The sequence below is a fragment of the Conger conger genome, chromosome 18 (assembly GCF_963514075.1).
Source record: "Conger conger chromosome 18, fConCon1.1, whole genome shotgun sequence".
NCBI lineage: Eukaryota > Metazoa > Chordata > Actinopteri > Anguilliformes > Congridae > Conger > Conger conger.
In genome coordinates, this window is record NC_083777.1 from 11572438 (window position 1) to 11716616 (window position 144179).

General features: G+C 44.9%; 4 protein-coding genes across 7 annotated transcripts in view; 2 read left to right on the plus strand and 2 right to left on the minus strand.

Moving 5' to 3' along the window:
* Window positions 1-4577: 4577 nt before the first annotated feature.
* LOC133117935 (regulating synaptic membrane exocytosis protein 1-like) lies at window positions 4578-92997 on the minus strand. The gene is made up of 33 exons (XM_061227461.1): window positions 92675-92997; window positions 62389-62602; window positions 48564-48826; window positions 46292-47136; window positions 40724-40767; window positions 39789-39899; window positions 39476-39575; window positions 39176-39299; window positions 38299-38345; window positions 37715-37830; window positions 37484-37614; window positions 37002-37173; window positions 35911-36064; window positions 35638-35698; window positions 33285-33431; window positions 32099-32185; window positions 30194-30256; window positions 29222-29299; window positions 27651-27764; window positions 27213-27302; window positions 25780-25854; window positions 24603-24674; window positions 23617-23682; window positions 22365-22477; window positions 21872-21901; window positions 21496-21605; window positions 20953-21113; window positions 18972-19228; window positions 13355-13505; window positions 10551-10663; window positions 9960-10061; window positions 9258-9397; window positions 4578-7696 (listed from the first exon to the last, which is right to left on the minus strand). Exons 1-33 carry the CDS (start codon window positions 92836-92838, stop codon window positions 7478-7480), a joined length of 4734 nt encoding a protein of 1577 aa, XP_061083445.1. The 5' UTR covers window positions 92839-92997; the 3' UTR covers window positions 4578-7477.
* Window positions 92998-96011: 3014 nt separating this feature from the next.
* Window positions 96012-102753, plus strand: asrgl1 (asparaginase and isoaspartyl peptidase 1). Of its 4 annotated transcripts, none has more exons than XM_061228298.1 (7): window positions 96012-96237; window positions 97261-97501; window positions 97672-97814; window positions 97940-98094; window positions 98474-98595; window positions 99958-100068; window positions 101693-102753. In XM_061228298.1, the coding sequence occupies exons 2-7, from the start codon at window positions 97315-97317 to the stop codon at window positions 101917-101919; spliced, it is 945 nt and encodes a 314-aa protein (XP_061084282.1). In that variant the 5' UTR covers window positions 96012-96237; window positions 97261-97314; the 3' UTR covers window positions 101920-102753. The 4 variants fall into 4 exon arrangements, with proteins under 4 accessions (XP_061084282.1, XP_061084284.1, XP_061084283.1 ...); XM_061228300.1 differs by having other exon boundaries at window positions 97279-97501; XM_061228299.1 differs by having other exon boundaries at window positions 97299-97501.
* Window positions 102754-104335: 1582 nt separating this feature from the next.
* LOC133118274 (isoaspartyl peptidase/L-asparaginase-like) lies at window positions 104336-115363 on the plus strand. Its single transcript, XM_061228130.1, has 7 exons — window positions 104336-104641; window positions 105249-105489; window positions 105597-105739; window positions 106489-106643; window positions 109719-109840; window positions 111976-112086; window positions 113672-115363. The coding sequence occupies exons 2-7, from the start codon at window positions 105303-105305 to the stop codon at window positions 113914-113916; spliced, it is 963 nt and encodes a 320-aa protein (XP_061084114.1). The 5' UTR covers window positions 104336-104641; window positions 105249-105302; the 3' UTR covers window positions 113917-115363.
* Window positions 115364-140218: 24855 nt separating this feature from the next.
* The window catches only part of ogfrl1 (opioid growth factor receptor-like 1), a 13560-nt gene continuing 9599 nt past the window's right edge, over window positions 140219-144179 (minus strand). Inside the window, exon 7 of the mRNA XM_061227354.1 lies at window positions 140219-142378. Coding sequence (XP_061083338.1) covers window positions 141790-142378 — 589 coding nt within the window. The 3' untranslated portion in view covers window positions 140219-141789. The remainder of the gene's footprint in view (window positions 142379-144179) is intronic.

The window sequence follows — 144179 nt, forward strand, 5'->3', positions numbered from 1 at the left end:
GGCACTAAATCCTGAAACGGATCAGCCCTTGTTGTGCACCCCTGGAGTAAATCCTCATGCAGTGTGCATCACTTCAAACTGCCCGTCTTTGCCCAAAGAAACTGCGTCTGCATTTTGCATAATGAAAATATGGCACCGAGCATTACATTCCCTTAAGGACAGACACACTACACACTGTGGTCAACGTATCCCACTGCATTGATAAATATCTGAGGTGTCAATATTAATACGACGAGGTCCCCCGTCTCGCACAGGCCGACAGTGAGTTGGAATATTGGCAGTAAAACAGTGCAGGTTTGGACAAACCATTTGAGGACATTTCATGTCTTATAAATGTTTAAGCCTCCTTGGGGAGTCTATCAAGCCGAAACATATTTCTCCACAACTCGAGAATGGCACAATGTTGAAAGATTGCGTGAGCCCAGACATGTTCTCCAATACCCTCAGTCATAAAAATACTGAGGAGATTATATGGCCACTGGGATCAAGGCAACGGGAAATGAATAATGAGTCTTAAAGTACTAGTAATAGATTCATTTGAGAAACGGACTTCGACTCTTGGTCTGCCTCTTAACATATTTGCACGAATGGGCATAAATCAGCTTCCTTTTAAAATGTAAAAAATTTTCACAGCTGCGACTGGTATCTGAACTGCATAGCGAACAAGAGCGCACCTTAACCATCCACTAGGTTAAGATGTACGGTGAGAGTGTGTGTATACATACACACACATACTGGAGGTGTCCGTGTGTGTGTCCGTGTATACATACATACACAAGGGCATGCAATCACTAAAACACATTTTCCAAATTGAGTTTATGAAGACGTAACACTTGCTCCTACCTGTAAGCCAAAGTTAAGGAAATGCTGATTGAAAACAGGCCATTGATCAGTTGTTCAATCAGAATGACCCAAACCCTAAAAAAAGCTTACTTATGTAGATCAACTGTATATGGCACATGCATATAAACTGCAAACAGCAATATAAAGTCGCGGACTGTGAGAGCAGATCCATGTGAACAAGCACAGGAGAATATTTTAAAATACATTACGTAAAGCGAGAATGACCTGTTAAGTACATTGTCTCAATCCGGTCTATGGGCTTATCAAATACATTTTTTCTCCTGACAGTTTCCAAACATATCAGGTCCGAATGTAAGCAGGCAAAATTTCAACATTCTCATGTGTTCTATAGTAAGTATCGGTTCACAGAAATGAGTGAATAAATCATAAGCAGCCACTAGCCTGCTGAGCAATGCGAATACTTTTTTAGTTATTTGAATTATTCATTCAGAATGTGTGAATCCAAACTGCACGCTACTTCAGTAACAGAACACAATATGGTGCGAATTAAAATGAAAGTGAACTTCATGCGAACTAGTCAACACCGCTGGGAAATGCGAAATAGCTATTTTACGCGCACATTCATGCAAATGGTAACTGTTCCAACTCGCACGCATCCTACCTCTCACTTTGGGCTGCATTATTATCCGTTAGCAACCATTCTCACGTGATAATAATTAACCACAGCAACTCGTAAAACGTGCGTGGTGTGAATCACGTGATAACACTTTCGCTAGAGATGTTGGTCTTTTGACTCAATTAAAATAAATCAAGTAAACCATATATGACGTATCAAAGTAGCTTTTGTTAATTTCCTCATTTCTGTCAAATTGAAAGTATTTGTCGGACACAAAATTCCCCGATATTTTTCCACCAAACCAGGGGTACATAACCCCGGTTCTGGAGGGTACGTTTGCTTGATGGTTTTTATTCCAACTAAACTTAACTTTAGTTTTCTCTCAGATACATAAACTACGCTGGTTCACTATGGTACTTGGACACAGCTGAATCTTTTGGATACACTTGCAGTTTGTAGCTGTTACTGGTGCATATGCAAATTTAGATCAAGATATGATTGAGTTTAAGTAGTAATTAAGACAAAAATTGGCACAACATCTAGAGAAGGATCAGGCCTTGTTGTGCAACCCTGCTCTAAACACAAATTCAGAGGTGCCTACTTTCCAATATTTCTAGTATAATTATGATACACAAAATCAAGCCACCAAGATGTACTTTTTGAAGATGCATGAAGATACTTAGGACTTTTTATGCTTTAAATGATCCAATGACTGTAATAAAATATGGCTATCCATCTAATGAATGAATGAATACCAGTTACATACATCCATTCATATACCTGTAAAAAATATTAGTCTGGGGTACTCATTTATCGCAAGTCAAAAATAAATAAAAATAAATGTGAATATGTTAAACATTTTTCATTTCAGCCCTAGTTTAATTGAACATATACTGTATCTGGAATGTTCTCACTCGATACCACTAAATATGTTGCAGTGCACATAAAACAAGTGAATTTACTCAGAGACTCCCCTTGCTATATCGCTAGATACTGCTCTGATTTAATTTTAGTCCCTCATTATACAGTGTGGTGCTTAAAAGCAAGTCTGTTTGGACAGAGCTAAACACTTAGCGTGGTTCTGGCTAGAGAAATGGGCCCCAATGGTAAAAGAGCTCCACTTGTGCTGAGAAGGTAGAAGCTGGCTCAGCAAGACACTGCACCCTTTCTCACCCATGCAATCTGAAGTGCTTCATTAATTCTTTTAGAACTTGTTTATAGAAATATTGCGAGCAGACAGGGAATGGAGCTGAAGCAGTGTGGCGTTAAGGGCTTTGCTCAAGGGCCCAGCAGTTGCATGGATCCTATTGTGGCAACACCGGGGCTTGAACCACCACCCTCGCTCCCCCATGCCCACACTCACTGGAAAAAGCCGGTCAAATATGTAACAAAACTCCAGTTCATCCAGCGCATCAAGTGAATTCATTTTCACCTGCCTGACACGAAAAGGCTTAGTATCCCCTTTTATTATTTATTAGCTCATAGCATTGTATTTATGTTCTATACATAAATACAATGACCCATTTCAGATGGGATAGTTCATGAAGAAAATGGGTATGCTTTAGCGCGAGACAGGAATTCATACGCTTTTTGTTGAAAGTAGATCCTCTGAATTGAATTTGTCATTCATTGATATATTATATTATCACAATTCAAATTCATGGCCTTGTCATTCAGCTGTTACACTTTCCTGTAAAGCTAAAATTGAACTTGCACTGTTACATTTTATCAGAATTTTTAGGTGATAATTCACTTTCTGTGGTTTTTTTGGCATAACTTCAGTTTCAGCTGGCTATTTCTTTTTTTTTTTTTTCAGTTGGACCAGACAGTTCTCAGAGAATGAATGATATTTTAAATATTTGGTTTCTGTCAACCTGCTGGTTTTAACAGTGGCGTATACAGGGCATTTGAGGATTCATGGTCTTTATCACAAAACACGGAGGAAAGTAACTCCAAAGCCATTTTGCAGCTCTAAAGCCAGATGCTGTGTATGACCATTTATACATCCACAGGGTTAACTCACAATTATGAACATACTGTACTGTACTTATTTTCTTCAATGCAGTGGTCTGGACAGCGTCCAGAGACATAGTGTTGCTGTACAAACTGCTTTTGTTATATGTGTCTTCTAGCTTTAGCCACAAACCCGTGAATGCCCTATGCCTGCCATTGTAATGTCAGCAATTTTTTAAGATTCCTCTTGAAACATCCAAAGGATCTTCCATTGCGCATAAAAAGCTGTCTGGGCCTATCAAAAGCCTGGGCAAAAGAGAAACAATCTCTTTAAAGGTAATATCTGTAAGAGCTATTTTAACCTGTAACCTTTTCCAGCTCCCAGTGTACCTAATGGCTGTGTTCGAAACCGCATACCTGGCATACGACTCGTACTACCTTTCAATGAAAATCAGCCGGAAATGTAGGATGAGTAGTACGCTAGTATGAGGTTTTAAACACAGCGCATGACACTGCCATTGCTATAGCAGTGGACATCATTAAGGCCTTAGGTCGCTAAAACAGGCATAACTGCTATGATGTAAAGAGTTAATGCACATATGTTTAATTGTAAATGCTCTTGTTACTGTAATGCACTGAGGTTTCAGAACAGCTGTTTATGAGAGTTCCTGTGTTGCTGAATCCTACCACCATCTCCCAGTCTTCAGGAAACTGATGACAAGGCTTGTGAATTTATACTATATTGTATTTGTTTGGGAAAAGACCCATTCAACAAAATAGCAAAGCTGTAATAGTTTGAAAACATGAGAAACCAGACATGAGTGGTTTGGGGTAGGACATTATTCTTTTTTTCCTCACCAGCATAGAGTTAAATATGAGTAATTTCTGTTAACATCAGTTATTCTTCTCAGTGCTTCAACTGTGTGTGATTAGAATCCTGCCACTAGGTGGTGCCAGAGACTGTTAAACGGAACACAATAGCATGCCTCCTGTGCTTATGGAGGACTAATGCATTTCATTTAGTGTGTTTGTTACATGTCAGATGGCATGGACCTAACTGAGTTAAAAAGGAACTTTTATTTTCTAAACTGCAAGGCTAGGAAATATGAATCATAATAATCACCTTTCATATTTCAACTACCTGCAGGGCGAGCATTCAGAGAAGACATCACACAACCGAACAATAACTTTTAAAAAAAGTGAATTTCTTCCACACAATCTTTTATTTGTAAATAATAAAAATGAACTCTTTAATATAAAACATACACATCATTTGAGCCACATCTGTTATTACAAACAAGAAATGTTGCAGTTAATACTTTTTCGGTTTCAGTGGAACACGTAAATTGTAAACAATCAGCATTTTCTTCAATAATACTGACAAAGGAAAGAAAGCCTCACTGGACATGGGAAAGTAAACTTTATTTAACATGTTTACATGGCGTGGTCTTGGGAGTCCATTTTGAAGCACAAGGGAGCGTTCTGACTACTCTTGACTAGGTAGGAGGCATCCAAGTTCCCAGTGTTCAGTTTGGCCGTAATGTTGGGCTGGGGGTTGGGGTGGGGGGGGGGGGTCTTGCGGGGTTTCTATACGGGGCATGGTCCGCTCAGCGGTCCCAAAATACAAGACTTTGATCTGCTAAAATTTGAGTCTGCCTCTGTAAATATCAACATACCACACAGCTTTCTTTTTTTTAAATACAAAATCTGTGTCTGTGTAAGGGTGTTTGTGTACATATATTTTTCTGTTTCATATATTTATATATCTATATATCTTTCTTAATGTTTTGCTATAATCATACTTCATGTACAGTTAGCTCTTGTTTATACACCACTTCTACGTACGCTAGTCCCAGCTCCATAGTAGTAGACTACAGTGTACACCAACAAGTTCAGGACCTGGAACTGCTCAGTACCACAGTACTATACAGCACTTTTATCCATAGGGTAAAAAAAGGAAAAATAAATGTATTTATAAAACTTTTGTGTAGACGTTTGGCACCAGAAGGAAGGCTATGGTCTGGGTTGAGCTGGGCCAACTGTCTACATGTGATATGAATGGCTTCGGTCTCTTGGTTATAATTTTTATTTATTTATTTATTATTTTTCTTCCAAAAAATTTGATAGTAAGTACGAGCAAACTGTACAACTACATGCAACATACAAGCTGGCCTACAGTATGTGGAACTAACACACATATTTAATTTAAATCACTTGTTCGTCTGTCTTGTTTTACAAATGTGCATGCAGCTTGGGACAGATCCGGAGTCATGCTGCTTCCACTGGGAGGAAGAGTCGGTGGCCCGTCAGTGGGGCGGGAGAGGGGGCAGAGTGTTACCCCATTCCCCCAACCCCCTCCCAAGCACACCCCCACACAATCTAACCATCACATTCACAGAGATTCTCTGGAGGGGTCATTATGACTCTTACCCCCAAAATTTAGGCAAAGACAAAATGGAATGTTGGGGGTGGAGGGGGGGTAGGGGAGAGGGGCAAAGCTAACTGTAGTTTGGTTTTCTTTTCTCCAAACAGCGAAACATTTTGCGGATGTGGAAAACAAATTATTGTGCTTGCGTTAATCCATATAAACTTAAATCTGATTTAACTACAACGAAAGAAGTGATTCCCAAAAAATGAAAACGACCTGAACGTGAGCGGAGTTTCTTCAAAAAGGAAACTCCTCCGGGAGGAGTCTTCCTCCTCCTCGGGTTCGGTAGAACGCGGCGGTTGCTGACAGACGCGGTCCCCGCGACCCCTGCTTAAAATGGCGGGTACAAAAACCCCCCGTTTAATCTCATTAGCTGGGGAGGACGTAAGCGTAGGCCCGTTCACTCTGTGAGAGATGAAGAGCGAACTTCACTGTGGTAATGGAACCTGAGGCTGCCTGCGCTAACAGCCCCCAGCGCTGTTTTACATTGCTTTCGGTTTATTCGTTCGTCCGCGTTTCCCGTCACTGCCCCTGCGCAAACCTCCAAAGTGGCGAGCGCTACTCGCGATGCAAACGCGTGAGCAAAGGAACTCGGCGGGAACGGAAAGGACCGGAAATGAAATGCGGACGCAGCCTGCGGAGGCCGCTGTAAACAGACAGGAAGGGCCTTTCTGCCAAGATCAGCGCGGCCCGAACCTGGGCCCTCCCAAAGGACCAGGGGCTCAGCAAACACCCCAGGCTCCGTCCAATCGCTCATCTTCACCCCCTCGCTTCCCGTCCGTGCCCCTCCACCCATCGGAGGAGACGAGGAAGGGAAGCGAGGATGGAGGAATCGAGGAAACGTGTATCAGGCCAACGGAACATCCCTGCTCTTTTAAACATTAGTTTGAAGCCAGGTCAATTACAGACATGGCAGATGGGGAGAGGTGGATCCACAAATGTATAATTTGTATGTCGCGTGTTCTAAAAAAATACTTCCCCAAAGGATGTACCCGTGTTTCCTTGCTCAAGAGTCCTTTGGGAGCCTCCTAGCTCCTCGCTCCTTAACCGGTTGGAATGTCCTTAAAGATGCCAGACCTCAAACGACTTCCAGGGCAGTTGAGGAACGAGGAGACAAGGAGGGATAAAATAAGCGATTGGAATGAGCCCCCTGTACTGAACACTTCGCAGCAATCTTTTTATGATGACCCCTGACCTCTGAACTCTGAACCCTGGCCTGTCCCGGCTCAGGGACTGGCATGCAGAACGGGGCCCCGTAGAGACAATCAAAATGGCAGCTTCAGCGGGTGGCCAGAGAAAGACCTCTCTCTAATCCATGCACTTAGACACTCATTTTTATTCAGCTAAAACAATCTATTTGTTTGGTTAAAACCAGCCGAGTAGGCATCAACACTGGTTTCTATATTAGTCACAAGCAGCATAGTCTGTTTCTGTGGAATTTTATTTTTTTTCTCCTATGTTTTGTGACAGCCCTGTTTCATGAAAAAATATTTCGAATCAAACATAAACGAAAATGTAAAAAAACAAAGAAAATAAAAATCAACTAATAAAATCTAAATAAAGCTCTAGTGTCAAAGTCAAAAGTAACTTGTGTGATTGTCAGGCTCCAACAAAGCTTTGCACGCGGTTCTTGTCGGGTTCTGATTGTTGTCCTGGTCGGCTTGTCGATGCGGTCACTAGGACCGGACGCCCGGTGGTCCCGAGGAACTGTCGAGCGACGACTGGGAGGCTCGCCGCGTCAGGGGGGCTAGCGTGGGGTCCACCAATGAGGAGGGGGGAAACAGTTTGTACCAGCCAATCACTGTACTGGATAGGTCCAGCTCCTCCAATAGGATCTGCGCTACTCCCATGAAGCATTTATGGTCCATTCGCCCATAGTCTCCCCAGACTATTACCTGAGGGAGGAAACATTGACAAAACACAACGATATGATGGTTCAGTATATGAGCTCCTATTTCTCATTTCGTCCCAATCTGGTCAGTCCTGTCCTATGTCACAACAGTGCAGTAATGTGCGCTCTCTCCTCCACTGCCTTTTTCAGGATTTTACAGGAGAGCCAAAACAACTGTTTGAATGAATCAAGGTTTTTGTGATGATTCTTCGTGCATTTACCTTTTATTTCAATGTAGTTAAATAGGGCACATCTTATCTATTATCACAAGATAGATCTCACCGAGAACTTGAGACTATCTATCTCACAAACGCCCCTTGAGCACCAAACCAGCGATTTATGCATGTCTTGCAACATGTCTGCGGACAAAAATTATGCAAATTCAATGCTTTTGACGCCAAGCCGACACTTTTGAGCATCGCTGAAGTTTGTCCTGTACCTGCAGATTTTAGCAAGGTCTCAGATGCCCGTCAGAAGTGTTGCGCAGATGTGAGGTTCAGAAACAAGGGACACTAGTTTACTAGGCGACATGTTTTTATGAATGGAGACGTTTTGTTAACTGGTAAAATGGACGGGCTTGAGAAGCCGGTTGCTATAGTAACAAAGCAAACTGTCTTGCACTCTCAGTGCAACATGTTCTGTCAGCAGACACTTAGTCACCAAAACATAAATGAACTTTAACAGCGAGGTCACCAGTCTACAACAGCCCTCCCTATATGGTGGAGCGACATCCAATTATTCAGTGGTCCACAGCTGCTGGAAGCACAGTCAGCACAAACGTGGGCCGGCAGCGTATAACGTACAATGGGTGGGGAACTGGCCTGTAACCCAAAGATTGTAGCTTGGACACTGCTGTTGTACCCTTGAGCCATGCACTTAACCCAAATTACTGCAGTATATCCAGCTGTACAAATGCATTTGTAAAAGTGGCATACTGTAAGTGACTCTGGATAAGAGCATCTGCCAAAAGCAAGTAACACAATTGTACTGCACAGTCAGAATTTGAGTCCAGACCGTCGGGCACACACCATTGGCATGGGATCAAACCAGCAACCCTCCGACTGCCAGACAACTGCTCTTACCTCCTGAGCTAATGTTGCCCCAATGGCAAACAAAAAGCCAAACTGCACACATCCCATGAACCACACACATGTCCCATGAACTGCATCCATGTTCCCCAGCCCTACCTGTAACACTTTGCCCTGGGGGCACTTCTCAAACAGCCCTACCTGTAACACTTTGCCCTGTGGGCTCTTCTCAAACAGCCCTACCTGTAACACTTTGCCCTGGGGGCTCTCCTCAAACAGCCCTACCTGTAACACTTTGCCCTGGGGACATGCCTCAAACAGCCCTACCTGTAACACTTTGCCCTGGGGGCTCTTCTCAAGTAGCCCTACCTGTAACACTTTGCCCTGGGGGCTCTTCTCGAACAGCCCTACCTGTAACACTTTGCCCTGGGGGCTCTTCTCAAATAGCCCTACCTGTAACACTTTGCCTTGGGGACATGCCTCAAACAGCCCTACCTGTAACACTTTGCCCTGGGGGCTCTTCTCAAACAGCCCTACCTGCAACACTTTGCCTTGGGGGCTCTCCTCAAACAGCAGGGCCTGCTGGTACAGGGGGTCCAAGGTCTTCCGTGCAATCTTGGTTTTCTTTTTGGCTTTGCACGCTCCGCTATCCAGCAGGTACACCTTTACATACGGAGCTGAGAAACACAAACACGCTTCAGCTAACGGACCCTCAGTGCACATTATACTGCGTACTGCGCAGCACTCATTTACCACCACTGTTTTATTAGCTCATAAAAACAGCAGCCATTCAGATCGTAAAAATATAAATATAACCTGCAATAAACAAAAATAAATATGGGCTCCCCTGAGATAAAGCATAAAGTGTTGAGAACGCTATTCTTAGCACTGTCCTCAAGTTGCACTTTATGGTTTCCATAAAATAATACTGTTCTGTCATGGAATGGTCATTTTTCATTTACACAAATTGTATTGTTTTCTGGGTCTAAAAGATATGGGGCGAAGCAGTGTTATTTGAAATGGTAGTGGTCCCTGCTGAAATAAATCAGCTGAAGCTAGGTTTTACGGGTGGTAGCTGGCTGACCAGTTCAGACCAGCTCCCAGCTCAGAAGCTAGCAGCACTAGCTGGTTGACAAGCTCATACCCAGCAAGACCAGCTCAATTTCTTAAGCTGGTCTTAGCTCGATTTTACGTCATGGGTGTTTTGTTTTTAGGTGGGGAACAGGCTGCAGTCCTCACCTGGCAGAGATTTGGATCCTGGTTTTGGGGTGAGTCCCCGGGCCCTGATCACCTCCACCTCCAGCTGACCCTTCTTGTCCATCAGCCCGATCTGGATGTCACCTGGAGCGGGTACACCAGCAGTGTCTGAGTACCACCACTAACCATTAAAGGCAGAACACTATACAGCCCATAAAGCAGTGGTAACCAACCCTATTCCAACCATTAGATATACAGTCCCATCCTATAGGTTTTCATTTCAACCATAATTTGCCATGCACAATTCTGCTAATCTATTACCACTGCGTTGGTTACCACTGCAATAAAGGATTCACTTGGACTGAGACTCATTTAACATTTCCTTGTACATCTGTGATTGATTACAACATTATTTTGCTTCATCTAATTTATAGATGTCATGGTAAATTGACAGTGAATTGATTTGGCTAACTCTAAATCTAGTAGAGCACTTTCAGAATAAGAACACAATACCAAGAACGCAAGTCCGGATTTCACGTTCTAGGTATTGAGAAACACTCAGGAAGTGGAGACATGAGACAGGAAGTGGGCCAGGTAAAGAGGAAGTGGTGAGTAGGGGGGTCCTCTACTCACCCATGGCAGGTGTGGCCAGGGTTTGCCGTCCCACCAGCTGGGCGGGGCCAAGACCATCCAGGAAGTCACTGAACTGGCTGTCAGCTCCCAGCCGCACCCCTGAGAAGATCAGACTGGACAAGATTCCACACAGATCACATACTGCACCCAAGATACACAAGTGCAAGAGCCCACTGCAGCAGTGCTGCTCTCTATCCACCCACATGTTAAGAACCCCTAAAAAAGCCCCACAACCCCCACCCTCCTTCACACAGACTAAGAATCTTAATCTGAACCATTCATCAAACCAACCTCTAAACACAGAAAAGCAGCCCTGTGACATGCGCGGGAAACATTTCAGACATGCTCTCGCATCACAGAAATGTACAACAAGTTCTTTGTGAAGCCGATCCAGTTTCCATGATCTAATCCCTGTAGGAATTTTGGACGGAGACGCCAGCTATCGTCACGGTTCAGAAAGAGAGTATTTAAGACCTCCGTTCAGATTAATCAACCTGTAATTATCTTAAGTGCTCCGGGCCTGATGCACTCGGCCCTGCATCAGTGACTGCGAGCCTAAGCGAAGGCCATTTGATGACGGGTGCCGCTGCTATTTCCGGAGAGGCGCAGCACCCTGACGTGTCCCCCAGGGTGAATGACGAAGGATGTGTTAATTAACTGGGACTAAGAGAGGAAATAGAAATACAATTGTCTTAGCAAACCGGTGCTCATATCGGTCACCTCTTATTCGTCCAACAGCAAATGTCCAAAAACAGAAGTGCCATTAATATATGGGTGAACACACTTGGCACACACACGTTCATACACGCACATGGCACAGACATATGCACACACGTGCACACACACGGGCACACACACATGCACATACACATACACACACATGCACGTACACATACACGCGCACACACACGCGCATGCACACACAAATATAATGCACACGCACACATACACAACCCAGCTACACACAGACAGACTCATACATATATACGGCGAGTCTTGGCTTGTATCCAGTGGAGGCTGGAAATATGCTGCAGATGAATGTTGTTGAGAACAGTGTGGGGGACATGGGGCTCTCTGTAAACGGCACCCAGTGGACTCATACAGTATATACTGTACACGGGCGGGGGAAATTAAGTGTGGTGTGATGTTGAATGGGCCAGCAGATATAAACTGTTGGGAAAAGATATATGCCCGGCATGTACAGAAAGAGCAGTGATAATAAGCATATGAAATTCACTGCGGTCCTCTCCTGTGCTGTCCTTATAAAAACACCTCTGCGCCACTTTTTACATGAGTAGAGGGGAATAGTTAATGAATCGCACTCTATTTTTTCAAATCCCAGAGTACAGAATAACACCAAAAGGATTGTTCCTCTGCTATGTACATAATTATTTACAGGCTATACAGCACAAAATGCTTTACTTTGATTAATTTATTTGTCAATAAACTCCTTCCCCTCTTTCCACTGGGCTTTACAAAGAACTGTGTGTGTGTGTGTGTGTGTGTGACTGTGTGTATGCGAGTGCATTATGTTTGTGTGTGTGTGTGTGTACACAGTAAATGTATAACATAAAAATAGTGCCCTCCATAATGTTTGGGACAAAGACTCATCATTTATGTTGTGGAGTATCATTTCTGTACTCAACAATTTGAGATAAATAATTTAAAAAATCACATGTGGTTAAAGTGCACATTGTCAGATTTTAATAAAAGACATTTTTATACATTTTGGTTTCACCATGTAGAAATTACAGCAGTGTTTATACGTAGTCCCCCCCATTTCAGAGATCTATAATGTATGGAACACTGTTATATGAATAAAAGTAATCATGTATTTTGTTGTATATCCTTTGCATGACTTCATGATCTGTGTGACCTATCAACATCAGAGTCTGGATATCTTATTTTCAGGTTGATTCTAAAACAATTTGCATTTGAATAAATGTCTTTGGGAATTGGGCAGTGGGACTAGATTCCGCTGTAAATTATGCTGATACTGCATGGAACACATTTGTTGGCTAATTGGCTGTATGTCATCAAGAGCCCAAGGTATATGGTGAGCCTCAAACCACTGTGTTGCTGCCAGATATGCAGAAGATATGAAAATAATTGTTCCTCCTGAATATCTTTTCCATTGAGTTCAATAGGAAAATTTGTCAGGAGAAAATATTATTTTTGGATCTACTGCATATTTGACAGCAGTATGGTGTAATACATGGTTGTTCAGTCCAAACTGTGAGATACCATAAGTTTAACCTCTGGGGGATGTAATTAACGAAGCAGGATGGCTCTGTGGGACCCTTGGTAGAGTAATGGTAGGACAAATACAAACAAACATGCATAAGAAAGTCTCCACAGGGCCACAGCACAAACTCCACAGCGTTCCAATTAGCACAAGTACGGTATGGCAGAGCTGTGGAACCAACATTTTAGGGATGTTTATAGAAGAGAGCTATAGAGAGAGGTAGAGACAGAGAGAGAGAGAGAGAGAGAGAGAGAGAGAGACAGGGAGAGGTAGAGATAGAGAGACAGAGAGGGGGAGAGGTAGAGACAGAGAGCAAAATAGAGATACCCTGCTGAAAAAAACAGATCAAGCTACTGTAGGTTTTGAAAGAGCTGGTAGCTGGTTGACCAGTTCAAACCAGCTCCACACTCAACATGGCTTGACCAGCTCAAGCTATGTTTCGAAACAGCTGGTAGCCGGTCATTTCAACCTGGTCATAGCTGGATTTTACGGCAGGGTTAGAGAGTTATAGAGAGAGAGAGAGAGATTGACAGACGGAGACAGAGGGCGCGTGACTCACTTTCCCTCTGAGCTGTAGCTGTTCATGCTCCCATCGGTGGACTCTCGGCTGGCCTGGCGAGCCATGGCGTTCCGCGGGTACTCCACCGCCATGCCCGTCTCCTGGCTGCGCTGGATCCCCCCCTTCGTCGGCTTGGACTTGTTGGCAGCCTCTGAAAACACACAGGCAACGACAGCTGAATAACTAACTTCAGAAACTCCACATAAGTGCTTTGTTAGGTGGCATTCAGAGCAGGGATAAGGAAATAGGGATAGACTGATTGTGGCATAACCTTTTGCCGAGACAACAGAGACCAGGCTAACCAATCACAGGGTACTTTATTAAGAACAGATGGAGCAGCAGTGCTGGTGATTGGTGGACTGGGCACCTGGAACTACAGCTAGAAGTGGTGGGCACATTGTCATGTTGGACTTGTATGTTGGTTGTCACCAATTTATTACATGATTGGTGGAGCCCCTCTCTTTTTTTCTTGAAGGTGCCATCACTGTCTAATCACTATTTTATTACGTCATGTGACAACAAGAAGTTGCGCTGCATACAGCAGCATGTGATCAACACAAGCCCTGCTAGGAGAGACTGCTCATGCTCTTCCAGAGAGGAGATGGGGCTCCATAGCCCTCCTATCGTCTCTGGCAGCTACAGGGATCTGAGACACAGCCCTAGACTGGATTGAGTCTTAGCTCTCTGATCGCCCCTCCCAGGTTATCTGGGCCGGTAAAGTATCAACCCGTCGTCCCCTTGTCACAGGAGTTCCCCAAGTCTCAGTCCTCAGACCCCTCCTCTTCTCCATCTACACTCGATGCCTTGGCCCTGTTATCTCTGCTCGTATGTTATACCACTGTTATGTTGATGACACCAAACTCTTTCTGTCCTTTCCCCCATCTGACACACAGGTCTCTGCTCGTATCTCCGCCTGCCTGAGAGACATCCAGAGCTGGATGGACAACCACCATCTAAAGCTCAAAATAGGTAAGGCACCCAGCATACATCCAATCGCAAATCTGACCCTATACACCTGCCAGACCGCTCCATTCCGCTACCTCTGGACACCGGCCACCTCCCCCTCGTCACACCTGCATTTCTCGCTCACGACTCCCGTCTGTTCTGGCCCCACAGTGGTGGAATGACCTTCCTGTGGACGTCAGAACAGAGTCCTTGACCACTTTTAAGCACAGATTGAAAACCCACCTATTCACCTTTCCTCCCTACCTCATTGTAATAACTCATAATTAATTATGTCTGTGCTATATGTAATAATTGCACTTGCGCCTAATTTGTTTACTATTCGGGGTGTTCTACAAAGGTTCAAGTTTTTATCGCTCTAGGACTTGGAGCCATACTTTTCAGCGCACTTGTCCCAGGTTATGATTTGCACTTCATTGTATGTCACTCTGGATCAGAGAGTCTGCTAAATGACTATAATGCAATGTAGTGTAATGTAATGTAGTGTAATGTAATGTAGTTAAAGGTGGAAAGCCACACCACTCCTACTCCGTTTCACTCTCGCACAGCCTAGAAGAAACGCTTCCGTACAGCGGGGGAAAACTTCCCCTGGTGAAGCTCAGTCCGGCTGCCTCCTGTCAGGATGTCACCCGCGGGTGCTTAGAAACGCAGGACCGGGGAGACGCTGTGACTCTAAAGTACCTGTAATGTATTTGAGTGCAGCATTTATTTCAGTTATTCTGCTGTGTGTCACATTTGGTCACTGCTGTTCGATCCCAACTGAAGTCCTACTTTTGCTTTGGCACCAGTTTGGTGCCACAAACAAGAGTCGGATTTGACACCAATATGTGGATACAATATGTGACTGTTTGTTTTAAGTATTTAATAACCTTGATCTGAGCCATTTTCCTTCTATCTGTATGAGCAATGTCATTCATGAGTCATGACTGAACCAAACTGCTCACAAGGCAGGTTGGAAATATCCAATCCTTCCTCTCTCATTGAAATGACTCCACAGGACAAACTCTCGCAATAACAGCTTAGACCAGAGATCCTGTACCCCTGGTACTGGAGAGCCACACAGGCTGTGCTGACTTTTGCTGTTATTCAGGACTTACTTGGCCAGTTAAAGTTGTGTAATAACAGCAATGTCACCTGGCCAATTTATTTTGGTTTAAATCAGTTGCTGATTTTAAGGCACCAGAGGTCCAGGCGCAGAGGTGAAATATAATTCATCCTTTTTGCTTGGAAAACATTATTAGTCATTAGTCCCAAAGAGAACAAACTGTACATTTTGAAAATTTGCTGCTTGAAGAACAAAAAGGCACCTCCACTGTCACTTTATTTCAGAGAGTGTAGCTGTGAGTTGTTGCCCAGCATAGTGTCCAAAGGTGTAATGGCCAGAGCACTTGGAAGCTAACTTCTACTGTCACATGACACAGGACCACTGACTGTCAAAACTGAGACTGCTGTTACCCCTGTTCCCACCCCCACCCCCCCACCACCCCCCCCGTGGACAAACTGCAGCCCTGAGCGGAGAGGCACCACCACCTGTTATGGGCACAGCAGGTTGTGAAAATCTGATTTACAGTCAAACATAGCTCCACTCCGCCATCTGATTTATAACCCTCTGGCTTTTTAAGATATTATCCACAAGCTTGGCAGAGAGAGAAGCCAGCAACTCTCCTCTTTTAAAAAAAAAAAACCCATTTATTAAAACATAAATGGTCCAAGCTAATATATGGGACTTTAAAGGATATTGGATCCAACTTGAAAGGCAGCGGTCCATGTTGAATCTGATAAGAGTTTGCGGTTGATCTCTGGTCGGGTCCTTTGCTTGCCAAGGCTAACGACGGGCCAAAGAGGCCCACGCGCAGGGTGATGGTGGCGGGTGTATTAAAGGGGCCCATCCTTATTCTACGTGCAGGGTGATGGTGGTGGGTGTATTAAAGGGGCCCATCCTTATTCTACGCGCAGGGTGATGGTGGTGGGTGTATTAAAGGGGCCCATCCTTATTCTACGCGCAGGGTGATGGTGGTGGGTGTATTAAAGGGGCCCATCCCTATTCTACGCGCAGGGTGATGGTGGTGGGTGTATTAAAGGGGCCCATCCCTATTCTACGCGCAGGGTGATGGTGGTGGGTGTATTAAAGGGGCCCATCCCTATTCTTCCACTGTTCTATTCACCTGCAGCCAGGACGGGTTCTGACCACATGCACTGTCCAAAACCGAGGGAGAGAGAGGGCCAGGGTCTCGACCTGAACCAGCACGGTGAGTGGGCTACGTCGAAGGACAGTACCAACGTGTCAGTCCCTTGACTAACTCATCCCAGTAACACTACACATTAAGTTGCAGTTTTACCTGTGTAGTTAAATTGTAACTAATTTGGTTACAAGAGGTTGTAATATGGAACAACAGTTAGCAGCATTTATAATTCATAATTCATACTATACATAATTCATGTGAAAAATACCCATATCGCTAATGCGTGGGGAGTGGCTGCCTTCCGCACTTGAGCATATTAGGAAACATAAATAGGACCGATTCTTTTTTTTTTTTTCAATGAGTGTTTACATTCTTTACCATGGCCCGATCATAACAGCCATGTCCAGAACACCTCCATCAAACCCGTTACAGAGACCAGCTGTTTAACAGCTGTACTATTCAATCATTTTTCTGTTTAGTCCACCTTTCATCCAGCAAATACATACTTAACAACAATCCAGACAGGTATTGAAGTTCAATATGTACATTTTTATAGTACAGGGTGTATACAATGCAAACACAATTTTCTTTAGTTTTGGCTCGGTACTCCAGCACATAAAAATATGCTACGGACAGAAGAGATATGGAATAACTACTTTCCAGAACTCTACAGGCTCTTTTAGGTACTTCTTAACTCACTGTAATCTGGCCATCCTGTTTTTGTAGCTAGTGGTTTGCATCTTGCAGTGTAGCCTCTTTAGTTCTTTTGTAAAGTCTTCGGCAGACAGAGGTCACTACCACACCCACGTCTGCCTCCTGAAGACTGTTTCTGATCTCTGGGACAGGTGTTTGTGGGTGTTATTTTGTCATCGACTGCAGAGGTTTGCAACTATGAAGATCACCAGTGCTCTCTTTCTTTTTAATGATGTTCTAAACAGTTAATTTTGGAAAGCCTGAGGTTTGGCATATGTCTCATATTTGTATTGTTTCTCAGCCTCATATTCACTGACTTTCATGGGCACAGCTCCGGTCCTCATATTGACAAACACAATAACAGACTCCAAAGGCAATCAAAAGCCTCAAATCAAGACTAGATATTGAAAACTCTTTTAAACCTGCACGAAGGAAGCAATTGAACAAACCTGACCACTGAGAAGCGCCTATAAAGCCCTTTGTCCCAAATATTATGGTGCCCTAAAATGGGGGAAATGGGCTGTAATTCTACATGGTTCACCTGATGTGGATGTAAATACCCTCAAACGAAAGCTCACAGGTTGCATTTTAACTGCATTCATGGCTTCATTTCAATGTGCTGGAATACTGAGCCAACGCCACCAAAAATGTGTCACTGCCCAAATACTTATTGATTGCACTGTAGTGATTCATATCCACTTACTGAAAGTGAAATCCAGTTTTAGAAAAAACCCAATATTATTCAATTTACAGTCAGAAGAAAGAGACACTCATACTCACAACATCTACAGAAATACCAGAAAAGAAAAACGTACAAAAACTGAAAAAGCATGGAAACATGGCAAAAATGCTCTCCTTCTAATTTATAACCCTACAAACATGGCACATGGAAACTTGCTTGCCGCATGACTGAAAATGAGTCCTGCAAATTTATAGTTAAAGTAATAAATATTCTTTACTTACAGCTGGGGAGAGTCTCAGACCACAGCGATCTTGAACTGCACTGTTCAACCTTGTGAGAGTTTGATGTCGAGCCTTTGCTCTTTAGCTACAGAACATGGTCTTAAGTCACTTTACGAGGCTGAAATGTCAAACAGAGGATTTTACAGGGTCGTGGAGAGACCCTATATATTCCATATAAGGTCTGTGGCATAGTCAGAGAACCCAGGAACCTCGACAGGGAGGGACATTTGTTTAAGTCTGTACAGTGCCTCAGCTTGCCAACATACAGTACAGCATTTCACCACACCCAATCAGCTAGGCGCATAGTACGCAACCAATCAATCAGCTAGGCACACAGTACATAACGGGTCGGGGGGGGGGGGGGGGGGGGGGGCGCTAAGGGCCTAATACAGGGGTGTCAAACTCTAATCCTGGGTGGCTGCAGTGTCTGCTGGTATTTGTAATTTCCTCTCAATTAGCAGCCAGCTAAGGCCTTGAGAATAGGGTGTGTGAACTCCTTAGCCAATTAATTCAGTTAGTCACCTGCACTGAAACACACTGAAAACCAGCAGACACTGCAGCCCTCCAGGACCTGAGTTTGATAGCCCAGGCCTAAGATCTAAGATGGAGGCGTTGTCACCACACTCACAGAAATAAACAAATTGGAGTTCCTCCAAACCCAGAACGCACTTGATAACAACCAACAGCACAACTCCACTATGTGGTAATTCTCACAGGAACCCCACACGCGAAGCCAGAAAGCATCCACCAATCGCCATCGGCGTAGTTCCATCGACCGTCGCCAACGCGGCCCGTGATTGGCGGAGCCGACTCACCGGTCTGGCCGAGCTGCGAGGTGCTGCGGCTGCGTCGGGAGGGCAGGCCCACGATGGCGACCACGCGGGCGCTCAGGCTGGACCGCCGCTTCTTCCCCACGTTGCCCAGCGAGCCCAGCGCCGTGTCCGACTGGCTGCCGTCCGTGCGCTCCAGCCCGTACATCTCCCCGCTCACGCTCGTGCTCTTCAGCATGCTGCGGCCAGACGGCCGCATCTGCCGGCTGGGCGGGGGAGAGGACGCAGCGTTTAAAACGACACTTCACCCGGACCACTGGTTAACTGTGGCACTGTGAGCACCTAAAACACAGTCTACAACAGTGTCTCTCAACTCCAGTCCAACTCCAGGTTTTTGTTGTAACCAGGAACTCACACCTGGTTTAATGCCAGGACCAATCAAACCCCCTAAATGCCCTTGATGAGTTAAATCAGGTGTGCAAGTTCTTGGTTATCACAAAAAAGCGGCTGGCAAGTTGAGAAACTAATTTTGTTGAGTTGAGAAACTAATTTTGGTTCCTTCAATGTATAATGCCAAATGAACAAGCTAAATCTCATTCAAATCTGTGATGATGTAGGTCAAAAGTGTGTTGAGTTGACATGGAATTATCCTTTAAGGCCATCTTCAGCACGGGCTGGCCCACCTGTTACGCTGAACAAAGGGCCTGATTGACTCGGACCTTTAGCTTGTGTAAAACCTTTAAACACATGCAAAACCAATAACACCAATCATTGGTGCAAAACAAACACCAAACATCCGTCGTGTTATTGGCCTTGCTTGTGCTAAAAGGTTTTGTACATGTGCTAAAAGTCAATCATGTCCTAAGGGTCCTCGTCTGACTCCTGTCTGTACAAGCCCTAATAACGTACAGAGCTGTGACAAGGGGTGACGGTTAACATTGCGTCCTTCAGAAGAGAGTACAAAGCGGCCACACTTTCAGCGCTTAGAAGCCCAATAATTTCACCTGCCAGTCTGCAATTTCATCGATTTAAAAACTGTAGCCTCTTTTTAAAGGAATCGTTTGTCACGCAGCACATTACCGAAAATTAAAAGCATTAGTTCATCTGATTGATTTCAGGTCCCTGGATGTGAATATGGAACGTTGGTTCATTATGCCGTAATAGCCATTTCTGACATAATGCGCCGATAACAGGGTAAATCAGCCTGCAGAAGACAGTAAATGTGTGATTAAGAACAATTACCAGTTCATTACTATTCAGAGGTTAGAATTACGGCAGGGATGAGAATCGGCATTGGAACTGGGTCCCCGGGATGGAGTCTGAATATCCCGGCATTAGTAGAGCCATCACAATTAATGTGAAAACTGCATGTTTTCATGCAAGAGTAGCCTCACTTTAGCTGGATGACATCATATCACTCAAAGATATGCTAAAGCCCAGTCTCCACCAAACAGCCGAGACAAGACGCGACAAGGTTTTAGAACGTCTTTAGAAGAAAGTTTTAAAAACAGCGCGGCTACTATAGTTAGCATTAGCATGCTAAGCTCTCATCCTGATATGAACCTGTCCAGCTGAACTCTGGGCTGACCCCGCTTGTTCGTTTTTTCCCACCTGCTCCATCACAGACGGCCACCAGGGGGCTTGGCTTATGGCCCCGGTGTGGTTTTACACTACTGGGATTGAGTGACACAAACAAGAGATCTGATAGCTGGGTCCTTTAACGCCCAGGTAGGTGAGCACCAGGGATCAATCGAGGATGTTGTGACTGAAAGATTTATGATGTCTGATGCTTGTTCATTATCTCACAGGTCTTCAACAGAATGGCTATAAGATGGGCTGGGTTTCGCTGGCCATAAAATCAGCAACCAGTTCACTTCACCAGGAGTGGCAAGCTAAATGTGTAATCAAATGCTTCAACTGATCAATTAAGTCCTGAGTAACTACAGGGTTGAGTATCCCTGTATCATGTGAAAGCCCAGTGCTCGTGCCTGCCTCCTAGTGGAGCCTCCAGGCAGTGCGGGCTCACCTGAGGCGTCCCCGGGGCCGCTCCGACTGTATGGACATGTAGCTGGTGCTACTGATACGAGAGGCACTGCTGGCATGAGAGATGGCTGACACGTCGCTGATGTCACTGTCCGAGGACTTGGCCGACACGTTGTCACAGCTCCGACGCTGCTCCTTATAAAGCTGAGGGAGAGAGAGAGGGAGAGAGCGATAGAGAGAGAGAGGGAGGGAGAGAGAGAGAAAGAGAGAGAGAGGGGGGAGAGCGAGAAGGAGAGGGAGGGGGAGAGAGAGAGAGAGGGAGAGTGAGGGGGAGAGAGAGAGAGGGAGAGAGGAAGTGGGAGAGAGGGACAAAGGGAGTGGCGGAGGGAGAGGGGGAGAGAGAGTGGGAGAAGGGAGAGGGGGAGAGAGAAAGAAAGATAGAGAGAGATGTATAGAGAGAGAAAGAAAGAGATGATAAGAGAGTGAGAGAGATAAATGTTTCATTCCACTGCTGTGCCTGCCTGCATGTGATAGGCTGACAGGGATGCAGGCCTGCTGCTGATTGGCTGAGCTGCACATCACTCACCTCTCGTTTGTTCTTCAGGTCCCTCCCCTGGTCCTGGTTGGGCTGGGCGGGTGTCCTGTAGGTTTGGGCTCTCATCTGCACCTGTCTGGCTCTCTCCTCCACAGCCAAAGCTGAGTAAGAAAAGTAGAGCAGCCACACCAAAATAAGACTAAAACAACAGCACACAAAAAAAAAAAAAGTCTGGCATAAGCAGAGGGGTAAAGATTTTACTCAATCAAGGAATAAAGTACTGAACACTTAAGGCTTACTGCACCAAAGAGATACAAAATGCACAGGCAAATAGCAGTGAACTCCCAGGAGAGCAACACACCCAATCTATGCTGCAGCTAAGTATGTACAATAAAAGAGGTTATCCGTGCACGTGCAACAACATTACCTTTTCCATCAGACTTGTGATTTACGTCTCCTTCAGTGACATGGGGTTGAAAGGATGAGGAATGTGAATTAGAGAAAGCAGAGAAACAGAGAACAGAACGAATGACTCAAAGAACTAATGTTCAAAGCAAATGTTGTTGAATGAGGCCACATTGGGATTCACCACACAACACAAAGATTCAACAGTTACCCTCTGCCTCAGTGTACACAAGAGAACATGTTGAATGTCAAATGTTAAAGGCTGTGGGTAATGATGAGAGGACCAACACACACACACGCACACACACACTCAAACATACATGCACACACACATGCACACACATACACACTCCGATGCTCTCTCTTTCACACACACACACACACACATGCCGATGCGCTCTCTCTCTCTCTCACACACACACACACACACACACACATACACCAATGATTTCTCTCTCACACACACACACGCGCGCACACACACATACATGCACACTCACTCACACACAGTGTACCTTGTTCTATGCTGCTGCTCTTTGCGGGCACCTGAGGGAGCTGCCTGCCCCTGCGGCCTTGGGCGGGAGCCCCTGTGGCAGAGGTGTTGGCGGGGCTGGTGTGGGGGTGTGTCCTGAGAAAGAGCAGACATGCTCTACATCAGTATGTTACATCTGCAAATCACACAAGACTGGCTTCCCACAGAATCACCGCAAAAATCACAGCAAACAGCAGCCGTTGGCTTAAAACAGAAAAGGAATGTCAGTGGGAAAGAGGGGAATACAGGGTTATCGTGAGTAAGGGGGAACACAGAAAAGCACGTGAGAGGGAGCTTCAGCACACAGGTCAACAACATACACCAGTTCATCTGAGGTCACCCACCACTTATATACATACAGCATGTATACAAGTGTACTTGTTCATGTACACAAACAGTGCGCAGTGTGCACGGCACGTTATTCCGTGTGCACGGTGCAGTGTAGCATAGGACAGTTTAAAGACAGAAGCAAGGCTTGTCAGGAGTGAGGCAGGAAGTGGCTGTTGCCGGTGGAGACAAGACAGGAAGCAGGGAAAGAGTCAGCTGATCTGTCAGCACCTATCCGGCTGTGGGGAGTCAGAGCAGGACCCCCTACGGGCCAGCAGGTTAAGAGGCCTCAGAGGCCCCCTCTTTCCTCTGGAGCCCCGTAAAACAGAGGTGGGCTGTATGCTGAAGATAGGGACGGGCCGCAAAGAAGAGGGCAGTGCAGCATGCAAGAAAGAAAAAGAGGGATTGCACTTAAAATATAAAGGGAATACTGTAAACAAGTTAAACCAACTTTCACCAAAAAAGTACAAAAGGCACAGTTAGGGAAATAGGAAATGTCCCACATACAGATCCATGGGGCATGCCTGAAAAAGGAGTATCATCAGCTATCATTCCAACACTGGTGCATCATACAAACATATTGTTTCAATACCAACAGAAATAACAAAAAAGAACAAATCCTGGCTCTCAGAAACAGTTTAACCACAGAGTCCAAATGATAATATGCTTATTAAAGTATAGCCACAAATCTGTGGCGAGCGAAAGATGTAGAGTGAAGCTGCCCAAATCCTCACCGCTAGTGAGAGTACTCTGAGATATACTCTCAACGCAAAATCACAACAATCTGAACCTCAAATTTAGAGTGACTGATAATCCCATGGCATTGTGAATTAAGGAGTGTCAATTAAGGACGGACAAACAGGCCCAGTGACGTGTCAAAATGGCTGAAATGGTATGAGTGGTCCTACCTGCCGCTGTCCGGGCATTTCCTGCCCAGATTGTGACAGCTCGACACGTCCAGACTTCTCGGCTGCCTGTAAATGGGAGCATGAGCAGAGCAAGGTGGATAGAAACAGAAAGATGAGGAATGAAAGAACGACAAAATGGCTGGAGCGGCCAGGTCACTTCACTCTTTATTCTCAGTGATACTTCATACTTAATGCTACTTAATGGTCCAGTGAATTTCTCAGTACACAGGGTCAGTATTGATCCAGAAAAATGTGTCTGAATAAGCACGGCTTAAAATAGCCGACACGGTTTACAACAAAATGTTAATAGAGCTTTCTGGATCAATAAAAACACATTCTAACAGAACAAGAAGCTAACCAGTAGAAAACAACTCCCTGGGCAAACAGGAAGTGCTAAATTATGACCTTGCATATCAGTTTATTGTAAGTATTAAACTATGTTTTTATTATTATCACTTAGTGGATGTAAACTCAGCGATCCTGGGTATGTACTGAATATGTAAACTCTTCAATAGCGAAAAAACCCTGCTGTAAAATCCAGGAATGCCAGCTTGACCAGTTTGATGATTGAGCTGGCAAAGCTGGTCATGCAGGATAGGAGCTGGTCAACCAGCATGGCCAAGCAGGTTATAAAGCCAGGTCGAGCTGGATATGAGCTGATCAACCAGCTAGTGCTGGTAGCTTGTCTGAGCTGGTAGCCGGTTGATCAGCTGTTTGAAAACATGGCTGGTCAAACCATGTGAAGCTGGGAGCCGGACTGAACTGGTCAACCAGCCAATCTAAGTCGAGCTGGGAGCAGGTCTGAACTGGTCAACCAGCTACCAGCTGTTTCAAAACCTAGCTTGAGCCGTCTTTCTCAGCAGGGATGGGGCGTGAGCAGTTTGGTGTATGAACAGTAAATGGTTGTTATTGCATGATTCTCAGGTCCAGGGTAGATGAGTGAATGTCGTTCACTCATGCAGGCCCATGGGTGGGTCTTCTTGTACCTCCGAGCCTCAGGACTTGCACTGAGGCGGTTCCCCATTTCTTGTGTGGGTATAACAGGCTCCACCATCCAGCTGCTCGGTGACCCAGCACACAGGTGGAGGTGAGCGTGAGGGTGGGGGGTGAGGAGGGGGTGGGACAGACACAGGCACACGGGTGATTACACACTAAACGGGCAAATGGAGGGGTACACAAGACAGTGTGTCACGAGCACCAATCCTGAGGCTGTTGTGTCGTCAGTGTGTCCGTTGTGCCAAAGTACAAAAATATCGGGACACCCTAATGCAGTGTTTCCCAACTCCAGTCCTCGGGACGCACATGCCAGAAGGTTTTTGTTGTAACCAGTAACTCACACACCTGATTTAACGATTGAACCAATCAAACCACAAAAATGCCCTTGATTAGTTAAATCAGGTGTGTGAGCTACTGGTTACAACAAAAACCTTCTGGCAAGTGGGTCCCGAGGACTGGAGTTGGGAAACACTGCCCTAATGCATCCCAATGTGTAGATGTGCTCCTATATTATGTTTCCATTAAACACACATCAATTTTCAGGAGCACAGAACCCTAGTTGTGTTTATAATGAACTTGCAAGAATAGCCTAGGTTTCATGTCAAATGTAATAATATCCATTAGTAATATACTGTCGTTGGGTTATAGAATGCTTATGACAGTGTAATGTCAGCATTATAACATATACCGTAGTTTACACACTGAATACGTTGGGAAGCACAAAGACAAGGACAACTGGACTCTTATGAAGCGAAAGCAGTGTGGGACAAACGATTAAGGGAGCTGTGTTTTTTCCATCCATAATCTACCATCTGCACGCTATAAAGAGATGGGGTTGCACCAGAAATCCTGAAGGTTTTAGTAAAAACCTCCAATATTCTAATGCATACTTACAAAAACAACTAAACTTTATTGTTAAACGTTATATTATTTAAAATGAAAGAAAAATGTCTTTCAGTAAAATATTAGCAAAAAACAGTAGCCAATCATTTTTAGAGTGTGCCTACAGCTTCTACGGGCAACACAAGGTCAGGAGGCCACAGACTACACGCCGACAGAGATCTAGACTACAGGCTACTAGGGGGTAGAGGTGGTCAGTCCAGGGCAGGTTGCCAGGGGCTTGGGGAAGGTTGGTCGGGGGTTGCAGCAGGGCCACCGGGGCAGTACCTGTCGTCCTCGGGGGAAGCGTGCTGGATTAATATCCGGGGGCTGGCGGGTCTGCGGGGGAGGGACTGGAAGCACCTGAGCGTGTTCCACAGGGGCCCCCCAAAACGGGGAGACAGGAGAGACACAGGGTGAGTGAGGGCAAGCCGGGCCGCTCTGTTAGGAGCACGGAACTGGGGAGCGGAGTTTGATGGCAGACGTGCGTTGAAGATGGCAAGCATTAGCTAACGTTAGCGAACGTTCGCCAACTCTTTTCTGCTGTCTGCGAACGTTAGCTAACAGTTCGAAAAGGTAGTGCGTGGCGAACGAAAAACATTTGGCTGTTATAATGCACTTCAGTAACATTTCAATCAATGTAACATTTGTTCTGACCTTCTTCAAAAAATCCCAGGTGAGCAGCCAGCTAGCATTGTTATACCTAAGTCAAGTCCATTCATATTAAAAAGGCATTGGTGGCAAACTAACTGGAATGCTTTCTGCTGCTAACATTTGTCATCTTCAACGCACGTCGGGTAACCTGTCACCCTATGACCTACGATCATCTGCCCCCCGTCTTCCCCATGAACAGAAAACTAATTGGTAGACAAACTTTTTTTACAGCTTTCCCAAGTACAACAGGGCTTAAAAAATGTCTGTGCATCGACAAGATGCATACATAACATTTAAGCATCTAGGCTGCTTTATAGTTGACCAACAGGCCAACTACCTAGCATAAGAGTCTCTGAACACCAAACACTGAACACTCAATTTTAAGACCAGATACACGGCACCAACATTGACACTTCTACAAAAACACACAGGTTCGATGAACACTAACATACAAAATGAGGACTACAGTGTGAGCCTACTTTCACATAAAAAGTAGTTTGGATGGGTAAACTTTTTGTGCCTCAATCTCATTAATCAAAAAAGGCTTTGGAATGATGGAGGAATAGATTTGTTTCCCTCTGTGGAACACATATACAATATGCAGTAAAAAATGCCTTGTTATAGAGATAATGGGACCTTTTCAGAACACCATTTTAAATGCTAAATTTCAGAACACCGTTTTAAAAGAGTATCAGAATGTTAAAATTAGGAAAACTATTACATCGTTTTTGATGATTTGGTGAGGTAGTGGTCAGGGATGATTATTCCTGCTGACCACTAAGAATTAGGTCTCTTAGCACACAACAGGGATTGCTTCAGTTACAAACTGATACTAGTCTGCGTCCTCAAAATAATACACACACGCACACACACACACACACACACACTCATACTCACACACAAACATACACACGCAAGCGCACATACACACACAAGCAAGCACACACACACATACACACAAGCCCCACCAAACAGTAAGCCTAATCTAATGACACACAAATTATACTCTACCGCACATCTCGTCACGTGAAACGCAAAGGAAGACATAGACGATCTGTTCCATGTACCTTTCCGGTTCATCTGATTGGAAGCTAGTGTCTGGTTTCAAACAGTTGGTGCTAGCACTCCTAACCCTGTCAAGAGCAGGCTGCAGATCACTAGCACTACAATGGAGGAGGAGAAGATCGAAAGACAGAACAAAAAAACAAAGAAAATAACATGTTAGATATGAAGTCATGAAGGACTTGAACATGTCAGAGATGAGATGAGAAGGCAGGCAGGCTCCCCGGGGGCAGCTGGAGAAACGGAGAGCAGGCCGGAGGTCGCTCTCGCGAGTCGGGGGGTCCGGGGGTGGGGGGCTGGGGGGGTAGTCGACTGGGAACAGGCCATTGTGAAGCTGGGGGCTGGGGAAACTTGGGTCTCATTGTGAAAAATGAACATGCTAGTGGATGGACGTTGTGTGAGTGAGGTGAGTGAAAGGGGTGGCATGGCTCAGCTGATCTTACCTAATGGTGACCTCATCATTGAACCTGAGCAGGTGTGTGAGGACGCTGTGAGATGCTGTGCTGTCATTGGGCTTCAGCCTTGAGCTGCTCTTTTGGCATGCAGGGAGAGTGGAGCTTCACACACACACACACACACGTGTACAGACATACACACACATGCACAGGCACACGCACACCCACACCAAAAAGCAAATCAAAAATCTTAACCGCAAAATAATAAGGAGAATGGAACAGAAGGAAAAATGGACAGTTGTCTGTGGATAATTTCGCTCTTGTTTGGGAAAGGTCCGTAGGTTTGTGCAAGCATGCCAGTAAGGAAATGGGCCATTTCTCAGCGCCAATGACTCTTCTAATGCCACCTTACGGGAAGAGCACAGCATGCTAATTTTGCCCTTTATTATCCACAGATCACCAAGAATTATGATGGACATTTTATAGGTTTGCTGCACCAAGCACACATGAGCTAGTATGTTTATCTTCATATACAGTACATCAATATATCTTTCAAGACCAAATTATAATCACTCACTGATAAACAAACAAAAGCCCATTTGCAGTATGAGCATTGTATATAAACCCCAGCTGTAACTACGATTTCTGAAATGGCAACCCAACAGAAATCATGGGATAGTTAGTCAGTCTTTCTATTCTAAATGATTGTCCTTCATCTTAAAGTTGACATGGGACCACAATTAGCAGAGCATACCGACATTCAAAACATGTGCATTATATGTACCAGGACACAATGCAGTCATCTCCAAACCTATAGAGTAACATATTATTGTACATCAGTTAGCTATATCCCAGATGGGCTACTCCAGGCTTTGTGACTATTCCTGTATACTGACCCAAAAAGAACCTGCATGCGTGCTGGGTGCAACTTCAAGCAATGAAAGCATAATATAAAACACACAAATAATGAGGAGAAGCAGGTTACACATTCAGACATGGACAGAGAAGCTCTGAAACACTCAGCAGTGGTCTCTAACCCAGGTTCTGGAGAGCTACAGGGTCTGCTGGTTTTTGTTGTTACTCTGCACTTAATTAATCAATTAGAGCAGTTGATTACACTGTTAACTCACCTCACCTGCTTACATGGGTCTCGACAGGGTGCTGATTTTAAGGTGAAAACTAAAACCAGCACACCCAGTAGCTCTCCAGGACCAGGGTTGGTGACCACAGCCGTAGGGTTAGAACTGAGAACTAGTCACACGAAGGAGATGAGCACACGAAGCAGGGTTTGTGAGTTCCTCCAGCAAGAAACTTCACATTAGTGATGGGGAGTGAGGCATCAAGAACTTGTGTGAACCAATCGAAAGAGTGGCTCTATGATTCTGAACGCCATGATTGGTTCAAATCAGAGTGTCAGCTCATGGTACCTCTGCCCATTTATGATTCCACGATTCTACACCACACTCTCCCATCACTACCATAAATGAAGTGAACTGTGTCTTCCAATAGATGTGAAATAAACTGTGAGGGGGTGTTTAATAAAGACGAATGAGGGCGGAGATTGGGCTTTGGTTATGGTGGGTGGGGGTTGTGGGGGTCCTTGGCTTATAGATACTTACCTGTATAAGTTCTTATGAATACCGTTCACTAAAAGGGGCATCTTAGGTGGCAGTGTTTTACTGTGCCTAGATGAGCTCCTGATGGAGATTGCGCATGCAAAAAAGTGCGACATTTGAACAAAAAATTTAAATGAAAATAAAATTATACAAAATTTACTTCATACTAATTGTTATTTGATGAATATTATAAAACACAACACTGTGAAGACAGAATATAAAAAGTCACATCATCACCTCCCAACCGTGTATGGGCAGCCATTACTAATGCAGTCTGTGTCTGGGTGCTTTGGATTGTGTTACTCCGTATAGCGTACAATCCCCCTACAGTAGGAGCCACCCGATGCATGTGTACGTTTCAGGACAAATATATGTCTTTAAATGGCATGTTCACCTGTTCCCTCTGCAAACTCTGCCAGAAATGTACCTGAGTTGACTGCCAAATCTGAGGCTATGTCAAGTCATGCAGCAGTGTTTCTGAACTCCAGTTCTCAGGACCCACTTGCCATCAAATTTTTTGTTGTAACCAGGAACTCACAGATTTGATTGAACTAATCAAGGGCATTTTTTTGTGGTCTGATTGCTTCAGTCATTAAATCTGGAGCTCAGAAGCAATGATGTAGCATACAATGTCAAGTCGGGTTGGCACAGGGCCAGATTCTCATGTTTTTGTTTTATTTGGAAAAGAACTGAAGACTAAGTGCTGTGGTAGTCACTCAGAAAGGGGATGAGTCGAATGGAAGGCATTTTGAAAAACACAGATTAGTGTAGCAAGCCTGTGAGAGAGAGAGAGAGAGAGAGAGAGAGAGAGGAAATCTAATGTCCTCATATAACATTATAACTCAGTGCTTTACTGCTGTCTTTGTGCTCAGAGTCATTGACCGGCTCACGGCGGACGGTGATCACGATGGGGATGTGATGAAATCTGTTATCAATGAGAAACCGGTAATAAGCACAGTCAGACTATTGTGTTACCTTTTTGTGTGCAGGCACTCCGCACTCCTGCCTCGAATTGATTCGCGGACGGCGATGAACTCGCTGTGTTACCATGGTGATGGATGACACGTGAGAGATTGAACAAAAGCAGGCACATGGAAAAAAAACAAAAAAACATGGAACATTCTGGTGAGTGAGTGGAACAGAGGAACAGAAAAGAAGTCACAGCTGAGAACGCTCATGATAATGTTCTCCAAGTGAAGACACGCTTCCGGCCGGGCGTACACGCACTGCCACATCAGTATTCAGAGCCTTCACATGATTAGATAAATGGAGGAGTCAGACCTCTGGCTGACATTACAGAAAACACATTTTCCCAAGAAAGGTCACTCACTGTTCCTTCAGGTTGTTCAGCGGTTTTTCCACAGCACAGAGAAACTGAAAACAACAGCACCCCTAAGTGGCCAATAGCAGCCAAAAACGGAATACACTAAATCAGCTGAAAATATAAAATTCACTGTATAAATATCAGTCAATATGGACTGGACCTGTTTAGGTTTTATCCACAAATGTAAGAAACCTTACAGACACAAATGGTGTAAATGAAAATGAAAAGGAAGTGTATGGTGGAAGCAGTTGGAACAGAAGTTTTATTTTACACAAAAGCTTTGTGGACTGAAAGAGTGGTTAGCAAGGTAAGTTCAAAACAGATACGGTACATATAGTAGAGTATCTGTACAGCTTGTTTATTCAGTTTTCAGTGTGTTTTGAGTTCCTGCTACTAGTGAACACTTTTTATCATAGGAATATAGTAAAATAGGTAGTGTTTTTATGCATTCATTTGCGTTTTTTAATTTGGTTTACACATTTCAATATTTATGTATCACCCCAGGTAATTCGTTTTCTGGTTAGCCATCACATCTGTTTAGATAAATAAGGCAGTTGAAATCAATCATGTTTGTACTAAGGCAAGAACTACCATGACCACAGGTCTGTTTGTAATGTCACTGGATTATTGAATAACGACCAGGCACATCATATGACGATGAGGGCTTGTGTGATATCACTAGTGTATACAACCAATAGAAAGATACACTATAAAACCAGCTTTCATCACGCAGTGAGACATAAGCAGTGGCTAACAGTAATGCGTTTGGTTGAGGCAGTGCATTTCCCCTTGACTGAGGCTAGGGCTCTGTGGTGCCCCTAATGGTCGTAAACCACAAGCTGCTAGCAGCTACCGGCCATGCCATTCTCACTTGCTTAGAGTGCACAACATACACCAGTTCATCTGAGGTGACCACACCACTGATATACGTACAGTATGTCCACTCTCAGAAATACAGGTACAAAAAGTACACAGGGCAGCTTAGAGAGCACAACATACACCAGTTCATCTGAGGTGAACACACCACTGATATACATACTCTCAGAAATAAAGGTATGAAACAAGCCTAAAAAGACAAATTCTTGACCCTGGGGCGGTACCCTATAGGTACATAAAACTATACCCCAAGCCAGCAAAATAAAATTAATTTGGAAGACGTACTAATTTGTACCCAAAGTGAACATTACAGTACTTTCAGGGTACGTTTAGGAAATTAGAAATTTGTGAAAAATGTCCCTCCACTGTCACTGTATTTCTGATTGTGTGTGACTGACAGTGGAAAGCAGTCAGTCGGGTAAATTAAGTACAACGCACCGCATGCTTGCCATGAATGAGCTCAATTGTACACTATCCCTTAGGAAAAAAAAGGAGAAAAAAAAGAAAGAAAGTAGATCGATGACTCAGGGTGATCCCATTTTAGCGTCCAGCAAACAAACACCACTGACACAATGCCAGGTCATGTGACAGTAGGAGACCCAGTGTCCTTACCTCACCTCACCTCAGCCCACCCCCCCTCCGCCCATCCCACCTCACCGACCCCCCCAGACTGACGGTACCTGTCCTCGGAGTACTCTGGCTCCTGCCGGCCTCGGTGACGGGTTGGCGATCGAGACTGTCGGCCATGGTGGATCTCATCTAGACTCCTGAAACAGGACCGGGAAGAGTCTAAACATTACATTCATTTCCCTCTCTTACCTCTGTAAATTTTTCTGAAATGATACATATAAATACATTTTTATTAATGTACCGAGTGCTATTCATAATCTGTGTTTTATGTGTGCTTTTATAATCTGTGTTTAATGTGTGTATTTATAATCTGTGTTTAATGTGTGTATTTATAATCTGTGTTTAATGTGTGGATTTATAATCTGTTTTATGTGTGCGTTTATAATCTGTGTTTAATGTGTGTATTTATAATCTGTGTTTTATGTCTGCATAATCTGAGTTTTATGTGTGTTTAGAATCTGTTTTTTATGTGTGTGTTTATAATCTGTGTTTCACACATTTATAATCTGTGTTTTATGTGTGTGTTTATAATCTGTGTTTAATGTGTGTATTTATAATCTGTGTTTAATGTGTGTATTTATAATCTGTGTTTTATGTGTGTTTAGAATCAGTTTTTTATGTGTGTTTAATGTGTGTGTTTCACACATTTATAATCTGTGTTTAATGTGTGTGTTTATAATCTGTGTTTAATGTGTGTATTTATAATCTGTGTTTAATGTGTGTATTTATAATCTGTGTTTTATGTCTGCATAATCTGAGTTTTATGTGTGTTTAGAATCTGTTTTTATGTGTGTGTTTATAATCTGTGTTTCACACATTTATAATCTGTGTTTTATGTGTGTGTTTATAATCTGTGTTTAATGTGTGTATTTATAATCTGTGTTTAATGTGTGTATTTATAATCTGTGTTTAATGTGTGTATTTATAATCTGTGTTTAATGTGTGTATTTATAATCTGTGTTTAATGTGTGTATTTATAATCTGTGTTTAATGTGTGTATTTATAATCTTTGTTTTATGTCTGCATAATCTGAGTTTTATGTGTGTTTAGAATCTGTTTTTTATATGTGTGTTTATAATCTGTGTTTCACACATTTATAATCTGTGTTTTATGTACTGTACGTGTCTTTGACAATGTGGACGTATGCTTGCCGTGGCAGTTATAATGTAATGTAAGGCCTCTCTGATGGACGCAGGGTGGCAGGTTATACTGTACGCAGCGTGACTGGAGCCTCACCTCTGCAGGGGTACACTGGGGGGGCGAGAGCGGCCCCTCTCCTGCTCCTCACGGTGGGGGGACACGGATCGGGAACGCTGGTGAGTAGACCTCTGCTGATCCGGAACTGCCAGCATGCCGGATCTCTCCCTGTCCCTGTCCCTCTCTCTGTCTCTGTCCCTCTCTCTGTCCCTGTCTCTGTCTCTATCCCTGTCTCTGTCTCTATCCCTGTCTCTATCTCTGTCTCTGTCCCTATCCCTGTCTCTGTCTCTCTCCCGCTCCCTCTCCCGGGAACGTCCTTCCCCACCTGTGTACACACACAGACACACACACACACACAGACACAGATGCATGTGTAGACACATACACAAACGCACACACACATGTGCACAGGCACAGACACAGACACACACACACACACACACAGACACAGATGCATGTGTAGACACATACACAAACGCACACAGATATGTGCACAGACACAGACACACATACACACAGGAGAGAGAGAGAGGGGAAAGAGTGTCAGTGTGGAGGACTAAGCAGCTGTCAGAGTCGTCAGAGCTGAACCGCGCCCCCAGTCCCAGGCTCCCTCTCCTCCCCCGTGCAGAACACCGCCGCTCTGACAGCCGCCATATTTATAATCATGCCAAACAAACAGAAACACAAATAAAACTGCTGAATTCAAAGGATACCTGTCACCGTCTTTTCAAAAAGCACTTCACAACCTTACTGTGAGGAACGCAGTATTCTCAGCCAATATGCGATGTGACGGGCTGAAGGTCTACATTTAATCTCCAAACATTTTTTGTGGACACATACCCTAAGCGAGATAGATCAGCTAATCGACTGCATGGTCTCCTACATAGATACACGCAAACAAACGTCCGTGTTCAAATATCAACAGAACAAGCCACAAGTTTAAAAAGTGTCAGCTTGACTGACAGTGACTATACAGGCTCTCCGTCTGTTCAGTTCTCTCAGAGAGCAGTGAGATATAAGGCACAGGGACAGCTCACAGTCAGGTTGGATGTATCTATTTTGGAAAAACAAATCAGCATATCCTTTACGGAGTCTCTCTACGTCTCTCTACTGCGTACATGCAGAGAAGCAGAGGAAGAGGATGGAAGATAAGAGATGAAGATGAGATCTTGTGGGTGCCGTGCACAGGGTAAAGCGCGGTTCTCAGGGCGCTGTTTCTCCGGTCCAGCAAGAGATACACGCCCTTGAGACACCAGCATTCCCTTGTCTTATCAAACACCCATTTCCCTACTGGCTAAATCTACCCATTACCTTACCTAAGCTATTCAAACTGGGTCTTAAACTGAATAAATATATTTACTCTGAGTTTTCCAGGAAAGACAGAAAGCTCCAGGGAAAGAGTTTAATTGGAATTTTCCAATTACGACAGATGGTTCAAGACGACCCACCATAACTAATAAGCAGGAATGGGGGACACTCGTCATCTTGGCTAATGAAATCTCACAGTCCGTTTCTCTTTGGCATCTCTACCCCTCCCCATCTCCACCCTACATCGACGAGTGTGAACACATCCTCCAAGAAATACAACCGTGTATACACAGAAGAAGCTTGGTGGAGGTAACTGCCTTAGTTCTTCAGTAATGTTGTAGCTACTCACTGGTCTGGGACGGTTCTCACACGTATGTAAATCAATTGAACACAATTGTGTTAACTTACACTGACACTTTAGATAAGAGTGTCTCCTAACCAAATGTAATGTGATGTAGTGCAATACAAATACCCTAAATGCAAACATCTGTGTGGATTTTCTTTATATTGTGTTTGGAACTCCTAGAAGCACTCCCTGAAAGGCAGATTGAGTCATTATTTGTAGGTCCAACAAAACTCTTTCCCTGGGTTTTACTCAACAACTCCAAGTGTTGTTTAGGTTATAGGATTTTGATCATAATCATGCTGCAAGCCCGAATAAAGCAGGACTCCTGGGGTTTGCATGACTACTGTGGAAGATCCAATGCTTTCACTGCATCATCTTCACAGTGCCCAGAGCCTTTTCTCCATCCTTTCACAGAGTGAAAGAACACCAGTGTGACAATACCAAGAACAGAGAGATAAAGGAATGTGTGTGTGTTCTTTGTGTATGTGTGTGTGTGTATGTGCATGTGCATGTTTTTCTATGTCTGTGTATGTGTGCATGTTGGTGTTTATTTCTGTGTGTATGTGCGTGGCTCTGTGTGTATGTGCGTGGCTCACAATGCAACTTGATTCCCAGCTCTCATGTGGACCAGGTCTTACTGCACACTGTCTGTGAGACCGTCACTAATGGAATGGGCTCTGAGCTGGGCTCCAGTAGAGCTCCAGTGAAGCAGCATGGTGTTGGCCATGCCCTTCCCACCCACCTGTGGACACTACTCCAATACCATCACCACAATCTGCATCAGAGATGCGCTGAGACCCTGCACATGGGTGGACAGATACACACAGCAGAGGTGATCAATCACAGAGTGCAAACACGAGGAACACACACACAGACACACACTGTACATTCACGCGCCCACACACACACACACACACACACACACACACACACACACGCATGCACATGTGCACACAGATACCCAGGAACACATATGCAGGCATGCGCACACACACACACACACACACTTACTCTGCAGCTTCTTGTTGGGGCTGTCACCATGGACGTGTCTGCGGGGCAGATATGGCGAGGGGTGGGGCAGGGGGAGGGAACACACGTCATGTGACTGCATCTTGTACCAATGAGGCTTATCGTCCAGAAGAGCGGTCTCCAGCTCGATCAGGATCTGCCCAGGAGAACCAGTCAGACCGCAGATAAGCAAAGCACTTAAAACATCGACCGAACGTACAACCACATTTTGTTTTCAAAATGACTTCAGTTTTCAGTTTGTTCCAGACTGGCTGGCCTTGCACTGACCTGCACTGCCCAGACTGACTGCACTGCAAAAACATTAATCTGAAGTGCTTTAGTCTCGTAATGAGACAATCACATTTTTCATCTTTTTCTTATTTTTAAGTAGAAAGTATGAACATTTTAAGTTACCTTTTGCTTGATTTTGCATTTTGATTTGATTATTATTCTGAAAATAAGTACTAGAAATAATATTTTAAGTCTAAGTATAAGACTAGATTACTTAAGATTAATTATTTATTTGCAGTATGTGATGCCTACACACTGCAATACACATCTGTCTTAATACAATCTTATTTTTCTCTCCCAAGTAGAAAATATTAGCCTGTTTGCTTGACAAGTTACATTTTCTTACCCCATTGGCAAATTACACTAGCACACCTCATTGGCGATATGTTGGTCTTATTTAGCAAGAAGTAATAGCAGTAAGAAATTACGAATAATTAAATCTATATATGATTAAAGTATTATTTGGTTTTTGCAGAACAGTCCCTCCCCCAGACTGGCTGAAATTGGTGCAGTCCCTCCCCCAGACTGGCTGTGATTGGTGCAGTCCCTGCCCCAGACTGGCTGTGATTGGTGCAGTCCCTCCCCCAGACTGGCTGTGATTGGTGCAGTCCCTCCCCCAGACTGCCTGTGATTGGTGCAGTCCCTCCCCCAGACTGGCTGTGATTGGTGCAGTCCCTCCCCCAGACTGCCTGTGATTGGTGCAGTCCCTGCCCCAGACTGGCTGTGATTGGTGCAGTCCCTCCCCCAGACTGGCTGTGATTGGTGCAGTCCCTCCCCCAGACTGGCTGTGATTGGTGCAGTACCTCCCCCAGGAAGTCGCTCTCCTCCTCCTGCACGCGAGGCTGGTCCCACACTGTGATCTCCAGCATGCGCTCCCTGAAGTCCCTCCGGTGCACGTGCGAATAGAGGAAGGTCTGGTTCCATCTCGGCTCCGAGCTCTTCTTCACTGTTTTGGTCCTTCGTTTGCTCTTGTCACTGAAAGCCAATAGACGGATGGCTGCTTTTAGTCATGTCCCCTCAGAGGGACAGCCAGACAGGGAACCTGACACGCACTCAGAAGCACTCCCATAAACACTCAGACACACCCATTTGCTCACATGCCCAGTAATATGGACATCCAGAAACTCTCAACTCTCTCCAGACAATAACGAAGTGGAGACACTTCCAGAAAGACTCAAAGGCACACCCTGTTACCACCACTTATGGACACACCCACTTACAGACATGTCCAATAATAGACAAACCCATTTACAGACACTCCCACTCACACCAGCGTGTACCTCACCTCCTGTCGGGGAGGAAGTACATTTTGACGTAGGGGTTCCTGGGCCTCCCGTCCAGCCGAGTGGGCAGTTCTGTGGCCTGAAGCACGTTGACGATCAGCTGGTGTCCCACTTTATCATACCACAGCTTCACCTGGGAAAAACACGTTTGTGTCCGGTTACTAAACTGAGCCAAAATGGAGGCTACTGCAGCACAGTAAGACCTGAGCTGAGAGAAGCAGGGTGCCCCTCACCGAGAGCTGTCCAGGGAGGACCTGGGGCGGGTCTCTCTGCGTCCCGGGGCTGAGGGGGGACATGACCGAGATGGCGGGGCGCTCCATTTTCTGCGACTCGAAGGAACTTGAACCTGCTCAAAGTCGAGAAGACAAGGGTGCTATCGCCAACGTGTGAATGTAAACAATGTAGTGATATACATGAAGCCTGCTGACCGGCATTCAGATATGAGACAAAGTGTCTGATGGAGTTGCCTAATGAAAACATTGTTGATATGTAGGTAGTTTAAGATTATTAAAACATGCGACCAACACCTTTAACTAACTCATAAAACAGAAGTGAGACAAATATTTTTGCTGTGGAGCTATGTCCTGTGAGTAACTAACCGAAGCCAGTATTGCATTTTTAAATTAGACAATATGTTTTATTAATATCAGGGACAACTAAATATATTATGAGTTGAACGAAGTAATAGCTCATTCATTCCTTCCTCGAGTTAAAAGTAGGGTGAATTCAGGCAATTTGGGACACTTCATTGTAAATGCAGTCTGACCTCACCAATCAGTATACATGAAACATTAACCAGGTCAGCATTAATACTTACTAGATTCTAATGGAGGGTGGGATGTTTCTGGAATTCTTGGAATATCTCTACAAAAGAAATTGCATTTGCAGAAGATTTTTAACACGGTATTTAAAAGGAAAAACTTATTTGGAATTAGCATCAATGCAATGTTCTAGACTTGGGCTGAATCCAATTTCAAATCAGAAAATAAGAAATAGCACTTAAATTATTGAATTGCCAAATGGGCAAACATTTTTTTTATACATTAATTTAATTTCAGTTCATTTCTTCAATTAACCTAATTAAAATGGAATTGGCCCCCAACCCCGACACCCCCCCCCCACACACACACACACACACAAATTTAGAAGCAGGGCTCTTTTCTCTCAGGACTCTAGGACAGCTAAGAGAGAGAAGAGCAGGCTTCAGGAATGACTGTATGGAGCCATTAGACAGATACCATGTGTGATGTACTTAATGTAATGCTTTATCCACCCTTCAAGACAAGTTCTTTCTAATAAATCAATGAATACATCTTTTAAACATGGGTAACCGCAAACCAGGGATACAGACGAACACACAGAAGGAAAGGTAAAGAGATCAAAGCCAACTGTAAAAGCTCAAACAAGTTACGAAATTGTTGTCTGTCAGAGTCAAGTGCCAGTACAAAGTCTCCTGAGAGGCAATTCACTGCAGCTCACCAGGCCCCTGTGTGGAACTACTGACCTACAAACCGACACAGCGAACAGAGCACAACACCCTCTCCCCTGACCTCCACAACAACCTCTTTTAAAAACACAATATGCCCTGCGGTCAGCTTTTACATATTCTGGCTGTAAATAGCCTATAAAGTGAAAAGCCGCGAGTGTGATTTATATATCCAAACTACCAGAGGACACAACCATTCCATACTTACCCAATCGGCCTTGAAACAACTAATTCGACTTGAGGTTCTGCTTTGGATTCCAAGATGATGTTGTAAACTTCTTTCTTAGTCGCCCCCGGCAACGATTTCCCGTTCCACTGCAGCACCTCATCGCCTGGGAACAGGGGAACCACGGGGAGACGTGAACAGACGCAACATCCCGCTTCCCGCTCGCCGCGGGATCAACAGGCGTCAAGCGCGGCATACCAGTCTCATTACATAAAGGCGGCGGAGTTTCAGATTTATCACGCCGTTTGACACAGGTTTTAAAGCTTTCCCAGAGCGACAGACCTGCCCGTAAATGTCCCACCACGTCAGCAAGGCTGCCCTTCTTGACTTTGGTGATGAAGGCCCCCAGTCGGCCCGTCTCCGTGACCTTTCCCCCCACGACCTGGGAAACCAAACAACAGCGTCAGCAGAGGGGTCAGGGGTCAGGGGTCAGCCAGTGATGTCACTGACCGCATCACCCTGCCAGGAATACCACTTTTTTCGTGATGTCACAAAGAACATTCCGGCAGCAGAGTGAACACACGCAGGTCAGCCGTGGAAAGCGGAGATTTGGCCAGAGCAGCAGTGTGGTGTAAGTGCTCATTCACGCGCGCACCTTTAATCCCAGAAGAGCCCCGGCTTCTTTGGGCATCACGGTTCTCTTGCTCAGAGTGATTCGTCCAATCAAATGATCACCCTCCTTGGACGGCTGCCATGTGACAGGATGCTGTGGAGATGGAGGCAGTCACTTAATCCCATCAGCGCAAGAACCATCTGATTACTTATAACCCTCAATAACCCTCATCCACTGCGCAAATACCGCTCTGTAATGTCACCACTGTCTAACATACGCACGCACACACACGCATGCACACACACACACACACACACACACGGTTTATCCATGCAGCTCTGATGGATTTTGTGAGCTTTTGGAGCAGACATATTTTTTCGTGATTTGCCACTTTATTCCACAACTTTAGATCTGTAATCAAACAATTGACATGTAGTTAAAGTGCACATTCTCAGCTTTCATTAAAGTCAATATTTTATACATTTTGGTCTCACCATTACAGCACTTCTTCGTATATTCCCATTTATATTGTACACCTGCAATTCAATAATTCCTACATGGCTCACCTGATATGGAATTTAATTGGTTCAAATGAAAGGTGACAGTCTGCACTTTAACCTCATATTCACCGTTTAATTTCAATGTGCTGGAGTACAGAGCCAAAATGACAAAAATGACAAATTGTGCAAACCGTCTAAATACATATGCACCGCACAATACTGCATATATTGCAACTGAAATACAAATATAGTCCATGTCTTCTTCTTAATTCTCACTTATAAACATTGAAACATCATTTTTATATAAGATTAAGAATATGAAATAATATCACTCCCAAACCAAAGCCTTCCTGAATGGGGCTACCTGACTGCAGTAAGTGAGTACCGGCATCGCACACCACACCTCTCCCATGTAAAGCCCAATGCTCAAAAAACTACTGCTATGAGCGAGCGAGAAAGGGCCAAGGTCTCACTTACATGCCACACCGTGGGGTCCTGCGGACAGGGGCACTCCCAGTCACCTGTACAGAAAGAGAAAGAGGGGGACGGATGGATAGAGAAGAGGTAGAGAGAGAGGGAGAGGGAGGGAGAGCAAGAGGGAGAGGAGAGGGAGAGAGGGAGAGAGAGAGAGTCTGAGCGGAAAGAGTTGGGAAAGGAGAAGGCAGGAGCTGCAGTATAAACAGCATAGCTGCCTCTCCAGGTATTTACACAAGGCAGATGGCACTAGACCCAGATCAGAAGCACTCAGTTTACACAAGCAGGCCCGAGGTTTACTGAACCTTTTCTATTTTTAAAAACAAGAAACCCTGGCAAGCCGTCGCACATGCCCTCTGAGGTCCTGTGAGTTTTTGGGCGAGCGAGGGCCGTGTCTCTGACGGACTGCCGGTGGGACGGAGGGGCGGGGGGTGTGGAGCTCAGAGGGACGGGCTCCATGCCTAAACCCCCCAAACCCATCAGAAGACACACAGGCTGAAGCAGACACTGTCCATGACACAGGCCGTGTTTACACTGGAGCTGTTCCATTACAGAGGCACGCGACCAGCAGCAGTCTTCCCGCGTTACAAACAGGCCACCGAACCACTATTCGCCCAGCATCCGTGTGTATGTTTCTTTTGATCGTAAATATACACAGCTCTGCACAAAGTCGGTGTACTTGGGACCCATGGATAGTATATGTGACCTGGATGTGACCCCAACACCGATCAGAACAATACCAGTCTGAGCTAGGTGGAATCCACAGCATCTGTCAGTATGGGGTTCATACTGTAATATGGACATATAGGAACATAAGAATGCATAATGGCAACAGACCATTCAGCACATCCATAATCTTCACCTTCGAAAGCAGTCACCAGTGTGTTAACCCTAACCTTTGTTATGGGGCGGCATTGGCTCAAAAGGTAAGAGCAGTCGTCTGGCAGGCAGAGTGTTGCTGGTTCCTAACCCCTAAATGCTACAGACAAGCTGGTTGGTGTGCAAGGCAGGCAATCGGCGTTGGTGTGTGTGAGTGTGTGTATGAATGGGTGAATGAGAAAAATAAATTGTACAGCGCTTTGGATAACGGCGCTATATAAATGCCAACCATTTACCATTTAACCCTGGACTCCTGAACCACACTCCTGCGACATGATGTGGCAAGCTGGTCCATAAATTGACAACTGTCAGCGTAAAAACACTTTTAGACAGACTTCAGACTTCAGTCATTTCCACCTATGCATCTCATTAGAAGAAGTTCACTCACTGAATTCAGCATCAGAATGAGCATCCACTGTCCTACTCATCTGGGCTAAGCTAAGTGGCAATGAAATAATGGTCACACTTTACAATAAGGTACATGAATTGCATTAACTAATGTAGTTGTTAACATTAATTAATGATATGCAAATATATTAATTAAGCACATAATTCACTTTTCATTATGAACGTAGCCTATTTGTTCACTACTAGTGTATTTGTTAATTGCACATCGATACAGTAGCAAACCATAGGATAAACCTATTATTAACAAATACATGAACTGTTCATTCCATTATGAATTTGCTTTTACTAATGTTATTGGGAAAATGAATAAATGTACAATTACATTAACAAAGCTGTACAGATTAACTTCTCAGTACTTAACATTAATTAGATAGTCAACATTAATGCTCATTCATGAAACCTTATTGTAAAGTTCTACGAAAATAGCTTCGGATACATAGTCAAAGTAAAAACCACGGAGTGGCTTGTCTTGTTAAGACATCCCTGTTAACAAGCTCAAACACATTCCACCACCACATCTAGAGCAGTTGTCTCCAACGTGATTTTCCACTTAAGCACGTGTAATAAAACACAACCGACTCATTGTGCTAACTGGATAGCGCGTGTAAACGTGTCTGTAGCCCTGTCGTGAACAGAGGAGCGCTCTGGGCAGAGACCGGTTCCTGCTGGGTCCCTGACGCAGGCGCCTCCTTAAACAGCTCCCAGGACTCTAAAAATAGAACCGGGGGTCAGAAGGCTTTCTGCTCTGGAAGGAAGTTAAAGTTTGGGCAAAACACTCGGGGCATTCGCTGTGTTTCCTCTAACGGTCTGCGCTGTGGATTAGGATTCAGGTGAGACCGCAGAAATAAACTCATTTAATCACAGCTCCTAAGAAGCCGATGATGGCTCAGGTGAAAATAACTTGTATTCAGATGCGCTGTCCTAAAATGGCCTCTTGGTCTAACCATAGAATAAGTCTCTAAGGGTTGCAACAGTGCTTATGCCGTTGCTTACCTGACCTTATTTTTAAGTACCTCACTCAATCCAAGAAAAGGAAACCTGCAAAGCTGTGCTTTTGCTTTTAAAGTTTTGCTTACTTTTGAACCTCACAAGCCACCATAGCTGCAGCAGGTTATAGCAAAGCTGATATCAATGAGGCTATATCACCATCATTTTCCCCAAAAACAGATCCATTTCCATCTCAAAATTCACAGAACTCACATTGGTGAGAGCAGCTAAGGAACTTCAGTACTAAACCAAACACCTGCCCTCCCCTAAATTGTTTTAGACCAACGGCCTTCACTGTTGTACAGTGTAAGACCTGCCCTGAGTTTCAGACCCCCTCTGACGCAGAATCACCAATCATCTTGGGAGAGAAGAGGAAGTGTGTCACTGGCTGTTAATTACCACAATTTAAAGAAAAGTGAGTTCCGACAATTTACATTTTAATACACAAAAATACATTTTAGGGTCCATGCCTATTTTCCTGCACTGCATACCATGTTGGTGTGTAACTGAATTGCGTTCTTGATTAATTATAATTTATAGATCAATTTGCTCCCGGATATGTGCCATCAGCTCATAATGTCAGGATATGCTTTGCCAGTGTAAATGTTAATTTGTCACATCAGTGAAGCCAGTACTTTACCAAAGGGCCCTGATATTTCAACTCTATGATGCCAGTACAGCAGCTGGGATCCAAGATACATGTATATGTGTAGCAGGGCTAGTTCGTCAGTACGCACAGTGAAGTGGAGGAAAGTGAAGGCTTGTAGCAGGTTGCCGCAACAACGCTCCCTGATGACGTAACCCTCAAATTCAAAAGAATGTCACTGTCCTTGGCTAGAGGCGATTTCATCTTTAGCTGACTGGTAATGCGAGTGAGAGAGGCCAGGGTTCAAATCCCACCACGGACTCAGGCAAAAATATATCTGTCGTTACACATGCAAATTCTCCTCAAAGGGAATATCCACAGAACTCCCTCTTCCCCCCAATGTGAGCGCCTCCCGGAGGAGGAGCACTGAGAGAAGCCGGGAGGAGCCCCTCTGGGCAGCCACTGAAGCCAGCGATTACGGTCCCACAGTCTCCTGCACATCAATCCCGCCGCGGTCACGGTCACTGTCCCTTCTGTTTACGGTCACACTCCCTGAGGGCACGGTGGCAGACCAACGCGCTCGATCGCACAAGCCGGAAAAAATAGCTTCCGGAAGGACCGTCAAAATCACAGCCAGCACCCGGAGAAACTGGCTGAACAATGAACTCGATTCAGCAGAATGCTGCGACTGCCTGTTTATTTAACGTTCCTCAATCTCAACAGATCTTACCCAGGGAATCAACATCTTACCTCTCCAGGCCATTTACCTGGAGATGCTGATTTGCAGACATTTAAATACAAGCTCAACTCGATGAGAAGGCTACTCAATAGTTATTCAGGTCAATTACAATGTCTATAACATGGTAATAACAACATTGCAATAGTAATGTATTACATACAGAACATATAAATGTGAATTAATAAACAATTTCCAATAATTGTTTCGAAAAGCATTTTGGTGTGCAATACAAGGAATCTGAGACCATTAATTGGTCTCTAAGACCTCTTTAACAAACTTTGTTTTTCCATTTTCTTTCCAAAATGTAAAAGCTCCAACTAAACTTTGCGAAGTACGGGCAGCGATCTCATTAAACATCACACAGATGGGCCCCGGGCATAACTTGTGTCTGCTTCAATAATCTGTGTACTTACTAAACCAAACGCAGCATCTGTGACACCGGCACCAGATTACCAAGGAAACCCAGGAGACTGAGGAAAGGGTTGTCGTTTGCCATCAGAGTTACCTGGCAGAGCACTACATTTGGACCGCCGTCGATTTAATCATCAAAGTGCACAGTAAAGGTCACAGCAAGGTCAATGTAAACGCGGTATATACGCTACAATGAGGGGGGGTTGGGGGGGTGGGCGGGACAGTGTTTTTTTTATGTACTGTTCCAAAACCCAAGCTTATTTCATTACTTTTTTGGCTTTGTCAGCTACTGCGTCTACTGTAGATAGCTGCTTGATTGTTTGATCTGCCCTATAGGTTATAGCTGATGTCATGCAGAAAATGGGATCAGATTACATTTTGGCATGGTTATACTTCATTTGTTTAACCTGAATATATTTTCAGACAGTCTAATATCCATGGTCAATATGAAGCCAGTGACACATATCGAGTGAATTCGCTTACAACGCATTTTCTCAGCAAACAAAGTTTTTGAGCATTTTTTAACATGCATCACTCTTTCAAACCATGGAGAAAGAGCAACAAATACAGCAGCCCAATAAAGACTGGACATCACCATGCAAAAGTAGAAAATTCCTCATTACTTGTCCCCTCTTACAGGATTCATGTTCAACTTTAACTATTCACTTTTAACCTTTAGAATCTGAAACACAATATTCAAACGAATAATAGCAATCAGCGAACTGGCGACCATATTAAAAATGAAAAACGTATCATTCTATGTTGTCCAAATCCCCTTCGTCCATGTGATCCATCTCAGCAGTAAACAGTCATGCCACTTACCTGTAGAATAAATCTAATCCCCAGCTGTGGGAAGTGTATAGAGTGTGGTTTCAGGGTGGGGAAACAGTTTCCTCCGGTCCTAGGTTGACTCTGCACTCCCCAAGCTGGTATTTACATTACAACGTGGTGTTAATATACAAGCCTTTTATGACTGTGTTTAACAGCTCTGCCCGCTCAAACAGAAGGACACTGAGCTCCTCGCCTCCCATTGGCCAACCCGCTGTGATGTCACCAGACACACCTCTCTCTTACTTCCTGACGTGGCTACTGAACGCCCCTTTCTGGGAAGAAGTTAGTTAGTGCCAGTCATAGTTAATGCCAGTCATAGCTCCCTATTTACTGTACAGAGCACAGGTTGGCTGTGGTGCCCAGGCTATAGGACACTGCCTGCTCTCGGGGCCGGCACCTTAACCAGGTCAACCACTCAGAATCACAGGTTCAGTGCATTTACGACTGAGTGAAAGATCAGGCTGTTTTCTTTCACTAATCAAAATGTAACGGCTGGCTCAAGGGATAAAATAGGCACACTCTCTTTACGGTGTGCCACTGTGATGACATCATTTTCATATTAGTCATATTAACCCTTAAAATCTAAATGACTGCTGTACTATTGTTCTGAGCCCCTATTAAAACCCAACTAACTTTCAACTTTCTCAATTTTCTCGAACAAAGCCGAAACAACCTCTGGGCTGAAAGGGCTGACACGTTACTCCTGAGCTGACGGATGAAAGAGGCTCACCCTTCTCGCTGACGCTCTCCATGTCCAGGTCCTCACAGCTGCTGTACTCGGGCGTGGAGCCTCCCTCCTCCTCCGAGCTGCTCAGGGACACCTGCCGCTTGCCCACGCCGCGCTTGGGCTTGTAGGGGCGGGGCGGGGGCGGCCGCAGCGACTCGGATTGGTCGGAGCTGAGCGAGTCGTTGCGCAGCATGCTCTCCATCTTCTCGCGCTTGGCCTTGCGCACCAGGCCGGCCGAGGCGGGGTCCAGCTGGCTCTGCGGGTTCCTCCTCCAGTCCGGGGGCTCCCTGAGGTCGGGCGGCTGGGCCGCGGGCCCAGCCCGGGCCGCCGGGGGCTGGAGGTCCTGGTTCAGGTTCGAGTTGTGGTTCTGTTTCTGTTTTGGCGGAGGTCCCCCCTGCCCCCCTCCTCCCCCCACGGTCCTATCTGCCGAATAGGAGCGATGGTTCTCCAGGGGAGCCTTGCGCTCCCCCTCCGCCCCCCGCCTGCTCGACCGGTTCTCCGGCGGGGCCCTGGACTCCCCCTCGGCGGGCGGGGCCTTGCCGTGGCCGCGCCGGGCCTGCTCCTCCGGCGGGGGAGGGGGGCGCTTCCCCAGGGTGGGGTCGCTACGGTAACGCTCCTCCCTCCGCCTCCTCTCGTCCTGCCCCTCCGCCTCCTTGCGCCAGGGCTCCGCCGCCTCCCGCGGGTCGGGGTACTCCTGCGAGCGCACCTTCATCAGCCGCCGGTTCTCCCTCCGCTCCCCGGGGTCCTGCTCATCCGAGGCCTGGGACGGCAGCTTCCCGGACCCCCGCGGCCGGTCCCCCTGCAGGCCCAGCAGGCCGCTGTGATCCGGGACAGAGTGCGGCCGTTTCCTGGGGGACAGGCAGGGAGTCAGAGGAGCGGCCAAGAACATCTCCGTTTTACTTTTTACTGTCCACTCAGTGAGATCCACTGCTGCCACTCAGTAGTTCTGAGAGAATTTCACAGATTTCATCTATAATATTCTATAATAATCATATTTCACTCTGTATTATGGCTGCCGATCACAGTTCAACTTGAATTGAGGAGACAGGTCACAAACACTTGGCAAGCGACAAATTGATGTAATTTTTTTTACTTTAAACATCGTTATAGTTACCATGGAACTTAAAATATCAAATCTGTTGTCGAGGAAACCAAGCCTCAAGCACCTGTTTCGAAAACTAAGTGATGTGTACTGACAGGTCAAAGTCGTGAAAACCTCTGAAGCAAAACGTTTCCGAAACTAAAACCACTTGTGTGGACATAGTCAATCATACTTACTTGTGCAAAAAAGAAGAAAACAGAAAATGAATAGAGGGAACCTTGCGGTAGAAAAGCCACTTGAGCGGATTGAGAAGAGCAACATACTTATCAAGAGAAATAGAGAAAATAATTTAACCTGTAATCATACACAGTACTGCAGATTGAAAATAGAAAATCTCAATGAAAGAGGATTTTCATCCCTGGTTCGAAAAAGGACCACAAAAAAATCTAAATATAAATCTGAACTTCAGTCTAAGGTGAATAATGCTTTAGGGAAATATTTTTAGCTGATCTGATACATTATTAGAGATCTGGTCCAATCCCCCTCCATGGGCTTGACTGCAATTACCTCTAATCTAAAATGTCACATTGAGGTCTGGGAGTATGGTGTTTAGAACCAAAATGGCTGCCGGCGATCACTTCTGAATGTAAATTGCCTTTATTCCCAGCTGAAAGAAACAGCTCAAGCTAGGCTTTGAAACAGCTGCTAGCTGGCTGACCAGTTCAGACCAGCTCAACATGATTTGACAAGCTCAAGCTATGTTTTGAAACTGCCGGTTGCTGGTAATTTCAAGATGGTCATAGTTGGATTATTGTAGTCTACTTCTTCTTCTCCTCCTTGTGGTTGCAGTAGAAGCCCTCCCTGTGTGTGGTGTATCACCCTCACCTCTCTGGAGTTCACTGCAGGTCCTTAAGGTGAGGGAACTAAAATGGGGGACCTTAAGCTGGGGGAACTAAAAATGCAATTCTGTATCACCACTGAAAGCAACTGGTACATTTCTGCTCTTCAAGGATCAAATTCCCCAAATGCCCCCTGAACGTACAGTATTGTTCTATAATGATTACAAATGAGTACATTTTCCAAGCAAAAAAGGTACAAATGAATTATATATTGCTGGATAGGGGTACAATTTTAAGTATCCAGCAACAACCATTCGTACCTTTTTAGGCACTTTCCGTACCCGTATTTCTGAGAGTGTGGCACCCCTCTCTGTGTGTGGCGCAGCGCCCTCACCTCTCTCTGGGGGGCTCGCTGCGGGACCGTAGGGTGGGGGTGTCCGTGCTCCCGGCGTCGGGCCCCAGGGTGGGCCCATCCTGCGTGAGCGGGGCCTGAGAGCGGGAGCGCGCCTTCTTGTCGTGGTCAGGGCTGACGCACATGGCGGGATCGCTCACGGCCCCGCCCAGCCCGGGGGCCTTCCCCCCCCGCCCCGCCGGCCACTCCCCCGAGCGCGTCAGGATCTCCTGCTGCTTACGGCACAGGTTGCACACCCACATCACCTGTGACCGCAACACAGACAGGGACAGGGACAGGGGCAGGGACAGGGGCAGGGACAGGGACAGGGACAGGGACAGGGGCAGGGACAGGGGCAGGGACAGGGGCAGGGACAGGGGTAGGGGTAGGGACAGGGACAGGGGCAGAGACAGGGGCAGGCACAGGGACAGACAGATGCACAGACAAACACACAGGACAGGAGTGAGGTCATCTTCACTGCGTCTCAAACCCAATAAATAAAGAAAAGGAAACCTTGGACAAACGCCACAGACTCAGGACCAATAAATATGTAGATTAGTTAAGAGCAGTGGTCTCCAACCCTGGTCCTGGCGAGCTACAGGGTCTGCTGGTTTTCGCTGTTACTCTGCACTTACTTAATCAATTAGCGCAGTTAACTAACCTCAACGGGTTACCTGGGTCTCAACGATGCTGATTTTCAGGTGAAAACAATTATCAGCAGACCCAGTAGCTCTGGTTTAGAGGAAGGTTCAAAAACATTCTACTACTTGCGCTGTCTGCACCTCAACATTTTGGATGTGAGTTTTTTTCCTGTCTTACCAGAGCATTTCAACTTATTTGACATATTTACACAGTAAAAATTTCAATTATAGTGATGGCACTGTTTTATTCATGACTGTTATGTTATGTTATGTATGTATCGTATGAGCCAGATTCCAGACAGTGATATTTTGATGACGACCTTGTAGTAAGACATTACGGGTCTCATACATACTCACATTCAAGTTAAACTCCTTCTCTAACAATCCAGAAAATATCAGCATTCGCTTCTGCATACAATCCAGTACAAGTGAAAGACCACAGGACATTAAAGTAGGCTACAATGAAGACAATGAAAGATGCTGGCTTCCAGCCTTCAATCCCTGCTACCGAGGTTATTCTGAGTGTTTAGAAAACAAAGAGCAGGAAGTCGTGTCAAACAGACATAACTGCTTTTTGCAAAGGAGGATCTGTGAAAAACAGTGGAGCACAGATGTGTCACTCGTCCAGGTAGGTGGAACGTTTGATTGCTGTTGAGAAACAGCCTGAAATCGGTTTCACAAGCACTTAAGGAGATAAGGTCAGGAAAGCAGCGAACAGCTAGCCCCTAATCGACAGATGCTGGCGATTCAGAGACAGATGTGGAATGGACCGACAGGTGCTGTGAAATGTCAGGACAAAAGCTATGTATCATACCGCACAACTCCCCACCCTACCACGGCCCCCATCCTCCACATTCTTTCACGAGTTTTTCATTAATTTCAAACCATTCCTTCACCAGGTGGCACAGAACACTTCCAAAAACACCTTGGCGCATTCCAGATTTTTTTTTCTTTCTTCCCCCACCCCCCTTTCCGCTCTTCCAGATTGTTTTCAGAGCGGGGAAAATAAGAACAAGACATTGGCGCCAGGCTGTCAGGAACCCGCGACTAAGACCCGCACACGTGTGCCGCTTCTCAGTATCGGCACATCCGCTGCCCGAGCCTAGTGAAGCTAGCCCACTGATGTCACACACAGATGGCTGCCGCGTCGGAAACGCCAACAAAACTTCCACTGGCCTAATTTCAACGCTCATGAACTAGATAATTCAATCTGGCAGTTTGCGCCACTCTAAAACAATATTTCGAATATTTCGGCTATTCAAACATTGGACTCTAAAAGTGTATGTATGTTGTTAAAAATTATCAGGATCAAGATGAGTGACTCAGTAGCAGTTATTGCTAATTGAACAAAAAACTTTTCAGATCCTATAGCCTAATTCATTCACCGGTGAATGTAGGTTCTAGCTCCAAAATGAGAACGGAGTTAGCAAGTCAGGAGGCTATATATAAACAATGAGCAGAAGAAAGACGCAATGGCCTTAATATATTTTTCATCTTGACACTCCATGTTTCGGTTAAATAAAACACGAATCTTTCGGGCATTGGGAGAGAAACCACCGCCATCTGAGCAGATCAAGAAACAATGCGATTAAAACTGGGTCATTGTTGTCAAGACAGCAACACACAGCGCCATTCATCATACACTTTGACCATTCAAATTAACGGAGGATAACTTTTTTGCCACTACGGCTTGCTTAAACATTGACATACATCTAAACCCAAGGACATGTAAGGAGTCGGTGTCATATCTACGGATGGCTGTATAGATGTAGATCTGGAAACAGTACGTTACCACCAGTAGGAAGACTCATACTTACTCGAAGCCATCTCCAGTGATAATTAAATCCCACACACGGTCAACACCGTGTCTCTCGTTAAATGTGTCTTGTATTGATTGAATATAACGAATCAAGTAGCTCATGGAATAACATATTTTAAGGTTATGCCATTGTTTTAAAGAATATAAATCGGCGATGGACCCTGCGTTAAAACGCGACCGGTGATGGTAGAGGCTACGATCGGACAGTGTAAATGCATGGAGTCCCGATTGAATCTCCATAGCGCACATACAAACAAATCTAAAGTAAATCCTGCACATTCCAGCGCTGTCAGGCACCCAGTGGAACGGTCCTGGGAAGGATTAGAGAGAGCTCTAATTCCACACCCGTAACATCACCCAACATAACTGACCAGTGCGCGTGGAAGAGTGGGGGTTTCGACCTGGATTATTTTAGGATCACTACGATTTAGTCGACAAGGTTTCACAGCATGTTCTGGTTGCACTGAAAATTGACCATTTACATCGAAATAAGATGTAAATATTAATACTGTACGGTGACGAAACATCGTGTCCATACAGAAGAACTCACACTAAGACATATTAACCTGAGCATGGATAAAAATCTAATTTTTCAGACGCGTTTCTAAGGCATGGTCTACGAAACAGCACATTGGGATGATAAACTAGCGTTCACTGTATTCCCCGACCCGCCGTGACGGAACACACACCACTCCACACAACCACTTCAGTCTTGCCTAAGTGACACCCTTGAGACCGCATTCCCGGGTGAATTCTTACAAGCAGGATATTCCGTTTAAAGAACGTTTAATGTTTATTGTGGTCCGGTAGGACAAAAACAATCTACAGATAATCCTTGAGTTACATATCACTGTGACATCAAGCACGCTTGGCAACAGTCGTTTTCTAATCTAGCGCTGTTCTAATTTCATCCGACTGGTACTTCGGGGTGTGTCCGTGTAAAGTATTATGATACTAATATGGGACCCTAAATGTAATGTTGTGCTGACAAAAAGTAGTCTCAGGTGACGTGTGATAAATCCCGGGAGATCTGCCGAGAGGGAGAAGGACCATAGGGCGGCCTGTAGCGAAGTGGTTAAGGTACATGACTGGGACCCGCAAGGTCGGTGTAGCCACAATAATATCCGCACAGCCGTTGGGCCCTTGAGCAAGGCCCTTAACCCTGCATTGCTCCGGGCGATTGTCTCCTGCTTAGTCTAATCAATTGTACGTCGCTCTGGATAAGAGCGTCTGCCAAATGCCATTAATGTAATGAGTCCAGTCATCGCACCACCACACATCATGTATGGCAACCAAGACTACACACCTAGCATATACATGTGCACGTAGAAGTACGTAGAAGTATGTTCGTGCATTTGTGCAAGGCTGCGGTTGTCTATGTGTGGCTGTACCATGTGTGCCCGTACCATGCCTGTGTCTTTATGTAAGGGTGCATTCGAGTGAACAAGCGTGTGTGTGTGTGTGTGTGAGGGGATGTGTTAGCGTGTGCACATCTGCGTGCATGGGTGAGTAAGTGTGGTTTTGTGTGTACGTGTGCAAGTCCCAGCGTTACGTCATTCCTTATCTGTTGTGGATGAAAACGCACGCCGCTCTCCATGGTAACCGAGGTGAAAGCTGCTCGTAGACAGTCCCAGATAGGAGAGCTCGGGAGAGTAATGACCAGGGTTGAGTAGGGGTTTCACAGCATTAGCACTGCTGCCCGCAGCTTAACAGGAAATGGGACGTGCAGAGGATTTTGCCTGTGAATTAGTGCCATATCAAACAGGTAATTCAATTTTTAATGAACTGTCCGGTTCTTTAAAGTGGGTGGGCCACAAACACAGCCAGTATGTTTTATGAATTGTACAGCATACAGACCAACAGCAGGGAAGTATTTGTGCATTGCATGCGTGTGTGGAGGGAAGATTACGTGGATTAAATGTAATGAGAATCGTGTGTGTGTGTGTGTGTGTGTGTGTGTGTGTGTGTGTGTGCGCGCGCGCGCGTCTGTATGTTGGAGGAAAACAAGATTACATGGGTTAAATATAGTGATTATGTGTATGTGTGTATGTGCATGTACAATATGTGTGTGTGTGTGTGTGTGTGCATGTACAGTATGTGTGGGCTTGTGTGTCTCTGTCTGTGTGTTGCAGGCAAATTATATTACAGATTAAATATAATGATTGTGTGTCTGTCTGTGTGTGTGTGTGTGCATGAATGTGTTCGTGTGCTTGTGTGTTGTGTGTTTGAAGCAAATTAAATTACATGGATTAAATATAATTGTGTGTGTGTGTGTGTGTGTGTGTGTGTGTGTGTGTGTGTGTGTGTGTGTGTGTGCGTGCATGTTTAAATATGATCGTGCGTGTGTGCGTGCATGTGTGAGTGTTGCGATCGTAAGAGGCAAAGCGTGTGAGGGCGGTTAATATCCACGCTTGTCGTCCTGAGCTACAGACAAAATATGTAAAGCCCATTCTGAAAGAGGAAACTCCGGAGCAATCTCCCATCAGCCCCTCTGCTTCCCCTATGAGAGCTGGGCTGCCCTGCCCTGCCCGGCCCGTCACTGGTCAATACTGCCTTTTGACCCCCTTATCCAGCCTTGTTACAGTCCCGCTCTTCACCCGCTGGAGGGGTTTGACGGTAATGGGGCGTTAGCATTTAAACATAAAAGCATGTAAACTTTGGCCAAACAGGTGAAATAAATGGAGTCCACCGACAGTGGGCTGGGAGATGCGGTCTGACGGGGCTCGCTCTCTCGCTCTCCTGACAGGTTGAGATATGGCACGGCGAGGGCCGAAGCACCAGCGATAATTCAGTAAATTATAAACCACCGGATAAGGATGAAGGACAGCCGCAGACGAGATTACTGTCCGTTTCTTCTAATGAGCCTATACATCACCTCTGGGAGAACGTTAACCGTCGGGCTATTTTTAACAGCCATTCACAATTCCCTCAAATATGAGACATTTCAGTTGTTAAATACCAGGCCGATAGTGTTAATAATTTATTACCCCCTGCAGAGGTGGGAAATCTACAACTCTTGCCCTTTGCACACCAAGACGTGCATTTCCCCTTTGACAAGCCATCGTTGGGTCGATATCATGATAAGTGTCACCTGGCTCCTTTTCCAAACAGCACTTTTTTTCTGAATTAAACAGATCAATATTTTTCATATTAATTTGCTGCATGTTCTCTTGAGACAGTTTTCCCATTACTGACGCAAGTGTGAGTATTCTTATTATTGTACCGACTCACTTCCTGGTGGTAGCAGTAACCGTTTGATATTCTTTGATGTTTTCTTCTTTCATATTAATACTTTAGACGCATTTCCTAATTCCGTCACTAGATGGCACTGTATAACCTAGTGTTCTGGAACATCTGATTCTACGCGCTATCTTTATCAACGCTACATCACTACATTTAAATGTAGTGGGTTTTTTTGTTTTTTTAAAGAATTGCCGGTATCGCGAGGTATTTCTGCGTCGCGCAGAAAAGCTTTATTTCGGAGAAGGATCCATCCTTCAAAAGTCACATTAGCTCTCTATCAATAAAAATTCTATAAACTGAATGCAAAAGTGGAGAACGGCAAATCAATAATAATCATCTCTTGGTGTTATTCTCACAGAGGGATGGCAGGCGTATTATTGGCTTGTGTCTCTCTCCACCATCAATATTCTGCTCTGAACAGGGCGAGGTGTAAGGGATAAGAACAGCACGATAAACCGAGCCTGAAAATGGGTTTGCTGTAGATGAAAAAGATAATGTACATTCTCTCATCAACAATACACAAACACAGACAGAATGACAGAGGGAAGATAAAGATTTGGATAGAAATAGGACGTAAAATAGATTCTGCACTCTTTGTTTGCCAAAACTGCGTTTCTAATATCTGAATGCTGCATTAGATTATGTATGTTTCTTAAATGTTATAAAGCTGAAAGCATTAGTATGCATGACGCATCATGGGGCAACCTTCCTCTCCATTACAAATATGGCTAATAAATACATAAAGGTAATTTAAGATTTGCCTCCATGTCTGCTGATTAAGCCACTCGTTTTCTGTTGTCAGCTCACAAGATTGCACATTTCTGCTGGACAGCACTGGACAGCTTTATATATACACGGTGCGGAAACGTTCTCTGGAGGGTGGGGAGGCTGCTGCTGTGTGTGACATCACAGGCCCGGAGCATGCAGGGACATCATGGTTGCCAGGAAGTGGTGCACAGCGACCAGCAGAGACCACACTGGGCTCGGTTTCCTGTTTAACAGGTGCAATCCAGAGCTGAGTTAAGGCAGCGAAGCAACACAAAAGAGCCGCGTCAGCAGAGCTCTGTGGACCTACAGGCATCTGAGAGAGATTGAACATGCCTGGCAGTTCCCTAATATCAGACAGCGATTGAACATGCCTGGCAGTTCCCTAATATCAGACAGCGGTTGAACATGCCTGGCATTTCCCTAATATCTGACAGCGATTGAACATGCCTGGCAGTTCCATAATATCTGAAAGCGATTGCGCATGCCTGCAGATCCCTAATATCTGAGAGCAATTGAACATGCCTGGCAGGTCCCTAAAGCAGCCAGTCAATATGCAGAGATGTTTGGCTACAGACCAGCCAAGCATCTCCCACTACACTTCCCAAGATCCTGAGCCAACACCCAGCTCAGACATCATCTCCCAGCATGCAGTGCGTCTAACAGTCAGAACATTCATAATGTCAGGGCCTATGAGGGGAGAAGGGACCGGGTTCATCATGCAGTGTGTCTAACAGTCAGAACATTCATAATGTCAGGTCCTATGAGGGGAGAAGGGACCGGGTTCATCATGCAGTGTGTCTAACAGTCAGGATGCTCGTAATGTCAGGTCCTATGAGGGGAGAAGGGACCGGGTTCATCATGCAGGACATGCTGAGCAAGGCTTACCCTGCCCTTCAGTATGCGACACTTTGCAGGGGGACAGACATACAGACACAAGTTAGAGTCTAACTTGAGTTTATCCATAACCTATTTTTCCAAAGGAAAACAATGATTAACACAGCACAGTCCACTTAAATGTTTGAGACAGGAAAAGGTTTTTATATATAAAATGTGTGTGTGTGTGAGAGAGAGATAGAGAGAGATTGATAGACAGACAGACATACATATAGTCAAGCATACACATACAATGGACATAAAAATACAATACGCTAAAATAAATATTGATTCAGTCAACCACTCGTATTAACGTTCACGATTCAGTAAATATTAACCAAACTCCACTGTTCCACTCCATTGTTTTGAATCACAGCGTTACAGTTGACAGTAAACGGCAAATAGAAAAGCTGCTAACCACTTTGTCATCCTTCTTGTGTTCGGCAGTCCGGGGGGCAGTGGCGTGTGGGAAACAGACGGAGTGGGAGCCAAAAATGAGGACAGTGGAAAAGGGTAAAGGAGGAAGAGATAGAAGAGAAGAGAAGAAAGAGTGATGAGAGGAAAAAGAGAGAGAGAGAGAGAGAAAACAGTTAATTTACACAAGACCATAGCAGACAGAAATATGAGGTGATAAGAGGCTACATGCAAATGCATATTTCAAATAAATCTGTTAATCTTTTCATAGATAAAACAATCTCATTTTGGGAGAGAAACAACAAGGAGGTTTCAGTGTGTCACAGTGGTGGCAGCAGGGAGAATGGTCTGAGAGAGAATGCTCCAAGTCAGCAATAACCACAACCCAATACAGACCGCCAGGGTTTCCACGACTACTGATCATGGGCGGGACACGCTGGAGGCCCAAAAAGCCCTTACACAGCAACTCCTGTGTCAGCTCTGTCAAAATGCACTTAAATGTGGCTAAAGAAGCACATTCAATTACTCAACAAAATGATGGCTGTCCCAGAGCAGTGTCACATTTTCTGCTGCAGTGCCACCTGCAGGAAATGACCATGTACTGCAGCTCTACAAATTAAGCCTGGCCCCATAACATCTATATTCCCACCTGTCTGACTCCAACTAGCAAATAATGGATTCATGAATTAATGGCTTCATATGGGTTACTGTAGGCTAATTATTGTTTCATAGGCTCCTTTCACAATCCCTGTGGGAGAGCTGGAGCATGTTCTCTGTCTGTGCCCGTGTCAACAGCCACTGATGTGGGGAAAAAGGGTCAATGGAGCTGGCCCTGACACCAAATTAAAACAACACAGACCAAATGTGACCCTAGAAACAAAGAAAGATGGGCATATTATAAAAATGTATATTAATGGTTTAAAAAAAGGTTGTTGGCAGAAAACTGTTTGTACAGTCTCCAAAATAAAGGTATGAAGAGTGCCTAAAAAGGTAAATACTTGGTATCATACTGTAGATTTGGGAAATTTGATCCTCGAAGAACAAGAACAGTCCACAGTGACATTATTTCTGAGAGTGTGTGTATGTGTGCCTCGATGTCTGTGTGTGTGTGTGTGTGTGTTTGTGTGTGAGTTGCAAAGGCAGTGGCTCAGTGGAAAGCAAGGAAGAATAACAATAATCCATTCTTATCCTGGCCAGCCATTTTATTCCCACGGTTTGGCGCCCAGATTTCAGCGCTTTGCAGAACAGCACAGTCCCCCTGCATCATCACTGTAATGAGACTGTAAATAAAGCTGAAGTAAAGTCTTCACTCAGACCTGTCACTGACACGGAGCTGTCAGTCTCTCTCTCTCTCTCTCAGAGGTGCTTGTAATTTCATTCCCCTCTGTTCAAACATCAGAGCTAAAGGCCGTAAAATCACAGGGCCGGGTTTCTATTTCATTTTATGAAAGCAGTAAAACCGCACATGAAACGTGCATGAGGATAATGGCAAAACTCCATGTACTCTTGGCAAAAGAAAAGTGCAAACAGGCGATGAGCTTATGAAACCGACTTGTGAAGAAGACGAAGAGGAATGTGGATGGAGGAGAAGAAAATGATGGATGTGTTTGAGCATAGTTAAGTACCCCCAGAAAAGCCTCCTGCCATTGTGCCGTTTCCTCTGTGTGAACGAGTGCCCCGATTCATGAGCAATACTGAAGCCCCTTAATGTGAGTCATATCAACCATATCTAATCTGTCACCAACGGTTTAAAAAATACCAACATGCTCATTTAAGTGATAGATAGACTTATCGCCAAAACAGTCAAAAAGCAGAAATATTAAACTCCTAGTGACCTGCCTGTTTTATCTCACGTGTTATTTCCACTAGGAAGTATTGTTGCTATAGTAGCTAAATAAAAGAAGTCTGATTAATAACAGCAGGTCAGAAGCTATAAAGCCAGCAATATTATCTGTGTACATTTCCACATTGGGAGTTTGTAGTTCTTATCAAACACGTCGCCGTGCGCGTTCCCACTTCCTGTGTCCTGTTAGCCTTTGGCACAGTCATCATTCAAGAGCTAATCTTAGTGTAACGTAAGCACAGCTCTAAAATGTCAAAGCGCTTGTTGGTAACACTCTCAATTCTTGTTATTTTTGAATATCCCTTCTCAATTTGAATATAAACTCCATTAACTTCTCTCAAGGTAGTGTTATATGCAGCATCATATAGTCACAAAAGCACAGAATAGCCGACAATACAGAGAACAAATAAGCGCTAATTGAAATAAACAAATCAAATGTTTAAATTGTTGTGCCGAAATTGATTTTGTTTATGCACGTATTTGATTAAAAATGTCTTATTTTAGCATCCCTGTCGTGTGTATGCAGGCTGAGACCTGCACAGACTGCACCGTAGCAGCGTGGTTTCTTTACAAAACCAATCTGTCGCCCTGGCGTCCCTCTCACCCGCTGCGCGCACTGCTGCGCAGAGCGGAACTTGAGCAGCGTGCGTCAGCGTGCCCGGGACAGCGCTCTCATTACGCTCCAGCAGAATTGCACTCCGCGAATGTACAGTGGGACATGTTCTTTAGAACCACAGTTGCCCCTTTTCCCTCTATCTAAAGCGTTTAATGAAGGGTAAACTGACAAGACGTTTCCGTCGATACTTCGCACAAAGCGAGTTGTGCTTCCTGGCGCCGGCTCGCTTCCTGTTCTTTTAGTTTCGCCGGTCCGGCTGACGTTTGACACGCTTTTTAAAAAGACACACTTCCACCAGGTCGGAGTTTAAACGGCACCTCTCGTTTAATAAGCCTCGTGTTGTCTTTCGTCATTGGCCCCCAACAAGCTCTTCCACCTTTCGTTAATCCACACTTCAAGGCCGCCCGTTCTGTTGACTTTCATTTGCCGGGTCTCGTTATGAACAAACGCTCATTAGCCCCCCTCCCCCACGTTTCGAGGATGCTGGCTCGGTGGGAGACGATCATTAAATATTGAGCCCCAGAGGATGGAGCTCTCTCGCTATTTGAGGTGTTTTCTCCGGCCCCCCAGGTACGGGATGCGGCGAGCCTCCTGGATGCCAGCGCTGTCGTGTCCTCGCTAATGCCTCATTAACCTTTCTGCTCTCAGCAGTGATATCACCCCTCCACCTGAACTGCCCCACAGCTATTACATCATCCTCCGCACAGTGGGCTTTCTACCTCCGTTAACAGCATCAGGCCACGATTTAGCCCGCGACGCATTTATAGAGCTAGTCGCCTGTGCTTTCACGCAAATCATGCCTCTATCATTTCTAGTTATCTGCTAAACAAATATCCGTTCAGCGGGATAAGACCACCCATATTCATGAAGAAAAATAGTTAACACTTGGCTTAAGGAACTACGAATGGCAAGTCGTATGCAACAAATGTGTTGAATGAATGAATTGAAGGCAACGGAATGAATACTGCATGCTTCAAAAAGAAAGCACACAAACAAATGTTCCGTGACATTGGTACAGTTCGGAGAAGTTTTATCATACCGGTAGCTACCCTTGCTGGTCACACATTTCCATATTCATAGAACAAGAACGTGAGCATCTCCCTTTCTTTTTACAGTTTGATTAGGATTCACTATTACAAGGTCCATTAACCTAAATATTCATGCACCGAAACTGGGTGCATTCAATCAAATTACAGTACCAATCAATTCAATACCAAGACCAGGCTAAAGTCTGTAAGATTACATTGATATAGAGAACCCAAAGACTGTGTGTTTGCATCTTTGAACACCTCAAACCAGGGACACTGTTCTGTCAAAACCTTCCTTTTCTGTAATCCAAAGAAACAATTGTAAACACTCTTTTTCCCAGTACTATGTTTGAAAATTGATATTGCAAACACAAAATGCTACAAACCTCAAATAATATGTAAAAAAAAATGTTTTTGTATATCTCCAGCAGACCATATAAGTCCTACATCTAGTCCATTGTGCATAGCTGAGTGGGGCACAGTGATGTTATGGCCCTCCAGTACTGAACACTGTGCAGGGACCAACATAACAAGGGTCTGCTTTACTACAGAACCGGATGCAGCGCTAATAAACGCAACGCTCCTCCAATGCTGCGGCAGTCAGCATGAAGTTAATGACCAATTTACTAAGATTAGTTATGTAAAACAGGTAATTACACAATCACTGTAAAATCAGCCTGTCAGTGCAGTCAGCAGCCCGCACATCACAAGACACAACAGACGCCACATTGTCTGGCCCAAGTCAGGAACACACACAAAGGAAAAGTGGAAGTAAAAATACCTATATGAAAATGCAGATATATGGAACAACAACATAGTGGAATTTGCAATATCAATATCGCCATTCAACAGCGAATTAGACTTCAGTCAGAAATGTATTCAGTTGATTTTTTTAAAGGGCTTTTACTTATAATAGTAATAGTCTGTTAAAATGATGATGCAAATGGGGATGAATTAACACCTGCTTTTCTGCTTTTGGAATGACCAAATGTATATATTGTGATATTACTGTGAAATATATTATCCAGGGTTTGAGCCAGTTCCATTTTAACTTATTCATCTACAAAAATGAATTGAAATTCTATCCGCAAAATTAATTATAATAAATTTCATGAATTGGCTGAATTTAATTGAAATTGACTCCAATCCTGGTAGTATCATTTTATTTCCAGTATATTGCAGGAAATGTATTGTGAGGGCACACAGAGGAAGGTGTGTGTGAGGGTTGGGGTCAGCATAGCATTGGGCTTATGGGTACTGCGTGTGTATAAGAGCACACAGAAGGGTGTGTGTGAGGGTTAGGGCTAGTATTATTGCATGAATGTATTGTGTTTGCACAGGATGATGACACTGTTAGTGTTCGGGTTAATGGGAAGAGTGTGTGTGTAAGAACACACAGGGGAGGATGGCAGGGCTAGGACTATGGGTATTGTGTGTAAGAGCGCACAGAGGCGGGTGTGAGGGTTAGCGTTAGCATGAAGGCTATAGGTACACAGAGGCGGGTGTGAGGGTTAGTGTTAGCATTAAGGCTGTGGGTACTGAGTGCGTGTAAGAGTACAGAGGCAGGTGTGAGGGTTAGCATTAGCATTAAGGCTATGGGTAGTGTGTGTGTGTAACAGTAGAGGTGGGTGTGAGGGTTAGCGTTAGCATTAAGGCATGTGTGTAAGAGCACAGAGGCGGGTGAGAGGGTTAGCGTTAGCATTAAGGCATGTGTGTAAGAGTACAGAGGCGGGTGTGAGGGTTAGCATTAAGGCTATGGGTAGTGTGTGTGTGTAACAGTACAGGTGGGTGTGAGGGTTAGCGTTAGCATGAAGGCTATAAGTACACAGAGGCGGGTGTGAGGGTTAGCATTAGCATTAAGGCTATGGGTAGTGTGTGTGTGTGTAACAGTAGAGATGGGTGAGAGGGTTAGCGTTAGCATTAAGGCGTGTGTGTAAGAGCACACAGAGGCGGGTGAGAGGGTTAGCGTTAGCATTAAGGCTATGGGTAGCGTGTGTGTGTAACAGTAGAGGTGGGTGTGAGGGTTAGCGTTAGCATTAAGGCGTGTGTGTTAGAGCACACAGAGGCGGGTGAGAGGGTTAGCGTTAGCATTAAGGCTATGGGTAGTGTGTGTGTGTAACAGTAGAGGTGGGTGTGAGGGTTAGCGTTAGCATTAAGGCGTGTGTAAGAGCACACAGAGGCGGGTGAGATGGTTAGCGTTAGCATTAAGGCTATGGGTAGTGTGTGTGTGTAACAGTAGAGGTGGGTGTGAGGGTTAGCGTTGGCATTAAGGCGTGTGTGTAAGAGCACAGAGGCGGGTGAGAGGGCTAGAGTTAGCATTAAGGCGTGTGTGTAACAGTAGAGGCGGGTGAGAGGGCTAGCGTTAGCATTAAGGCTATTAGCATTAAGGCGTGTGTGTAAGAGCACACAGAGGTGGGAGAGAGGGTTAGCGTTAGCATTAAGGCGTGTGTGTAAGAGCACAGAGGCGGGTGAGAGGGCTAGCGTTAGCATTAAGGCGTGTGTGTAAGAGCACAGAGGCCGGTGAGAGGGCTAGCGTTAGCATTAAGGCGTGTGTGTAAGGGCACAGAGGCGGGGCTCTCTCACGTTGTTGGAGCGCAGGGACACACGCCCACCGCAGCGCGCGCAGAACTTGGTCTGGCAGTAGGAGCAGAGGTGGCCGCAGCCGTCGGCGAACTTGGTCTTGTGGCAGATGCCGCAGGTGGGGGCGTCGTCCTTGTGCTGGCCCTGCTGCCGGCGCGGGTCGTCGCCGATGCGGCGCACCTGGTCCTTATAGGTCTCAAACTGCTGGTGCAGCCGGCTGGGGGGGGACAGGGAGGGGAGGGGGGCGTTAGACTGTAATTCACCACAGGCCTCAAACCAGACGCGCATCTGTCAAATCCACAGATACCGTTACTCTACTTCCGGGCCACTACCGTAATGTCTATCTAACCTGTCACATCCATCAAAGTGTCAGCAGGTTTCACGGGATGATGTGTAGCTCGGTCGTTATTCTGCGCCTCGGATGCACAATACCTCGTTTGGTGGCTGAGCCGTCCGGTGACAGCGTTAGTTATGGTGGAGAGTGAGGGAAAGAGAACGGGGGTAGCAGTCCTCCACAGCGCACCCTGCACGGCAGGGTGTGAGTCCAGAGTGTGACGCTCGACCAGGAGCAGCCTGGCACCTCCAACAAGAGGAAGCCAGAGAGACGGCTGCATCAAGCACGGAAAGATTTGGCCACTGTAGAAAACCCAATTGATCTGCCTTATCAGGGCAGGATAGAGAGTAATGGGGCAGTTCTTGCCCTGTACAGTATAATTAATGAATACCATTTCATTCAAGAATGTCAGACAAGGATGACACCCGTAAAGCTTCTTCTATCATCACGGACACTTCTTCTCAGAGTGAAAATAAACTTCTGACAGGGAGGGCTGAAAAATGAGAGAGCTCGGAAAGGATGGAGCACTCTGAAGAGATGAACCCTATCTTCCACCGCCCAAGGTTGACTATTGGGAATATTTTCAATATTCCTGCATGACTCATCTACTCCCCACCAGGCAAAATCTCTCCTTTCCTGCATAGGTCAGAGCTACCAGAATGAAAGGTCAAAGGTCAGGAGTGATGCATTTCCTGAACTGAGGTTTAAGAAAGCAACTATGCTCTAAGTACTACTTCGCAATTGTAACCGTCTGATTATTCAAAAGCAAATATCAGTGCATCCAAGTGCATTGCTACATGCTCACGGATAATGCTGAAAAATGTACCGTGTGAAAAATCGCAGCAGAATACACTTGCTAAAATATAAAGCTGTGAAGCAAATTCTAAAATTATCTCTTCTGTGGTAACGATGACATATGTGGCTAACAAGTCCAACTGGAGGGAGAAAAGAGAAATTATGTTCAGATTCACTCAACTCAAATAGAATACCCACATAAACCAGCAAAAGGAATATAGCATATATTATATTTACTTTATCCCCCAAAACACACACACATGCATACACACATGCATGCACATATGCATGCACATATGAACAAGCACTATTTTTAGACAGGACAGACTTAAAACATTTTGTGAAATGTAAATAAGGAGCATTAGCATAATGAAGCTACGCGGCAGCCGTAATTAGCACAGCCGGCGTGAAGACACGGTGGAGTTATTCACACAAAGTCATCTCCAAAGAGCCCATTCAAAATCGGGCCCATCTTGGAGACAGCTGGGCCTCAACGCACAAGGACATAGGTGTCCATTTTAGTCTGCCAGAAACCGCTACGATTAAACAGCCGTCGTCAAATAACGACAAGTCGACCTGCATAAAACCGGGTCATAACTCAGTCCAGACACGATATGCAGTGACATCTAATGGGCGTTCTTTTATTTGGTGAGGCTGGAGACATGCCATTCATCAGGGTCTTTTCAGGCCCCCCAGCTGAAGCCGTAGATTCTCGGGCAGTGGTGGAGAGGGGTCCCCGGGGAAGGGGCGAGGTGGACACCCAGCACCACGTAATTCATCCCTGCACACGTATGAAAGAGTGCCGCTACGCCGAGGACACAGTGAAGCCGTTAATCTGTCACCACAGCGCCAGGACAGGGCTCCGCTAGGCTAGCTGTTCACCATAAAACTGCTCGGTTTGGCTTGCTGCTGCTGTCTGTACAACTGAGCTCTGCTTGGCTCTGTGCTAACTATACAACAGAGCTCTGCTTGGCTCTGTGCTAACTATACAACCAAGCTCTGCTTGGCTCTGAGCTAACTATACAACTGAGCTCTGCTTGGCTCTGTGCTAACTATACAACAGAGCTCTGCTTGGCTCTGTGCTAACTATACAACAGAGCTCTGCTTGGCTCTGAGCTAACTATACAACTGAGCTCTGCTTGGCTCTGAGCTAACTATACAACTGAGCACTCCTAGACTCACTCTTCACAGTGTAACTGTGATCTGCTAGCCTTTGTGCTAACTGTACAACTGAGCTCTGATTGGCTCTCTGCTAACTATACAACTGAGCTCTGCTTGGCTCTGTGCTAACTATACAACTGAGCGCTGCTTGGCTCTGTGCTAACGATATGACTGTGCTCTGCTAGGCTCTGTGCTAACTGTAGAACTGTGCTCTGCTAGGTGGACTGCGAAGGGACAAAGGTAAATCAACCCCAGAACAACATGCTTTTGGACTTTATTCCTGAGACAAATTCAACGCATGACACATTGACAGGGGAGATCACGGACGAAAAACTGCTGTTTGGCTAATAGCCTTTAATTTAATCCACTCAAAGAGGTGAAGAGAATATGAAAAAAAAAAAAAATGTCCAAAACCACAATAAAAGGGTATAGATTTGAAAATGAAAAAGTACCCTTAGGTGTGGATGCTAGGCCTTTATTGAACCCATTGACAAGACAATGAGCCACAGCTGCACATGCCTGGAAGTGGGATCAGTGCTGTCCCTCTGAGGTGCTGATTGGACAGCTCATTACTACACACAGGGGCACCAGAGGTGCTGATTGATCAGCTCACTACTCCACACAGGGGAATCTGTGATGCTGATTGGACAGCTCACGACTCCACAGGGGCACCTGAGGTGCTCATTGGAAAACTCACTACCACACACAGGGGCACCTGAGGTGACAACTCACTACCACACACAGAGGAACCCTAGGTGCTAATTGGCTCACTACCACACTCTTACTGATGTGGGACAAAATATTGGAACATTTTTGAAAACCAGGTGAGTACATTTTTGGAATGCAATTGCTTTCAGTTACCAGCAGTGATTGTTACATCAGCCATAAAATGTTCAGTTAGGAACACACAAACCCTGTGCAACAGCCTAAGTTTCCACTGAACATGAAGAAATCAGGTTTCAGTGAGAATTAGAAATCAGGTTTCCGTGAGAATAAGAAATCAGGTTTCCAGTGAGAATCAGAAATCAGGTTTCAGTGAGAATCAGAAATCAGATTTTAGCAAGAATCAGAAACCAGGTACCACTGAGAATCAGAACATCATGAATCAGAATCATGTACATGTTTCATTGTGTTTTCCAGTAATGAGGTGATGTACAAAGGCAGCTGAGGCACAGGTAGATCCAGTCCCTGTGACCCTGCATTTCGGAGACTGCCATTCGTGTTTGTCCTTGTCTCGGGCCCTTGGGAATTCCATGGGCTTAAAGGAGACTCTACGGAATGTAGTCCTCAACCAAAACACACACTGTAGGAAGACACCAAGATGGCTGCCTTTCTAAACTACCCACTAAATCTTTGTCTTTTATTGTCAAATTGTTGCTTTTCCAAACCAGAAACTCACAGCTACTTTGATCCAGGGCCTACATTTTTATTTTTAAAATTTTCAAGAAAGCGTACCATACGTCAAGTGGAGCATTATGATTGGACATGAGCAGAACCAATGGAATCATGGAAACCAGAGAATTATACCACAAATCACACAGTGTGGCAAATATGAGATCACAGTGATCAAAGGAATTCCAACTGGCAAAAACTGATCTTTGCCCACAGCTGGAACAGAACCTCCAGGACTGCATCTCTTCTTTGTGCAACACATTTTCCTATAGGCTGCATTTACATTGACATGTAAATGCCATAAACCCTGACCTCATAATACGCATCTCTGGCTTGCACTCGTGCTGTATGTGGACATGCAATATGGCAGCCGTTATAATGAGTCTGTAAAGCAGGCCACGCTCACCCTTATAGGGGATTAGCTCGGTGACCCACACATCAAACGCTCCGTGATTATCTACCTCAGTCTACCCGCAGTCAGACTCCTCTCTGACAGAGGGAGCTTGCACCTGATTAGGCTTAAAAGACACTCACTAATTGAGGTCTCAGGAAAAGGAGTCACTCCCCATCTCGGTTTTTCTAACCAGCTACCCGCACACAAATCTGCTATCGGCACAGATGCTAACCCTCTCGTATCTGCTTGTTCGGTTGCTTAGAGCTTGCTGTGACACATGTACATTGCCTGATGAGATCTTGAAAGTTTAAGTGCTTTTTACTCCGACTTTCATGAAGCACGTTGTGAAAGGTTGATTAAAACACTAAAACATACTGTTTTCAGACTGTTGGAGTGGGTTTAAGGCTTCTTTCACACAGATAGAGTCCTAAAAAAACATGAAAATGGAAGATTTGGAGACGCTTGTCACTCAGGGGGGTGGATGACACTTTACAGGAAGTTCACCACTTGCATTCTAGCAAATTGCAGTTTTTTTCCAACCAGATATGAGCATTTGCGAGCTGGCTGACGTTAGCACCAAGTTAAAACTGGAGTGTACATATCAAGTGAAATTCTATTTGATTTGTATGGCAGTTTGATAGAGACACAGTCACGAAGCGGGGAAAGGGTCTCCCCCCCACCACCACCACCCAAAAAGCAACTGTCAGAAAACTCCCAAGTGGGAATACAACTCAGGATTTCTATTTACGGTCAATACTATGGTACAAAAAGCAAATGGAATAAACTAAAAGGTATGAAAAACTCAAATAACCCCTTTTCTGTCTTTTCCATTCACATTTTTAGCCATTTAGTTTCTTGAACAGTTCTCCACACTGTTCAAGAAACTTGACACTTCAGTTCAGCAAAGTCCAATTACTGGAGCTATTAATATTTCTGGTTGAGCTGGAGTTTAGTCCTTTAGTCCCTTAAGATCCTGTTCATAAAACACACAGAATGAGAGTATGTTAAACCTCCCTGCGCCTCGTCTGTGCAGAAAGTGCTGTGAGCTAAGCTTTCGGGTGTCCATGACTCACCTTCCAATTGATTTCCAAAAGCATATGGAAATGAATGCAATAAAACCACAGGAAAAAAGTGTGAATGCAATGGCTAAGATAATCGCTCTGCATCAATTTTAAAAATTAAGCGTGCTTCACAATGGAGCCAAAAGCAAATGATTAACGACCTAAAACTAAAATCATATAATGAATGGGAAAGCAAAGGAACAAAGCTGTTTGGTTATTAGCAAAATTGAAATGTCTCGGATGAAGCCAACTTTAAGATGTATCACTTGAGCCAGGCAGGCTCCGTAAGGGCAGCAGGCACAGGAGGACAAAAGATAAAATAAAGACCGTCCCAGAAGTCTCAGAGAAACCACCTCCTGTCCGGTCTTCTGCTTTTTGATGATTCAATCTGACGAGGCTTCATTCTGCCCAAACTCTTCCCAAGTAACGCCACACTTGTGAGAAAATCTTTAAAAACCACCCAACACCCAGCATGTGAAGCGTACACATTTTAACGATAAAAATAATCCAATTTACTGTATAACATAAAAGTGGAAAAAAGGTAACCTATGCTATTTGAAGTCACTTGGTTTCACACGTGAAAATTGAAGTGTAGCTACATGCAGTAAAAATGTAAAGATCCAAATGACTAAATGTGACCCATTTTATTTTCACATGTGGATATTTTCATTCACATGTGAAAATGTTAAATTCTGCATTCTGCAACTTTTAAAGCGTGACAGTGCTCCTTTAATACTTTTAAACAGTATTTGTGTAAAACTTCGCACAAACTCCATATTTAGTTCCCTATAAACAACGTATTTATGACACTCATTTTTGTCAAAAATGCCAGTTAGAACCTTATAATTGTAAGGTTTTGGCCTCTCTCACTGTGGTGCACTCTCCCTGGCTTCAGCGCAAAGCTCACTGACACAACTTCAGCAGAATTCCTCTCGACCCTGAGATCAATAGGGCTTTCAGGCAGGGCCTGCGCTTTTACCCATCTATTTTTACACAAGCCGCTATTTTAACCCAAAATAAAGGGGAAATGCTTCACCGTGGCCCAATGTCGGCACAATAGAGGACATGTATCAATCGACGCCGTGGCCCCGGTCGGAGCGCAGGCTGGCACAGGCGTTGCCGTGGGGACGAGTGTCAGAGCGCAGGCTGGCACAGGAACACAGGTGTTGCCGTGGGGACGAGTGTCAGAGCGCAGGCTGGCACAGGAACACAGGCGTTGCCGTGGGGACGGGTGTCCGAGCATAGGCTGGCACAGGAACACAGGCGTTGCCGTGGGGACGAGTGTCAGAGCGCAGGCTGGCACAGGAACACAGGCGTTGCCGTGGGGACGAGTGTCAGGGCGCAGGCTGGCACTGGAACACAGGCGTTGCCGTGGGGACGAGTGTCAGAGCGCAGGCTGGCACAGGCGTTGCCGTGGAGACGAGTGTCAGAGCAGCCCGCTTCCTCCGCCCGGCCCCTCCCTGTGCCCACAGGCGGCTCCATTGACAGAACGCAGCGAGGAGCGGCACGCATCCCAACTCATCTCCGCTTTCTGACACAGCTACTCCCTCCATCTCTGTGACACGCTCACATTCAATATTATTATGGAGTAATATTTCCACAACAATAATAATATTACCAGAGTGGGTGGGGTCATGGGGGTCAGCATCAGACAGGAAATGGAGATTTCGCTGGTGCGGTGATGTGCTATCGCGACGCTGCCTGGCTTGGCTGTCCTGACTGAGCAGCCATCTTCATTTCCCAGACTCACAGTGTTAAGTACAGCAGCTCTTTATACATACTGTACATGTTAATGATGCTATGGAGTGACATGCTGTAATGCACTGTAGACGTCACGTGGTCCTATCGGTTTTAACCTTTAACCAGGCTGAAAAATAGAATAAAATATTAGATAAAGTTCTTCAGGAATAAAGGTATGGAAAATGCCTAAAAACAATACAATTGTACCCATAGCCAGCAATATGTCATTAATTAGTTTTATTGGGGGTTTTTTTGCTTGGAAAACGTACTCATTTGTACCCAAAGAGAACATTTCTGTACTGACAGGGTACATTTGGGAAATTTGATCCTTGAAGAACCAAAATGTACCTCCACTCTGACTTTATTTCTGAGAGTGCACATAAGTGAATGAGTAAATAAAGGAATGAGTAAATAACTGCAGTGTCCTCTCTGCAGCCCTAACGGAGCCGCGCCCGGGCCCCGGGCCCCTGTGGGAGACAGCTGGAGCTCAGAGCGAGCTGCAGGCAGGCAGGCGGGCCCCTGCGTGGAGACTCCTCCCCGGTAGCAGGAGCTGGGTTTGGCCGGGCCGTGCGGCTGGGCTTGCATAAGCGCTGGAGAGCGGGTCTGTTCATGCCGTGCTCACCATATGGCACAGGCAGCCGCATGCAGGAGGGTGGGTGGGCCGGCTCTCTCTCTCTCTCCCTCTCACTCTCGCTCTCTATCGCTCTCTCTATCTCTCCATCTCTCTCTCTCTCTGTCTCTCTATCTCTCTCTCACTCTATCTTTCTCTCCCCCTCTTTCTCTCTGTCTCTCTTGATTTCTCTCGCTCTGTCTCTCTCACTCTCCCCCTCTCTCTGTCTCTCTCTCACTCTCTCTTTCTCTCTATCTATCCCACACTGACACTTCCTTCCCCCGCTCCACTACCTGCTATGCCAGAGAGAGCCCTTTCCTTTGGGTTCTCTCTCTCTCTCTCTCTCACTCCCTCTCTCCCTCTCTTTCTCTCCACCACTTTCTCCTTCCCTCCATCGCTCTCCCTCCCTTGCTACCTCTCTCAGACGTTGCCACACACTACTAGCCGCACACCCCTCACACCAGGGAGCCCCCACACTGAGTCCAGACTCGACTCCCCTGCTTTAAACCCGGCTCACCCAAACAGCCTGCAGCCCCAGGCTGGAGCTCGGGGGAAGGACTGCCGTCACATGCCATCCTGAACAGACGACCGAGGAGTCTATTTCCACACGATGACTCGTTCGCAGCGTCTAACCGATAATCACATTTATCACGGTAGCCGAGCCAAGGCTTGGGAGAGCCTGCGTCACTAGAGCACTGTGGGTTTGATCACAGCGGGCTGGTTCTAAGAGCGGAATGGAGATGTTTTCTAGCTGGTGGGCCGAGGATGTGGGCTAGCCTTTCTGCGTAATCTCCACGCTCACGCGCGGCTCGGCCTGGGCGGAGGGAGAGGAGCAGGGAACACCTGATTAAGACGTTGCCGCTCAGAAACTCCTGGAAGCCAGAGAAAGGAAGCGCAGCGCGTCACGTGACCTCCCGGGGCCCTCCTGCAGGACGGACGGAGAATGCGGAGCAGGCGGAGATGCCCTCAATATGCCAGGCTTCTCACGGCCGTCTGGGGAGCGCTGCGCTCCGACTGCCTCCCCGGCTCTTAAAGGGCCGGCAGCGCCCAGATCCTGCGCTTCTCACGCGCTCATAACGCCTGACGCAAAGAGCAGAATGCTCTACCTTTCTCTCACACGTGCACACACATAAAAACCCCACATAAGCACATACGCACCACACACACACACACACACACAGACAAATGCATACACACGCACCACACACACAAACACACACACATACGCACCACACACACAGACAAACACACACACATGCACCACACACACACAAACGCACACACACACGAACACACACACGTATGCACCACACACACACACACACAAATGCACACATATACGCACCATACACACAGAAGCACTCATGCACACGCATATAAACGCACGGGCACACGCACCACACCACAAACGTACCAACCCACACACACACACACATTTTCTCTCTCACTTTCAATTCAATTGGCTTTAATGGATATAGCCTACATAAATATGACATTTGTGTTGCCAAAGCATATTTTGCTGAAATAATTTTAAATAATTGCGAGTGGGAAATAACAAATGTAACTATGACAACAATAAAATAAATAATACATAAGTGAAAAACGCAATGCTTTCAAGACTTATGCTCGAAAATGAGCTCGGAATTCAAACGGCCTTTAATTGGTTTTTGTGTTACCTGCTGTCCCTCAGACAGTCGAGGTGTCTTTCTCTAAATATCCCAGAAGGCCTAATGAGGCAGCTAAAGCTGAATCTTTGCAAAAACGTGTCCCCGTTTTTCAGAGTACCCACCCGGCGGTTCAAGTTTGATTCACCTTCTGTTCTCTGTTGTGAGTATACTCGGTAATTACTCTCGGCGTTTCGTTCTCCGGAACTTTTCCGAAATCGAAACCGTTAGCCCGCTAACCGCGGCGCTCCGTCCGGGGCTCCGGCAGGGCCAGCCGCGCACCTCCGCCACGGTGTCCCCTGCTGTCCCCCGGTGTCCCCTGGTGTCCCCGGCCGCGGTGGAAGACCCGTTTTCCCCCGTGCGGCGGGGAACACCGGCTGCACCGGGAGGACGGGCCGCGCGGGCGTGTCTCCGCCGGAGGGCCCGGCCCGCGTCTCCCTGGCGTCAGAGGAGCGCTCCTCTCCATCCAGCCGTGGGCGCTGTTAATTAGCAGCGCTAAAAATACTGCGCCAGGAGGGATCGCTATTCCTGTCTCCGTCAGCTGACTCCCCTCCTGGAGCCGTGCGGAAGGAAAAATAAAACACTTTCTGTCAGATAAGTCAGGAAATGCAAATCAGCCAGGAATGTGAAATCTGAGGCCTCTTTTATCTCCTCTACACTGACTGGGGAAAAAAGAAACCCCGTCACAACTCCTGATGGCGCTCAGACAGATGGATGTACTGAGTGCTGGAGAAACGGAGGCTCCTGAACGATTAAAAATAGGCTCCTCTGCGAGCCCAGTTGTTTTGGATTGAGCGTCGACAAATTCCCAAGACATATTACAAGACACGGTATATATTTACTTCTTTATTCAAACACAAAACGGATTCGCTTTGCCTCAGAACGGTAGCTTTGGCTTCAAGCAAGCGCAGAGGGCCTGGAGATTAAGATCAGTGCCAGTCAAAAACAAGATAAAATTACATGCTTGAAGATAAACCGCGAGGTGCCCAGATTTTAGGGTCAGATCTTGACGGACCACAACTTTTCTGAGCCGCATGAAGACGATGTTTCGCTGAAGGTCGTCCAGCGAGCTGGGCAGCGCTGTAGTTCATCACAGAGCAGAACTTGCGGATTCAATTCCAGCACCAACTGAGCGTCAGGCTTCTATGTTCTATCAGAGACTGGGCTTGTGCAGGCTGGGTCTGTGAATTAGCGGCTGTATCAATAATAGGTCTAATCTTTAATCCTGTCGCAGGCGTCAGCAGCGAGCGCTGATAACGCCGGCCTAATTTCCCTCCTCTGTGTATTTTCAACAAAACAACTCCGGCCAATACACTGGATAAAAATCCAAATAACACGATGGAACCGCGATGGTTGGAGAGATAGCCGCGCGGGTTGTGTGTCGCTTTTGTGCTCTGGGTATCCTGAGAGAGTCGGGGGGGGGGGGGGGGGGAGAGGAGAAGAGAGAGGGGGAGTGAGAAAGGAGCGAGAGGAGAAGAGAGAGGGGGAGGGAGGAAATCGAGAGAGAGAGCGCAAGAAGGAGGTGGGAAGAGACAGATGGAAAGAACATCCGAGCCAGTAGACTGATGAATCGCGGACGGTTCACATAAGTGGATGCAGAGCTCCTGAATCGGGCCCGTCCATATGGCATGGCAGGGCTGCTTTAGATCTGTACCGCCAGCCTCTCCCACACGTCATCGCCACCAGAGACAGACTAAATATAAACACCACTCATGGCAATTACATGTGTAATTACTATGCGTACATACAACGCCCTGGCAGGCAGAGCAGAACCAGACCCTTACCATAATCAACATGGCCAAGCTGCCCTATAGTGCAACTCATCCTGGTCTGAACACTGAAGCGTACACATCATTGCAGGGCAAATTTCATACATTTCAACTCGTGACTCGCTGGACACAAAACATCCAATCATTCCCTGTTGAAAGAAAACCCAGCTCAAGCTAGGTTTTAAAACACTTGCTTGCTGGTTGACCAGTTCAGACCAGCTCACAGCTTGACATGGATTGACCAGCTCAAGTGATGTTTTTCCAACAGACAAGCCAGCAGCACTGGCTGGTTGACCAGGTCATACAAAGCATACCAGTTTGACAATGCTGGATGATCAGCTCATACGCAGTTAGACCAGCTTGACCAGCTCAATTTTCAAAGCTGGATATCAGGGTACACTTGATCAAAGATCAAACATGCCACTATTTTTCATGGAACTTATCATTGATTATACTTCAATCATGCATCTCAACCCCAATACCAAATATCACAATCACAATTTGGTCCTTAGTATTACAGTGAATCATAACAGGAGATGGGAAAAGCTATGAATAAGAGCAAATATTTCAGCACTGTCCTGTCTCTCCTGCTAAGACAATGCCTTTGATGTTCTCATACACAACCGTGTGCTTCACTCGTGTTTTCAGAAATGATGCAGGTAATAAATAAGAGCGGGCATTTAAAACTTAAAACCTAAGGAAATTAATCCAAATCAATCTATGAATACGGTTTCGGAGTGATGTTAGAGGCGGAAGCGCAGTAGGAGTGAACGGAGCGAAGAGCCAGCGCGAGCCCGGGGGAGGGAGCTCCGAGGCCGCGTTGCGAAGCGCCCGAGACTCAAACGGTTATTTGTTTATTGCGAATGTTTTCATATTTCAGTGACCTCCAGTACTCCGGGCGTTACGATTGTGTGGGTCATTCTGTTTTCGCGGTGTAGCCCCGTCTCAGGTTTGATGTTTCGTAACCAGCACCCGGGGTTTGAGTTTCCACCCCTCTTCCATCCAGGCTGTTCACCTCTCACTCCCTACGGATCTCTCCCGCTCTCCGTCTCAAATTCCAATTCCAGAAATAGATTTGCGCGATTATAGAACTTGTGTTATGTGTCGCCTTTATAATAATGACATGCATAACACCCCTCCTCCCAAAAAAAATGTTACCTCCCCTCTCATGTACATACAAACAGTTGTTCCAGTTTAAGAACTTGAAGAACACATTGTAAATAAAAATAAGACGCATGCAGATAGCAGCATGTTGCAGGCTACCATTATTATTATTATTTCTTAGTAAATATTTGAACATGTTTATGGGCCTCGAGCTGCATTTACTAATTTCATGAGCATATGTATGAAAATGAAATGAAATTAATAAATCATTCATTTGCAACAATGTACTTTTTAGAATAAATTTACAGTGCAGTCTGTAAGTATTTGGACAGGGACACCATTAAAGTTAACAAAAATTCCATTCTAGGTCTGGCATTTACATGACATTACATGAATGGCATTTGGCAGATGCTCTTATCCAGAGTGACATGCAGTATATTAGACTAAGCAGGAGACAATCCTCCCCTGGAGCAATGCAGGGTTACAGGCCTTGCTCAAGGGCCCAATGGCTGTGCGGATCATATTGTGGCGACACTGGGATTCGAAGCACCGACCTTGCATGTCCCAGTCATGTACCTTAACCACTACGCCACAGGCCGCCCTACAATTTGAAGGCTGTTGTCTCTCAAGATCAGGACCACAGAAGTGGCAATACAACAGACCATCGTGGGGTGGAACATCTGAATAAATCAATCAGAGAAAGAGCCAAAATAGTGGATGTGTCAAAATAAACTTTTTTGTGCATTGCAAGAAGCAAGAATGAGCAAGATGTAAGCATAGATGTTTCAAGAGAAGACTATGCCAGCATTACCCCAAAGTGTTCACCACAAGATACAAATCATTGGTGAGCCTCAAGAACAGAACAACCAGGTTAATGTTTCCTAAAGAGTATATAAAAACATAGTAGTCTTATGGACAGATGAGATGAGTATTAACCTGTACCAAAATGATGGAAAGAGTGAGTCAAAAGACAGGAACTGCTCATGGTCCAAAGCATGCCACCTCATCTGGGGTGGAGATTATGACTTGGTCATGTAGGCTATGTCAGTATTTATGATGTGATAAATGATGATGTGGCAAAGAATCTGTGAAACACACAGGAACTGAAGATGGCTGCAGTAGAGGCCTGGCAGAGCATCACCTGGGAAGATACTCAGAGTCTAGTGATGTCTGTGAGTTGCAGACTTCAAGTAGTCATGCAATGCAAAATATCTGCAACCAAGTACTAAATATGACAACTTTAGTTTAGATTTAGTTCATGTAAAAAAGACAGAAATTCCAGTAAATGGTTCACCTGATATGGATCTAAATTAAAGCAGATAGTCTGCACTTTAACATCAGATTTTTTATTTCATTTCAAATCCAATGTGCTGTAGCACAGAGCCAAGTCAAGAAAAAATATGTCAGTGTCCAAATATTTATGGACTGCAGAGTAAACTCTGCAAAACTCTAATGTAATATTGAAATTCATATTTAAGGATTTAGAGACTGCTTATATATGCTCATATCGAGACAAGTTTCTAGATACAAAAGATGTGTTAAATGAACAGTTACGTATAAAGAACAGAAATATCGAGAAAAGGCGCATTTAACATGTTTCCCACTTTTGCACAGACTCTGAGAATATAAGCGGCAAGCGGAATGTAAAACAACAGGAGCGATCACACGGTTTTCCCCGCTAAAGCTGCAGCTCTCACACTCCCAAACAGTGACCCTGCAGCACGATTCAATCTGCTCGCTCACACTTCCCACCCTTCTCCTGCGCGCGGTCTGAACTACAGCGCTGTTAACGAAAGCGCCGGGAACCGCGGAGACGCGCCGGCAGAGAAGCGCTCGCAGCCGCGTCAAATTCAGTTGGACGGAGACGGAGCCGCAGCGGTGGGAGACTAATGGCGTGTTTTCAGCGGATGATGGACAGAGGAGGGATAATCTTTAAAATGAGGAGGGGTGCGAGTCGTGAGCGAGGAGACGGAAGGATCCCCCGGGACGCGGACGCTCTGGATCCCTGGAGAGAATGAGGGGAAGAAAGAGACTGAGAGAGAGGGGGAGTGAGTGGAGGATAGGGAGTGATGGAGAGTGAGAGTGTGTGTGTGTGTGGGGGGAGGAGGGCGAGAAACAGGGAGTTGAGAAAGAGAAAGACTATGGTCTATGGTCCTGCAACGTCTATGGTCCTGCAACGTCTATGGTCGCTATATGACCAATAAGCATTTCTCACTGTCGTCACCTTTATGGCCGGGCATGACCTTAAAAACCCAACAGCAGTTCAACTCTCCCGTTAGCCTGGGGAATAAAGCAACAAACCAGACCAAAGATTCGCAACAAGACGAGCTGCAACTGGCAACTCTGCAACGTTCTAAAAACTCGGCATCTGTGATTAGACGAGTTGAATCAGCCGCAACAAGCCCCGCTCATCAGACACTCTGAGACGGGTAGTTCAGACTGCTACAAATCTCCAACATTCTGAAATGGCTCCGTTGTGTCATGAATCTTTGCTCCGAACTGGGCTTAAAACGGTCTCACAGGAAAAGGAACGATTAGAAGGCAGCATATGTTAAGGGTGATAGTCGAACTGGAGCCTACTACAAGCCCTAGAAGGTCCAGCAATGACCTGGATTACCAGGGCAGGTTCTAGCATCGCTGCTATCCATGAAAAACACACACCACATCTCCATCTGGGAAAAAACCCAGCGAGCACTTCATTAGAAGGGCAGGAAGAGAGGTAGAGAGAGGTACCATCTGTCTGTGATACAGGAAGGAAGGGCTCAGTGTTCAGAGAGAAGTCAGTAGGCCAGAGAGGAGTGGTGTGGTCGAAACACATAACAGCCCCCCGCCTAAAGCCCCGCTCTGTTCTGGAAGCTCATCAGGAGGCAGCCAGCACTCCTTCAGACTCTGTTTACATGTCTTTGTTCCTTCCCAGGAGCTGAGCTGTGTTGCATCACTATGGACTTCTGTTCTTCAGAATCCACCACTATCGCCTGCATAGAGAACACTTTTAAGCCAAATCACCCCCACACAAGTATGTACAAGCATACTCACTCAACCAGATAAGCCCAAACACACAAGTATCCTTATGCTCCCTTATAGACCTTTGAAACAAACAAAAGACAACACCCCCATACTCACTCACACACACACACACACACACACACACACACACCTGCATGCTTTCTGCATAGGAGCAGACCCAGCTAGAAGTAATCTCCTCTGACTGTGCCTCCCAGTGCATTGCTGGTTCACACTTATGCCAGACTTCCACACACAGTTCTAAGACTGGCTGAAGGCCGCATGAACTGGAGGGGTCATCTCCTTATCTCTACTGTCCTGAGGGACCACACCTCCACACCCTAGAGTGACCACACCTCCAAACCCAGGAGTGACCACACCTCCACTCCCTGGAATGACCACACCTCCACACCCTGGAGATGGCAACAGTCCTCAGGCCACAGCACCAGCAGGGTGCCAACCTCGTTGTAATCTAGCACACTGCATTAGTGTGTGGCCCTTTATTCTCTCACAGCGCTGATCAAGAGGGGTCCTGGGGCCCCCAGAGGGATAGGGGAAAAACAGAGTATCTGTCCATGAAACCTGCCTCTATTTCAACGCGACACATTGCCGTATATGAGAGAATCGTAACATGGCTGGCTTCTAACCCACCTGTCTTTCTTGAAGATTATTTGATGATAATTACCTTTCTGTGCATCTCTACACAGACTGTATGGATGGATGGATGGACTGCATTTATATAGACGTTTTATCCAAAGCACTTTACAATTAATGCCTCTCATTCACACTCACACTCCAACAGCGATAGGGGTCAAACCACTCTTACCTCCTGAGCTAATATTGACCCTTCATGTCTCCCCCTACATGGCCACACCTAACTGCACAATGCTAAACACCTCGGTTTGCCTCACAAACAGTCACCACACCCCACCCACTCAGCTATACATTTCTTCTGGAACATTCTGGTGTGGCTTTGTTCTCCCCGGTTCTGTGTTTGTTACACCCTCCCCTTCCCCGTCGAGTCTATTATATATTAACCACCACGCTCCCCTCTCCTGTCTTCTGCCTGTTTCCCATATCCATTGTAAAGATGAAGAGGAAGTGAGGCTTCTCTGAGAAGATGACCTAGTTATCTCCCACTTCTTAAAAGGGATTTTCTTAGATGATGAAAGCCTGCCAGAAAAAAGAGAATCTCAAGGTCTCAATTCATCTTGTTTTGCCATTTTTAACATCTGACTTACTCCATTTATATTGCCTTCTAAGCATGGCCTGTGACTCATGTTTACCTAAAGCCCGGCGAATGGAGACAATGCACAAAATATCTCGACCGTGCGCAGGTGAGGATCGTCTCAACTGCCGCTATCGTAAAAACCACCTCGGACATTTGAGCAACGATTCTCGCCTCCTGACGCGTCTCCTGACTGATCGAGCTGGTAGGCGTGGGCTGCGTTGGGCTCGGAGAGCGCTCTTTTGTTGTGAGCCGAGAGTGGGCTCGCTTCCTCCAGAAGCCCGTCTCTGTTTGGAGGGAGATGCATCAGATGGGAGGCTCAGCCAAGTTGCGGCGGGTGGACAATTTTTCTTCCCAGCGGAACATGCCGCTGACCTTTCAGGGCTCCCGTGCAGATCAGCAGCAGCCAGCTCGGATGGGCCGAGGCCTTGGCAGGGAGCTGGGAATGATCCCGATGGGGAAGGGCCCATTTCCATGGACACGTTCCCACTAAAAATAGCCATCCCCCACACACACGCACGCAGGCAGGCAGGCACACACACACTTGCGCAAACACACAGAAATACACACACCCTCGTACATACACTCACTCACACACACATACAGTACACTGACACACACACACACACACACATACACACACACACACACAGCATGACCACACATACATTACACTCACACACATACACACATTCACTCTCTCTCACACACACAGCGCACACAAGCACACACACATATACAGTACACTTACACACACACACACACACACTCTCTCACACCCACACATGCATACACACTCTCTCACACACACACACACATACTACACTCACTCACTCATACACACAGTCACTCCAACACACACATAGTCACTCACTCACACACACATGCATACATACTACACTCACTCACTCACACACACACACTCACTCACTCACACACACATACAATACTGTCACATTCACTCACACACACTCTCTCTCTTACACACACATACAGTACACACACACACACATACAGTCACTCACACACACATACAGTGCACTCACACACACTCACTTACACAAACACATACAGTACACTCGCACACACACTCTCTCTCACACACACACACACACACACACACACACACACACACACACACACACATGCACACGTCCTTCTGAAGCCTGGCTCATCACAAACAGCACTTCCAGTGAGTTGTTTACCTTGGGAGATAAAAGAAAGCTGTGCCCAACAGAGCACAAAGTACGGAAAGCGCGGCTGTTTGCCATTTTCGGGAGCCAAAAACGACTCCAAAAACGGCAGAGAAGGCAGAGACACCCCGCTGTTTCTGGAGGAGGGGAAGACAGTCCCTTGTGTGAAAACTCTCAGTAATGTATCTGGAACTGCTCTTCCAGGTGCTACTGTATGAACACAGCTCACTGGATACATGCTACAGTATGCTAATTAAAATGATAAACGTACTGTAAGATGCAGAAGGAGACGTGAATACAGTGAAGTTATGTGGAGAAACCCAGTTTGATTCAGTGCAAAGCTACTTTACTTGAAGCCATGCTTGGTTATGCACAATAAGTCTTCCGATAATTAAGGGCAAACATGCTTGCTTTTGTCCTTTTTCACCTTGTCTTAATGGAACACGGGGTCTCTTAATAACCGGAACCACTTCGGTGCCATTAAAATGGATGGCAACTGCGAACGATAAATTCAAACATGAAATAAAAGCAATAAAAAGAGAATATCAACTTAAGCCAGCAGTCAATGATTTCAAGAACAGCTCTGAAGTGAGAATTTATATATGGTCCTTATCCATAACCGTTTTTGTCTGCTTTAAGAATGCTGTTTGTCTTAACATGAAGGCAGTCCTGATAGATGGCTTTTTCTTGTAGTGCACCATGCATTGAAAAAGAGATTCCATTTCCTCTAAAAAAAAGTTAGTTTATTTATATAGGAAATTATGTGCATTCTTGGTCTGTATCCAACACAAACAGATGGACACATGCACACACACAGTCATATATTCACACCTGCATATGCATGCACATACTGACACATATACAAGCATGCTCACACACAGGAACATACACATGCATGCACACAGCATACACACACGTGTTGACATACATGCATGCACACACACACACACACACACACACACACATACACATACACACGTGCGCACATGCACACGCGCGGATGCACATGCGCACACACACAGGCATGGACACACACAGCACACACGTGTACACATATGCACATGTACATGCACACATGGACACACATGAAGACTCCTAACTATCAACGCCGAGTAAAAGCCACATTATAAAACACAACCCCAGCAGGCCTTCACATGCTCTCCTCCTGTGTTTCTGCAGCAGCTCCCGTCTGTCAGAGCCAGGAGAAAAGCCACTGACCCAGGACGCTTTCACCCACCGCCCCCATCCCCACACCCTAACCTCTCCTCACTGACACCGCATGACCAAGCCACGTTTGTGACCAATCTGAGCTGTGCGTTTAATCTGCCAGCACTACTGTAGATTACACAGAGTTACCTTTTTGCCCAAACAATTCATCATGAGATGATTCTTACTTTTTTACTTTTACTTTTGGTCATGGTGATTATTAGTACACACATGTCTTTAGATGCCCTGACCCAGAGGGGGTTAGACAGTGGTCATTTTACATTAACATGCTCCCCATTCATACAACTGAATATGCACAGGAGCATTATAGGTAAATTGTAACCCAGTACTAAATGTCTTACACAAGCCTGGTGCTATGGCCTGAGCAGTACACAAGAACCCCACTCCTCCCATGCAGACCTTATGATCAGAGCCACCATGAGCACCATGCCTTCACACCAGACTCCTCTCCCTTACTTTCAGCAGAGGTGAAGGATCCAGGGGTCTTCCCATGCGTTTCTGCCACCCATAAACTCAGCCAGCTTATTTCACTGACTAGCTCTACCTCCTGTGCTAATTAGCGAATCCAGGTGATTGAAACAAAATACCAGGGAGGACATTTACATTCTGATCCTGGATGCTGTGCCAATTATCAGCAGGCTCCCCTGCTTCAGGAATAAAGGGGCCAGACCATGTCATATGGAACATTCTCCGGTCAACTGACACTTACATTTACTGCAAAATGGATCTAACTGCTGTGAAGCAGAGTACCCAGCCAAACTGGCAGTATTGTGGGTAACTGCAATGGTGTCCAGAGCTGGCTCTAGGGTTTTGCCGGCCCTAAACAAGCATGTTTTTGAGGCCCCAAATTGCTCCAACATACCTCACACAATTTAACTACATGACCAAAAGATGGTTGTGGCCCTAATATAAAACGTATGTTTATGCCAGGGGGCAGCTCTACTGGTTGGGCTTCCCCCAAAACGGCTTTCACATCTGGTCCAGATTCCCATCAGCCCGCGCTGCTTGCGGAAACACCTCGTCACCATGGCGATCTCTCAAACCTCCGAACACCTAGCACTGCACACAAAATCCCTCATTCCTGCGAAGCGCGTTAACACTCTGTCTCAGAGCAACGCGACAACTCTGTATCTCGAAATAAAGGCGAGAAAGCGCACACCTGGCAGATGTGTTTGAACAGATCGTTTGGGCGAAGGATTTAAACGGCCGGACGGGTCAAACGCGCTGGAGACTGCTAGCGGTAGAATCACACCACAGAACTTGTGTGGCGGTGAGTGTGAAATTGCATAGGAACCGGGGGGAGAATTGGGTTTCTGCGTAGCCTACGGTTCAAATCTGGGGACAGCTATCCATGGACAGCAGCGTGGTGCAAAGAGCCCGGCAAAACAATATGGCTGCAGACAGAAGGAGCTGCAGGAGGCAACACAGGACCGGCAGAAATTTGGGATGCGTCGTGCTGAGACCTCTCCCCCCTGCCACATGGAGACATCTGAACCAACGTGAATTCACAGAGGAAATGCTCATGCTAAATTGAGCTTCATGCAAACTAGCTGCTAGAGAGTTGTAGTTTTCTGTTCTTGCTCATTTCCTTCAATCCATGAAACTAATACTAATAAAAAAAACTAAACTAATAATGATTAAATATAAGAATAGCTGAAAAACACATCTAACAAAGGTAACCGTATGGGTAAGAATCAGCCATAGGCTATACCATAGAGGAGGAAATCTAAAATAGCAAACATAATAATCTTGCAGAAGAACCAGGCATATTTTATCATGGGTTATTTTATAATGGTCATATAATAAAGTAAGTGTTGGAGAGAGTTGGGTTGGCTTAAGGTTATTTCTTTAACTGTTATCATCATTAAAATGTGCAAGAGTTGCACGGTAGTAATACACTTCTGATCGTAGGCTACTGGGCACTTTCACACTTCTAGTTCCAAAGCTTAGTGTGTCTAATGTTCGCCGTGACATTAACACAGATATTTCTTTCTGAGTATACCCAACCACTGACCAAATCATAGCAACGCTACAGTAGAAATGCACACATTTGCACTGTTGGTGCTTGGAGGGTCTGGTTTAAAAAAAGTATCGGATAAATCACTTTCACTCACAGGAACTATCGTGCCTGCTCATCTCGGCAGCACAACAGGCAACAGTATTGGCTGCATTTACCCAGGAACTATACACAGGAAACACATTCTCATAAAAGGAAGGTGTTATAACCGAGTTCCCCGTTTGCAGCAGGCAGCGGTGATGTCAGAGAGATGGGACATCTCAGCAAGTGATTCAGCCGCTCCTCGTCTTGCTACAGTAGGAGGTGTGAGTCAGTCTGCGTTTCAGAAGCAAAAATACCATTGCCATTTAAAACAGACGAGAAATGTTCGCGCTTTCTACGCAACCTAGACTTAAATGCTACATTCGAGATTCAGACACCAATCAGCCACACACGTAATTACCGTTAACGCAACCAAACGCGAACTCCCTCGCCGTTTATCTCTCAAGCCAAAACACAGACGGAGGCCGTGACGGCTTTACGAGGAGCCTGAGCGCACAACTCATCACAGCCGGGAAAGACGAACGTCCGGACAGGGCAACGCTGAGAGGCGGAGCGATGCTAAAGACCTAACGGAAAACACGAAACGAAGCTTTGGAGCTTTGCTGCGTAAACGAAGAACCCGCATATTTACAGGGAGATCCAGGTGCGATGAGACCCTGGTGGGGGAGCCCACACCTGTGTGTCAGCAGGGTTACGACAGGCTTTCTGTGTCCGCCACGGTGACGGAGCAAAGCCTAAACCGCTTTTCTGCTTCCCCTCTCTCCCAATGCAGAGCTGGGCTCAGGAGTTCAGGCGCTAACTGTGAGAGTCTTAGAGCAGAGTGCCTTCCATCCTCTCTAATTCCTAACTACAGGAGGTTCCCTTGCTACTATACACTGTATGAATATTCATGAAGCGGCTAGCCCAAGGACAGAGGTTCCCTTGCCAAAGCACTGTCCTCCGCCACACCCATGTATGAATATTTATAAGATGCATAACACTGGAGCGCTAAAGCAACAAGATTCATGATGCTAAGTACTTGTAGCTTGTAAGACCAAAGATACACACTCATGTACACTGTGTAATTGCAAGAGTGTGAGCAAGTGTCAAGCTGTTGAAAAGAACATGCTGACCATCTAGTGCAGGAGTGTCCAATCTTATCAAAAAAAGGGCCAGCACAGGTGCAGGTTTTAGTTTTTGCTGAGCATTACAACACCTGATACAACTAATTAACTGATCACAGTCTTAAATTAAGACCTAAGTCGCAGCACTAGGCTAAAACAAAATCCACGCCCACGCTGGCCCATTTCGGATAAGACACCCCTGCACTATTGGGTTTTTGGAGTTGAGCGCCCTCCCTCAAGTCGAACGCTGATTTGTCGTCAAGTTCCTTCATGCCTCCCGCTGCTAGGATACCGGGCGGACTGTTGTCGCGCACGCTGTCCGGTGGTGGGAGGGAACAAATGGCTTTTAAGAGCTCATCCTGCAACTGGAGCTCTAATGGTCACATGCTATTAAAAAGCCTCTTCAATACTTAACAGTTTTTTTTCAGGGATTAATGGCATACACTGAGCTGGAAGCATACAGAATGTAGGCAGATTCTGCTCTCCACCCTCCTCTCCTCTGATTGGACATTCACGTGAGCTCTCCCGGGGGCCGAATTGGATCGAGTTTCATTGCAGCGCTGCCACAGTCAACCATCAGCCAGCCATCTGACCTTGAGTGGCACTCTGATCCCCAACGGCTGCCAACATCCACAGCACCCTCTAACAAGGACCTTTTCTGAGCAGGCGTCTCCCGGACAGCCGTCTGGGGTCCTGAGGAGGGCTGTGGTGGAGTGTGGTCACGAGCTCATTGGTCACGTCCCCTCTTCCCGGGGTGCCAGATGTGCTACGTTCTCCTTAATCCTAAGCCCCTCAGGGCCCGCCTTCGAGTCGGCAAGGCAAGGCCCCTCTGACACACGTTCCCACGGCAACGGCAACCTCAACTCTGGAGCGCATCAGACTTTTCATATGACGGGTCTTTTTGTTTTTGAAAACTCGACAGCGCTCTTGGAAGAGGGTGTTGGGGTTTCCAGTCCACTAATGCCCGTGGTTCTCATTACGCATTAGTGTGTGCAGCATTCCAAATGATGCCATGTGCTTTGCGATTGGTCCTGGTGTGAAGAAAAATTAAATACCAAGTGAAATATGGGTTCATGGAAATAATGATGTATATTTTGGAAGACAGCCCCCCTGGTGTATAATATAATGACAACCAGGACAGTACAACCTGAGAGAGACAAATATGGCCATACAGAGCTCTACCGGTGCACAGAGCTGAGAAACACAGGGCCCTACAGGTGCACAGAGCTGAGAAACACAGGGCCCTACAGGTGCCCAGGACAGAGAAACACAGGGTCCTACAGGTGCACAGGACAGAGAAACACAGGGCCCTACAGGTGCACAGAGCTGAGAAACACAGGGCCCTACAGGTGCACAGGACAGAGAAACACAGGGCCCTACAGGTGCACAGAGCTGAGAAACACAGGGCCCTACAGGTGCACAGAGCTGAGAAACACAGGGCCCTACAGGTGCACAGGACAGAGAAACACAGGGCCCTACAGGTGCACAGAGCTGAGAAACACAGGGCCCTACAGGTGCACAGAGCTGAGAAACACAGGGCCCTACAGGTGCACAGGACAGAGAAACACAGGGCCCTACAGGTGCACAGAGCTGAGAAACACAGGGCCCTACAGGTGCACAGGACAGAGAAACACAGGGTCCTACAGGTGCACAGGACTGAGAAACATTAATTAATTTACACTACATCTTAATGTAATAAATGCAAAAAAAAAATACCAGTCCCCTTAACAATTAAAAAATGTCCCCTGTACATCTTACGCATTAACACAGAGCATGGCACAGACAAGACATTTCTGTTTTGAAGTCGCACTCTTTTTTTTCCTGGAAATTCATAAATAAAAAGAGGACCTTTCCCCCAGAACCACACTAAAATTATTTATCAGTGATCAGAGCTGAGCTGAAACACTGAACTGTAATTGGTTTTGAAGTGGATGGAACAGCCAACTGCACTTTCAGCCATTGGTCTGTTATCGCACACCCTCAAGGTAACGTCTGTCCAAGAAGAATCCAACAGCGACTTTCACATCCAGGGACTAGAAAGCACACGTCAACAGGAGCAGGCAGCCAGTCTCCCTGTGTGTACCTCTCAAAGGTACATGTCCTTAGACAATCTGCAGTGCTGTGGATAGTGGTATATTACGCCATCAACAGCCTTGGACAATCAAGAAAAAATCTCAAAAATATGTAGTATGCTGACATTCACTGCACCTATCCGTTAATATAAGGACATTGGTCTAAATGTCAGTAAGCCTGATCTCTGACACTTATAGCCTGACAGTCAGGACTCACACAGTGACATACAGCTCACTAAGATTCAGATACTGACATTTAGAACACTGACACACAGCTTACCAAGATTCAGTTACTGACATTTAGCACACTGACACACATCTCACTAATTTTCAGATACTGACATTTAAGCGACTGACACACATCGCACTAAGATCTCGACACTGACCCACATCTCTCTAATATTCAGATACTGACATTAAAGACACTGACACATGGCTCACTTCTAACACAGGTATTAAGAATACTGACTGTGTGTTTACTCAGCATTCTCAAAACAAACTACTACGTACAGGTCACTCACACTTTCCAAGAACCCACGTACCATCCCCGAACACATTTGGTTATGCCGTTAACACGAAACATTTAGCACTTTCAACAAACAATTCAAATAACCTTGTGAGAAACACGGAGGACTTTACCTAATGTCATTCTGTGCAGGGGGCTTCTTCCCAAGAAGGTGGACAGTTCTTGCTTGGATGGGTTTTTCTTCCCTACAAGTAGAAAAGCATTAAAAAGACATTATGTACAGATTTATAAGTGTATTTATACTATATCGCAAATGAAAAAGCAGTTAAATCAATAATTAATGTCATACAATATCGATTCTGTAGTTATAAGCATCAGACTCAAGCATATTTATATTATGTCATTTTAGGTCTGAATCATGCTAACACCAAAACGCCATATTATGGTATAGTTGTATCCATTGACACCACACTACAGTACATTGCTGGAACGGGTCTTCAGTGTTAATTAGATTGCAAAGATCCTGATTTAGTCTAATTAGATAGTCTAATTCTTTGGTAAGATATCAAAAAATTATCTACTTTTTAGACTTGGGTTATTACACTGTCCAATTGTAAAAATAATAATTAAATAAAGTAGTCACCATGGGGTTTAAATGTGGAGAGCGTAAGTGTCAGAGATTGTGTGTTTCTGCCCTTTAGTCAGGAGTTCTGCAGATGGCAGGGCCTGTCACTGCCAGAGACATTGGCCACATGTCGCTGGAGCAGTCTGAGGAGGGCCACGTCTGTCTCTCTTTTCACGGAGAACGCGCTGAAGGAAAAGGCATGTCCCGTTCTCATTCAACACAATCGTTCTTCAACAAAGCGGACTCCTTCACAGCAGATTTCTAAAGCAGAATTAGCAAATATTCCTTATTGTTCTACTGCATCCTCTGGACATTGCAAGGCAGGGTCAGGGGTCAATTCCATTCCAGCACATTCAATTGAGGAAATTAACTTTGAAGGCCCCTCATAGAACTTCACAGCCATTTTGTGATTGACTTCCTAAATTGACTGATTTGACAAATTGAGAATTTGTCCTGACCCGGTAAAAGAAAGCACCAGGAAAACACACTGCTCAACAACCAACGCAGCCAGTGATGTGAGCGACCTGTTGATGGTGCGAGCCCAGTATTTTAATTGTGTGTGCTAGCGAAGCAGGCTCTTAATGTCATCCTCAATTGCACTGCGCTGGCCTTTCAATTAGCTTTATAGTCCTGTGTTGTGTTCAGCGGTCCCAAATGCACATGACCTTGTTACCAGAGGTACTTCAACTGACTAATGAACCATATGACTGCCTAATAGGAATCCAAAAACATGTGCATAATCTTATGTAAGTTTACAGGCTGTCAGTCCAGGCTGTCAGCCCAGGCTAAATGTCTGATGGTATATGTTTAGCCTATATGAGTCCAGTTGACATGTGTGATAGTATAGGCTTTACCCATGTCAGGCCAGGTTAAATTGTGTAATTGTATATGTTTTGCCTGTATCAGTTCAGTTTAAATGTGTGATAGCATAGAGTTTACTTCTGTTAGTCCAGGCTAAATGTGTGATAGTATAGGCTTCTTTACCTGTGCCAGGCCAGGCTAAATGTCTGATGGTATATCTTTTGCCTGTATCAGATAAGCTTAAATGTGTGATGGTATAGGCTTTACCTGTATCAGCCAAGCTGTGTGATGGACTAGACTCTGCCAGTGTCAGTGCTAGCACCACAGCTCTATAGCCCCTTAGCTCCATAGCCTCCTGTGCTGGTTAGATCATGCATGCTTACGTGTTGCGCAGGCAAATGTAAGTAACTCCTTGTACTGCTGCCTTTTTATAGGACACAGGACTCTCCTAAACAGAAGAGCTGGAAGTGTGATATGGCATCTCCATTTTGTATGGATACTTGATTTAAGCTCACTTCTGATTGGCAGTCCATGAAACACTTGCATCATTGATTGGTTACAATGTAAATGCAGCTCTATTTTCACAAGATACCACACTATCTTGCAGAGTAGGAAACTTTGTCGCTTTCATAATGAAATAAAAAAATCACACCAGAAGAAAATAATACTCTCACAGGCTTAATATCACATGTATGTTATCATGTTATCATGCTTGCCTTCATATATAGCTGCTGAAAGCGAGTACTTTGATTTCACAAGGTGTTGAACACTGCATGTGAAATGCTTTCCCGTCCAAACGGCTATCCCCAAACGGCATCACAGGCTAGCAACAGGCTAGCAGACGCTTCCACGCATATCTAACCAATACAACCGGCTAAACTGCCCCATGACACAGATGTGCGGAGGTTGTGATCCTGCTTTTAGTCCGCTATCTCTACCTCCCTGCGGGCAGCAGTGGGAGAGAGCTGGGCAGCGCTGAGCTTTTTCTCAGAGAGGAGAAAACCCTGCAGTAAAATGCATAACCTATTTCCCTAATATGGAGAGAAGAGCTGGAGAGAGGGACTTTCTAATGCAGGGGAAACATATTACTCATCGCTTCCAGGACGTAACACGTCTTCAAACCACCTGACAAGTCTTCAGGACCGACCCATTGACAGCTATACAGCATTTACCTACAATAATAATAATAATACTATCTTTATTAATATGCAATGCGTGTGTGTTGGCAAGAACAGCCTTGTACTGTCATCTATGTACAGTAGTCTGTTGTGGAGAAAAGTGGAGAAATGGAAGCGTCAGGCTGTGTTTGAAAATTAGCAAACTACTCACACTACATTTCAATGAAAATCAGCCTGAAATTTAGTATGAGTAGTGCAGTATGCTAGTATGCGAACACAGCCGCCATCTTTCTCCCTTTTCTATCTCTTCCGTACCAGGTAACCTTTAACCCCACACCTCTGACCCTGAACCAGAACCTGTAAACAGGTAGCAGAGCTAGAGAACCCATTTCTCCAGTTTTTTCTAAACTCAGTACGTCACGTCAGACTAAACACAGTAGGTTTGAGAAAGACACACATGCTCTCCTGGACATCTGAGTAGGCTAGTTTTGCAAGCATTCATCTGGGAGGACTGAAGAGCTCTTGTTTAGGTCGTATTTATAGACAGTGTGTTCTGCGGTGCATCTGACAATGAATTCCCAAGGCTCCCCGCCATCAATGCCGCTCACCAAGGCTGTGGATCTCACTGTCGGACCACGATGGCCCACGTGAAGTTCACACACAGCTTTGGTCTGAAAACATAAACAAGTAAACCCCAACCACTGCTCTCACATGACTGACTGGGGCTGAAATCCCCCTATTATGGAAAACATAGAGGACACAACAGAGGGAACTACTTTAACTGGACAGAACTGTGTTAATAAATACACATCCAACAGATACCTTTTCTTTAATACTTCCTTAATATACTGTCTCTTCTTCAGGGTATCAAACACCCGAATGGGCCAAAACTGACACTGTCAATTAGATCCAAATTATGGATGAAGAGCTAGGGTTTCTAAATCTGAGACTCTTTGCAGCACAATGCCATCTTAAAATAGATCTCTGCACGACCTCTCACGAGGTGTCACTTCCCCCAAAGGCCTTGTGGGGAACAGACTGTCTCTGCCCCGGGACCTCATTAAGGGAGTGTGGGGTCAGGCCAACACCATAAGATGCCACTGTCACCAGGTGGATGCAGTTCTTTCTCACACTAGGAACATTTTATAAGGGCATGCAACCATCGCCTATGTAAGGCATCAGCACAATAAGAGAAAGTGCAGCACAACCGTTAGGATTTGTAACTGAGAGTTTGTGGGTTCGTTTTCGAGGGGGGACACAGTAGTTATACTGTATCCTTGAACAGGGTACTTCACCTGATTGCTTCAGTAAACATGCAGCCGTATAATTGGACGCTATGTAAAAATACACGATGTGCCAGTCGCTCGGGATAAGATAGTCTATTAAATGTTTGAATGTAATGTTTACAAATGCACCTACGAATGTGACTTGTGCTCTTTAAGTTAAACGCAGGGGTGAGTTTGACAGAAAGTGATCGGTAATTGTGCTGTGCAAGTTCAACCACGCTGTGGAGAGGAGCGCCTATATCCTCAATCGCCCTTGTGACAGCTAACGGTCGCAGGGACAGGATTCCATTTGGCAGTCATGTTCATTTTTAATCCGTGACAACAACTATAACAACTTGACAAAACTCTTAACAGTCAATTAACAATTCCTATCCCACCACCACAAGCATGCACCTCAAACAAGTGTGTGTCGTTCTCGTTACCATGAACATTGGATTTTAAGTAATGGCATGGTATAGCAGCAGTTTTCCTGTTATGTTTGTCAGCATATGTGTGCAATTCAACCACTCAAATTCATGACCAAATGATGTTCCAAATGTCGAAATACTTGTTAGTCTTAATATTAAGCTATCCGTGATAATGGAGTAAGAAGGTTTTGATGAAATATGAGAGGGTTGGCTCGGGTCCCCCAATGAATCTCGGGCTGATAATACTCAAATGTTGATTCAGCATATTGGTAGCATGTTGTAAAATCGTGAAACGAAAAAGGTAACTGACGTCACGTTTTCATGTTGCACTTGGGGAAACCCGCGGCGAGGACAAAATCTCCTTCGCTCACGAAGTAATTTTGCCTTAATTTTGCAGAGCGTTGGCTATGTGGATTCCACCGGGCTGTACTGCACATGACAGCACGTTACAAAACATACAATGATTATAGTAATTAATCTTATAACCCGCTGTAAACGATGTTTTATTCCTGTTATTATGCGTGCGAGAGAGAGAGAGAGAGAGAGAGAGAGAGAGAGAGAGAGAGAGAGAGAGAGAGAGAGAGAGAGAGAGAGATTAAATGGTACTGAATCAGAAGCATAATTGAACCGCTCCATCTACAGGTCCAAGGATTGTATTGTAAAAGTGCTGGCCTACACCGAGCTAACATTCTTAACCACACCCCACTCGTCCAAGAAAATATACGGAATCCACTTCAGGGAATTTAGCCATACAACCGAAGCTCCTTGATGAATCCACTAATGCAGAACGCCGCGATTACAAGGTTTTATGCATCATTTTGGTTTTCAGCACCTCTGTCGACAATCGTGACTGTTGCAGCATCGCACATTGTTTATGTGGTATAATGGTAAAAACATTTTTAACATGCTGGGATTACGGTTACGATGTGAGTTTGGATAGCAGCAATAAGCTCGGCCCAACACAACACATCAGGGGAAGGGAACGAAGGACGTTCTTCGATCAGTTGAGGCGAGCGAAAGGCAACCTCAAACTGTGATATTGTGATACTACACTGCCCATACTGTACAGCCTATTCCCTTCTGTCACACCCCGTCCACGTTACACCTGTTATTGCGTTGACCCGGCTTTTTTCCACTCCCAACCTCATCATTCACGAAGCTACTTCGTCTCATCGTCACAACGCCTCGTCAATCTGTCTTTTCCGTACCCATTTAAGAATCACATCATGTGAACACCGAAAACTGCTCCTTCACGCTGAGAAGTGGAAGTGCTTCCAGGTTATCAAAGCATTCGTTGGATTGAAATGTTTTCAAGAGACGCTATCAGACTGTTTGCAACGTAGGCTACACATCACAAGGATAACCTGTCGAATGGGCTTCAATGACATTGATCTAGGAAGTAAATTAATAACTTAGAACAAAAAGGGCTACCTACAAGCCGGGACATGCTGCTAGCATAACCTCCGAGCACAAACGCTTGCAAACGGACAGACAGCCCTACAGCTGGTGAGAGGGTGTGTTTTAATACTAACGGGAAGCACGGCTAGGTAGGCTCACTGATAACGCCGAACAAACGGCTCGGATTGGGGCGGATGGGTGCTAGTCTGCCCTCCGGACACAACCGCCTCGGTTATGAATGGGAGTGATGTTCTCTCAAAGGAAATAAGCATCCCTTACTTTAACATGGCCTCTTCTTTCTCCTCTTCCTCCTTCTGCCGAACCATCACAGCCATGATAATTTTCCTCTCTTCCTCCGTGAGGTGACTGAGGTCCGGCAGTTCGGGCATGGAAGGCGCGGTGGGTGGGCGAGGGCCGCCGTGGGGCCCCACTGAGGCGGACATATTTTAGCCCTCCTTGGTGTGTCGTTTTATTGACAAAATCCCGAGAGACGAAACCCACTTTTCACGACATAGTCCGCTGACAGAGCAGCAGCTCTTGCAAACAGTGCAAGCATTTCATGGTTGCGGGCACCCACGGCTATGCTCGTTTCTATTAGTCTGTTTTCTCCTTCTCTCCTACTCTCCCCCCCACCCCCCGCCCTCCCGCCTCTCCCCTCCACCTCCAGTTACGGGTAGCCCATGTCTGTACCACGGATGTCACAGAGTGGGGAAGCCTCGCTTTGTTGGCCGCCGTGAGATGTCCCTGTCACCGGCCGCGGACTTGGTGCTGGATGAAGGCGAGGCGGAGTCCTTACCCTGCGCGCGCTCTCTCGCTCTCTCTCTCTCTCTCTCTCTCTCTCTCTCTCTCTCTCTCGCTCTCTCGCTCTCTCTCTCTCGATGCTGCTGCTGTCAGGGAGATGGAATAGTCAATGGGACCGCAGCCCCTGAAGCGCGTACCTTCCTCGAGCAGAGACGCGCATATCATTTGAGAATGGGGACTCACCATACGCGCACGCAACTCTCGCTTTCCCTTCCCCTATCCGAGCTGGTGACGCGCTTTCCTACTACAACCACCCATAACACACCTTTTCTACCCCTCCGGGCTCGTACACAGGAACAGAACCATTGGGACATTAGCTTACAGGTTACTTGCCTTTGCAGGTCCTTCTGTTCAGTAGATAAAGTGTATTTAGATAACGGAAAACGTAGGCTACAATCTCTACTATGCCGTTTTCTACAGAAACAGATAGTCACTGTTATTAGATTATATTTAAATAGGTGATCAAAAGGCCACTCTACTTTATGGTATGAGATAGACTATAGTTGATGCGTTCATGCCAATTTGTTGTTCGCGCAAATCTCACAGTTGATCTGTGGAAATTACTTTCATTTCAGGAACTTTCATTCGTTCGGGAAAATATCAACCACAAATTGGGGAAAATGTAAAACTGAATTCAGCACCATGGATAGCGTGATTTGTTTGTTTTATACTGAATTAAATTTACTCCTTTTGGACAATTCCACATTATAAATGACTATGCTCTTATTTAAAGCTACACTTGTCAACAATACAAGGTTTAAGACAAAATTAACGATGACTATTATGTTGGCATACGTTAATCGGCCATCATCGATAAATAATTAAAAGTTATTCAAACGAGATATAGGCCTACATTAGCCTACCGGCTATCCGTTGGTTTGCTGAATATGTGTTTAATTTCTGAAAATGTGTTTAATTTCTGAAAATGTGTTTAATTTCTGAAAATGTGTTTAATATCTTTGTTGACTTCATTGGTTTTGCAAGCCGCGCATGCTCGTGACCAAATAGGCTACTGATCATTTTCAAATGTTAGGCAACTTGGTAGTTCGTTCGGGCATGTTATAAAAAGCATACAATACTGTTCATAACTTTTTGTATTCATTCGGGCAAAGCCGTAGCCGGCAGCTAACTGCTGTTTGGCTGTCGTCACACGACGTCCGTTCCTTAGTTCTGGGGAAGTTGCGCTGTATACCTGAATCCAGCAGGTGGCAAAAGAGAGTCAAAAACAGGACTGTTCCAAGGAACCCACGTGCTGCGTCCGTCCTCAAGTTCCAAAGTAAAAGTTCATTATTGGAGAAATGGCTACTTATGGTGTATAATCGAATCGCTGCTCCTACCGTCCCAATTCTAAAATTACATTTGCAGTGGCCTCTCAGTTTATGCTTTCAGTTCATCATAGTTAGTGTCCTATTGTTTTCAAAGTTTGTTTTGTAATATTTATATTTCTTATCAAAGGATTATGAATATAATATCCACACACCCAGCACTGCTGTAATTAACTGTAAGGCCAGGGACTAAAGTTAGGCTAAATGTAGAAAATATTTAGCTGAATGTATAGCTCATGAAAAAGTATTTGTAGTGTGTATGTGTGTGTGTGTGTGTGTGTGTTATTGAATTTTGTCACGCTGAATGGGTTCAGATCTGTAGACCCCATGGGTACCCAGTTTGCATTTTTAAAATTAGCTAGCAAGCTAACTATAATTTGGGAATCATTTATTAGTTAATCACAGTTCATTCTTGGCAGTACACTGCCTACATCTTGTTTTTCGAAACCATTGCATTTATGATATAGCTACTTTGGTTGCTATCTAATGAATACACAAAGTAATATTGTTCCTGAAGTTGCTGTCACAATAAACGGTATGCTTTATATGCTAGAGATGAAGACTATGTAGCTCGCCTATGTCTCTTCTGGACTCGTGTAGTCCAGCCATTTCATGACGGCTAGACTAAATAAATAAATATTTAAACGTGAAATGACTCAGTATTGAAAACGGTTCCTCATTGCTAGTGTTAGAGTTAGGTCAAACCGAAACTGAGCTGAGGTATCTTGTAGCGGTGATGAATTTAGTACATTTTGTGAATATTTAATTTGGAACAGCACATTTTACATTTAAATTCGAAGGTCATAGATGTAGGACCATGGGACATTGTTTCGTAAAATGTGAGAAATTAAGATGTGTAGATTAAATGTGGGGGAAAATTGATTGTAAAATAACGCTTTACATTTCAAACCCAAGGCTTTCTGACACCATGCTTTTTCGAAGGTTACTAGCTACAGCGGCTGCTTATTGCATTTTTCAAAGTATGCCATTATAATTGTATCATAGGTTGCCAAGTCAAACATGTAAGCAGCAGAGCATGTGTTGGGGTAGCCTCCCTGATACAGGAGTCTGGTCATCTGCAGAACAACCGATACCACCTACAGCTGGTATGCAGGGTTCTAGCTAACATAATCTATCTGACAGGTAATGTTTGCTGACCAATCGAGCCCAGGTAAACTACCCAAACTTCACCTACCCCACAGATAATGTTAGAAAACATTTAAATGGGTAATATAATGATTATGGATCATTTCCTTCTTGTTTTGTTTCCCTGGTGTTTCTGCCGCTCTTGCCCTGCGAGGTCACGGACCGATGCTTGCTATTTTCCCCCTTAGTTGGAATTCCTGCTTTCCCAGCTAATATACTACCTAATTGTAAAACTGAATTGAACTGAATCCTACACGTGTTAAGGTTAGGGTAAAATGATCCATTCAAACTTTTATTGTGATATTTCCTCCCGTGTTTACCGCACGTCTATCTGGTGTGTGTGGGCTAGCATGTACCCTTAGCTGCCTCGATGAGTATCATCAGACAATGTTCGGCTGTTTCTGCCTTTCTGGTCTATAAAAGCGAAAGTAAATGAGATATTATGTCACATGATTCAGTTGACGAGGAGGATCATAAGGGGATCAACTCTCTCGAAGGGACAACCACAGAACTTGGAAAGGGAAACGTGATCGTGTGATCGTGTTGTTTAGTTGTCGACCAATTATTTTGGTAAGTAAGGGGAAAGCAGCACTACCTTTTGCCTATACGCAAGATGCATGCCTGAGTAATACTATTTGGTATGTAAGAATAGTCGTTCCTGGATAAATACCGGTTGTGACAGTTTCTGTTCAGAACAATCAGTTCAGACTGTCTAATTAGTTCACAACATTAGATCATTATATGAAGTCAAATAAAGGTTGGTGCAGCAGTTAGCCTATCTGTCAATCTGAGCTGATTGGTCAACATTTCCTATTATATTCTTACAGACCTCGCAGACAAGAGATTGAAGACAGGGCTCGATATTGTAAAAAGGATATAAATTCTATATTTTCCGAAAACATCTGGACCAGAACAACCATTCTTTCAAAAACTACTACGCATTATGATTTTTTTATTTGATTTTTTTAAATCGACCGATTAGCTTTTCTTTGTTTAATCAGATTGCGTTTTTACATTGAAGTCAATGGGCAGAAGGCTCTCTTGTGCTTCTGGGTGCTTCACTGCTTGACATTGAATAATGATATGATGAATATTATTATGGATGAAATGGCCAGTTCACTGAATAGAATTATAGTTAATTTCTTCTTTTGTCTTTATTTGCAAACAAAATGAAAATGAAATGATTTATCCAGCTCTCAGTGGATTTGTTTTTCTGTGCTTTTCAACTGGTGTTGCCTCATTCACGTAGCCATCTATTTATGCCTGTACCACTTGGCATTTACTCAAGTCAGGTTACTCTGCTTTCCCAAGGGAGAATTCCCTGACCACAAGAAATTGGCTCCATAGATTTTAACTTAAACAGAACCCAAGTGGTTTTCATTTTTTGCTTTTTCCAGCAGAGAGGAGCTCCGGGGAAACCCTTACTGAGCTCAGAGCTGTGCGTTTGGGCTGGTATGCCCATGGACTGAGTTAGCTGGACAATTTCACTGAGTAAATCGTGAAACCCTCCCAAATCTGGAACATAGACTGAAGTAGAAAGAGCTGTTGAGCACTGTTATCCAGCTAACTGGGTAATCCTGCTTTGTGAAACAGGGCCCTCGTCTCTCTCAGGCCACATCCTCTCTCACCAGGAAGGTTGCGGCAGCCATGTTGCCTGTGCTGGTGGTTCACGGAGGAGCGGGTACTATCCCGAAGGAGCTTGTCGAGATGTATTCTGAGGGGGTACGGGTTGCAGTGAGGGCTGGTTTCGCCATCCTGCAGGAGGGCAGGAGTGCTATGGACGCTGTGGTGGAGGCGGTGACTCTGTTGGAGAACAACCCCGTGTACAACGCAGGTACCGTCTGCACGCCTGTGTGTCAGGTTGACAGTGCATCTGTCAACCTGTGCCATCCCATTTCCGTGCCCCTCAGACTGTGGAAATGAACTTCCTGTGCCCCTCAGGCTGTGGAAATAAACTTCCTGTGCCCCCTCAGGCTGTGGAAATTAACTTCCTGTGTTTGTCAGGCTGTGGCTCTGTGCTGAACGAGCACGGGAACGTGGAGATGGACGCCCTGGTGATGGACGGACGCACGCTGGCCAATGGAGCCGTGTCAGCCGTCAGGAGGATTGCCAACGCCGCACAGCTGGCCAGACTAGTCATGGAGAAGGTACTGAGCACCGCCATTTTTCCCCGCTACACTGCACTACACTACACGACACTTTTAGCTGACTCCAAAAAAAAGGAAACTCTACCCTGAATAAAACATCTAATTCAATGTCCTTTTCCTCGTAGACCAGCCATGTATGTCTGACTGGTGAAGGAGCCTCTAAGTTTGCCCGGGCCATGGGAGTACCAGAGGTGCCGGAGGAGTCTCTGATCACTGACAGATCCAGGAAGCGCTGGGAGAAGAACCTGGCCCCTGGCGCTAACCCGGTGGAAAACCAGATGTAAGATCCCTTCTTCTCTCTCAGGCTCTGTCCCCAAATACGGCTCCACTAACCCACATCGTGTATATGTGTGTCTGTGTCTGTGTGTGTGTGTGTGTGTGTGTATGTATGTACACATGTACGCGTGTGTACGCGTGTTTGCTTGTGCATGCGTAAGTATGTGTGTGTCTGCGTGTACGTGTGTATGTATGCGTGTGTGTGTGGATATATGTATGTGTGTATGTATGCCTATGTGTGTGTGTGTGTGTGTGTGTGTGTGTGTGTGTTTGCGTATATGTACGTGTGTACGTATGCGTGTGTGTATGTGTGTGTGTGTGTACGTGTGTTGGTGCGTGTGTGTATGTACGTGTGTACGTATGCGTGTGTGTGTGTGTCTCAGGGGTTCGAAGGGCACAGTGGGCGCTGTGGCTGTTGACTCCGAGGGGAACGTGGCCTGTGCCACCTCCACAGGGGGCATGCTGAACAAGATGGAGGGCCGTGTGGGGGACAGCGCCTGTGTGGGTGAGTGACCCGGGTTTGTGTTTCTCAAAGCCAGCTACTGATTTACTCTGGGAAGACAAAAAAAAGTGATAATGTATGATCCAATGTGCAGGCCTAATGCCTCACCAACTAGATAGCCAAAATAATATATTCACTTCACCTTATTTTGTCTGCATTACTGCAGGCTGTGGTTCCTGGGAACAAAAAGAAATATCATATTTTGGTGACGGGTGGCATGGATGGTGCAGTGGGTAGCACTGCCGCCTCACAGCAAGGAGGTCCTGGGTTCGAATCCCTGTCGGCCGGGGCCTCTCTGTGCGGAGTTTGCATGTTCTCCCCGTGTCTGCGTGGGTTTCCTCCGGGTAATCCGGTTTCCTCCCACAGTCCAAAGACATGCAGGTTAGGCTGATTGGAGAGTCTAAATTGCCCGTAGGTATGAGTGTGTGAGTGTGTGAGTGAATGGTGTGTATGCCCTGTGATGGACTGGCGACCTGTCCAGGGTGTATTCCTGCCTTTCGCCCAATGTATGCTGGGATAGGCTCCAGCCCCCCTGCGACCCTGTTCAGGATAAGCGGGTTCAGATAATGGATGGATGGATGGATGGATGGATGGATATTTTGGTGACAAAAAAATGTATCCTCCTGCTGGTTTTGTATGAAATAGTATGAAAATAGATCTGTGAAAGTTGTGACTCTAATAATGTTCCTCACCCCACCTAGTGGTCATAAAGCAGAAGGACATGCTTGGTCAAACTGGTCGAATGGCCTCAGGGCTGTTAAACAAGACGGCTGCAGTGTCTTTTTTATGGTATACTTCCAGGTTGCAGCCGGTTGTTTGGAACAAGCTGTGCAGACTCTTTAGCCAGCACTAAGTTTTCTAAATGAATCACAAGTGATTCACTCAAGGGAAACGCCCTAAACCTGCAAAAACATTCTGTCTGCCAACTTACAGAGAAATGCGTCCAAACTAATTGCGAGGAACTTCATAATGCAGCAAGAAAATGACCCAAAACACTCTGCCAACACAACAAAGGACTTCAAGGAGGAAAAAGTGGAAGACGGTTTTAGAATGGCCAAGTCAATCACCAGACCTTAACCCAATTGAGACCCCCGAGACCCCCCCCCCCCCCAAAACAAACAAACAAACAGCCTTTTTCAAGCCTGGAAAAGCATCACAAATCATTTGGTGATGTCCATGGGTCACAGGCTTGATGCAGTTATTGCTAGCAAGGGATACGCTGCCAAATATGAAGTCGTATTTACTTACATTTAAATACTCACTCCACTGCTCTCTGTTCCAGTACTTTTGTTTGCCTGGTAATTGGGTGGTCTGATAGCAAAGGTGCTATGTTCTAAGTAGTTTAACACATCCGTTGTCCTGCAGGGTGTGGCGGCTACGCGGATAACCGGGTGGGAGCAGTGTCCCCCACAGGGCACGGAGAGGCCATCATGAAGGTGACCCTGTCCCGGCTGATCCTCTTCCACATGGAGCAAGGTATCGACTGCACATGGCTACTGCACGTTTACATACTGCTACTACTACTGCCTGCTTATACAAGCCTACTGTCCAACTTATCCAGAATGCAGCAGCTCGTCTGGTGTTCAACCTTCCCAAATACTCACACGTCACCCCCCTGCTTACTTCCCTCCACTGGCTGCCTATCATGACTCGCATCAAATTCAAAACATTGGTGCTAGCCTTCCAAGCAGTTAAGGGGTCTTCCCCAGCTTATCTACAAAAAATCATCAGACCCTACACCCCTGCCAGACCTCTTCGTTCAGCCTCCACAGGCCGCTTGGCACCTCCCCCTCTCCGAACCTCCACCTCACGCTCACGACTACTGTCTGTTCTGGCTCCACGGTGGTGGAACAAACTCCCCGTTGTGGTCAGAACTGTAGAATCTCTCCCAACCTTCAAGCACAAACTGAAGATGCACCTCTTCAAGCAGCACCTCTCCCCATCCCTCCCTACCTCCCTGTGAACCTTAATAGTTGTCTTTGTGATTTACGAAGTGTTTCGGTATTTTTAGTTGGCTAGGTAAGCAGTATTTGGATAGTTAAGTTTTGTCACTTTTGCTTTGTTGTTTGTTTGTTTATTTGTTGATAAAAAAAAATAAATAAAAAAAAAATAAAAAATAGGCCCTGGTCCTTATCTTTGTTGTACGGGTAGCAATTGAAATTGTACTTCCCTCTAGGGTCTTTCAGCGCACTTACCCCTGGTTATGGGTATGCACTTTGTTGTACGTCGCTCTGGATAAGAGCGTCTGCCAAATGCCAATAATGTAATGTAATGTAATGTAACCTACTGCCTGCTTACACATCCTAGCGACGACCTTGTTCTGAGCTGTAATGGCGTCAGTCCTGGAACAGTATGTGACAAATGGCCTGTCCCCGTTACAGGTAAATATGCACAATGATAGCGGGATAAGTCCATCAAAATAAAGATTCTCTGCTCGTTACTTTAGAACGAGATGCAAATTATTACTTCCAGGCGGGGCCTATTGCGGTCAGAATTGCTGGCTGTTTGAAAGCAGCGGTCTGTGAGCAGTTTCCAAAGTCAGTGCGGCCTCCCGATTTGTTGGGTAAACATTAGCCAGGGCGCTGAAGCAAACAGCCCTCACAGAGAGTAGCGGGGGGCACTTTCCCACAGCATTCTGGGTGTTCACACCCAACACGCATGCGGGAGCTCGATGCTCATTGGCCGTCTACACAGGGGGGTCACACCTCAACGGCATTTTTCTGAATATCAGAAGCACCTTCGTTTTTTAGACCAGAAGTTAAGAGACACTGGGGGGGAAGGTTTTTCCCTTTTCAAGAATTTACAATTCCATATTTCATGAAATACATTTTCACGAACAAAGCGGACCTCATTCAACCGATAGAGATCTCCTTGAGCTGCTAATAGAAGAAGTGTGCCAAATTGGGGTTGAATTGAAAACCTTACAGTACAGTACTCTAGCTCCCCAGGAACAGGGTTGGGAACCACTGTGTCAGATGCTCAGTATTGAATAGGAGTTCCTCATTGAGAACATGGTGGTTTTAGGGGGTCCATGAGATTGAAATAGTTTAACAGTGTTAAAAGCGTGATGTGTTTGTGCTGTGTCTCCCCCCTCCTCCAGGGAAGTCTGCCCAGGAGGCGTCAGACGAGGCCCTGGCCTACATGTGGGAGCGGGTGCAGGGGCTGGCCGGGGTGGTGGTGGTAGACCCCCGGGGCGGGTGGGCGGCCCGGTTTAACAGCCTGCAGATGGCGTGGGCCGCAGCCCAGGGCCAGCAGCTGCACTACGGAGTGTACAGGGGAGAGGACTTAATTCAGCCGCTGCAGGACCCGGACCACCACCAGCACTGATAACACACACACACCTACCATTTAAACAGTTCAACGTCTAGTGAAGTCATACTTTACCAGTAACATCCCAGTATCTTTTGATGAATTCCAGTTTGCTTGCAGATGGAATGGATGAGTTGCTGATACTATTTCTCTTGCTTGACATACTACCTTGGAACATATGATAAGAGGAATATGTACAGTGCAGTCTGTATGTGTGTTTGGACGGTTGGTACAATTTCTGTTCTTTTGGGTCTCTAGTCCAGCACATTGGATTTTAAATTAAACAATGAATGTGAGATTAAAGTATAGACCGTCCCCTTTAATTTGAAAGTATATACATTCATATTGGGTGATGCTTGTTGGAATCACATCTCTTTTTATTCATAGTCCCCCTCCATTTTAGGGGACCAAAAGTAATTGGACGGTTGGCTTCTCAACTGCTTCTGATGTATTTGATCACTTCCATAGTGCAGGTATAAGAAAGCTTTGAGTATCTAGTCTTGATTCTAGGTTTTTGATTGCTTTTGGACTGCACTGTATTTTAGAATGCTATTTGTAGATTACAGGTCTGATTTCAACACAATTATTCCTGCTAAACTTAAATTTAAGCATAAAATTAAATTAACTTTCTGTGTAGTGTGTGTAACTAGATTCTAGATTTCTTAACTGGTAGAAAACATTAAATAATTTTAATTTTAAAACATTAACCTTGCATATGTTTGGCAAAAATATTTTATTCAAATATACTGTGTACGGTCAGAAGTTTAGACATTATTATCACATTGTACCTACTTTTGGTAATGATTTGAGATTTTGCATGAGTTACTCATTGAAATAAAGTATCAGAAAGATCCTGCTTGCATGAGAAACTGTATTGGGGTAGGGTCGGGCGGTGAATAGATGTACTTCTTATTTATTTCCTTTCCGTTTTATTAATTCACACATTTCAGCAGTGTGTATATACACTCACTTGCTTGTTAATGCTAATAACCTGCTCCATCAAACAGAATCGTATGGCTGCAATTTAATGTGATCCATTCTATCATAAGCGGTTGTTAGACGTGACAGCCAATTATAAATTGATGTTCATGTAAAAATGTTCATTTTGGGCGGTTTTAAGCTTTCATCATTATTTCGTAGAACAGTATCTTGGCTTTCATAATATGCATTTCTTAAGGCCAAATTCAGAGTAAAAATATAGTTTCTAAGGCTTTAAATGCATGCTGTGAAAGTAAAGTCGGAGTTGTGCATTGTTTGGAGGCTACCCAGCTTATCACCGTCCACCAATCGCAAACAACCACATCAGCTGCATTTGTGCGACGGAATGAATTTTCTTTCATATACGGGGTGTCTCGGTGGCGCAGCCTGTAAAGCACTGAGCGCACGCTCATCGCGAGCTGCGACGTTTGCGGTTCGAATCCGACCGTTTGATATTAGTCGCCTGTCTTTCCCTCTCTCTCGCTCCCGTTCTTTCTGTCTCTCTATACTATGATAGGGCCGAAAAAATATCTAAACGTTATAGCTCAGTGTCGGTAGTCTACCCGCCTCACGTACATTTTTCCCAAAGCCATACTGTACACGTGTTGAACATTCCATAATGATTTTATCTGTGCTGCTGTAGTGGTGTAATTGTCTGTGACCGTTGTTTCATGCACTGATAAGAATCTCGTTGTTGGAACACTTTTAACATGGCAATAAAGTGAACTTGAACACATGCACACACGTACACGTTACCAGGAACAGCACTACCATACGCGCGCACACACACACACACTCCCAGGAACATTACAACCAGACACACACAACACACTCTCCCCCAGTATTAGCACTGCCACACCCGCACATATAGTGTATATACACACACACACACACACACACACACACACACACTCCCAGGAACATTACACCCAGACACACACAACACACTCTCTCCCAGTATTAGCACTGCCTCACCCGCACATATAGTGTATACACACACACACACACACACTCACACTCCCAGGAACATTACAACCAGACACACACAACACATTCTCTCTGTAATAATAATAGCACTGCCACACCAATTTGGCAGGAATGGCAACTGAGGATTTACGTTTTCATAACACGTAAAACCTGGAATTCAAGTTCATGTTTGCATTCTGCTGTACGAGCCAGTGTACACGCACATGCACACACCTACAGTGCATCTATGTAGTGTATGAACTGGAAGAACTTTATTGTTTAGCTCCCCACCATTTATATCATTTATTTTTTCTTCCTTCTTTGTTGTTAAAATGTCACCCCCAAAGCACGGATCATATCACATACAAGTGCTTTTAAGTAGATTCTTTTTTTTCTGAAAATGTAATATTAGAATGCAAGTTTCTGACTGGCTCATGTGTGTCATGTGGTCTTGATCTTGCAGAATTTAACCAGGAAAGTGGTAACCAAAAATTATACAGTTACAGTTATTCAGTAACTCTATAGACTCACGAACACGAACTTTTATTTTGATAACCGGAAGTCTACATTTGTTAGCATTGCTTCCTTAACGGAGCTCATTTCTGGTCTATAAAACCCAAAGGAAATTAGATAAAGAAAGTAGATTCAGTTGAACATAAAGCAGTCGATGCGTTTACGTAGACCAGTGTAGCAACTCGCAACCCACAAGGAGGATCACAAGGGGAGCAACCACAGAACGTGAAAAGGGAAAAGAGTGCACGAGTTGTTTCTGTCTAGTTGTCGACCTGTTATTTTGGTAAGTAAGGGAAAGGCAAGACTACTTTTCCTGTACACGAGATGCATGCCTAAGTAATACTATTTGGTATGTAAGAATATTAGTTTTTTCCTTGATAAATAATGGTTGTGCCCGTTTCTGGCTCAGTCTGTCTAATTAGTTAACTATACAAGCGATATTAGATCGTGATATGAAGTCAAATCGAAGTTGTTGCAGTCACAGAGCGAGGCTGTGTTTCTATTAGGATTGATGTCTATTCTGTTCAGTCAGTTTACTGAATTTGAATTCACCTAATGAACTGGATGAAATAAAGGGCACTGAATTGAATTGCAGTTATTTTTCTCAGTTGCTGAGTTTATTTCAGTTATTTTACTTTGATTGAGAAAAATACCTTCTTTTGGGCTCTTGATTTCTGCAGCTCTCAGTGAATTCGTTTTTCTATGCTTTTCAGTTTGGGTTGCCTCATTCACATAGCCATCTATTTATGCAAATACTGCTTTTACTGCATTTACTGACTTTCCCAAAGGAATTGGAAAAACAAATCACCACCCCAAGCACGGAAATGTCATTGACGGGATTTTAACTTGATCAGAACCCAACTGGTTTTCATTTTTGCCTTTTGAAACAGGGCCCTCGTCTCTCTCAGGCCACATCCGCTCTCACCAGGAGGGTTGTGGCAGCCATGTTGCCTGTGCTGGTGGTTCATGGAGGAGCGGGTACTATCCCGAAGGAGCTTGCTGAGATGTATTCTGAGGGGGTACGGGTAGCAGTGAGGGCTGGTTTCGCCATCCTGCAGGAGGGCAGGAGTGCTATGGACGCTGTGGTGGAGGCGGTGACTCTGTTGGAGAACAACCCCGTGTACAACGCAGGTACCGTCTGCACGCCTGTGTGTCAGGTTGACAGTGCATCTGTCAACCTGTGCCATCTCATTTCCATGCCCCTCAGGCTGTGGAAATTAACTTCCTGTGTTTGTCAGGCTGTGGCTCTGTGCTGAACGAGCACGGGAACGTGGAGATGGACGCCCTGGTGATGGACGGACGCACGCTGGCCAATGGAGCCGTGTCAGCCGTCAGGAGGATCGCCAACGCCGCACAGCTGGCCAGACTAGTCATGGAGAAGGTACTGAGCACCGCCATTATTCCCGCTACACTGCACTACACTAAACTACATTACGCAACACTACACTAAATTACACTATACTACACTACATTAAACTATGCTACACTAAATTACACTATATTACACTACATTAAACTATACTACACTACATTGCACTACACTACATTACACAACACTACACTAAATTACACTATAATACACTATACTACACTACATTAAACTAAACTACACTACATTACACAACACTACACTAAATTACACTATATTACACTATACTACACTACATTAAGCCATACTACACTACATTCAACAACACTACACTAAATTACACTATATTACACTATACTACACTACATTAAACTATACTGCACTACATTACACTACACTATACTACAGTACACTACATGACACTATATTGCAATACACTACACTACACAGCAATACACTACATTCAGCAGATGTTAGCTCACTCAGTTATATTAGCTGACTCTTATCCAAACCGACTTACGGTTGATTAGACTAAGCAGGGGCCATTGCTCCCCCATGGACAATGTGGGGTTAAGGGACTTGGGCCTTGAACTACCAAACTTCCAGGTCCCAGGCAAACACCTTCGCCACTAGACTAGAGGCTGCCTCTCAACTGGAGAAACATACAATGCTAGGCAGCATAGAGCCACCAGACTGGATAGCGTAAAAACGGAAACTCTACTATGCATAAAACATCTCATTAAATTTCCTTTTCCTCGTAGACCAGCCATGTATGTCTGACTGGTGAAGGAGCCTCTAAGTTTGCCCGGGCCATGGGAGTACCAGAGGTGCCGGAGGAGTCTCTGATCACTGACAGATACAGGAAGCGCTGGGAGGAGAAACTGGCCCCTGGCGCTAACCCGGTGGAAAGCCAGACGTAAGAGCCTTCCTTCTCTCTCAGGCTCTGTCCCCAAATACGGCTCCACTAACCCACATCGGAGTTATCCCTGCCCTCCAACACTGTGCTGGGCTGAGGATAAAACATCCACCCTCGTCTTGTAATAAAGCAATTCAGTCAGGAAAACACTTCACACCAGATGCAATTTTAAGGGTCGTTATTTGTGTGTGCCAGTTCCAAGGACAACTACGTCAATCGAAGTAAAGTAAAACTTCTTTGGCGGGATGTGGGATTTTGTATCTGGCTCTCAGGCTTACACAAATACTCTGTATATAAAAAAATAATTGAAGCCATGGTGATTAGGACAGAACAATTTATTGGGAATGCCTGTACACCTACTTATTCATGCGATTATCAGCCAATCATGTGGCAGCAGTGCAATGCATAAAACCATGCAGATACGGGTCAGGAGCTTCAGTTAATGTTCATGTCAACCATCAGATCTCAGTGATCTCAGTTATGCGGGCTTTTAAAAGTTGTTATACTTTCTTAGCTAGCTAGCTAGTCGACTGGCTGATATGGAATATTTCTCATTACACATGAGACAAAATGCAATCTCACAGGCAAGATGGAACTTAATATGCAGATACCATGTTGATGGCATACAGTTGGTGTCTCCTTAAGAATTGACTGAAGAAATGCGTTTTAGACTTATCTAGAATTATCTTTAGAATTATCGCTGAATGGAAAAGAATGAGGCCAACTACCTCTATTTTTAAATTATGCATCATTACGCATGCTAGAAAAACTGTTCAATGAATGCCAAATACCATTTTTTGCCAGTAGATGGCAATCGTGTATAAGAGCTGGGGAGGAAGGGCTTGCAAGACTAGATTTTGTTTAAGGTTTGGCCCATTTCATGCATACTGCACAACTTGATGGTTCACATTGCATACCTCACTCAAAATCTTTAACTCATAACTCAAAATGAAAAGTCCCTTTATCATTGCTTGACATCAAGATAGTCAAATGATTAGACATATTGTCATTAGGAGTCGATCAGTCTCCTGTAAAATTGTTGAGAATCCACTTTATTGATAGTGTGACACCGTGTAGTTCATGTATTCTTCATGGACTTCAAACATGCATATAATCTGATCTAATTAAATAGTATGAAGAATTACAATATTGCACAATCACACACCTGTTTTCCCTTCGGAATGATTATATGTTTGATGACACTGTGAACTCGTTCACATTAGGTTGTGCTCTTTAACCAGGCTCTGCCATTGTAAGACCATGGTTGATTACATGGTCCATGGTGGCCCTCACTTTATTGGAGACAACCATTTGCATCTGTCCTCTTCTGCCTCTTCCTCTGTTTTCTGGTCTTCTCTGAGCCATACCACCATGCATCCTTGAGCAGGCACATGCCCCAGTTCAATGTTTGCCTAAGCAGGTTCCTCCGTGATCAGAAAGTGTAGTACTGTAATTGTGTTGTACCTGTGCCTTACAGTAATTTGTGACTGGGTGATCTCAGATGGGGGAAACTTACTTTGTAAGTAAAATCCAAGATTCAGCTGACGAGCAATTTATCAATTTAGCTGACATTACATCAGTACCATGTCGCTAAAATTTAGGGAGTATCTACTTGATTTATTGTGATGGTTGGATGGACCATTTTGCATATGATGACATACACAAAGAGTAGTTGCACAAATGTGTTTGAGAGTAAAACAAATCAACAGAAAACAACATGATCTATTCTGGTCACCAAGAATTATGTATTTGATAATTGGGCCAATTGTGGACAATTGTACTTCATCATTTGCATAATGTGCTTCACATTTGCAATTTGTAGAATGCAATGAGAAATGGTTTTCTGCTGTGAACAAGTGATGTAGGAGGTTTTCCTGGTTTTGAGTTAATTGTCATCCGACAATTGGGCCAAAGTGATTGAGAAACTGTAACGTTTGAAAGTGGGCCGAATGGATTCTTTAACATAAGGCAAGTTCTCAACCAAGGATTTCATTTTTAATGCATATTTACAATGACTTATCAAGTATTAATTTAACCTCCTTAAAACTAAGGAAATTAATATGTTTTAAGTGGAATGTTTGCATTTGCTGAAAGCCTCAAAAGACAGGAAATTATATTGATCAGCTCTAATGCAAACATCTGCTTGCTCTCCATCAAGGTATCAGCACAGACCTCTGACAACATGCTACAGCCCTGTAGTTTATATTCAGTTTGTGCTGAACAAGACTCTCATTTATACCCAATTATTTGCATAGCATTAACATGGCAGCATATTATTTTGATAAATTCAGCAGATACAAGATGAATTGTATATCATTGAGTGATATCATTGAGTGAATGTGAATGCGCAGTAGTTAGCCATTTATAATAATTATGTATAGACCCATATACGTGCATACTGTAGGCTATATATTTGCTTCTACTGTTTTGTCTAGAATGACATACAGTAGGCCTATATGAATGAGACCATAGCTGTATCCACTCTATACTCTAGAATATACACTTTAATGCAGGATCTATCAATTAATCACACTAGTTTAAAAATGGTATGCTATGTACTGACAGTTTGTGGGCAAGCTATGGTGAAAGAGTGACACAAGATATGTGGTACCAAATGTGACATATTGGATATGTTGGAAATAAAGCATGCGTTAGAAAAGTGCAAAATAAATATATTACCTCTAACTTTAATATGCAAAATTGCCAATACACTTTACAGTGCATTACTCAAAGATTGTTTAAGATTCAAACCTCTCAAATAATTCACAATCTGCCCAGTGGTGAACACATGTCGTTTGACCTACAGTTGGCATTATACATGGCTAGAGCATGTTGTCAGAGGTCTGTGCTGATACCCTGATAGAGAGCAGGCTGATGTTAGCCTTAGGGCTGATCAATATAATTTCCTGTCTTTTGAGGCTTTCATCAAATGCAAACATTTCTCTTAAAATGTCTCTTTTGTGATTAATAGAATATACTGTGTATGTGAGCATGTGTTTTAGACACACTGTAATCTTGTAATCTTACAAAGCCTTTGTGTTTGTGTGTGCATCTGCGTGTGTGTGTGTGTCTCAGGGGTTCGAAGGGCACAGTGGGCGCTGTGGCTGTTGACTCCGAGGGGAACGTGGCCTGTGCCACCTCCACAGGGGGCATACAGAACAAGATGGAGGGCCGTGTGGGGGACAGCGCCTGTGTGGGTGAGTGACCCGGGTTTGTGTTTCTCAAAGCCAGCTACTGATTTACTCTGGGAAGACAAAAATATGTCAAGTAGAACACCGTGTCTGGGCTGTGAATCGAAGCAAAATAAAAAAAGAAGAAACCCAGAAGTTGGAGGAGCTTTGTGTTCAGCTATTTGAAGTGCCTGTGTGGGGAGAATACTTAGGGAAATAGTGAACTTTAGACTGCAGGAATGTGGGTTAAGGTTCAGTCAGTCACCAGGCATTACTGTCTAACCTTTAGCTCAAAATATTTAATCCACCGATCCGGGTCTGTCTCTTTCTCTGAGCATGTGTTCGTGTTCACACTTGAGCACCATGCTTTTTGTGCATTGGTTTGTGTGACTGTCAAACATGGATCTGTAGTATCCTGCCTTCTATCTGGAGGCATGGAGGGCTGCAGTGTCTTTTTTATGGTTTACTTTCAGTCTGAAGCCGGTTGTTGGGAACAAGGTGTACTGACTCTGTGGCCAGCACTGATCAAAAAGAATGACTAGTGCTTAAACTCCCTAAACCGGAAAGACTGGAGTTCGGTGACCTCTAACCACCTTTATTATTATTAATAATAATGATAATAATAATAAGTCTGATGACTGCTACTTTTTTTTGCAGCTCTTTTGCAGTGATATGTGGGTTCTTGAGCATTTCCCACTAGGTCTCAGGCCATTCTATCTGAACATTTTCTTGATCTTCCAGACCTTGCCTTGACTTCAACTGTTCCATTTATCTTGTATTTTCTAATAATGTTTCTGACAGTGGAAATAGGTAGTTTGAAACATTGAGAATTTTTGTAGCCTTCTCCTTCTTGGTGGAAATGAACCATCTTAATTCTGACATCCTTGGACAACTGTTTAGAGGAACCCTTGGTTGTTGACACCAGACAGAATAGCCACTGCAGTTTTAGCTTTAGAAGGCATGGCGTTACTTCGGATTTAAAAATTCAGCCCTGGAATTATACTGAACTCATTGACTCATTGAAGCCTTAACGATTAAATAACCTGGGTCTGGGCCTTAGTAATCATCTTTTTTTAAAGCTTATAACCAGTAAAAAATGAAAATAAAAAGCAATCTTGCTATAAAATTTGTAGAAAGGCCTCATATTTAACTTTTACAGTTCAGGTTTGCTTTCCCCCCTGTGCAGATTAATTGTAACAGGCATTTAAACCTGGGGTGGCCAAAGATTTGCATACCACTGAATGTGGTAATATTATGTTCTAATAGACGAACAAATTTACCTGCAGTGCACTCCATTAAAGCCATGGTATCAGATATCATGATATAATGAAACCAGATATCGGTGTACCAGATAAAAATATTCTCTTCTAATGCTTTTGGAGATATGTAAGCTTCACAGAAGAATGGCTTTGAGGGGTTTCTGTTATGTGGTACATAGGGGAAAGTGTTAGTATGTATACCTCTATAAGCTCTGGGAGCTCATATTACAGCAGAAGCTAATCTCTCTGTGCTAGCCTGGTGTTTGTGGCCACAACATTGTGTATAGGCCAGGCTGAGTGTTACTCTACACACAGCTTTAAAAATGACTTTATTTATGATCCCATTGAGATAAAATCTCTTTTTGAACAGAGACCAGTTCCAAGTAGGCATGAAGATACTGAGGTTTACGCAGATATAGCGGCCTGTAGCGTAGTGGTTAAGGTACATGACCCGCAAGTCGGAGGTTTGATCCCCGGTGTAGCCACAATAAGATCCATGCAGCTGTTGGGCCCTTGAGCAAGGCTTAACCCTGCATTGCTCCAGGGGAGGGCTTCGTCTAATCAGCTGTAAGTTGCTTTAGATATAAGTCATGAAATGTAATATAGGACATAAAACGACAGGTTCATACAAGTACAACACACACTTAATTTAAAGGTGGTAAACTATACTGTAGGCAGAATTTTAGTACACTAGTTCCTCGGAATAGGAACATTATAAACACACATATCACAGCCGCAGCATAAGTCTGGTTAAAAACAGTGACTTTGAAGAAATTGAAGAAAAGCCCAGCCAGCTATGTAGTGCTTATTGAATGCAGTGACACTGTGTTGTGGAGAGCGGGCTGTGAGCAGCGTATGCCCCTGTCCTGCCGTCACCCGTGTGACCCCGCTCTGATCCTGCAGGGAGTGGCGGCTACGCGGATAATCGGGTGGGAGCAGTGTCCCCAACAGGGGACGGAGAGGCCATCATGACGGTGACCCTGTCCCGGCTGATCCTCTTCCACATGGAGCAAGGTATCGACTGCACATGGCTACTGCACGTTTACCTACTACTACTACTACTACTACTACTACTATACTACTACTACTACTACTACTACTACTACTACTACCTGCTTACACACACCTACTGCCTGCTTACACATCCTAGGAGGAGAGAGAGATGGCACTAATGCGAGAGAGTGTGAGTGTCAGAGATTGCGAGAGAGTACGAGACTGTGTCTGTGGTTCTCTTGGCGTCTGTGGTGTACATGTTAAATGCAGCCTTTGTTGGGTGCGTATAGTACACCTGGTGTCCGTGTGGAATGTTTGGCTTTCGTCATCACTCGGTGGTGCTTTTCTGAGAACGTGGTGTGCATGATTTGTGCCGATGTATTTGTTGCACAATGTCTTTTTGTACTGTGCTTATGGTGCACGCTTACTTTGTGTCCTCGTAATTAACGGAGTGTCCTTGTGGGAGGTGTGTGTTGTGCCCCACTTGTGCCGCAGCAGGCGCTCAGCTGGTCAGGGTGGTGTGTCACGCCCTCGCTCTCTCACCCTCCCAGGATTCCTGCTACATCATCAACCGGAGTCACTTCAGGCGCACTGCTGACCGCATATCACCCACATTCTCTCATACTCACGTGCCGTTCCTCAAACACCCATCCCACAGCAAGCACCCTGTAACCCCTTGCATTCTTACGCAATGTCAACAACAGTGGTGACCTTGTTCTGAGCCAAAATGGCGCCAGTCACGGCGTGGTATGTGATAAACGGCCTGTCCCCGTTACAGGTAAATATGTGCAATGATAGCGGGATAAGTCCATCAAGAGAAAGATTCTCTGCATGTTACTTTAGAACGAGCTGTGAATTATTACTTTCAGGCAGGGCCTAATGCGGCCAGAATTGCTGGCTGTTTGAAAGCAGCGGTCTGTGAGCAGTTTCCAAAGTCAGTGCGACCTCCCGATTTGTTGGGTAAACATTAGCCAGGGCGCTGAAGCAAACAGCCCTCACAGAGAGTAGCGGGGGACACTTTCCCACAGCATTCTGGGTGTTTACACCCAACACACTCAGCCAATGCAGGAGCTCGATGCTTTGTGTTACACAGCCGGTTGGCACCTAGGACTGTGTTTGTGCTTTGGAGTTTCAGCAGAAGCTGTGCACAAATTCAAACACATTTTCTCGGTTAAGATGCTGGAGAGGAAAAGATTTCCCCTTTTTGAGAATTTACATGAAATACATTTTTGACATTCATATGAAATAAACCAGGTTTACAAACTAAATTAGTTTTACACATCTCTGGTAATGTCATAGTCAATGCAATTAATTTTATGCAGGGCTGCCAAACCCTGTTCAAAGAAATATACTTTCCTGTAGGATCTCCTTGAGCTGCTACTAGTAGAAGTAGAATCCAAATTAAGTTTCAATTGAAAACCTTACAGTACAGTACTGTAGCTCTCCAGGAACAGGGTTGGGAACCACTGTGTCAGATGCTCAGTATTGAATAGGAGAACATGGTGAACATTGAGAACATGGTGGTTTTAGGGGGTCCATGAGATTGAAATAGTTTAACAGTGTGAAAAGCGTGATGTGTTTGTGCTGCGTCTCCCCCCTCCTCCAGGGAAGTCTGCCCAGGAGGCGTCAGACGAGGCCCTGGCCTACATGTGGGAGAAGGCGCAAGGGCTGGGCGGAGTGGTGGTGGTAGACCCCCGAGGCGGGTGGGCGGCCCGGTTTAACGATATGCAGATGGTGTGGGCCGCAGCCCAGGGCCAGCAGCTGCACTACGGACTGTACAGGGGAGAGGACTTCATTCAGCCGCTGCAGGACCCGGACTCAGCCGGCACCCAAGACCACCACCAGCACTGATAACACACCTATATACAGTGGCTTCAGAAAGTATTCAGACCGCTTCATGTTTGGCACAATTTATTGTGTTGTAGATCTACAGGGGGCGGACTGTAGCATAGTGGTTAAGGTAAATGACTGGGACACCGAAGTTCGGTGGTTCCAATCCCAGTGTAGCCACAATAAGATCCGCACAGCCGTTGGGCCCTTGAGCAAGGCCCTTAACCCTGCATTGCTCCAGGGGAGGATTGTCTCCTGCTTAGTCTAATCAACTGTACGTCGCTCTGGATAAGAGCGTCTGCCAAATGCCAATAATGTAATGTAATGTAATCTAATTTTAAATGGATGAAATTGCCGCTTTTGCCCATCAATCTACACATAATGACAAAGTGAAAGCATGTTTTTAGAAATGTTCATTTTAACCTCTACATTTTGCTCTTGCCATCACTCTGATACTAGTCAGTCTTTGTCTCATCTGTTCAGAACTCTGCAGGCTATTTTAGGTATGTCTTAGCGAGCTGTAATCTGGCCATCCTCTTTTTGCAATTTACTGAGTACATTTGAAACTGAGTTTCAAATAGTTTATTTTTGAAAGTCTATTGTTTAGCCTGTCAGTGTTATTTTTTGTTTTTTTCTTTCTTATTTGGTTTACTTCATAATGGCTTCCTTGACTGTCATTGGCACAACTCAGGGCCTCATGTTGACAAACGGCAATAACAGACTATAAAGGCAATCAAAAGCCGTCTTATACCTGAACTAAGGAAGCAATTGATCTGACTGTTCAGAAGCAGCTGAGAAGCCAACCATCCATTTACTTTTGGTGCTGGACTACAGAGCCAAAAGACCATAAATTGGACCAACTGCCCAAATGCATACGGACTGCACTGTATGTTACAGCAGAATGCTGTCTGTAGATTACAGATCTGATTTCAACACAATTATTCCTGCTAAACTTTTCATGAAATGAAGAGTGTGAAGAGAAAAATTCTGTGTAACTGGATTCTAGATTTTTTAACTGGTAGAATACAAGTTGGCAAACCATTAAATTATTTTCCATCCACACTCCTTAACCCTGCTTACCCGGTTGTGTTTATTTTATATTATCTCAAAATAAGCCATGTGAACAGCCGCTGTTCCATGAATTCTCTGACAAATTTGTCTTTATTTGATTGAGAGTCACTTGTTGAAGTTTACACAATTTGAGTAAAGACATATTTTTCATTACTACCCCAAGTTTACATCGACAGCGTAATTTTTCACCCGGACTGAATTCCAGTGGAAATTGATGCACTCTCAAGTGTTGTGTCTTTCTGTCTTTCTCAATGTACCTAAGAATTTAGCCAATGTTGTTCAAATGTACTATATATGTCTAGACATTATTACTATTGTTATCACATTGTACCTACTTTTGGTAATGATTGAGATTTTACATGCATTACCCATTGAAATAAAAAATGTGTCAGAAAGATCAAGCTTGCATGAGAAACTGTATTGGGGTGGGTGATGGGCAGTGTTAGGATCAGGAATACATATACTTTTATTTCTTTCCTCTTTATTTTATTAATACATATTACATACACTGGCGGCACGGATGGTGCAGTGGGTAGCACTGCCGCCTCACAGCAACGAGGTCCTGGGTTCGAATCCCCGTCGGCCGGGGCCTCTCTGTGCGGAGTTTGCATGTTCTCCCCGTGTCTGCGTGGGTTTCCTCCGGGTACTCCGGTTTCCTCCCACAGTCCAAAGACATGCATGTTAGGCTGATTGGAGAGTCTAAATTGCCCAAAGGTATGAGTGTGTGAATGAATGGTGTGTGTGCCCTGCGATGGACTGGCGACCTGTCCAGGGTGTATTCCTGCCTTTCGCCCAATGTATGCTGGGATAGGCTCCAGCCCCCCCGTGACCCTGTTCAGGATAAGCGGGTTCAGATAATGGATGGATGGATGGATGGATTACATACACTATATATACACTCACTGAGCACTTTATTGGGTAGACCTGTACGCCAGCAGCAGAAGACTAAAATATAGGTCTAATAAATACCTCATAAAGTGCTCACTGAGTGTATATGTACACTTATCTACAACTTTATTTGGTCACCTGCTTGTTAATGCTAATATCCTGCTTCACCAAACAGAATCATGTGGCTGCAACTCAATATATACGTAAATCATTGACACATATCTTTCAACCTGGACCTATAACAGTCACGCCATCATCTCTAAAGCACCACAATGCCTCCATTATTTTGTGTGCACTGGTGGCTGCACAGGTAAAGGCCATGAACATAGAGCACTTCAGATGATTGTTGGGACAGTTCAGTTACTTGGAGGTTCACATCTCGCCTCTACTGAAGATACCAGCCGTTGCCATACGAAAGCCCATAGCATAGCCATCCAGGACATAACCTGTCATCCACCCTGCTAAAAAATCCAGCTATGACCAGCTTGAAATGTCCAGTTATCAGCTGTTTCAAAACATAGCTTGAGCTGGTCAAACCATGTTGAGCATGGAGCTGGTCTGAACTGGTCAACCAGCTATTGGCAGTTTCAAAACCTAGCTTGAACTGGTTTTGTTTTTTCAGCAGGGCACCCGGCCACCATGCAGATCAGACCCACACATAATTTTCCAGACCATACGCATGTTGACCATTCCATAATAACTTTATCTGTGATGCTGTAGTTGTCTGTGACTGTTGCTTCATGCACTGTTAAATGTTTGCACATCGGTCTGTGATACACTTCATGCATTTTATGCCTGTGATGATTCTGATGCGTCCTGTTAGTAGTGCTGTGGGGTGGTGGGAAAATAATCTCACTGTGGGAACACTGTGGGAACACATGCATGCACGTACACGTTGCCAGGAACAGCACTACCACACAACACACTGTACTAACACAAAGCACGGATCGCACGCACAAGTGCTTTTAAGTGGATTGAGTCCTTTTTTCTCAAAATGTGACATTAGAATGCAAGTTCATGTGTGTCGTGATTTCGATTTTGCGGATTTAAACCACTCAAATGGTAAACAAAGAAAAGAAAAGAAAAACTAAAATGTCTGGAATATATTAGGATATGTCCAAGTCCCCATAAGAAAGGCACTCGGGAATTTACCTGGATCTACAGTATCGTGTTCTAAGTAGAATGTGCCTGTGTGTGGTAAGAGCAGGTTAATTATTAATGTGGAGTAATGGTTATATATCTGAACCATGACATGGGAACGGCCAGTAGAGATAATGGGTAAACTCATGTGGGTGGTTCTAATGCTCCTGCACTGTGATGTGATTTATCCCGCTCTTATTAGTCCTGTAAGCGAGTTGAAGCCGGCCCTTCTGAAGCATATTACAGACAGTGTTGTCCGTGTCAGTTTCTCCAGGAACGCTGCTGTGAGGTTTGGTTGACAGGTTCTTCGGACCGCCGGGTCTCGCTCAGGTCCCGCCCCGCCCAGTCGTAGCCTTTGTGCTGGAATGCTGTCATTTCCTGTTAGGTCCCCGGGGTTGGCTGATGTAATCGGTGGTGCTGATGGTACTTTCGTTAGGCAAGCAGTTGGACAGACAGCACAGGAGGGCACAGATGGCTGTGTCTAAGGGCAAGAACGCTGCCTCCTTAGGCAGGAAGGCATCGAGTACCGTCCCATTCAGAAGTAAGGGGAAAGCAAAAAATGATGCCTTCTAAGGTGCCTTCATTTGGATGATTTTGAAGGCAGCATGCATGTATCCTTTGCCAGATATGATATCCCATAAGTCTTTGAGATTATGAGGCTTCTTACATCTGTTAAATAAATGGCGGCTGAAAACAGTGGCAGAGAACTGTAAAAGAACTTCTCCACAAATGCAAGTGTACAGCAAGCTCAATATTTTGTTGTTGTTACATTTCAATTGCTTAACACACAGACATAATACATTTAATGTGTTTAAGCCTTCGTGAGCTAGGCAGCTAAATTGCTTGTAATCACACATCACGTAATCACGTTACTTTGACTCTGATTTCCTGCCTTCAAAGTGTGTTTCATTACGTGCTGCCTAGTGCCCTGTTCTGTTTGCCTCTAAGTTGTTTTGTAAATAAATATTTTTTTACTTAGCTGACGCTTTTATGCACAGATACTTACAGCTGATTAGACGAAGCAGGGGACAATCCCCCCCTGGAGCAATGTGGGGTTAAGGGCCTTGCTCAAGGGCACAACAGCTGCATGGATTTTATTGTGGCTACACTGGGTGTCAGTAAAGCGCCTTAACCACTAGGCTGCCCATAAGTATTTGCAATTAACCTATTTGTGATTAAATTAATGGTGGCTTAACACAACGGCCCATAGTACAGAGAAGCCCATCATGCCTCTTCAACAATATCCCTTGTTTTGTGGAAGTGAGAGCTGAGCACACTGATGGTGGCTGCACGTCAGCTGCTTCCTCAGTGAACTTCCTGGTTCCCACATTAGAGACTGTTATCTCCCAGAGTTCCCTCTGAACATCTGTTCCCTGTCAACGGACCATGCTGTCTGAGACAAGGTATTTGAGAGCAGGGTTTCACATCCATTTATAATGCCATCAAAACATTTCTGTGGAAATAATGACATTACCTACACATTCCAATTTCCTGAAAAGAGTGTACTGAAAGAAAGGGACTAGAGTGAATGTACAATCTTTCAGCAACAGCCATGTATACAACTATCATCTGGCATATGGTGTCCTGTATCAGTCCACTCATTTCAATGCACCCTGAAGCTCATTTAATCCTCAAACTACTGGTGCCTCTTTGACCTGACACAGACCTGCTAAGACCTGCTCAAAGTGTCAAAAACACAGTGCAAACCATCTTAAACCAGGTGAGATTCCCAGCTCGACTGAGCTGTAATTTTCAGCAGGGACTGGAGCAGGACACCTCCTAGTGGTTTCAAACTCAAAAAGCATGACGTCAGAATTACTTGAATTCACTGATAATATAGAATGTACTGTTATTAAACCTCTCTTAAACCAAAATCATAAATTAGATTTGTACGTATAAAATATCCGTATAAGAAAATAAACTTCCCAATCCAACTTTATATCTGCAAAGCTTTATATCTTTATATCTGCAGTCCCCGATGAATAAAACAGGAATTAAACATTCCGTTTTCTTTCGCACTACTACTTTAAAACATTGTTCATTTCACACAAGTTGTCTTTGGTTATGTGGCGCTCTGAGGAAAATGTTTGCCATGGCAGATTAGTTATTACGGAGTCCCACTAGTACGTAGCGGGACCTGGGATGGAGGTCAGAATGCCAGACAATGCGAGTGAATGCGCAGGCGCGCACCCGGAGCCTGTGTGTGAGATTTCTCCATTGATGCAAGCAGTTCGGCTGGCCATTGGTCAGCTCTTTGTAGCACTGCCAGAAAAGGGGCCGGCCGAACTGGGACCTTCATAGAAAAAGTGAAGACTGACGGATCTCCTGGCAAGGGTGACAGATACTGTGGAACGGGCAAGGGAGAGCGTGTAGCAATCGCTTGCGCTCGTTTTCACGTCCTGCTTCGCACACCGCTCGACAGGAATTAATTTACAGTTACTGCCTATCTTTCAGGGATCTGAGACAGCCAGGTTATTTTGCTAATTTTATGCACTTTGTCGGATTTTTTTCGGATTGTGAACGGCATGATTTTCTACGGAAAAAGGGGGCGTCCCAGCTGTCAAGAGTCCACGACCATGACACGGTCAAAGACTAGTGGAAAACACAAAGAACATGGCGAAAGTGCGCTGGTCAGTGGATGAAATTCTCCCATCAGCACGGTGGCTATCTGAAACACAAGCAACCACCGTAAGCGGGCTGATGCTCATAAAACTGAAATATGGAGAAACAGAAGGCGTGAACGCAAAATCGGCCGGTACGGTTCGGTCGGGAGGAGCGGAAAGTTGAGCCGCACGCAGTGCAGTAGGGGTCACACGGTTTACCCTTCACCTATCTAAAGAGACGAAGCAACTCTGGTGAGTATGCAGCTAGCTGCGCCGTAAAATGAAGTGATTATAATACTTTCTCCTCTCCACTTTAACTCTTGTTATTTGGAAACTTAAACTGGCTCTTTGTGCAGTGTTTTGCACAATCTGTCATCTCCGGCACATTTCTCCTTGGATTCCTTGAAGCAAATTTACAGTAGCCAGCTAGCTCTTTTCAAAGGGAAGCTGGTTAATTAGCACAGGGCAAGAAAGGAAATAGATGAGGACAATTACTCAGATATGGAACAAACTTTGTACGACAGGATGCATTTCCCTTGCGAGAGTCTTTGTATTTATTTTCATTGGACATGTGAAAACATTCAGTAGCCTACTGTTTGTACAAAGGAAAAGTATTTATTCCATCAACATTTTAGGTCCATAAAAGTTAAAGTGCACTGGATAGCCTCTAAGGTCTGTCTGAATAGGATATAGCCTGTTTGTGTTCGACAAAACAGCCTATTTGTGTGCAAAATAATCTCACTTTGGGCAACATGGTCTTGATGAGTTCCAGGACTTAAAACGTACATTTAATCTTCAAAGTCTGTCATTTTTATTTTAGCTGTAACTGCCTTCAGTAGTTAAAACTCAAGTTGTTCCATTGGATGTGATATTATGCACAAAACCAATGGCATTGTTGTCATTCACCATCATTTGTCAATTTATATCAAAGGCCTCAGGGCTCTTGGACTCTACCTCTGGACTAGATGAGGAGTAAAAATCCTGAGTTTCTTAGTTGGAATACTATTTGGCCTAATATGCTTATCATCTAGAAACCCTAATTATCAAATGGTTCATTACGAGTTCATTGCAGATGCTATCTGTTGTCGCAACAGCTATCAAATTAAATCTAGATCTGACCGATATTGTTAATTATTATAATATGCTCAGACAGCCTGCATATGATTTTGGAGTGCCCTGAGGGAAATACATTCTAGGAACTTTTTGAAACCTGTAAGTGCAGTTCCTCATCCACAGTCAGTGCTATTGCTGAATGATACCTCTTCCTTCAAGCTGAATCCCAGTGGAAGATGCCTCCTTTTGGCAGGCCTTACTGTTGCCCAGAGAATAGTGGCCTGCCCTAGAAACCTCAACATGCGTTGCTAATGACAAAGTGGCTCTTATCTTACAGAAATATTGCACAGTTAAGAGTTTTCTATCGCTAGACAGCATAATGCTAAACCCCTTTTGCTCACTGGGCAACCCTGTTGGAAGAGATTGAGTCATGTTTGTCAAAGTACTGCCATCTGCATCTTATGACCACTTCTGTCTTTGTTTGTATGAAACATTTAGAGTACATAAAGAATTGATATCACGTTTAACCTGTGTAGTATGTATAATAGGTTAATGTTGAGCTGTGTCAGCAATCGAATTCCTGTGATCATGACATACTGTGGAGTTAATGGATCCTGGCTAGACTGGTTTTAAAAAAAAGAGTGGGCTATTGATTTCTGGGCCTGAGGGTAGGGATGGTTTGATTGTGTGTCTGTACAGTATATGCATGTAGGTGTATAGTGGCAGAAGTTATATGTATATCTCTGTGTATTATGTATGTACTATTTAAATATGTATGTAATTCCTGTGTTTTGTGATTGGGTTGTTGTGAAAGAAACAGACCTCTCATCTTTATATAATTCCTTATTGTTTCTTCAATTTGTGGTTATATACAGTATGTATTCCCATGTCTATATAACATGGAATGGAATGTATAAATGGCAAACACTGGAACCCATATTTTCTCTTATTTTTTCCTATACTCTATATTTATCTCTCCGAAAATAACAATGATGGTTCTGTTCTAAACTGAGAATAAAGGAAATTTGATTTATAAATACATTTACTTTGATTGAGTCAATGGGAACAGATAAGTACATTATATGTAATGTACTGTATATCTAGGAATACATTATTGCTACATTTGGAATAATTCAGCAAAAACTAAATGATCACCATAATGATGGAATAATTGAGATTGTAATAAATTGAAGTGTTGCCGTTCTTTAGACTTCCCATGCAAGTGTTCCATAGAGACAAAAGCACTTCCTGTCACATGGTACAAGCCTGGACACAGTGGGCTCTTTCCCATTGCTTATTTTTACCTCCTTGCTTCCTTTCCTCGTCCCCTTTCCTCTCTCCTATCTCCACCCATCGGAGGAGGCAAGGAAACGAAGCAAGGAAAGGAAGCAAGGACAAATCAAGGAAACGTGCTTCAGGTAAGCTCTTCGAAGTGTCGGTTTGAAGCCACGTCGATTACAGATGTGGCGGATGGGGAGACGCGGATCCACAGGTTGATCATTTGTATCTTTTGTCTCACACATTCCGAAAAAAAAAATTTCGCCAAAAATGCACTCACGTTTCCTTGCCCAAGAATCCTTCGGGAGCCTTCTATCACCTAGCTCTTTCAAATAGCATTTAACGGGTTTTAATGTCGTTAAAGGGGGTGGACCTTGCTCAATTTCTGGGTCAGGCAAGGAACGAGGACACAAGGACGAACAAAGCAGGTGATTGGAATGAGCCCTGAATCACAGCCCCACAAGGCCCCTGCGCTCATATTGGTCCACCTCTATTCTTGCTCACAAAACAGGTAGAACAGTTTGGATAAATAATTAAATCATAGACCTTTTAAAATGGAAAGGTCTTGGCAGTCTACTGCGCTCATGGTGTTGCCAACCAAATAAAATACCAAGAAATAACAGTGGCAAATGTTATAGGGTGGAAAATTCTGACCGAGCCTCGGCACCCTGTCAATCTTTGAATACGGAGCGTTAATAAATTCTGCCAGTGCTACAGCTCACTAGGCTGGTGGCCCTGTCATGGATCGTGCCTGGAATGCGGACGTTCTGCTTAGCCGTTAGCCGAGCGGGCGGAAGCCTGCAGGCTAGGTCAGAGAGTTTGCTCCAATCCTTGTGCCCTGACGGAGGATTCGCCGGGATTCTTGGAAACAACAAATGCAGTCGAAATGGAAGCACTTCCTCCCAGGACTGAGGGAGGCTGGGTGTGTCCCATCTGATAAAGAACGGAAACACGTGACCAAATAGTTGAGCCTCCACAAAATCTACTACAATGAAGGAGCAGTGCTGTTATTGGCCGGGCAGTAGTTAGCCATAATGGAGGACTAAGACTGCTCAGAGCTACATACATCCAGACATGCAGTTTGTATTGCAGTTTCTTTTCTATTCATGTCATTTGGTTAAGAGTCATGTGACAGTCGAATGGGTCCTCAGGGGATCTCCAGTTTTGAACAGTCATCCTTGTTTACATCCATGTCAAAGCATTAGCCAAAAAAATACACATTTAAAATTACTGTAAAGTATTAAATTAAATTTTTATAGTGATTTAAGTGTATTTTGTAGAGGTTATGTGGTCATAAGGAAAGTTACTCAAGTGCAGTTTCTGGAAGAATGAGTTGATAAGATAATCCCTTGATGTGAGAAGGTTTCAGTGTACCAACAGCAAGGCCTGGGTACAAAATCCCTCAGATCACAGCCCACAGACAAAAACTGTATTTTTGACCATGGTGATGTGAGCCCTCTATCTCCACACCTGTCCCACGTCCACTCTGTGTGGAAAAGAGTCTTAAACACAGCCTGTGTGGAAAAGCGTCGTAAACACAGCCTGTGTGGAAAAGCGTCTTAAACACAGCCTGTGTGGAAAAGAGTCTTAAACACAGCCTGTGTGGAAAAGAGTCTTAAACACAGACTGTGTGGAAAAGAGTCTTAAACACAGCCTGTGTGGAAAAGAGTCTTAAACACAGCCACGCGATACCGAAAGAGCGTGGGCTTATCCGCCATGTCTCCCTGAGCGCTGCCCTTCCTGGCTGAAACCTGTCCTCTGTCTGCTGTAGCTGTCTGCTGTGACCTTCCCGTGACTTTGATGCTCAGGAGGACGGCTGTGATCAGTCAGGCCTACAGCGGCGGTCACCGAGCGACACAGCACGTCACAAGCACCCTTCGCTCGCTCGGACTCGGCCCTGACTCGGCCATGCCTCGGCCCTGACTCGGCCCTGACTCGGCCCTGACTGTCTTTACAGACGGGCTTCTCCACGGCCAGCCAAGAAAGGCCAACATCAATTAAACCAGTCCGGGAGGGGTCCTTCAATCAGGCTGGTCATTAACGCCCCATTTTGAAAGTGAGCTTATGCAATGGGGCCGTATTAGCAGTATTTTGCCAGGTAGTGGAAGTGAGTGGGGGGCTGTGTCGGGGGGCTGTGTTTCTCTCAGGCGGTGCGGTTTGGCTGCGTCTGTGCCCCCCCCCCCCCGTCCCGCCCAACCCCACCCCGCCCCGGCTCCTGTACTGCGTGTGGTTGCCAAGTGCTAAGAATCCTCGGAATGCAGGATTGCTGTGTTCTGATAAAGTTCTCTTTGTTCGCGGAACAACCTGACTATCGCACAGCTTCAGTCAGCTCCGAGCGGAGGGGCCGTAATATACAGCGCCATTTAACAACCGCAGACCTGCGCGCCGCAGGGGGCCTCTGGAGCCGCTCATAAATCACACCGCTTCAGGGGCTACGCACAGAATGGCAAAAAACAGGGAGATCGGGATATCTAATCTAGTGAGAAGTAACAGCGGGTAAAAGCCTGCCTGGTTTCTGACTGTACCGAGGGCATTAGGTACATGGGAGGTAGACTGGAGATATTCCCATGGAATGGACTGTTTGTGGAGCAGCAGGGTTACTGCTAGGCTGAGGTGGGAGAGATGTCCTCTGCAGTACACAGCCTGATGATGTTCCCCTGCATTCATTGTGTGTCTACACCACAAACGTGTAAATAACAGACGCTTAAGCTGAATTTCACATACACAGAGCACAAAAAAAAAAAAAAAAACATTCTTAACAAGTGTTAAATGAGACTCATTAGTGAGACTGAAATTTTTTTTTTCTCTCTTAAGTAGAAAATATTGGTGCGTTTTAAGGTCCTGTTTGCTTGATGAGTGAAATTCTCTTTCTCCATTGGTCACTGGCAAATCTTGAAAGAAGTCGAAACTGGCTCATCTTTTTGCAATAGTTTTGTCTCATTCAGCAGAAAAGTCATCGGAATAAAATTAAGTCTAAATATAAGACAAAAATTCTTCTTGTGAATGATTTATTTATTGGTTTTTGCAGTATGACCTCCACATGTATGCTGAAAGGACATGAGCCTAGGTAGGTTATCAGGCAGTGAACTGAGGAGGCACTCTTGATAATCACTGACTGTTGATTGGCTTGCATGTAGGTGCAATGCAGTAGGCCTTGTTCTGCTTCATGACGGCCCACTCCATTCTTTTACATTATTACATCATTTAGCTGACGCTTTTATCCAAAGTGACTTACATTTCATTATGCTACCAACAGTGTGGATCTTATTGTGGCTACACCTGGGAATCGAACCACTGACCTTGCGGGACTCAGTCATGTACTCTAACCACTTGATTCAGACTGCTCCTTTATTTCAATGCACCGTATGAATGCGCTGTCCGTCGATACACCGAGGACCATTTGGGATTGGGCCCTGGGTGACCTGCTGGGGAGTTTGGGCTGAGGTAAGCAGCCCCCCCCCCCCCGTGGGAGGGTGACCTCGCGAAATGCCACTTCAGCATGTGCGTGGAGTTTGCAGGATGCGGTGGTTTTTAGGGTAAACATGGCGAGGGGGGGATGAACACTCTCTCGCGTGTGAAGCCTCATCACTTCGGCACTCCGTGGGAGCGTGCTGGCAAAACAAATGCCGCAACCGGCCTGGGCGCGCCATGTTTTCAGTGTAAATATGACGTCTGCATCGCCGTGGAAACACCTCCCTATTAGGAATGTCCTGCCCCTTAGCAACTCGCACACAAAGAGGTAACTCCCCCTCTCTCCACAGCTGGTCCTGCTCACATTCAGACCAGTTCAGCTAAGGAGCAGCATTATGAAGCTACAGCTCTTCAGTACAGGGAGATGGACTGTGTACAAGTGTACAGGTGTACTGGTATACAGACTGATTTAAGGTGGTAGGATGTGTACAGGTGTACAAGTGTGTGTTCAGTTGGGGTACTGAGTATCCAGCTAACACAAAACATTTTCACAATGTAGTGGCAATGTTAATATATTTACAAAACGTTCCAGTAACATTGGTGAGAACATTTTATGTTCACTGGGTACAGGCATGTGCTATAAGTTGACTTTGCAGGTGCTGATAGGCTGAGGGTGCGCAGTAGGCCAGCTGATTGGCCAGTCTCAGATAGCTGGCAGTAGGGGCAGCTGTAAACATCCTTGACTGGATGCTGGTGCAGATGATGGGGCTTTCAGTCAGATGTTTGCAGCTGCAGACTGCCATTTCCTTCTGCAGGACCTGCGACCTCCAGCGTGTGGAAGATCTACGATGCCCTCACTGGTGCTTGTGCTGAGATGAAGTGATTTCACATACACCAGTAACTCTGTATTCAAATCCCGCTTAAAAACCTACCTCTTCTTCAAGCACTCTGCATTCTTGGCTTTATATACTTCCCCTTTTATTTCCTTGGGTTCCTCCTCTCCCTGGTTTTGCCTTTTCATTTTCATTCACTAATTATTCATTTTTGTTCTGGTATTTTTGTGCGTTTTTTGTTGTTGTATCTTGCCGTTTTATCCCCTACTCTGTAAAGTGTCCTTGGGTTTGAGAAAGGTGCTATACATATATATATGTATGATTATTATTATTATTATTATTATTATTATTGTCCCAGTCATGACCACACAGTGTTGTTGCATGTTGCAGCTGGTGAAGCACACACTGCACATCATAAGGCATTGTGGGATAGCCCTAGTGAGCCTGGCCTGGCGTTTCTGTCAGCTCCTTTCTCCCACATTGCATTCCACAGCTGCTGCAGATCTCTGCTTTAAGGGGCTACATTAGCCAAGCGCTAATGTGTTTTTGCAGGGTGTTATAGAGTTCTCAGCAGATCCCATGATCTTAACCTGCAGCCATCTTGACCTGGCGTGAAGCTCAGACTGTCAGAAGTGCTCAAGTTCTCCAAGGTTTTTTTTTTTTTTTTTCCTGGAATCTTGTAAATTTCCACCTGCAGAAGAATTGAACACAGACTTCATTTATGTGGCGAAGCAGGCTTTGGCTTGGTTAGCACTTGGATGGCAGACATCCTGGGATACCTAATTCTTCCCTGTGGACAAAAACTCTAAATCCAAAGCTCAATCATCATGGTGGGGGCATTTTGTTGTAGATGGAGCCACCCTACGAGACATTAAACCAAACTGTGGTCATTAAAGATCCCATGGCACTTCTAGAAATGCTCAAATTATGGTCCTCTCTGCTTCATATGGTAAAATCCTGAGCAGGATATGATGGTGAAGCCCATCACTCCTTTTCAGCGGGAAGGTGCTGCAGGAGGTGTGGCCCTATCAGGGCACAGGAGCAGGCTGCCTGTCAGAGGTCAACTGTGTGATAGGGTAAACTGAGAAGAGTGGGCGGAGCTCCTCTAGGGAAACAGCCAATGAGCACAGGGCCAGAATGAACTCCGAACAGACCTCCCCCTCATCCACTCTCTCACCTCAATAACCATCCCTCCCCTCTCCTCTCTGAGACACCTCTCCTTCTCACCTGCTCTCTCCTTCCTCTAACTCACCTTCTCCTTCACCTCTCCCTTTTCCCCACCAATCCATCTCTCTGACACCTACTTCACTGACTCACTTTTTACCATTTTTTAATGTTACTAGAAATGTCTAATTGTTAAAATAACCAAAAACTGAAACATAAAATATGACATACAGTGCAGTCTGTAATTCTAAAAGTCACAAGTTGTTCTGTACTCCAGCAAACAAACAGTTGAAATGAAACCATCACTATGTTTAAATAGTGACAATGTATACAAAGGGCAGCAATTCCTACATGGTTCACCCAATATGGGTTAGGTTAGAGCTCAAATTCTGCACCTAAACCACATAGTGATTTTTTTATTTCAACAGTTACAAAAATGTGTCACTGACCAAATATTGACAGACTACATTGTACATATTGTACATACGTTGTACAAATATTGTACATACACTGTATAAAAACCATCATTATATGCAGACGACAGTTAGGGAGTGCTTCACATTCTTTGAGTGAGGAAACGCTGTTGAAGAATGCAAGCTGCTCCCAGTCCTGACAGTTCACAGGGAGTGGTCACTTCCTCAGGGGGGCTGGAGCCGTTTCCGATGATGCAGATCACTGGACCTACCCCCCCACCCCTCACCCCTGCGTGGCTACCCGCTCCTGAGGCCCTGAGCGACTCTTAATACCTCCCTCCCTGTATTTACACACACACACACACACACACACACACACACACACAAACAAACACTCCGCTTCCATCTCCTCCTTCCCAGTTCCGCGTAGCCGCGGGCGAGACTGTCAGAGCCCTGCTGTGCAGAGGAATGCGTGTTCTGTTGACAGAGGCAGTAGGACAAACACGGGTTTGACATCATTTCCTCCTGCCATGTTCCTATGGTGATATGCTGCCTCTATTTCTCTCTTTGTCTTCTAATGTCCTTGTGATAGTCAGGGGGATAACATGCTCCTTGTCATTGGCAAAGAGGACCAGGTCCTCAGCATTTACTGTACAAGCCAGCTCTAGATTGTCTTACTTTAAGAGCCGGAAGATGGAAGAGTAACACTAAAATGTTCGATGATGTCAATCTTTCTTCACTTGAACTGAATTAATAAAAATAAACTTTTAGCAGCACAAAGCAGCACATAATAGTTTAATTATGATAGATAATTGTAGTTTATTATTATCATTATGAACTGAATTAACATTTATGTGACTTCTACTGGGATCATCAGGAGAGTTGCTAATATGTTACATAAAGATTTTAGACGTTATTTAGTCTGCATGGATGTGGCAGCCTTGCATACACCTATGGTAGGGGAATGGCAGGGTGGGAAGTGAACTTGTCCAAAGTGCACAGACGCCACTTTCTCTTGAGCTAGCCACAGTCCTGGGGGCTGCCTGTCTGAGTGTGACCTTTAACCCCTGAGTCCCAGGAGGTGTAAACATCCTACACTCTCAGCTGTGGCTGTGCGGGAGGCTGGGAGCGGGGTGTTTGCGCTCCCTGGCTCGGAAAAGCAGCGGACCAGCGGAGGAGTGAACGGGATTAGGCTGCGGTTACCTCCGCTCCGAACAGCATTCCCGAGTCCTTTCCCCAACAGGCACGCACATACGTGCTCCCAGATACGCGTGTGCGCACAGGCCACCCACACACACCTATGTAAACAAAGTATGTACACACATATAGACATGCGCACGTATTCCCATGACCACAGGCATGCGCGCACGCACGCACGCACACACACACACACACCCCACAAGAGGGAAGGGTGAATGCTGAAACAACAGTGTGGGAACAGTCCAACCTCTTCAGAGTAGCACTGTTCCCCCAGCTGCACTGAAGGACTCCAGCGCTGTGGAGCACTGCTGTCTGCTGGTACTGCACTACAGTTCTGCACTAAGCACATCCTCTCTGACCGGCAAGTGAAGCGCTAACGCTAATTCAGACTCAGAAGAGGAAGAAGCTCAGGGTGCACTGAGCTCCTCTGTGAGAAAGTTACACACAGGGAAAAGTGTTATGAACCCAGCTTGTGTCTTTCATTATCAGTCTGCTCGAATCATCGGAGGAGATGTGTTCTCTGGGTTCATTTCATCTGCTTTTATAGGCTGCGACTCTATAACGTTTCAGATATATAGATATAATAAATATAAAGATATAGATAGATATCAAGCTGAGAATATCAAGCTTGTAAACAAGAACTGAGAATTAAAGTACTGATCATTTTCCAGAGAAAAGCCAAATATGTGTCACTGCAGTAAAATATGTTGGTCTGCACAGTTGTTTTAGCAATAGGTTACATTCCTGACATGAGAGATTATGCCATGACTTGGAAAAAAGCAGTATCATGCACAGAGCAATTTCCAAATTCCGATGGGAATTTTATTCATTTTGTGAGAGTGTGTGTGTGTGGGGGGGGGATGTTACTATGTATCAGTTTAATCAAAACTACTTCTCTGTTACATTTTAGTGCTAAAGAAGTATTGCCTCTCTGTTGGACTTTGATCGTACAGGAAGTTTACCTAAAGGCAGGGGAAACACACACTCGTAATTATGAGCTTGTACACTGCAGTATTATTCTACATGTACCACACCTTACACATAAACTACTCTGACTGAGCTTGTACGCTGCAGTATTATTCTACATGTACCACACCTTACACATAAACTACTCGGACTGAGCTTGTACACTGCAGTATTATTCTACATGTACCACACCTTACACATAAACTAGTTGGACTCATATCCAGCAGTAATTTATGTCCTGCCACAGCCCGTATGGGATCAGAACATCATGTCCTGTCTTAATCCAATGAACTTTCTGTCAGCTGCTCTAATAATAACTGCTTCTAAGTGTGTGTGTGTGTGTGTGTGTGTGTGTGTCCATGGGGGGTGGTGCAGTAGATGGGGACAGCGGTATAAAACCTAAGTTCAGTCATGATGTCATATGACAAGGACTTCCTGGCTGTGAAAGATGCCTGCTCAGTCATGGCTGTCCTTACAGACTATATAGATAGTGGGGTCATTCCAGTCCCTTATCTTATCCATCAAAGTCTGTGCTCGTCTGATGTGGAAATAGATCGAGGTCCGCCATCTTTAAGGGCGTTCCAATCCATTAAATTCTCCTGAGAGGGGCAAGGAGGTTCCTGGAGGATTCTGACATGGCTTCAAACACGCTCAACAGCAGGAACGGTACATTTGCCTAAATAAACGTTGCCTCGATTAATCTGTCCTCGGATCTCATCTTTACATCTCTTCCTCCTGTCCTCCATTGGGTGGAGCTAAGGAGCGAGGAAAGGACACAAGGAAGAGAGGCACGAGGTGAACGTAAGGGACTCAAACGAGCCCAGGGACTGCCCTGGAGCTCAGCGTCCTGCAATAGACAGTATCAGGATTTAGGAGTAACTGACCCTGGATCAGCTCTTTGGAGACTTTTATTATTATTATTATTATTATATACATTTGAACTCGTTAATATCATTGTTACAATAAAATAAAAAGAAAACATTCAAATGACAGACCTCTTTTCAGGTTGTGGTGAACAAAGATACACAACAAGAAGAAATAAAAGACACAGTACATAACTAAATACATTGACTACATAGTAGAGAGATGCAATTGATGAAAATAACTGTATGATGCAGACTTGCTCATGATTTAGAATCTCTAACATGGAAGGTCATTATGAAGTGTAGGAAAGTTAATACTGAAAGCAGCAGTTTATACTGGGTTTTGAATTTCAAGCTGGTCATCGCTAGATTTTAGAGGCTATTATGCCGGGTTTTGGGGATATCAGAGGCTAGCTCCAGACACAGAAAGAGGTAGGAGGACTGTGCTTCTGTGGGCCTCACTGCTCAAAATGACAAGAGGAGATACTGTAACTGAACACTGGAGTCTTGTCTTACATCAGCTCCAGGGTCAGATATGTTATCAGTCTGCAGAGCAGCCCGACTGAAAGAGCCACTGCGTTCTGAGCGGAGGACGGTAGCCGAAGGTAACCAGGGCGCACAGTTCCCGCGCTCCATAACTGGGTCACAGAAAGGGTTAAGGGCCTTCTGCGGGCTCCCTCCCTGCATCTCTTCCCGTCTCCCGGTTTACAGGGAGGCCAGAAACGCTGCTCCTTTGAAGCTCCTCTCCCTGCACTGGGAGGCCTGGGCCTGACATCAGACCGGCCCAACGAGCCAAAAGGAAGCGGCTATTTATACACTCCCACATTCGGAGAGGAGCACCCTTCCGATTGTTCCATTTCCTGCCCAGGCCCAGTCGCTACGACGACTCCCTGCTGGCGCTGAGCTGGGCGACGCCCAACCCTTCCGACACACACGGGCAAACCACGAACTAGCCTCCGGACAGCTCCAGTCTCGGTACATTCACTCTGTCAACGGTTAGTTTTGGTGGCCAGATGTCAACACTTTCACCAATTAGGGGCCTACTGATTCACTTCAGGCTTAAGAACATAATTAACAGCTTGTTAAAATTATTGGATTGCAATTGTTTTTGGAACGAAAACCAGCGTACACAGTGGTACTCCAGGACCAAGTTTGGGAACACTGACAAACAGTATTCTGCTTTCCAAAATCGAGTTCATTTTCCAGTCACTAGAGGGCACCTTATGTCCAATTTATATGACAAACAGCAGGCAGAACTAAAGAATTATCACAGGGTATCATTTATATAGAGGGATTCCAGAGGCCCCCAGTAGGACACGTTTAGATCACCAGAATAAAATGAGGTTAAACAGGCCATCCAGTGCCATGTACAGCATAGTCAAATGTTTTCTACAAAACATGGATATAAAAAGATTCTTACACTAGAAAATCTAATTTACAGAATATTTTAGAATAGAAGATTACAGCAGTATGTAGCCAGGTAAATGTAATGACACAACATCTCACATGGAATGACTCAATGTGAAATGATTCGATACAAACTGAAAGTAGGGAAGTGGTATTGTTGCAAGTCCAGTACAATTCAAATAAATATGCTTGTTTCTGAAAGCACAGATAACTTTAAGAGCAATTAATCAAGTGTGAAACATTGATGTGACATCATTATCGCAAAAAAAACAACTCCACTGTAAGTGTGCAACTCCTCAGCAATAAGACGTGATCTGGATTCTGAGATTAGCCCTACCTTTGACCTTTAAGTGCTGGCTTTAAACACCGTCTTCACTCGGTGTGTGTTCTTGCTTGCATCAGGTGTAGCATCCCATGAAGTGTTTGTCCATGTTGGTTTCACTGTGCCGTTTAGCCTAGCTAGTTAGGCTAGCGCTGATGCTATTCTTGACCTACTTGATTTCAGCTTAACAAATGGCCTAGTTTTTCTATCTTCTTATACAATCCAAAATGCTCGCAAGCGTTTGTTTTCAAGTTGAAAATAGTTCTGTGTTTTGTCAGATATTGAGGACACAAGTTTATTGATTTATTCATTTATTTCCTGCTAAGAACTCGGGTGTCAGCATCCAAACCTTGGAGAGCTGCAGTTAGTTTTGGATTGGGTTCCACACCAGTGACTCATTTAAGTCATTGATCGACTGAAAAACCCACACACCTGGTTTAGCCCGCCCACACTTCAGGCCCCAATAATTGGCTTCTGCCTGACGCCAATTATACCAATTACACCAATTACCTGGAGACACATCGGCCCTCCAGGACTTCAGTTTGACAGTTTTACACTACCGTTTTAAAAAGGTGAATGAACACAAGGGCACAGCTTCAACACAAGCTCTAGAGTGTAATAATGAGGCTGTTTGTTTAATAGCCTACAATCTGCAATTTAATGGTATTAAATAAACAAATAAACAAACAGTCTGTCAATTTTGGCTCGGTATGTAAACACTCTAAAATATGTGACCAAACTGTGAACAGGTGATGTGGATAAACCAGACAGTTGGCAGTATGTTTAGTAGACGGTACATATTTTGAAGACTCAGTAGTTAGGAGGCTGGCTTCGGTACAGCCATAGTCAGTGAAATCCTGGAAATATATACTGGATTTTTAAGTACACTACATTTAAAGCAATTTACCTTAGCCTTAACTTAGTCTAAACTGAACTTTCTCACCCAGTGTACTCAATTTATATATTCAATTTATATATTCAATAGTCACGGCCTGGGAAAATGATCAGTGAACCAGTTTGTAATGTTTGAATCAGTACATTAACCAACTGTTTCAACAGTTTTAACTTTCAAAACGGATTTTATATACATATTAGTTAATCATTATGCCCCTAACACAATCCTAAACTTGTTGGAGGTTAAATTATTTTTGTCAATATGACAGCAGTGGACAAGCAGTGGATTATAGGTAGTCAAAGATTGCAAACATTGCAGTACGTGCAGCACTGGGCTACAGACATTTTCATGCTCCCCTCCCTTCTCCACAGTATGGACATTAAATAAGTCATTGTTTTATTCGTTATGGCAGGGATCTCAAACTCTGATCCAAGCTTCCTGACAGTCAGCTAACAGTGTTTTAAATAATTTACTTAACTTCTAAAACCTCACTGACAACCAGCAGTCGTCAGGGAATTATACTATAACAATCTAGCTTTTACTTAACACAAATACACAGATAGTTTTTTTTAAATGACCCAGGACGCAGGACTGGCTGATTGGTCCTTCCACAGTTCCCCCACTAGATAGCGTCAGTGAGCCTTGTCTGAGAAGAACTATGTGGGCTGCCGTTACGAGAAAGTCAAACATTCTTTGCAAGTAGGACTGTAGGACAGAAATGAGATTACCTCACATCTCCCCCTTATGTACTCAAGAATGTAATATTTATATTCAATGTCTTGCAATATTTATATTACACCATTCTGCCTTACATGGTTCTGAACTTTCAGCTACATGGTGTATTTATTTATATGGTGAATACATTTATGAAGCAAATAAAATGGTATGGATTCATTTAAACGGTCTAGAAATAGGCAAAATTGCGGTTTTTTGCATTTGTTGAAATAGTAAAGCCAAGCACACTTTCTTGTTGCCGGGAGTAGTTATACTGGAATAATCGCCTTGCGAATATTCCTGCGATAATCATAGCTTTGATTGTTGAGAGACTCTCTCAGTCCAGCATTTTTGTGATTGGATAAATGACCTGTACGTCATTAATAATTAACTCTACTATCAGGAAGCAGCTCTGCCCCGAACCTTTTCACTCGTTTCTACTGTTCTCAGTATCGTCATCAACCTCCATGCTAACATCCCTAAAATGACAGACTGGTAAATACGTGTCTGAATAGATGTTTTTTGTATATCCCTTTAACATTTTACCCTTTTATGTCATTTGTGGAACAGCTTGGCCTTTACACAAAACCGTTGATCTTCTTTAGCTCCAATTGAGAGCTAAAATAATAATAACGCACAAAAGGTTCTGTGAGTAATTGTTGAAATCATAGTACAGTGTTTGTTTATCTGCTCGGGTTGGGGGTGGGGTGATGATATGATGGTGCACCCTCTAATACAAAATCCCTTCTGACCCCCCCCCCCCTACCCAGGCTGCAAGACTGAGACCCTGTTTCCATGGCAGCGAGCCCCGCTTCCACCCACGAAGGAATGTCCCCGGGCGGTTGGAACAGAGTGAGGCCGTCCAATCCTGTAGCTGGCACTCAGTGTGCTGCTGCTGCTCCAATCTGTTCAGAGTCATTAGAGTGAGGGGCACTGTCCCTCTGCTGGCCCTGACTGGTACTGCAGCACTCCCAGCTCAAGTACGGTCTGTGTGAAGACTGATCAAAAGCCAAGGCAGAGTTTGGACTGTCCTGAACCAGCGACCTCCCTCTTACCCTCCCCCAATATTCATCACATTATTATTGTATGAAGCTGAAATACAATAATAATGTATTTGTCATTTTGCTTTTGCTTACATGGAAGCAATGAATCAGTTTCCAATTTGATGGATAAAATAAGTTAAGCATGTCCAACTATTTATTGAATAAATTGCAGTTGTGGAAACTCTTTTGTATTGTGGTACACTGTGGTAGTAATCATGCAAACCCTCCCCCTCCATCTGTGTGGGCAGAGAGTAATGAGAAAGTCGTTAGACCCCACAGAAACTCAGAATGTGTTCTGAAAATAGCTAGGAAAAAAAAATAGTTTCGGTGTGGCAAACCAACACTCTCTTTTGCTCTCGGCTGAAACAGGAACTGAAACCACACTGCTCACTCAAGCTGTAGAGGGGATTTCAGCAGCCTGTCACTTACCTTGCAAACTTACCCTTCGGACCCAGATGAAAAGGTCAGGTAACTGGCAACCCAGCTGCTGAAATCCCCCTTTTGTCCTGGAGTGAGTATTGTGTGTCCTATTGTTTTTGAGGTTCTGTTTTTGAGTCCTCAGATGGCCGGTGAATAACTGGAAACTTTACCTTAGCAGTGGTTAGACTGCGAAAGCCACAGCTGTTGTTCTGCCTCTACTCATGCTAGGGTGGCCTGTAACGTAGTGGTTAAGGTTCATGACTGGGACAAGGTCAGTGGTTTGATCCCCGGTGTAGCCCCAATAAGATCCGCACAGCCGTTGGGCCCTTGAGCAAGGCCCTTAACCTTGCATTGCTCCAGGGGAGGACTGTCTCCTGCTTCGTCTAATCAACTGTACATCACTCTGGATAAGAGTGTCTGACAAATGCCATTAAAGTATGTAATGTACTGAAACCATAGATGCCATTCATAATTCCTCTTAGGGGCAGTTCACACACAAACCTACAACAAAATAAAGCACCAGCCACCGAAATGTAAGATTAGTACAGTGTTTTGCTCCATTATTCTGTTAGTTTTTTGTAAAAAAAATAAATAAAAATAATAATAATAGTTATGTAATAAAAATAAAATTGATTTGGTTTGATTGATATTTACAAAAGCCACACACTCCATCCCAGCAGGAGAGAGATGCCTGGATGACAAATCTCTCCACCTTTCACCTGGGAACCTGTGAGGAGTCAGCACACCATTGCATTACAGGCAACATCAGCCCCACCACTATCCAAGGGTCACCCATTTCAGCTCAGTGAGAAACTGCCACTCAGGGGTTTAAAGGTGACAAAATTCTGATGTTGACACAGTCACGGTGGAAACTGATATCATTGAGCAATTCAGCAACAACTACAAAGGAAGCCAACAGGAAAGATCCATCGTTGTCAAAGAGGACCTATCCATCTGTTTCCATATGGAGTCTCAGAAACTGGGGCTCATTCAAGCTATAATTGCACACAAGTTACATTTTAATACTTCCCCAGAGAATTGCAAAGGACTCACAGCAGAAGTGAAGAAAAGCTATGTGCTGTTCTCTTACCTGGCTGTCCTAATTAATGGCTACAGCAATCTGAAGCCAAGACTGGCCAACATCCATTTTAAGTAGTGAAGCATTTTTTTTTTCTTATTGAAACACACTTCATAATATGTGGTAATATGTATGCGGTCACTATCTGAAATACTGTTATTAAGTGACTCGGTCATCAGCTCTGTGAATAAAATAAATAAATAAGTAAATAAATAAATAGGGTTGAAGTGGATATTGTTTACACATTTCTGTGTTTGTTTGACCTCCACACCTGCAGGGGTCCTTGTGCTATTTTCGCTCTGGCTCCTCTTCACACCTGCTCCAGCATGAGCTTGGCAGGGTATACTCCAAAAAGAACCATAAAATGAACTGAGAAAAATCTGTTTCTAAAACAGAAATATTTATAGAATGTAGAATGTTCTGCCAGACATTGGAATATTTAGGCTAATTGAAGAAGAATGGCTGGGGAGTAAGTGTGTGTGTGTGTGCGTGTGTGTGTGTGTGTGCACGTGTGTGTGTGTGTGCGTGCGTGTGCGTGTGCGTTGGTGCGTGTGCGTGTGTGCATGTGTGTGTGCGTGCGTGTGCGTGTGAGTGTGTGTGCGTGTGGTGCGTGTGTGTGAATGTGTGTGTGCGTGTGCGTGTGTGTGTGTCAGTGCGGTGAGTCAGTCCTTGCTCTGGCAGGATTCAACACACTGCACATCAACCCAGCACCTCTATCCTCCACTCTACAGACTGTGCACAGTATACAGTACTCTGCAAACACAGGGAGCTATTCCTTGTGTCATTAAATGCACTGCCTTCAACACAATCAGATAATCAGCACTACCCTCAACACACTTACCACTATTCTGTCAACAGCCACAATTTTACTCTGGGCCACAGTAACATAGGCATGGAGAGCGAGTTAGTCACAGTAACACAGTCCTGTAGGGGGAGGAGTCACAGTGACACTGACCTGTAGGGGGAGGAGTCATAGTACCATAGTCCTGTAGGGGGAGGAGTCATAGTACCATAGTCCTGTAGAGGGAGGACTCATAGTACCACAGTCCTGTAGGGGGAGGAGTCACAGTAACACAGTCCTGTAGGAGGAGTCACAGTAACACAGTCCTGTAGGAGGAGTCACAGTAACACAGTAGTCCGTATGTGAGACAATAACAGACATAGAGTAGCACAGTAACAGTACAACCCTGCAGAAAGACAGACCCACAGATCGTGCGCTCTTCATCACTGAGAGACGCTCAGACGCGGTATCTGAACGATGTCAGACATGAAAAGAGGCTCCAGGTGTTGCTGTGACAGGTTAGCGCTGATCCAGGTGTGCGTCTGACAGGTGAGAGGGACATTGGGACGGCAGGCTGACAGGCGGTCGCCGTGGGCTGCTTACACCTCACCTGCTGCCAGTCAGCGTTGGCAGCGCACAGTAAAACATATGGACAGAGCCCCCCCACACCCCAACCCCCTCCTCCACTTACCTCCACTAACAAGCTGGCATCTGCCACCCTGCTGCTGGGCCGGTGTGAGAGAGAGCTGCTGCACAGCTCTTTGAGCTCACCGGCACGCGGTGTGGAGAGACGCTTCTCTGCTCGCTTTCTGCTTGGCTGAGTGTGCTTACGCTGCAGAATATCTACGCCGGCAAACGTTAACAGGCAGAGGGACCAGCATTGACGGTGTGGAGTTGGGATGGGTGGGGTTGGGATTGTGGCGTGCAGTAATCTGAAGCGTTAGCGTTCGGGGCTGTTCCACTGCGGGTCAGCGCTTTCAACTCATACCAGATTTTCATGGCCTGATGAAGAATGTGGATCCACTATGAATCAAAGCGTTGTTTGATATCAGTGAAATATTTTAGTCTATCAGGGCGAGACGGGTAAATAAGCGGGAGGCTAACTCGCTCCGAGCTTCAACTCATCTTTATTTCCCCCTCCCTCCGAGCACAGGAAAAGGAAACAGCTTCCCCTTAGCGCTGTGGCAGGGGCCCCTGAAAGGCTTTTTCCACACCCAGCTTCCAGCAGCACAGCTCACTGAGTCACTCTGAAAGCTCCTCATTGATCTGAGAGGAAGAGAGAGAAAACTCCAGCCCACTGGATCTCACAGTGAGGGGTACCCAGGGCCCTTGGACCTTTCACACAGCTAACAATATTAGTACTATATTAGTATCTAATACAGGGAGACACCAGAGATGGGGACTCCAATCAGCGACACGGACTCCAGACTCGATTCGGACTCGTCCAGAAATTACTTGAGACTGGACTCGGACTAGTCAATAAGCACTCGTGAACAATAAGAGTCTGCCAAATGGCATCGTGAAAATTGTGTGAAAATAAGTGAATAATGTCACAACCAATGATTATTTTTCAGTTATTCATATGAAAGATATTCCTTCGTTAAAACACACCGAACATCGTTTTATGCGCCACACTGTGCGCCTTTTAGTAGCAACCATAGCAACGCCCTATGCTGTATTTCTTGCATAGCTCGCTAAGATTACATTTCCGCATGTTGTGGCCTGGCCTTTGAGTTTAAATAATTCAGGCTCACCAAGCCAAACAAAATGATTGCAACTAGCAAGATGTGGAGAATTAAAATAAAAGATGCGGGAGCAACCATGTCAAATTTCAACAGACATTTGAAAACTCATATGGAAATGTAAGTCAGTTTACCAGCACCGGAGCTGATCCCATCCCATCCCATTCACTGTTGCGTTAACGCAACTCACGTTTCAGACTCAGTATAGCTAATGTTCGTGTCGGCGTTTAATCAGCATTACAGAAGCGCATATTTTCTTTTTTTGTTGACTGCCAAGTTGTAGCGATGTTGTCTTGCATTTCAAATGGTTGATCTTGAAAAGTTATGCAAGCTAGAGAACCACGAGGGTAAGGTATAGTAACGATAAAACAAACTCCTGTTGGCTCGAACAGCCCCAGACGTTTTCATTGTCAATGTACGTCATGCAAGCAGCTGTAGTTCAGTTGTCCCAAGATCATAGATTTCTTGCTTATCTGGCCTCATTAGATTTTTTTAAATGATTAAAGTAAATGTTTAACAGTTACATTACATTACATTAATGGCATTTGGCAGACGCTCTTATCCAGAGCGACGTACAACAAAGTGCATACCCAGGGATGAAAGACCCTAGAGGGAAGTACAATTTACCTTTCCTTTACAACTTAAAAAGTATATTAATAAACCAATACTACAACGCGATGCATGTGATTTGTAAACACTTTGTAACTTTGTTTACAAATAAAGTTATAGTAAGTCGCAGATGCATATTAAGACTAGTCCTAGTCTAAATTTAATTGGAGATTATCCATACAAAACTGCAATTAGTCCAGGATTAACCTGCCCCTATTTTGTTATTGACCATCATCACCATCACACCATCACATGCACATATACACACATAAACACCCATGTGCGCACACAAACATACACACACATCCATGCACAGACCCACAAGGCCGCTAACATTGTTCTGCATCTCATTAACACTATTTGTTATACATTACTGCCACAAATGACTGTAGATAGCAACTAATAAAAAATGAAAAATAGTCACAATAATAGTTTTCATATACCATACTTTAATACAGCAGTCGGCCATAAAAAGAAACTACTGCCACATCAACAGTAACATTGCAATACAAGTACTGAATTATAAAATACAATTATCGAACCGCACCTTGCGTTTCCGGAGACTAGTTACCAGGACAACCACAGTGACATGGTTAGGATGTACCATGTGGAGGTGCACGGTGGGGGTGCACAGTGACACCCCTCTGAATGCCTGCCCTTGGGTGTGGCCCAAACCACCAAGCACCTTTTCAAACCACTGCCAAGGGGGGATCTGCCCCCCCCCCCCCTATAAGCACCAGCCTCTGCACTATACAGCCCTATGGAAAGAGGCCAGCGTTGCCATGGAGATTCAACTGCCCCTTAGCAGATAAGCTTGCTCCGCCCGTGTTTCAGATGCACCGCGGCACTAATGCTAACGCTAACCTCATGCTGGGTCAGGGATCAGTTCCCTCTCAATTCGGTCAGTTCAGGAAGTAACCTTGAATTCACTTCACCGGTTGGAAAAAAGCCCTCAAAGAACATTACACTCATTTGTTCAAATCAACGATGAATTGTTTTTCAGTTCGATTCCTGAATTGACTCAGTTTAAACGCCCAGGCCTGCTACACATGCAGATCAGATCTGGGTTCAAATCGTATTTGTTTCGGATTCAAATACTTCTCTTGCCTGGATCTTGCCTGAGCCTGCATGGAGGAGCAGATGGGTAGGGTTCATTTCATTTGTTCGTATACACCAGCTTAGTCAAATCCAGAAAGGTATTTGAATCCAAAACAAATACTATTTGAACCCAGGTCTGATGCAGATCACCCTGAAATAGGCTGGATACAGGCAGTCTGGTGCTTCCAGTTGCCATGCCCACCAGAGAGAGGAGAGCGCGTGCCTTAGTTGCCATTTCATATTGAATAATCTTGGAAGAACAGGAGTAAAGAGAAACACGTTCCACCATTCCGGCTCAAACCCATTAAAACGGGTCAGGCAGCGTGGCAACAGTATTTGTACTCAAAAGACGTGTCACATATAAAAAGGAGGCACTTTCATATTTAAAAAAAACTTAGTCCCACAAATGCGCAGAACTACCGGTTGAACTGGCGCACTACCAATACCTGACGATTATACTTCAAGGTTTACAACTACGTGGATCTACAAGAAGCCGCAAAAGTCAACGGAAAGGATACGAAACCTATGAAACACAAGGCATCGGACAATGGTTATAGCCTCACTTAGCAGCTTGCAGATATATCAACGCCAAACCGTGACAGACATCTCTATAAAGGAAGACAGTATAGTAGTCAATGGTGCGATACTCAACACAGGACATGTACACTTTAGGAACCTCTACCGTGATTCTGTGTTCCTACTTGTGTGCTAACGTTCCTTCAGCAGAGTCAGGTTAGTGGATTCAGGTAAGAACTACAGCAAAAAAGGTGATTAGCCAATATCTTAACTCCTAACCACTGGGTACGCAAAGATTTTTCCAGAGAAGGGGGTGTTGGGGCAATGGGATGATATTGCTATGGGAGATTTGTACTCCCAATCCCAGAATCCTGAGCATTCCAGTCTTAGAGTGGGGTGGAGTCCATTAGCTCCTCCATGTCAGCCTGCTCCTTCCCCTCCCCCCTCCCTGCTCGTGGGCGCTCGGGGGTGGCGCTCGGAGATCTGGTGCCCACGGAATGTTCCTCCCTTTTCTGCACTTTGGAAGCCCCCAAGCTGCCCTCCTCCTCCTCCTCCTCCTCCTCCTCCTCCTCCGCTTCTCCCCGGACTCCCTCCTTCTCCGGAGAGACGAGGCCCTTCCCAGCGTCCTCCGGGGCGGCCCTGCTTTTGGCCCCGCTCTTCTCCTGCTGGGCGGCGGGTTTGACGGACGCCGTTCCCCGGGCGACCCCCGCCCTTCTCCTCCTGGGGGGCCCCCAGAGGAAGCTCTCGGGGGGGCGGTAGTGCAGCTGGGCGAAGCGCAGCAGGGTGCGTCTCTGGGCTCGGTCGCGCAGCGTGAACACAAAGTACTCCAGCGCGCTGTGGAGCATGTTGGGGAGCGTGCCCTGCACCAGCGCCTCCTCCAGCAGGAGACGCACCAGCGGGGGCTTGAAGCTCTCCAGGCCCAGTTCTCCCAGGCTCTTCAGGATGCGCGTGATGCGCAGGTAGTTGTGCTGAGACCTGCGTGGGAGAAACGACACGTCCAGCCTCCGTACTGCCGTTCCAGCACAGCTACACAACTCAGGAAACACTTCACAAACAATCAGCTTCACAATAAGGTTACATGAATTGGCAAAAAGGAATGTGGTTGTTAACTAACAAACTACTGAGAAGTCAATCCGCTCAGCTTTGTTGATGTACTTGTGCATTGTTAATTAATGTTCCCAACAACATTAGTTAATGCCAATTGATATTGTACTAATGGATGAAAGTTAATGTATTTGTTAATTAGTTAACTAATTATAACTATCAGATGATTTGCAAATGTATACATAATCACATAAATAATACATTACTTAGTAGTTGACAAATACATTACAATACAACAAATGACAAGTTAATTTCAAGCTTCATTAATGCATTTGTAATTGTCAATTGATCCATGTTAATAACTACATTACTTAAAGCCAATTTGTGTACCTTATTGTAAAGTGTGACCCACAACTCAGACACCATCAGGAATGTAATATCACACTGATAAAGGGGGTCAGATGTGATGTGTGATGACTTGGCTAGCCAATTGGTGGTTTGTGTGAGGACTTGGCTAGCCAACACCAGACCCTGCTGTAAAATTAAGCTATGCCAACTTGACCAGCTTTTTCACGCTGCTCATAAACTGGTCTAGCTGGGCACGAGCTGGTCAACCAGCATGGCCAAGCTGGTCATAAAGCTTGTCGAGCTGGGTATGAGCTGGTCAACCAGCATGGCCAAGTTGGTCATAAACTGGTCGAGCTGGGCACGAGCTGGTCAACCAGCATGGCCAAGCTGGTCATAAAGCTGGTCGAGCTGGGTATGAGCTGGTCAATCAGCTACCAACTGTTTCAAAACATAGCTTGATCTCGTCAAACCATGTCAAGCTGGGGGCTAATCTGAACTGGTAAAAGTTTCAAAACCTAGCTTGAGCTGTTTTTTTCAGCAGGGATAACATTTGGTCTGAGAACATGCGCAGGCAATGTTTGTTGATTCCAACGCGGGTAACTCACAGCCTGTAGTCATAGCACCTCGCTGTCTTATCTGAGTCTGGTAGCAACAACAGAATTAAAGCCATTTTCCAGATCCAATCAAGTCAAGGACAATCCCCTCTCCCTCCAGGGTGTGAATGTGCTGCTTACACAAGAAGCTCTCCCCTCTTTTCTCCTCTCTTTCTACTGCACATCTGCATACTAAACTCTCCTGTCTTCTGCTGCAAACATTCTGCCGCTGTTTAATGAATGCGGAGATTATTTCGTCCACCCCTCCCCCACCCATGTTCAGATTTTAAACTCACTCTTTATCACATCTCTCTGGAACACCTGCCGCGAGAACAGCCAGACTTATTAAGAGCCACTAACAGATGGAGACTTCAACAGCCGCTAAAAAAAATGTGCGCGCGCAGACATCAAACACTCTTTAGGAACTTGTTCTCTCGTTCTTCTTTTCCCCATGGATGCCTTTATCTTATCTCATTATTCAGTGCTTCACATCCCTCACTGTTCTTTTCACTCGACAGTATTATTATTATGGAATGTGCTGCATTTATATAGCGCCTTTATCCAAAGCAATTGATGCCTCTCGATCACCCAGTCACACACACGCACACACACCAACGGCGATAGCCAGCCAGGTTAAGTGTCTTGCTCAGGAAGAAATTAATACACCCAGGGTGGGATCGAACCGACAACCATCCGACTACCAGACGACCACTCTTAGCTCCTGCACATTATTATTATTTTTATTATTATTATTATTATTATTATTATTAGTAGTAGTAGTAGTAGTAGTT

Excerpts from the sequence above, each read along its gene's own strand:
- LOC133117935 (XM_061227461.1), bottom strand. The coding sequence starts at position 92,838 with ATGTCCGCCTCAGTGGGGCCCCACGGCGGCCCTCGCCCACCCACCGCG. Across the intron at positions 21,902-22,364 it reads GAGCAGCAGCATAGAACAAG|GAGACGTAAATCACAAGTCT; the intron begins GTACACTGTGTG and ends ATGTCACTGAAG. Across the intron at positions 10,062-10,550 it reads CCTGGCCACACCTGCCATGG|GTGACATCCAGATCGGGCTG; the intron begins GTGAGTAGAGGA and ends TACCCGCTCCAG.
- asrgl1 (XM_061228298.1), top strand. The coding sequence starts at position 97,315 with ATGTTGCCTGTGCTGGTGGTTCACGGAGGAGCGGGTACTATCCCGAAG. Across the intron at positions 98,596-99,957 it reads GGGGGACAGCGCCTGTGTGG|GGTGTGGCGGCTACGCGGAT; the intron begins GTGAGTGACCCG and ends GTTGTCCTGCAG. Across the intron at positions 100,069-101,692 it reads CCTCTTCCACATGGAGCAAG|GGAAGTCTGCCCAGGAGGCG; the intron begins GTATCGACTGCA and ends CCCCTCCTCCAG.
- LOC133118274 (XM_061228130.1), top strand. The coding sequence starts at position 105,303 with ATGTTGCCTGTGCTGGTGGTTCATGGAGGAGCGGGTACTATCCCGAAG. Across the intron at positions 105,490-105,596 it reads CAACCCCGTGTACAACGCAG|GCTGTGGCTCTGTGCTGAAC; the intron begins GTACCGTCTGCA and ends TGTGTTTGTCAG. Across the intron at positions 106,644-109,718 it reads AACCCGGTGGAAAGCCAGAC|GGGTTCGAAGGGCACAGTGG; the intron begins GTAAGAGCCTTC and ends TGTGTGTCTCAG.